The sequence below is a fragment of the Triticum urartu genome, chromosome 3A (assembly GCF_056163025.1).
Source record: "Triticum urartu cultivar PI428250 chromosome 3A, HENAU_Tu73, whole genome shotgun sequence".
Lineage (NCBI taxonomy): Eukaryota > Viridiplantae > Streptophyta > Magnoliopsida > Poales > Poaceae > Triticum > Triticum urartu.
In genome coordinates, this window is record NC_141875.1 from 148,539,509 (window position 1) to 148,683,687 (window position 144,179).

Below are 144,179 nucleotides of genomic sequence, written 5' to 3' on the forward strand. Positions count from 1 at the left end.
TACAAAATATAAGTCACAACACAATATACAACTAAGAAAAATAAGCTATGAGTGTATCGATTCTTGTAGTATATCTCAATATACAAGCAACACTACATGTCTTTGCTTATGAGGTTATAAATAACTTTGTCTTCGCCGAACCCCAATGTTGCCCAGCTCCCATTTTTATAAACTTCCAGGTCTTATATCCTATCAATTGCCTATTCGAATGGTGGCCTAGCTCCACCAGCGCGCCTCCACCAGCACCAGGGCCCAGACGTACAGATAACCCCAATGTGTCAGTTATCATGAGAACCGCTTGCTCCTCCGGTGCCTTCCGCAGCAACACAGACGACTAATGGTTCAGATACTGGATCAAGAAGTACAACCCCGTCTCTAGTATGTCATTGCTTGGCTCGTCTACGGGATTGGTTGCCAAACCGGCTGGTTACGGGACGACTTGCTTCATTCGATAGCTGGGAGGCGGGGGGGGGGGGGGGGTGTCACATAAGAAGTAAGGAAATCATGATGCAATTTTTGAATCCTTAATTACCCAAAAATTGAATTAGCACCTACCAAAAAAGCGCGGGAATTTTTGCGGGATATAAAACCAAGCGGGGGATTAAAGGGAGTTACTTCGGTTTTTAGTGGGAAGGTGAAAAAACCAATGTGTAGAGTGATGGTAGGAGGTGAGACGAAAAAAACCAGATGAAGGAGGAGGTGGGACGAAAAAAACGCGGAACGGAGACTACTAACTGCTTCATTAAAAGAGTAGAGATTGTGACGGTTTAATAAAAGCTTCGCTGATTGTCTAAAAAAAAAGTGCTCCGGACGAGGTCTCCCAAACAGCTCCATATATACAACACGATGAAGAAGGGAAAAAGAGGAAAACCCTAATTTCATTGTTGTTGCTTTAGGAAAACCTCTGCTAGTTCTTCCTCTCGCGAAAATCCCCAAATTACTTTGAGGATCTCGATTCCCCTAGCACCAAATCACCAACATCCTCACACAATGTCGCGGCACGGCGTCTTGCCCGACGAAGAGGACATGATCGATCTCCCCCCTTACATCTCGCCCGCCACACTTCTCCCCAAGGTAAGAGCTTACGAGATGGCGGCGCCGGATTCGATCTGCGTCCACCACCTGGTGGCGCGACCGGCAGGAGATGAGCACGCCAAAGGATTAGCTGAGCTCAGGATTGTGGAAGGGGCAATCGGGAATCTGAGCAGGGAGGCATTGCCAGGGCCGATGTATGGGTTCCAGGAGCTAGGTCTGGCGGAAGCAGTTCTGCACAACTTGGCGAGGTGTCATTTCGAGACCCCGAGTCCGTTGCAGTGCTACTCGATCCCGATGGTGCTGGCCGGCCGGGACCTGTTGGTTTGCGCGCAGAAGGGGTCCGGGAAGACGACCGCCTTACTCATCCCGGTGTTGAGTGGGCTGGTGACGGCGCCGGTAGCAGCAGGAAGAACAGGACGTATGAAGTGTGTTAAACCACGCGCGCTCTTGCTCGTGCCTACCGCCAGGCTTGCAAAACAGGTAAGAGGATGCATCTCAGCAGATTCCAAGGTGAATTTGTTTGCGCATATTCTCTCTATCTTGCAACCGACTTCAAAAAGTTTTGTGTTTATTTGAATAAAATATGATGATAGAATATGGATGAATTTTTTTCAAAAGACCTTACAGCTATATTTTTTTGTAAAATCTTACAACTATTCGAAGAGAGCGAAGCCAAACTTTTCTGTGCAATCGTTTTAGAATAAAACACAAACTGCAAGATGTCTTGTCGTGATATCTCTTGTGCCGCGCCTGTGGTCGCAATTGTCTTGTGTCTATTAGTTGTACTCACCATGGTAGCTTTGACATCCTTATCATGAAAAATATACTTAGGTAGGTAGCTGTTATGTTGTCATTATTACGGAGTCAAATTATGCTATAACTCCTTATGATTATACACTGCAGAAGATTGGTTGCGACTGCAAACCGAACATACTAGTTTTTACGGATTGAGGCTGCCAAATCAAAGAATCAGCTTTATTACTCCTGGCTTTCTGAGTTCAGTTTAATGTTAAATTTGTTTATTTAGGATATATTGCACACCTGTTGTGCATTTTCTATTCACTTTGTGATTAGGTACTGGTAGCTACATATGCGCTTTGTTTTCTCACTAATAGGTGGCTACCATAACTAAGGGTATCAATCAAGGTGGCGGGGAGGGGGGGGGGGGGGGGCTCTTAATTTTGATCGAAAGTAAAGCTTCGTTATCTGCAGCCGTTGCTGATGATGTATAGTTTTCTAAAGCTGGTAGCTGCTTTTTTTGTGACCTATTCTAGCTTAGAAATGTGAAGCGTGCACTAGTAGTATGCAGAAAGCTAGAAACTATCTTCTCATCCATACCAGATGTAATCCTTTGGTATGTGAAGATGCTTATGTGAAAACACTTCTGTGTTTGTATGCCTGTTTACATTTGAAACAGTTTCCGATCAACAATGTATTGCACTTGTTTGAATCAATCACATAGAGCTGTGGTGACATTCCTTATTCGTGAGTTACTTTGAGAGATTGTTGATATTTGATTGTGTGAGTAAAAATTGCCTTTGATGTTACTACCCTGTATAGCATCTATCTGAAATAGTTTTGCAATTGTCCGGTGGAATATTTCATACTACTAATGTTTCTTGTCTTCAATTTTATTGTTCTTTTTCTTCATCTGTGGAATATTCAGTCTGTTTAGTATGGTTATACACACTTACATAAAGGGTAATCTTACTCCCTCCGTTCCTAAATGCAAGTCTTCTTAGAGATTCCAATATGGACTACATACGGAGCAAAATGAGTGAATCTACACTCTAAAATACGTCTATATACATCCGTATGTAGTCCGTAATGAAATCTCTAAAATGACATATTTAGGAACGGAGTGAGTATTTATTAATGTGTGCCACTAGTACCTGTTAGCGGTGCTAAAGACTTCGCTGATAATGGTATCATATTTCAGATTGGTGCTGATATCAGGAAATTCTCTTACCGAACTGGAATAAGAGTTCATTCAAAGATGAAAGGGAAGATGCAGGTGATTGCCGTTTGTTTTCTTCTCTCTTCCTCGGGCAGAGTTTCACATTTCCATTAAGTTCTTTTCTTTGCTGCTGATTGTAGAAATGTCAGCTTGAAGCGGGCATTGATATAGTTGTTTCTACACCCCTACGTCTTATCAACATGGTTAGAACCTCTCAAGTCTCCCTTGAGGCAATAAAGTATCTGGTCATATGCGAGCTTGGTTTGATGCTGGATATGGGGTTCGAAAAAACATTAAGGAAGATAGTTGATGACATGCATATTCCACCGAAATCTGCCAGACATACTTTACTTTCCAGCGGTACTTTCCAGCCAGCAGTACAGGTAAGAACAATGTTGTCATGCCTTCTGTTTTCTGCAATAGCTCCAAACATTCAATTGGATCAGTATTTTTTATTCTTTACTGTACGAAGCATGTAATTCTCTTTACTGTTTGAAGCATTTTTTCATTTCATATTTTTGTTTACACAACATTGGCAGCATGTTTTCATGTCTCACTGGTATCCTCTATGATCTTCCCCAAGCTACTATGAGCTGTGAGAAATGAGAATCATCGCTGTCATCTTTTCTAGTATGAGATGTACTGTGTCAGTGAGTTCCTTGGAATGTCCTTGCCACCAGACATGGTGTGGAGGCTCCAATATCAGATTGTCATGGGTGGATAGATCATAGCTAGTTTTCCAGCGGCTGGACATACGATATGAACTCTGTCTGTATCCGGTCCTGCCCATATGCTTGCAGGGCAAAACTGGTTCCAGCAGAAGAGTCAGGTGCCTCATTTGATTAAAGCGCCAGCAGGTCGCTCAACAATTCTTTTTACTCGTGACCATTATAACCAGAGTCTTCACCAGTCTTCACAGTGAAGCTCGGAATGCGGCCATGATGGCGGGGTGAGGCATTGATCAAGCCAAGGATTGATAGACATCGACATAGCTCGCACGCTGCAGATCGCTAGGATCAATATGTGACACCATGCTTGGCGATGAGCCACCGCTACCCCTGTCCGACATGGATGTCATTGGTCAGGAAGCTCAAGCTGGTCACACCATCGATCTCGTCCCACTTCCATGACGGTGTGCTTGTCGGCTGTCCTGTGCCGAGCCGCCAGTTCTCATGGGAGCCATGCTAGCTGAGCCCTCCTCCATGCCCTGTTGCCTAGACATTTAGCTCGTACGCCTTGTGTGGATAAGCAGGAGGGAGGTAGGGAGGGAAAGGGGGAGGGAGAGGGAGACTGTCCTTTCTTAACTCACGCTACACGTTGGTTAGAATAGATGGGGCGTCTATAACAACAATAATTCTTTGGTGTACTCACTCTGTCTAGTGGGACTGCTATTTACTAACATATCGATACACATTTGATTATGCCTGCTTAGATACATTTGACTTCTATCGAGCTTCTTTACTTTGATCATGTTTGCAGAAACTGGCTTGGGATTTCTTGTCAGATTACTTATTTATCACCGATGGGAGGTTGGAGTTCAGTATTGGCCTAACTAAGCAGAAAATTGAGCTTGCCTCTGAAGAAGAGAAAACAGGCCTCCTGCTAAATCTGTTACAGAAGCAATCCGTCTCTTCTGCCGGCATGGTAATACTTGTTGCCATCCTAAGTGTAACAAGTACATTGGTCTCTGTTTGCTGCTTCAAGAATTCTCAAGTTACCTTGCATGCTTGTCTAGCAGAGCCAACTCAGAACAGTAGTTTTTGTCGAGACAAAAGGAAAGGCTGATTCATTGAAGAATTGGCTATGCAATGAAGGTTTTCCTGCAACAGTGATCTTTGCTGACAGTTCACAGCAGGTACGTATGTTTATATGAACTCTTCACTAATTGCCTAACTTGTTTTTAAGCTGCATTGTTTGTGTTATAAAGAAGATTTTAACCTAAATTACTCTCATCTGCCATGCTGGTCTCATACTTCCTGTAGCTTTATATGTATGACCTTCAGTGTTCAGTGTTTGCTAGGTTCTAGTAAGAACTTACGGTTCTGCACTAATGCTTGGAAGACCTACTATAATGCTTCATCTATTCTCTTACATGCCTCTTGTGTTCACTTGTCTCGTTTAGCTGAATGAGTGAACAAGTATTCTGAGATTGAATCTAGTCAAGGCTGTTATTAATCATGCAAATAGATAGATAATGGGCCTTAGCATTATCTTGGCTCTTTCATTACAATTGTCTGTTGAGCCGAGAGCAGTAAATATTTAACTGTTCTGTTTGTCATCTTTAATTATATATTGATCATATGCATATGCTATTTGAAGGAGAGAGAGAGAGCGCATCGCTACCTTTCCAGATTAGCGGCATTTCTATCCTGATTGCTGCCAACGCAGCCTCACCAGGCTTGGCCGTTGCAAATGTTGATCATTTGATTAACTATGATCTTCCAAAGTCTGTTGAGGAATATGTTGAGAGGATTAGAACATTTGCGAGAGTTGGTTCTGCCACTTCCTTCTTCACTAAGTCCAACCGGTCCATAGCAAAAGGCTTGCTGGAATTGATGATTGAGGCAAATCTAGAAGTGCCAGATTGGCTGTTGGACTATGCTAATCCTGATTATACTAGGTGAGTGATTATCTCATGCTCATGCTAATGATCCTAAGGACCATCATAATTTTATCCAGTTTTATTTTGTGTGCAATGTTTACTAACTTCATTATATTGAAACAAACTGTTTAGATCTGTGGAATTGGACTCAGAAGATGAGGAGAATGATAAGTACAGATATGATTTAGCTTGGTATGCAAATCCAACACATTAAGTTCTGTGTCAAGTTCGTTTGAGCGTATAGTAACATCTAGTGTTTAATACTCCCTCGGTTCCACAATACATGCCTTCCATTTGTCAAAATATAGATGTATCTAGACATGTTTTAGTATATAGGTACATCCATTTTTGGACAAATGGAAGTCAAGTATTTTGGAACGGAGGGAGTACTTCATAAACTGCATATGCAGGTGTCTCGCCTCACGCAAGATTGATAACATATACGATCTGGCAGATGTTTGGGCTGAATTAAATTGCAGGAGAACTAAGCAAAGCTTTGATGATAGTAGGATCAAGACAAGGTCTAAAGATTGTTGTATTGCATTTACACAACAAGAAGAATACAAGGTATATATTCAGTTGTCAACTTTGAAGTTGCAGTGCATCTTTCATGTGAATATACTTACATGTCTGTATATTTGTTTTGATAATTGTTGCAGTTCCTCAAGTTCTATTTCGTCAAGGTTACTCAGTATTGTTATAGCCCTGAAAGTTATGGAAAAACCTATTGGCATTACAATTTCATTGCCAAGATTAAGAGTAAATCAGGAATCTGGACTGAAGGTATCTACTTTGCTGAAAGAAAATTAGAATGTGATGTGGAAACATTTTGTTGCTGTTTCCTGGAGCCGTCAGACGATGGTGAGTGCTATGGATGTCAACATGGGAAGGCGAAGGTTCAGCATCCAACTAGAGGTGACTATGAGAGAGGAACACCTGATCATGTTTGGCTTTCCGATGGTGACTGTGAAATTAGTGATGATGATATGGTGGACTTCTAAACTTGTGTAACATTGCATTTTCAATTTGTGTACTGAAACACCATACTTGATGCGTGAGTAGGCATTAGCCTTTTACCACTTGTACTAAGGTTAATTCATCTCAATGAGAGTACAATGACATGTTCCCATTTTCATTTCAAAGCCGTACAATGGCAATGTTTATATGGAACTCAAGTCACTCGAAAGGGTTACTTCCTCTGATCCATATTACTTGTCGCTGACTTAGTACAAGTTGTACTAAGTCAGCAACAAGTAATATGGATTGGAGGAAGTATTTTCTGTTTGAGATGCAACAACTTGTCTGAGCAAAGCTAGGGATTACCATGGGTTCGAGCTTGAATTGCACTGATACTGACATAGCTTCTCCCTGAGAACATAAATGTAGGAAGACACTGAGGAAACTTTTCGTTATTAGAACTGATAAACAAGTGGCAGCATTGTCGCATCCAGCAGTTGGCTGCCTTGCTGGCCTGTAGGATCCGAGGGTGTTGAATAGTTTGAGGCTCCAAGGATGAGTACAGAATCACCAAACAAAGCTAAATGCGTCAACTTGCGAATACTCAGGGTGAGGACAAAGTTTTTTTTTTTGCGGGGGCTGTGAGGACAAAGTTGAGACACTTATTTTGAGACGGAGGGAGTATTTCAAAAGGTTTGACCAAGTATCATTAAGAGGCTAGTCAACATCAACCCTCTATCCCAAAATAAGTGTCAACTTTGTACTGATTTTAGTACAAAATTGTAGTATTAAACTTGAGACACTTGTTTTGGTTTTGGTTTTGGGACTGAGGGAGTAGCTCGGAAGGTTTGAGTAAATATCGTTAAGAGGCTCTGAACATCTCTGGAACACCTACCCAGATGGAGCAAATTGCTTTGGCGGCTCTGAGTGGAAGAGCAAATTGCGGAGTGGAAGTGTGTGGGAGCTAGTAGCTCCGACTAGTTGCAACACATATATCTGGCTGCAACATTATCTTTGAGCACACAGAGAAAGAAACTCAGCTCAGCACCCTTTCTCCTTTGTTGATCATTAAAATGAAAAGTCTAATTTCTTGGCTAGGCCAACATTTGTCTTCATGGAATGTGGAGGGGTCACGAATCAACTTCCTTTGTGAAAGTGCATGTAGCTAATTTTATTTCAGTGTGACGACAATATAGTTATCGGTTACTAAAAGTTTATCTTAGGATATTGGTTCTAGAAGATCATGTTGAAGTTGTCTGACCCCCTCCCCCCATTGAGTAGTTAAACGCCGCTAGGCTACCTGCCCATATGAGGCACTTGTGTGCGGTAAGCTTTCTAGATAGTTAGATTTTTTTTACAATGGTATGATTTTTACGCTGGCAATCAGATCATTATTAAAACTCCATACCCTTTTAATAGTATTGGCTTTCCTATGGACTCAATGTGATCTTGGATCACTTAACCAAAAAATGTAGAGTCTTGAGCTTTTGCCAATCCATGTCCTTAGCATTTTGAGGGGTCCACAATTACCAGTCCTTGCCATGCCAAACATTGGACATTCTGAAATCTTTAACTTGAATGGATGTTAGTTTAATGAGATATATGTTGTTATGATTTACTAAAACCACCCGGGATTAGTTGCACTTTCAATCTCCCGTTTTTTGATAATTGATGACAAAATATAGATCAAAGTTTCGACAAATGATTAAATGAATGAAATACATCGTCACTTTGAGAAGTATGTGATAAGTAAGAGTCCTCTCTAAATTTGTGCATTATTAAAAATTTGCGTTTGAATGCAAATGCACAATCGATTAGGAACATGGGTCACTCTTGCATGTCACATACAACTTGATGAGCGCACAAAATGATATGATTGGAATAGTAAGCACGCATCACCAAAAGCACAAGTGTATGATCATACAAAGATAATGATAAGCATTGTGCATAACATGAAGCATAGTATCTCACAAACATAACGAACAAAGCAACATAAACCAAGTAGCAGCAAAAACTCAAAGAAATCAAACGGGAAAAAGAAAGAATCTCTCTCTCTCTCTCTCTCAGCCTAATGATCTATACAAATTCTCCCCCTTTGGCAACAAGTATCAAAAAGCTCGAATAGGATAGAACTATGTGTAAGTGCATCTAGTGCCACCCCTAGTTGGTTTTGGAGTATTGTCGACAAACATGGTTAAGGGACTAATGTGTTTGTGAGTTTCACAGGATAATACAGGTAGAAGTCCCTATTGATTCGGTTTACCCATCGAAGATGCCCCTTGAAAATGTATGAAGACATTCTAAACAATGGTGGTTCGCGAAGACATTACGTCGAAGATAATGATGTGTGAAGACATTCGCTTGAAGACAATGGAGTGTGAAGACGTAGTTTCTTTCGTAGTTTCTCTCTCTCTCTCAGCCTAATGATCTATACAAATTCTCCCCCTTTGGCAACAAGTACCAAAAGCTCGAATAGGATAGAACTATGTGTAAGTGCATCTAGTGCCACCCACTGGTACACGTCGGTGCTATTCAAACGATTTTTAACCCCTTTCCGCGATGACATTTGGAACCGTCGTCAAGTGAGTGTGGGCGATAGGGGGGTCCTTCCCACGTGGATAGGCCCTCCTGGCACACATGCTGGGAAAAAATGAGCTTGTGTGCGATCGGGCGAGGCATCGAAACTCAATCGTTTTCGTTCATATGTACATCCCACACGGTGAATCCCAGAAAAATATTTCCGTTCGTATGTATATCACACATAGTCAATCCAAGGAATACATTTCCGTTCTTATGTACATCCCACACAGTTAATCCAGGGAAAACGTTTCCGTTCGTATGTACATCCCACACAGTTTTATGTATATGCTCGTGTGTGAAAGTTGTAACTATCACACACGCTCTGCCTTGGTTAACCGTTTGCTTTTATCAACTGCATCACACACGATTTGATGAAGAAAACTGTGTGGCATTGGGCTATCCATCACAAGCGCTTTTACTGCTAGAACCGTTTGCAAAGTTTCATGACCCATTTAGCAGGTTTATTAGTTTACAATTAATAATTCCAGTATTACGCAAATTCACATTTCATATTGAATAGTTGTTTACCAATTTCATAAATATATTTTAACATCACAGTACGATAGCTACCTGAAAACAATACAGTACAACATATAGCTAGTTCAACTTCATAAGAACAATATTAGAATAATATATACATTTCCCTAATCGAGATCATCTAGGAACGTCTTATCCACCCCTGCTTTCAGTTTAGTAAGAACCTGTTTTGCACTGTCCAACTGGGAAAGTGCCTCCTCCTTCGCCAACACCATCTTAGCAAAGTCTGATTTAAAAAATCTGAGCTCATTCTCCACCTTCCTCCTTTTATCCCGCATCTTCAAATATTCTTCAGCGTTGACAACACTTTCTCTAAGCCTACCTCTGTTCTCTTCCTCATACATGCTCCAGAGCTTAGCTAGACACATCTTCAAAGACCGTGGCCACTCTTGATCAACCCACTCCAAGTAAGAACATTTCCGTTCATCCTATAATATTTAAAACTAGATCAGTACCAATTGTAGGGGAAATGGCTTTATAGCAACATAGAAAATCACCAATACTTATTTTGAAAAACTAAAGAAACAAGTTAATTATGACATATCTTCTCAAAAAGATCAATGTGCAAATAAATTAATTGCTACTGAGACAACAACCAAATTCTGAAACATCAGAAGCTATAATTAACTACAACAACGCTACAAGTTCTTACTCATGTACTATAAATAACAAATTGAACATTTTATGAGGAAGATAAATATAACTGCAACAACATAGCGACAGTGTTTGGATGACAACAAATTGATACTAACAGGTGTGTACATGCACAAATTTAGTAACATAGAACTAATAGCAGTAAGGCCGTCCACTATGTATGCCAAAACTGGTGTAAATATAACTGTTGCTACATCTCGCACCGATGCCCTGCACTGGCGAGCCGACAATGCAGCGGAAAAAATCAGGGACCTGGACTCCGGAGCACCTAGTTGCTCCGATGCCCAGTTCCTTCGTGCCATAAAGATTTAGTATTTGACTGCTTGGCTGCTCAGATGTGTGGACCAAAGTTGGTTGCACAAACTGCTGAAGCGGTGCCAAATAATTTTCTAATGGCACCGCTGATGAGATGGCAACTTTTTTAGATAGTAGGTACAAATTGTGACACTATCTTAGGATGCGTTTGGTTGAAGGTGTGGTATGAATGAGTTGGGACCGTGACAGTGCCTGAATCACATCTAACAAATGATTTGTAACAACAAAAGAGGGTCTAACCTTCTTTGCACATGCCAGAAACTTTCCCCTCACTGTCCACAGATTCAAACGCAACTAGCTTCACGCATGGAGATTAATGGTGACAACGAGCAGACAGATCTTCAGCCATCCCGCTCCATTCGTTGCAGCTGATGGTCCTAAGGAGCTACAAGAGGAAGAAATGACTCAAATCGACCGCCGGGTTAAAATCCTTCATTCCAAGTCATAGCCCGAGAGAGAGAAGAGAGGCATACCTGGGTGGTGAAGGAGTCGTCGTTGTCAGAGGAACCGCTAGAGAGGTCATTGAAGAAGACCATGGCAACCCCGGCGGTAGGATGCGAGACGACGAGAGCGAGGAAGCAAGCGAGGAAGCGGCTATAGCTTAGGAAGGAAGGAAGGAGGAAACAGGGGAAATGTGACTTGTGGTCGGGGAGAAAATGGGGTGGGGAAGGGGGAGGGGGGACGGGGGTAGATATTTTGGCGGTAGGCCAAAAATTTAGAAATGTGGAGGGAAACTTTGCGCGCGGTGCCGCCGGACACCATTCACTTTCAACGATTGTGTGCATCGCAAAAGATTTTTCTGCTTTACACGCATGGGATGAGTTTGATAATTCAAATTTTGGTGAAAATTTCCCCAGGTACGTCATTGCATAATTTAACATCGCTTGCTAATATGGGCACACAAAAGAGCATACAGCACACAGACCACACTTACTGAATCGAGCAATTTTAGTAATTAAACAGAGCCAGTTGACCTAAACATTGCTCTAACAAAAGACCAGCATTAAAAACAAAGCCTAAGTGTCGTGGAATTGTCGCGGCAGATGTCCTAGTATGAGGACTTAGTCGCGAGGCCAACGCATCTATGTGGTAGCTTGAGAGAGGTTGAGCGGAATCGAGAGACGCAACACAAGACAAGGATTTAGACAGCTTCGGGCCCAGGGAAACATCATCCGGTAATAACCCTACATGTTGTTTGTGGCTAGATCTCATTATGCTCATGAGAGAGTCGCCGCATAAGCCGGCTCCCCCTTTGTGTCTAGCACTAGATATTGTTTCTTGTTGCTTGTCCCTCTTGGGGAGCCCTGCCCCTCCTTATATAAGTTAGAGGGGCGGGTTACATGTGGAGTCCTAGTAGGACTAGGACTAGTCTATCTTCTCTTACAAGTTAATTACAAGTCCGGTTCTTGCTTCCTCGTAAAGGAAATATTTGTCATCCCTTTCCTCTTAATCCGGCCCATCATAACGTGAGCCGGCCTTCTGGGCTTTGGGCCTTGTTGTCCATCTGACCCGCCCGCCGAGTTACTAATGAGTCACCAAGATCGGGCAGGTTATCTGTGAATCGCCAAGCTCCGGGCGGGTCACCAGTGAGTCGCCAATTCCGGCCGGGTCATACCGCGGGGTATATCCCCGACATTAGCCCCCAGTTTAATTTGGATTTATCCATGTTAAACTGATCCTGTAAAATAAACACAAGAACAAACTAGATAGGTTGTGCTCCGGGTTAATTTTTTGTAAGCCGGCACCTGATCATCCTTAATTCCTTATGCACCGGGTTAAATATTCTCTTGAGCCGGGACCTGATTATCCTTAAGTCCAATTGTCATTTCCTTCATCTAGAAAATCCGGGTCAATAAGCTAGCTTCATATTGAATTTGCTGATGTTGGTTTCTCACAGAAAAATATTGTGAAGAATAATCCACTTGAGTCGGCTTCCAAGGCGCCGGCTTAATGAACATATTGGACTCAAGATTCATCTGGTGATCCACCGGTTTAAAGATGTAGAGGCTAGCGAGCAAAATTGCCAGCTTGTAAATATTGATAACACCGGGTCATAACTGTTGCTGATGCCGGGTTAATCTTATGATGACGCCGGGTCATAAACTTTGCAGATTTCTCTGATAATAATATAATACCTGATTTGCTCAAAACTGATAATTTGAAGTTATTCATCTCTTATATGCATATCACCTGTAGCCCCCAAGTGCCGAGTTGTCATGCTTGCAGCAACCTGGGACTTGTAATTGCCTTATGCTCATAAAGATTTCAACCAGTGTAGCCCCCAAGGGCTGGGTCACTATGCAATAATGAGCAGGGACTTTGTAAATATGATCATGTAAACTTGAGCAACAACGTGTAGCCCCCAAGGGCCAGCTTAATAAGATATTACTGAGCTGGGACTTTGTATATGATTCATTGATAATACCACCAAATGATGTAATCTCCACCATGGGGCTTGAACCCACGTCCACAAGGTTAAGAGCTTTGTACTCTACCAACTGAATAATGGATCTTTCAATATAATGAATTAAGGCTTGTGTACCTTGAATTTCTGACAGGACCAATTGGTAGCCCCCAAGGGCCGGCTCATTTAAAATGTGATGAGTCGGGTCTTCAATAAGTTGAGCAAAAAATGACCTTGCATTAGCCCCCAAGTGCCATGGTGCATGCTGGCAGTGACATGGGACTTGTATATTCGATGTAATCTCGATTTGAACAATGAAGCCCCCAAGTGCCGGGTCGTAAGCCTGCAGCGACTCGGGACTATTTCCTCCATTGTAAAATAAATCATGCCCATTGATAAAAATAATAGCCGTTGCGCTAAAGCAACTTTGAAAACCTCAATCATAACACTAGTTATTGATAATCACAATCATTCAATATCATCATGAAAATCCAGCCAGCTTTGGCTATTAAAGATTTAAATACCTCATCGGTTGACAAGTAAATCCAGAGTTTAAATACCTGGCGGCTCTTGGCCGATGACGACTTAATGTGCATTCATTGTAAGCCGGATTTTTTCTAACCCGGTGGCCTATAGCCCTTGAGAAAATCAATAATTGATAACCCTTTTGAGACACCAATTTCAGTGATGAGCTTGGACTGAAGCATTTATATAAGTCATAGTTCTGCAAATCCTGCACAGAGTTTAAACAACATATGCCCTAGCGACATAACGTCAAGAGCCAGGGCGGGTAACCACCCAAATGTAGTCTTACCCTGCACACAAGTAGATCACAAGAACCCTTGGCGGTTTGCCGCAGGGCGGGTCATAATACCTCACATATAGCCACTGCGATATTGAATTTGTACTGCCGGTTTACATGACCTATGCAGTAAGGGTGATAACCCAATCCTTAGAAGCCAATGCTTCCACATAGACGATGATTGTCATAAGCTGGCGACTTATAGTCAAAAGTCAAGCCGGATTAAGCATAAAACACTTATATACATTTCAGATATAATCCAAAAAAGGCCTCAAGTCAAACCCAAAATTGTTCGCAAAAAAGACTTAAAATTTTAAGGCTTCTGATTCGTATACGATCAGAAAACCGTTCCAAAGGGGTTGAGCTAAGATTCAAATACGATCATATAGCCCCCAGTGGCTTTGGCGTTGCCGATCAAGAGGGTACCGACAGCTATGTTCTCTTTGGTTCGAATATGACCTATGTTTGAACAGGAAGCCCCCAAATGACCTTCAGAGTTGTTTAACGATGCTGATTCGAATACGATCCATGTCAGACCCAAAAGAGGTTAAGCTATGATTCGGATACGATCAAGAAGCCCCCTAGTGAGTTTGGCAGTGTGCCGATCAAAAGGGTTTCGACAGCTATGTTCTCTTTGGCTCGAATACGACCTATGTTTGAACAGGAAGCCCCCAAGTGACCATATATTAGCATTGCATCGATCAAGAGGGTACCGACAGCTATGCTCGATGAGCAGGAAGCCCCCAAGTGACCATAATAAGATAAACCGTAAGGCAGGATACCTATGTTTGAACCGTGCATCATGGCAGCAAGTTCTTTTTGGCAACCTTTAATTTTTCTTAGAACTCGAACTTGCGAGAGATTAATTCTTTTTGAACCAGAACTTTAAACCGGATTTGAAAGCTTCAAAAATTTGTGAGGGACAAATTTACCTTGAGCCGGATTTTGAACCGGATTTGAGAGTTTCAAAATTTTGTGAGGGACAAATTTACCTTGGGCTGACTTTTGAACCGGATTTGAGAGCTTCAGTGCTTTGTGGGAGAAAGATGTCTCTTGAACCGGTTTTTAAACCAGAGTCTAATTTTGAGCCGGAAATCTTCTGACGACTTTTAAATTTTCATCGATCTAGCAGTAATCTCCGGGGCCCGGGTTATTTTTCCCTTCAATGACCCAGAGTTCTTGAATTCATTGAAACCGGCTAATTTTGCCGAGTCATACCATTGTAGCCCCCGAGTCTCAAGACGACTCGAGGAGTTGGCTTGAGATTCTCCATATTTGACCATAGCAGAAGGTATACATCATTGGCGTTAATAGCGCGATGTGAATCCACAGAAGGTTGAGGTGACTGCGGCGGGTTATAAATGATCCCGTATGAGCCGTGTCAGCAACTCGGCCAATGGTTCCTTCCAACTGGCTGTTTGAAGTTAACCAAACTGTAGTAGCGGCGACTTGTGCACCTGTCCATTGAACCATCCAGTGCAGACGGCGACTGATAATATATGATAATTTGCCTCTAATTTGTTGGAAGAAAACCGGGCTTCCCAAGTAGTGACTTGCTCATACTCAATAAACAGCTCATCCAGACAAGTGCGGCTCGGTGTGTCGATGTAGACCAGGCCGCGAGAGACGGACGGTAAAGACGACCGTAACATCAGAGGCGGCATAGATAGATGAACCGGCCGTGGCGTTGTAAGCCGGTGCGGACGGGCAAGTTGTCCTCTTTGTTGTAGGCCGGCGTGGTCGCGAGAGACGGCCACGGCGTTTGTAAGCCGGTGCGGGAGTCCGCTGAGTAACGACGACCACCTGTGCCAAAAGATGTTGGCATGCCTCCATCTCCGCGGTATAATATCACCTTTTGTCATAAATAATTGTCTTGCATAAACAATATTGCAGACCAAGACAAAAATAAACTTGTTCTTTGACAAAAACAACATGTGCTAATAAAACAAACTCGGATGGATATCACCTGATTTGTTTGGACGACGGATGATCTGTCTATCGCGACAGAGGTGGCTCAGGCAGACCAGCGACTCAATATAGTTCCGGCGGCTCAGGTAGACCGGCGACTTAATATAACCTGGGCGGCTCAAAGCGGCTAGGGCGGCTCAACGCGGCTCCGGCGGGTTGATGTAGATTAAACTGCACGGGCGGCGACTTGCGCACACCTGTTCCATCAGTAAGCGGGCGCAGACGCCGATGCGTGATGGTGTTGACGTACATTTCATAGGCACAACATGACACCATCTTTGCTGCACATAAAAATATACAAACCAAAGTAATTGTTCTTTGATGAAAACAATGTGTTTAAAAAATAAATTTGGATGGATATCACCTGGCTTTTTTTTCAGACAGACAGAGACGGAGCAGCTCGGATGGCTGGAGCAGAAGCGAAGGCAGCCCATGGGGGCGGCTCCAAGCGATTCAGAGCAGTGGCGGTGCCATAGCCGTGAGGAGTGGTAGTAGGCCGGTGCTGTGGCGGCTCATCGCAAAGACAACGGCCGTGGGACAGCGGAGGCAGCACAAAGCAGAGTCGGTAGCTCAACGAGAACGGCGACGGCTCAATCCCGTTTGACAGAGGCGGAGGTGTAGGACGGCGGACTGGCGCCGGCGAGACGAGCCTCAACAAGAACCGCAGCAGGAGGCAGGCTGGCTTGAGGAAAAACACTGTGGCGAAACCGGGTCGCAGCCATATCCGCATCTGGGTCTCTTTTTTTTAAGGGTATCCGCATCTGTGTGGGATTACAGCAGCGAACACAGGGAACAGTAGCAGCAACTATTCGGGTAGCAGGTCGACGCATCGAGCCCAGTTGGAAATTATCTCTGGACTCTTTATTAAAAGCCAGATACGGTATTTAAAGCCGGAAACTGACGTGAGCAGCCCCTTGGAAAGCTTTAGGCCCTGTTTGATGACAAAGTATTTTCTAAGTATTCTAAGAATACTATAGTTTTTTAGATTATCATAGTTTTATTTGCAATGATGTGTTTGGTTGCCTCGAACAATTGTGATTTTAATATTGTAGTATTGGTTAAACTGTGGTTTTTTCTCTGCATAATAAAAAGAACCATGAACCTTTTTTTAAAAAACAGAGCAGCTAAAAAGAAGGATGGGACGTTGTTATCTTCTTTCCCGGTACTCGCTCGATCTATAACAGAGGCATCGTTCCCACGCCGCCGCCGCCGTCTTTGGAGATATCTCCCTCAGCGGACATTGGGAACGAAATAGACGGCGATGGAGAGACCAAAGATGAGTAGAATGTCCTTCACCCTCTCTCCTCCGGCCTCTGCCGACGGCCGACCCCTTCCTCCGCACGGCCGCGCCTTTCCCGAGCTTGCATGTCGCTCAGCTCCGCCCGTGATTTGATATACAGCTAGCCGCTGCTACCTGCGGATAGCGCCGTGACGCCCAGCCTTTGAAGCCTCAATGTCGTCCGTCCGTTGCTGAGGAGAAGGCGATGTGGAGGAGGAGGAGCTCTGCGTTTGGACCACTGGCGATGACCCTGGCGCCTGGTGGGATCAAGGGCACTGCCGGAGGTCACAGATAGTTGATGATGTCGATTGATTGAACTCTGACCTGCCAGCCACTCCGTTGTTGCCATGGATTTCAGCTTTCTGAAGTTCCAATGCTGTTCTGTGCACCACCAAGGTCACCCTCAGATGAATAATGCATCATTATCCCGTTTTTCTATAACCGAGATGTTCCATTTCAAAGCAGATTTCACCCTACCAGCTTGCTTCAAGTTTTCAATAAATTCTGCGAGTGGTGATTGTCCGGGAACAGAAATAGAGTTTGCACTGCTAAAAGCAACAGCTAGCTAGCTACGAATGCATGCACAACCAACGGCTATTAGTAAATTTTACAGCATTCTGTGGCCTAACCAAACAGGTCCTCTGCATCGTGAATACTCCAAAAAACGTTATTATATTGAAACCATGGTATTTTATACCTACATGCTAAATTACTGTAGTTTTCAATACTTTGGTTTTTCTAGTGCTTTGCTATCAATTGAAGGTAATGATTGGCCTAGGAATCTGTACCCTTGAGGGGTTTGCTTCTCCACGTGAGCTAATAGCACCTGATTAAGGCTCGATTAACCCGGCTATCATGGATACTTCTGTCATTATATTCCCCTGTGTATCACGTAAGGAAAAAAGGGATTTGTGGTCATTGTTGATTGTTCATCACGTAGCGTCCGGGCCCGTAGCTTTTGACCGCATGCTGCTGCCCCACATGGCCTTCTTTGCAAGTTTTGTCTTAGTACGTGTGGCTGTGCAGATTCAATAGTCCGCCCAACCTCATGTAGCAGATGCAAACTGTAAAGAAACTGTGGGTGAACAGTAAAAATGATCTCTGTTGATTGACTGCAATGATGTATATATTTATATGTCCAGAGGGGACACGTCGCACAGTCGCGACGCTTACAAGAGGCAAGATTAGAAGGACGCGTCCGTTACATTAGGACGTGACCCATCGGGGGAGAAACCGCACATCGGTTTGGAAAAGCTGGATTTCCCTTTAATTAAACTAATTAACTAAATCTTAACACTCCCCCTAATCCCTGCTTTCATTATTCTTGTAAACATCATCATCACCATCACCATCATCATCATCATGATCAGTCTCCTCCAAAAACCCTATAGGAAAAATATAAGGAGATATGTACAATATGCCATCTGAACTCCTTTCAAAAACCCAGTGGAAAAATTAGGAGAAATCAACATATCATAATGCATGTATTACTATTGCCTCATTAAAAACCTTCCATAAGAAACCATTTAGGAAAAACTTATAAAGAAAAAGAGTGCAATATCAAAGATCCGAGGATCACAAACAGATTATCATTCAGGGAGACACTCCCCCTGAACTTTGCAAGTCCCGAAGTCGTTTCATACCAATTCCATTGATGTACTTCTCAAATAAAGAACTTGGTAATGACTTTGTAAACAAATCGGCAAGATTGTCACATGACTTCGTTTGCAAAATATTTATCTCCCCGGTTTCTTGTAACTCATGGGGATAAAATAACTTAGGAGCAATATGCTTTGTAACATTACTCTTTATATAACCTGTTTGCATCTGTGTAATACATGCAGCATTATCTTCATAGATAATAGTGGGTGATTCCAATGATCCAATCCCACTTGAACTTTCAATAAAGTTAATCATTCTGCGAAGCCATGCACATTCACATGATGCTTCAAACAAAGCAATAATTTCAGAATAATTCGTGCATGTAGCCACCAGAGTTTGTTTTGTCGACTTCCAAGAAAAGGTCGTACCTCCACTCAAGAAGAAAAAACCAGTCTGTGATCTGGCATTATGGGGATCCGATAGGTATCCAGCATCACAATATCCCACCATGGTCTTATCTTGATTTTTCCGATAGAACAAACCAAGATCTTTGGTGCCTTGAAGATATCTGAAAATGTTCTTCACACCAACCCAATGCCTCTTTGTTGGTGATGCACTGAATCTAGCCAATAAATTTACTGCAAATGATATATCAGGCCTGGTGCAATTTGCTAGATACATTAATGCTCCAATAGCACTGAGGTAAGGAAACTCAGGTCCTAAAACCTCTTCATCATCACCCTTAGGTCTAAATGGGTCTTTATCTCTTTCAAGAGATCTAACAACCATTGGTGTTTTCGATGGATATGCTTTATCCATATTAAATTTCTCAATAATCTTTTGGATATAAGCAGACTGATGAACAAGTATTCCTAAAGGAAGATGTTCAAGTTGTAAGCCCAAACAAAATTTAGTCTTACCCAAATCTTTCATCTCAAACTCCGTCTTAAGATGATTACTGGCCTCATGTATTTCTTATGTAGTCCCAATGATATTCAGATCATCCACATACACAGAAATAATGCAAAATCCATTCTTAGATTTCTTAATAAACACACATGGGCAATCACTGTTGTTTGAGTAACCCTTCTGAAGAAGGAATATACTCAGTCGGTTATACCACATTCTTCCCGACTGCTTTAAGCCATATAATGACTTCTAAAGCTTTACGCAATACATGTTGTGATTAGTCTTTGGATTCGGAAGCTTCATTCCCTCAGGAACTTTCATATAAATATCCGAATCCAGTGACCCATATAAATATGCAGTCACAACATCCATCAGTTGGATAGACAAATTCATTTTCACTGCCAGTGATATTAAATATCGGAACGTTGTTCCACTCATAACAGGAGAATATGTTTCATCATAATCGATGCCGGGTCTCTGCGTGAACCCCTGTGCTACAAGCCTCGCCTTATATCTCACCACCTCATTGTTCTCGTTCCTCTTATGAACGAAAACCCACTTTGCTCCCACAGGGAACACATGCTGACACTACTAGGAAAAGGGCTACTAATTGCGCACCAGTTTTGCCTACTAATGGCGCATCACTGGTGCGCCATTAGTATCACACCACTAGTATTTTTTACTAATGGCACACCAGTGGTGCACAATTAGTATCCGGTATACTAATGGCGCACCACTGGTGCGCCATTACTATAGGCCACGGTGCGCCATTACTGTAGGCCACTGGTGCGCCATTAGTATAGGCCACTGGTGCGCCATTAGTATTTTTGAATTTTGAAGGCGGGAAAATAGTAGTGGCGCACCGTCTAACCCCCACCGTGCGCCATTGCTATTTTTGAATTTTGAATTTGGATCTGGATCGTGATTTTTTCCCCATTCTTTGCTCGTTTTGTTTTTGCTCGTTTTTTGGCACGATATTATTTCAAATTTTGTTCCTGTTTTTGGATCTTGTACGTTCTTTTGCCGTGTTCTTTTGCCGGAGAGGAGTTCACCGGAGAGGAGGAGGAGGAGGTCACCGGAGAGGCGCTCACCTACATCGCCGGAGAGGAGGAGGAGGTCGCCGGAGAGGAGTTCACCGGAGCATCGGAGAGGAGGAAGGAGAAACCATGAGGGGATGGGAGGAGAGGAGGGAGACGGAGCTCACCGGAGAGGAGGGATGAGGAGCTCACCGGAGAGAAGGGAGGAGGAGCTCACCGGAGAGGAGGGAGGAGAAACCGTGAGGGGAGGGGAGGGGAGGAGAGGAGGGAGGAGGAGGTCGCCGGAGAGGAGGAGGAGGTCGCCGGAGAGGAGGAGGGTAGTATGGTGGAGGAGAGAAGGGAAGATGGAGTGGAGGAGATGGAGTGGAGGAGATGGAGTGGAGGAGAAGAATGAAGAGGTAAGGAGGAGAGGACCACGCCCAGCCATATATACGACATAGTAATGGCGCACCGCGGGCAGGTGCGCCATTACTAACTTTTTTTTTGATTTATTTTGAATTTTGAAGGCGGGAAGATACTAATGGCGCACCAGGGGCAGGTGCGCCATTAGTAATTTTTTTGACTTATTTTGAATTTTGAAGGCGGGAAGATAGTAATGGCGCACCATGGGCAGGTGCGCCATTAGTAAGTTTTTTTTTCATTTTTTGACTTATTTTGAATTTTTAAGGCGGGAAGATAGTAATGGCGCACTATGGGCAGGTGCGCCATTAGTAAGTTTGAATTTTTTTGCCTCCCCAGATCTTAAAAGCCTCGTAACTTTTTTCTGTTAGGTTTTTGAGGATTTTGAAAATGTTTAACGAGGTTCCCCATGTTAAATTTGGATGTAACTTTTCGAGTAGATGATTTTTCATATAAAAAACTTTTTCATCCGAGTTCGTATGCAAAAGTTATGCCCATTTTACAAATTCTCGAGAGATTTCACAAATAAAGTCGAAATTTATATTTGTAAATTTTCATAACAACTAGACCACATATCACATGGAAAACTTATTTTCTTTTATTTTTTTGACATTTCCATCATTTTTTTATTTTTTTAACTGAAAAGGCGGTCCAGGGGGGGGGTTGCATTCGGTGGAAGTGGTGGCCAAGTTACTAATGGCGCACCGTGACATGATGCGCCATTACTAGTTCAACTAGTAATGGCGCACCACTCCCACGGTGCGCCATTAGTAGTTTTGAAAAGATTAAATTTTTTTTACTAATGGCGCACCGTGGATGTGGTGCGCCATTAGTATTTGGACACTAATGGCGCACCAACACATGGCGCGTCATTAGTATATAGTAGTGGCGTACCACATGTCTGGTGCGCCATTAGTGTCCATTTCATTTATAGCCCTTTTCCTAGTAGTGTGAGGAGTGGGTATTACTGCAGTGAATACCCCTCTTTTTATGAGCGAGCGCAATTCGTTCTCAATTGCTACCTTCCATTTGGACCAGTCTGAGCGCTTCATGCACTCCGCCATGGACTTAGGTTCTCGATCCAAATTAAGGCCTTCTGCAATTCTAGAGGCGAAATAAATGTCGACAACTGTAGTCTTTCTATTGTATGATTCTCCTGAATCAATATAATTAATGGATATCTCATCAATACCTTTTGATCCTTCGTGATTTCCCTCAACAATTGGATCAAGGTCTTCCAATGTCCCAACACCAAAATTTGTGTGCACACTCGTGTTAGGTTCTGGATGTCTAACATCCTTCAGGTGTCCTTCAACCCTAGGTTGAATATCAACATCTTGTTGACTTGCATTTACTTTTTGAGGATTCCTCATTCCCCTTGGATGCTTCTGCAAAGCCCTGTCCTTTGTGTCCAGATTCCTCCCCCTCTTGGGTGGCTGAGTAGATCTATGGGTCACATCCACTCTCTCTGGCACATTCATAGCGGGAACATTTGATTTTGTGACACCTTTATAATCAGTAAATGCATCTAGTAGATTATTTGCAATATTTTGCAAATTTATAATCTTCTGAACCTCCAGTTCAGATTCATCCGTACGTGGATCTAAGGACTGGATGCCTTTCACATCCCAATCTATTTCACGGCATTCTTTGTGGTTATTCTCTCCCCCTAATGCCGGGAAATTGTCCTCATCAAAAATGCAATCAGCGTACCGAGCTGTAAATAAATCCCCTGTCAGGGGCTCCAGGTACTTAATGATTGACGGAGAATTGTACCCCACATAGATCCCCATTCGTCTATGAGGGCCCATTGATGTACACTGCGGTGGTGAGATCGGTACATATACCGCGTAACCGAATTGCCGCAGATGGGAAATACTTGGCTGGTTTCCACGTACTAACTGCAACGGGGAGACCGTATGATATGCAGTTGGTCGAATTTGTATCAATTCAGCAGCATGTAAAACTGCATGACCCCAACATGAAGCTGGAAGATTACTATTTTGCAGGAGCGGTCTTGTTATCAACTTGATCCTCTTGATAAGTGATTCCGGAAGACCATTCTGGGTATGTACATAAGGTACTGAGTGCTCCACAGAAATGCCCAAAGCTAGGCAGTAATCATTAAATGCTCGTGAACTAAATTCCGCAGCATTATCCATTCGGATGGTTTTTATCCTATGCTCAGGATGATTTGCTCTCAATTTAATGATCTGAGCAATTAGCTTTGCAAAAGCATGGTTCCTTGTTGACAGTAGACACACATTTGACCATCTCGTTGATGCATCAATTAGGACCATGAAATATCTGAATGGTCTAGATAACGGTTGTATTGGACCACAAATATCTCCTTGAACGCGCTCAAGGAAATTAAGCGGCTCATCCTTTAATTTCACGTAAGATGGCATTGTGATCAACTTCCCAGTTGCACATGCCGTGCATACAAAATCCGATGATTTTGGGAACTTTCTATCCGTTATGTTGTGTCCAACAGAACCATCAATAATTTTTCGCATCATCCAGATAGCAGGATGTCCCAGGCGACCATGCCAAATCTTGAACTTATCAAGATTCTGAAAAACTATCTTGTACGCCATATGCGTCTCTGGTTTAATGTATGTATAATACAACCCAGAAGATAGAGAAGGCAAATTCTCAAGGACTTCCTTTCGAAATCCCTTTTGCTGAGTTATGAGTAGGCATTCAGCCCCACTCTCTTCATTAGTTTCCACATGGAAACCATTTTTGCGGATATCCTTAAAACTCAGCAAGGTACGAGTAGAATCTGGATACAGTAGAGCATCATGGATTATCAATTTAGTACCCATAGGGAGTGTAATTGTAGCTTGACCAGAACCAACAATTACCGTGTCAGCAATTGTCATGACACTTCCATTACTCTTCTTGAGTGTCTGGAAATACTTCATCTCCCTAAGTATCGTGTTAGTAGATGCACTATCCACTAAACACATTTCCTCCTCCATTGTATTATTCCTTGAAGTTCTATAGAGTAAAAGAACAAGGTTCAGTATATAATCAAACTCTTATAGAATCAATACATACATTACAAACTATATATGTCTTGTACTTATTACAAGCCCTATGTCACACGACATAGCTAACACATTATGTCTAAGGACATAACTTATTTTGCAACACATGTAATATGTCTAATAACATCATTACAATACTTAGACAAATGAGACTAAATCTGGTCTCCATATATGTCAGTAGAACCAAATTCCACTAGCATGTCATCGACATCTAGTATTGGATCTTCCACTTGCCGATTCTGATCCTGGTTGTCCATGTTCGGAGAATCCTCTCGAGAACCATCAACCATAGGGGTACCATCTTCATTGCCAGTGAAGTGTGCTTCATACTGGTTCCCCTGAGCCTTCTTGCCCTTTCCAAGTGACTGTTGGTACAATTCCACCAAATGCTTCGAAGTGTCACACTTCTTTACAATGTGTTCCTTACAACCACATCTGAAGCAACCACTATTGCTAGCCCTTTCATTCTTCTTGAAAGGACCTTTGCCCTTTTGGACTCCATACTTATTCTGCTTCTCATTACGCTTCCACTTTCCATTGAATGTCCTACGGTTCTTTTTGGAACCATTGAACTGTTGAGTATTCTTAGAGTTGAAGTGTGATTCAGGCAGAGGCATCGTTCCTGTTGGACGAGCCAAATTGTTCTTCTCAAGAAGCTCATTGTGCTTCTCTGCCTGAAGCAGTGAGTAAATCAGCTCAGAATACTTCTTATACTTTTGCTGACGATACTGTTCAGCAAGTATCCTCATAGAAGGATGGAAAGTAGAAAGCGTCTTTTCAATAAGATCAGCATCAGAAACTGCACTATTACAGAATCTCAACTTGGAGTTGATCTTATGAACAGCAGAATTGTATGCAGCTACAGACTTAAAGTCTTGGAATCGGACTAGTGCCCATTCCCGTTGCGCTTCAGGCAACATCACCGCCCTTTGTTGATCATTCCTCTCCTTTAAGGAGTTCCATAGTGTCAGAGGGCTCTCCTCCATCAGATACTCTGTCTTTAGATCAGGGTGAAGATGATGTCAAATGAAGTGCGACGCTGAATACCTTATTATGTCTGTTACAGATGCAGTCCCTTGGGCAGGTGTGGTTATAGCGGAATTGAGTCCCTTGGCCGTCAAATTGATTTTGACATCCATTGCCCATGTCAAATAGTTAGAACCATCGACGGCAAGTTCAGCAAACTCTTTTTTAGATATGTCAGCCATACCCCGCATGCAATCATCATGCTTATTAATTTACTCTCATAGCAAATTAATTGTGTTGTAAATAAAACAATGCATGTATATTGATCAACATATAGCAATTGATAAATTGCCGGAACATATACGTTGACATACATTGTACTTGTACAATACAGTAATATTCACTAATTACTGAACAATACAATATAGTAATTTACACAAATTACTAAATAGCTAGTCACAACTTCAAACTTCTAGTCAAAGAACTAAATAGAAAAAGAAAAACGAAAAAATGGTCCTGGGTCGCATACAGGGAGACCCAAACCAGTAGCACAGCCCATTGCTACAGTACTGCTACAATAATTTTCGTTTTTTTTCCATTTTCCTTCCTTTCCCCGGTTCAGAACGAGGCATGGGTTGAAGCCTATCTGGCCTTTCGGCCCAACTGGCCCGGCACCGCTTTAGCGCTGAACAAAAGCGGTCGACGGTTAGGGTTTCCCCTACCGCCCCCGATCCCCATCCCACGCAGCGACACCCTCCTTTGTTCCTGCCACCGCGCTGTACGTGCGCTCACCGGCGAGCCACTGGCGGCGAAGGAAGGGAGTCCTCCTTGTCCGATGAGGGGCTATAGTCACGGATGTCCACTCCATTCTGGAGTTCGTTAGCGAGTCCGAGCGACGCCGGATCCCACGCTCCTGGACGGCGTCCAGGACGACGGTCAATGGCGGCGACGGAGCGGCCGAAGAGGAGACAGCGGCTCGCGTCGGTGTTGGGCGGACCTGCGCTGCCGCTCGTTCCGGCGACGTCCGTGGCAGGCGTCCCACCGGTGCCGAAGAGGAAGAAGTGCTCCTCGCCAGGAGGAGCAGGGGAGGGCCCGGACGCCCATGGGGCGCTACTCGTCCCTGCATCGTTCTGTCCAAGTCCTGGCCCGGCGCTGCCACTTGCTCCGACAGCGGTGACCGCGCCCGCGGTGGCCATGGCCCGTCCTGGAGTCGGGATGAAGACGAGGCCGTCGCCCCCGGTGCTGGCGTCGCATGTCGGAGCCGGACTGTAGCCGCGTGTAGGTACGTCGATGACTATTACCCGTTCCTCCTCCTCTGCCGGCGTGGGTGACGGCAGGCGTGTGCCGGCGGCAACTGCAGGTCCTGACACGCCCATCTCTGCGTTCAGCGGTGGAGGGACACTCGGTCCGGCGACAAGCCCTGGGTCCAGACCCTGGCAGTTGTCAACCGGCGTGGCCAGGCATCGGTTCATCGGCGTGGCATGACGGCGGCGTCCAGCGGCCGCGTGATGGCGGCGTCGAGGAGCGAAGTTCTGGCGGCGGTTAATGCTGAGGCCAGACAGTTGTGGTGGTGCGCCCCATCGATGGCGGACGAACCGACGGCGCTGCTCCGCAAGGAAATGGCGGCGACCCTCTTCCCAGAGAAGGCCAAGGAGAAGGGAGGCAAGGGACGACATCCTCACCGTTTTTCTTCTCCGGCGAGATTTCTGTGTATAGCCTAGTGCTCTCGATGGAGAGACTACCAGTGCCGATAACGTGTAAAGAAACTGTGGGTGAACAGTAAAATGATCTCTGTTGATTGACTGCAATGATGTACATATTTATATGTCCAGAGGGGACATGTCGCACAGTCGCGACGCTTACAAGAGGCAAGATTAGAAGGACACGTCCGTTACATTAGGACGTGACCCATCGGGGGAGAAACCGCACATCGGTTTGGAAAAGCTGGGATTTCCCTTTAATTAAACTAATTAACTAAATCTTAACACAAACAATGATGTATCCTTGGGCTATCTCCTCGGGACTTGATACGAGCTGTAGGAGGCTGCCCCCTCGTACAACAGCTCCTATCCGGTGTCGACTGTAGAAAAAACGATCTGCCCTCGGATCTGACGAGTCACCCAGCGATGCGTGAGGTGGCGCACGGAAACCCTAAAAATCTCTCCGTGTTTCTGATGAATCTCGCATCTGTCATCTCCAAAGTTAACCATAATTCAGATTTCCAAACGACAAATTTGCCGGCTTTCTCATGGTTGTTCGGCGGCTCACGCGATCATTCCATGCCGGCTCTTCTTCATCCGGTCAATCGCAAGTTTCTCGATCCTTGAAAGAGATCCCTCCAAGAACTCAACACCATCGTGCGCGAGCCCCATGGTGGGCGCCAACTATTGTGGAATTGTCACGGCAGATGTCCTAGTATGAGGACTTAGTCGCGAGGCCAACGCATCTATGTGGTAGCTTGAGAGGAGTTGAGCGGAATCGAGAGACGCAACACAAGACAAGGATTTAGACAGCTTCAGGCCCCGGGAAACATCATCCAGTAATAACCCTACATGCTGTTTGTGGCTAGATCTCATTATGCTCATGAGAGAGTCACCGCATAAGCCGGCTCCCCCTTTGTGTCTAGCCCTAGATATTGTTTCTTGTTGCTTGTCCCTCTTGGGGAGCCCTGCCCCTCCTTATATAAGTTAGAGGGGCGGGTTACATGTGGAGTCCTAGTAGGACTAGGACTAGTCTATCTTCTCTTACAAGTTAATTACAAGTCCGGGTCTTGCTTCCTCGTAAAGGAAATATTCTTCATCCCTTTCCTCTTAATCCGGCCCATCATAACGTGAGCCGGCCTTCTGGGCTTTGGGGCTTTTTGTCCATCTGACCCACCCACCGAGTTACTAATGAGTCGCCAAGATCGGGCAGGTTATCTGTGAATCGCCAAGCTTCGGGCGGGTCACCAGTGAGTCGCCAATTCTGGCCGGGTCATACCGCGGGGTATATCCCCGACACTAAGTACGCATAATTTTAACAAATCTGCCGCCGCGCCGACCTATGCATCGTCGGTGTGAGATGAGACGTTGATGACTTGTACTGGCGAAATGCCGCCGTTGGTGGACTCCGCGCCCCCCTGCTGAAGTTGACCGCGTCCTCGTCCTCGTCCTCGGCGCCGTCCTCACCGCCGATTCCTTGATGGACAAACTCCTCTACCTCAACCTCGGCCACGTGCAACTCCTCCTCCTGGCGCTCCTCGATCTCCGCTGCCTCCTGCATCTTGAGCTCCTGCTCGGCGATCTCATGAGGAAGCAGGTGCTTCATGGCCACCGCCGCCTTTTCTTACGTGGGTTGCATGATGGATTCCGAGGTGGCTTGGAATATCTTGGCGTGTGCGTCCTCGATCTTGGCATGTGTCGGTGTCAAAACCGGCGGATCTCGGGTAGGGGGTCCCGAACTATGTGTCTAAGGAGGATGGTAACAGGAGGCAGGGGACACGATGTTTACCCAGGCTCGGGCCCTCTCTATGGAGGTAATACCCTACTTCCTACTTGATTGATCTTGATGATATGAGTATTACAAGAGTTGATCTACCACGAGATCGTAGAGGCTAAACCCTAGAAGCTAGCCTATGGTATGATTGTTGTTGTCCTACGGACTAAACCCTCCGGTTTATATAGACACCGGAGGGGGCTAGGGTTACAGAGAGTCGGTTACAATGGGAGGAGATCTACATATACGTATCACCAAGCTTGCCTTCCACGCCAAGGAGAGTCCCATCTGGACACGAGACGAAGTCTTCAATCTTGTATCTTCATAGTCCAACAGTCCGGCCAAAGGGTATAGTCCGGCTGTCCAGATACCCCCTAATCCAGGACTCCCTCAGTAGCCCCTGAACCAGGCTTCAATGACGATGAGTCCGGCACGTAGATTGTCTTCAGCATAGCAAGGCGGGTTCCTCCTCCGAATACTCCATAGAAGATTTTGAACACAAGGATAGTGTCCGGCTCTGTAAAACAAGTTCCACATACCACCGTAGAGAGAATAATATTTCTGATCTGCTGACGTATTTGATATCATGACGTCACGCCATGGCCCGGTTATTATCGAACTGTTTTTCTCAACCAGCCTTGGCGCCCATCGCGAGGCGGTTTCCTTGGCACGTCTTGTCGAAGCAGAGATCGTGTCCCCTTATCACGGGATTCTCATCAATACGGGTGTGGGTAACCCAACCGTGCCATCAATCGTGGCACTTGGGGAATAAGCGAGTTAACTAGGCTAGTGGGGGCGTATAGTTTCATCCGCCCTTATAAAGGGATAAGAGTTCGCCTTTTTCACCCACGCCTTCTTCCTCCTTGCCTATCCATTCTCACGCACTCGAGCTCCAACGCCCAAGTTCGTACCTTTCTCCTAAGACCGCCCCAACCATGTCCGGAGCGAGAGGAAAGTGGATGAAATCCTCCGTCACGGAGGAGGACATCGAAAAGCTACGGGGGGCCGGATACTTGGCCGCAAATATCGCGCACCGGCTGCCCGACGAGGGGCAGATCGTCCCTACCCCGGAGCCCTATGAGAGGGTAGTCTTTCTCACCCACTTCGTCCGTGGACTGGGGTTCCCCCTCCACCCGTTCGTCCGCGGCCTCATGTTATACTACGGGCTGGACTTCCACGATCTGGCCCCGAACTTCATCCTCAACATCTTAGCATTTATCGTCGTGTGCGAGGCCTTCCTCCGCGTCCAGCCCCACTTCGGCCTGTGGCTGAAGACCTTCAATGTTAAGCCGAAGGTTGTAGGTGGCCAGCAAGCGGAATGCGGAGGTGCCATGGTGGGAAAAATGCCCAACGTTACATGGCTTGAGGGCTCCTATGTGGAGACCATAAAGGGGTGGCAATTGGGGTGGTTCTACATCACCGAGCCGCGCGGCACCAACTGGGTGGCGGCCCCCGAGTTCCGATCCGGAATCCCCATGCGGCTCACCTCCTGGAAAGAGAAGGGTCTGTCCTGGGGCTCACCGATAGAGCTAGCCAGACTCCAGAAATGTATCCGGAACATGATAAGCAAGAAACTTAAGCTTGTCAACGTGGTCCAGGTCATGCTCTTCCGCCAGATCCTCCTGTGTCAACAACGGGCGTTCAATTTATGGGAGTTCGACCCGGCCCAGCACCAGACCCTGCGCGAGCTTTTTGACATGACGCACAAGGACGTCTGGAGGGTGCTATTCAAGGGCGCCGAGGTCCCTCCCTTCCCTCACCGAGGACCGCGGACTTAGCGCGAAGCGCCCTGCGAATCCAGTAAGTTTTCACACCTTATAAGGTTTTTATTTTCTCCGGCTTGATCAAGTGCGGGATCTGAGTTCCCATGCCTTTGACAGGACTGGGAGGAGAGAGCGGAGCGAATCGACTGCCCGGCGCCCCTGCCCGAAGATCTAGCCGATGCCCTTCTTACGAAGGTGCTAATTCCAGCGCCTTATGAGGTGCCGGAGAAGAAGGCCCAGCAGAAGGCCGCGGGGACTCAAAAGAGCTCCCGCCGTCTGGTGATATCGGAGTCATCGTCTGATAACTCCGATCGCACTCCTCTCGCGAAGACGAGGAGGAGGAAGATGAAGATTATCCCCTTCCAATCAGGGGAGAAAGGAAAAGGAAGGCCGCCCCAACCGGGGAGGCCGAAGGGTCCAAGAAGGGAAGGACTCTCCTTCTGGACTGCTCCACAACCACCACTCACAACGACGAGAGTGGTTGACCAGGGACAAGCCCCTGGCAAAGTCGTAAGTATTCGGATACCAGAGTAATTCATGGTACGCTTTTATTGCACTGCTTCTCCTTACGCCGAATATAATTGTGCAGTCCGCCTCAGCCTGTATCGACGTATCTTTGTCGGGCGGTTTGTTGGACCCGTCGGCTATGAGTAGCGGATCACTTCCGACCGCCTCCTCCCCTCGGCCTAAGGACAACGTCGAGGTGTTGTCTCAAAGGGCACCACGAGGGAAGGTAGTTCTGGAGGCGCCTAAAGGTGACCTTTCGGACCCTAGGCACAAAGGGAGCAAGACCCCCGCGGGCACCAAGTTCGGTTCCAAGCCGAACACCGCACCGGGACCACCAGTGGTCCCGGACTCCGACAGGCGGCCTCCTGCTAAGAGGGGCAAGCCGCCCGTGCCGGTGACCTCCATTCACCCGGAGGCACCGGACAACTTGCTGGAAGTTCTTAGCGGCGCTTCCATCGATGAGGAGCACCGCACTATAATGAGTGCGGTGATTGAGAATGTTAGGTTCGCCAAAAGCGGACTAACCGAAGCTTGCACCAGCCTCCTAACAGGCTTTGAGGTAAGTAGTCGAAATATATAAAAATATTACCGCATAGACAGTAGCCCCTGATGCTCTGTTAGGCGTTCGCGAAGAAAAGCCGAATAGAGGATCAAATAATAACTGCAGGAGTCTAATCCAAATATGTCTATATGCGTATGCAGGCTTCACTGTTGGCCACTGCCGCACATACTGCGGAGATCGCCGCACTGAAGCTGAACCTCAAGCGGTCCGAGAAAGAACTCGGCCTTGCCAAAAAGCAGCTCAAGGAGAATAAAGGTATGCAATACCTTGTCTATATAAAAAGGTTTTGGTTGCAAGATAACAGGATCATCATGAATGTACCAGGGTCCACGACCGAAGTGGCGACCCTGAAGTAGTTGCTCATCGAGGCCGAAAACAAAGCAGCCAAATAGCACACCGAGCGAGAAAGACACGAAGCCCGGATAGGCGAGGTGCAGCAAGAGCTCCAGGCGCTCGTCAGGAAGCATGAGTCCTTGGAGCTTGACTCGAAGACGCGAGAGTCCGAGCTTGCCAAGGCCCTCGAAAGCCCAAAATATGCCAAGGCCGAAGCCCACAAGGCCCTCCAGGAAATTGAGGCGGTAAAGAAGATAGCGGTGGGTAAGGGATTCATTGTGCAAAGTAGGCATGCCAAAGAAAATTTCCTTTTACTTACCCGAGTTCGGAGCTCTCCAGGAGCGTTCGCAGATTTGCCCTGCAGTGTGTCTGATGTCGTGGAGTTCTACTGGGCCGTGAAGGGAAGCTCGACGGAGAAGTTGTTCTGGTCTCAGTATACTGGGACCGAACACCCGATGCCTGTGAGCGACCAGCTGAAGCAACTGGTCGAGCTCCACAAGGCGGCCGAATGGGCCATGAGGGGCCTTATAGTCCAGATGTGGCTTGGCGATTCCCTTCCCAATAGCTACTTCGGCCTGGTGAGGCGGCTTGTGGATGCCTGCCCACAGCTGGAGGTCCTCAAGCGGTCCGTCTGCATCGAAGGTGCCCGCAGGGCTTTTGCCCGTGCGAAGGTGCACTGGGCCAAGATGGACGCCGAGAAGCTGGTGAAGGAGGGGCCGCCGCAGGGCAAGGAGCATCGCCACCCTGAAATATATTATGAGGGTGTCCTGAAGGGTGCCCGTCTTGTGGCGGACGAGTGTGCGAAGGATGTAATTTTTGATTGAACTTGCTCATGTGATCCTGTATTATGAAAACTAGTTCATTTGCGCTATGCAACACCTTTCGAATTTAAAATATTACCTTCTGTGCGGCCGTTTATAAAATCTGAGAGTTGCTAGTCGTTGGCTTCAGCCCCCATGCAACTAGTGTCGGGGTGTTCGGGATAAATCTGAGCACTCTTTTTCCCATTTTTGGGTCCTTCAAGGGAGGTGTTCAGCGCAACGAACCAGGCAATCGGACTATAATGCTTTATCGCTCTCACTTAGCCATAGAAGTCTACAATTTTAAATTTTGGCGAAGCCCCTAGTCTTCGGAAGGCCGAATTTGGGGCGCTATACACGCCTAAGTCAGACAAGGCCAACTCATCGCCCGAAGCGGAAAAAGTCTTTAGGGACTTGAGACCTCTCGAACAGCGATCAGCTCTCGCCTCATCATGACACTCGGTTTTAGCTTTCTCTACTGAGGTGCTCGGCCGGAAGAACCGGGGCACAATCGCAGTAGTTCTCCCAGTGCTACCTTAGCCGATATAGCGGAACGTAAGGTACCAAAACATGGGAGCCGGGCAAACCCAACTATTGACCCAAGACATGATTCGGAGCTGATGCATATAATGCTATAAGTTCGGGGTGTCACACTGTCGAAAGTGTTCGGACTTCTCACGCCGAATTATGGGGTATACGGAAGCCCCTGGCGTATTGGCCGTACCAGAGTGTACGGGTGCTGATTGTCATAGTTGAACATATATATAAAAGAATATAGAATGCAAAAAAAGACTAGTGCTATGCATTGTTTATTTAAGAAATGCGTTGATGCATATTGATACAAGAAGTGTGATAAGCAAAAATGGGAATATTTGACATGTCCCGCCCAAGGGCAAGCTATGAGCTGGTATTTAAAATAGGTATTTCACTCGTTATCAGAGACCACCTGGGGATTCCATTGCATGACGTAGCTTCCTGCCTCCTTGGGTGTTGTATCATGTGTCCGGCTATCGTATTGCCGGATATGGCTTCCAGAGAGTAAAGTCCTGAAAGAGAGAGGATAATAAAGGTAGTAAGCCCCTGGTGCGGTTGAACCGCATTGTGGGGCGTGCCGTGATCGTGCCCCCGCCAATACCCATGGTATTTTCAATGCGTAATTATGTACGCGTCGGACGGATTTTGCCGTTGTACTGAGACTAGGGCGGGGGCCAAATTGCTAGGCGAGCTCTGAACATGCCAGGCAATCCTGTTGCAGGTTACTCCGGACGCGCTTGACAGTGTCCGGGGGCTTGATCGCCGAACTGGTGGATTGCCTCAAAAGGCTGCTTTGTGCTTCGGCTGCTGCAGCTGCCTTGTCGGTTGCCCCAGATGCCCTCTCGGCGAATGCGGCCGTGCTCAATGCGGATGCGGCGGCACTCTCGGCATAGGCGGCCGTGCTCTTGGCGCAGGCGGCGGCGCTCGGGGAGGACGCGACCATCGTACGGGCTTTCACGAAGCGTTTCCATGGTGTCATCTTTGCAAGAAGGGGGGTACGGGAATGGGGATAGGGATTCGTGGATTTGGGGGTTGCCAGCACTAGAGTAGATGAGCCGGCCAAGCTTAAGGAGGAAGACTTCAATAGACCCAGAAATTTTCATCACAAACGGTTCCTACAAAAAATTGTGTGTGATGTTGTGGATATTTTTTATTAGTTGTGAAAGACGAATTTGGAGTAAAGTGGCAATGGATGGTGTTTTAAATGTACGAGAAAATTTGTAGTACTAATACAACTGTAATGTCAAATTTTGGAAAATTTCATGGGCCATCTGACCTTTTAAGACATTTAAGTGATTTTCTAGCCATTTAATGACCATAATTCAAATTTGAACTACACGTACATTCAACAGCTAACCATAACGGTTTGAGAAGTCATATTTTGTGTACTTGTGTGCGATTTAATTTCATGTGCAGTAAATTGAAAGGAATTTTCAAACATATTGGTCTAACGGCTATGACACAATTAAGCATGGAGTGCCATGGCATTTAAATTCCAAAAAAATGAAAAAAGATTAGAAACACATGAAACCTTGCTTGATGTAATGTCTGTTGGGGACGTAGTAATTTCAAAATTTTCCTACGCACATGCAAGATCATGGTGATGCATAGCAACGAGAGGGGAGAGTGTTGTCCATGTACCCTCGTAGACCGAAAGCGGAAGCGTTATGACAACGTGGTTGATGTAGTCTTATGTCTTCACGATCGACCGATCCCAGCACCGAAGTTACGGCACCTCCACAGACTGCACACGTTCAGCTCGGCGACGTCCCATGAACTCATGATCCAGTAGAGCTTCGAGGGAGAGCTTCGTTAGCACGACGGCGTGATGACGGTGTTGATGAAGTTACCGACGCAGGGCTTCGCCTAAGCACCGCTACCATATGACCGAGGTGGATTATGGTGGAGGGGGGCATTGCACACGGCTAAGAGAGATCAATGATCAACTTGTGTGTCTATGGGGTGCCCCCTGCCCCCGTATATAAAGGAGCAAGGGGAGAGGTCGGCGGCCCTAGCAGGGCGCGCCAGGAGGAGTCCTACTCCCACCGGGAGTAGGATTCCCCCCTTCCCTAGTTGGACTAGGAGAGAAGGAAGGGGGAGAGAGGGAGGAAGGAAAGGGGGGCGCCCCTCCTAGTCCAATTCGGACCAGAGGGGGAGGGGCGTGCTGCCTGCCCTGGCCTCCTCTCTCTCTCTCTCCACTATGGCCCATTAAGGCCCATACAATTACCGGGGAGTTCCGGTAACCTCCCGGTACTCCGGTAAAATCCTGATTTCACCCGGAACCATCCCGATGTCCAAATATAGGCTTCCAATATATCGATCTTTACGCCTTGACCATTTAGAGACTCCTCGTTATGTCCGTGATCATATCCGGGACTCCGAACTACCTTCGGTACATCAAAACACAAAAAATCATAATATCGATCGTCACAGAACTTTAAGCGTGCGGACCCTATGGGTTCGAGAACTATGTAGACATGAACGAGACACGTCTCCGGTAAATAACAAATAGCGGAACCTGGATGCTCATATTGGCTCCTACATATTCTATGAAGATCTTTATCGGTCAAACCGCATAACAACATACGTTGTTCCCTTTGTCATCGGTATGTTACTTGCCCGAGATTCGATCGTCGGTATCTCAATACCTAGTTCAATCTCATCACCGGCAAGTCTCTTTACTCATTCCGTAATACATCATACTTCAACTAACTCATTAGTTGCATTGCTTGCAAGGCTTATAGTGATGTGCATTACCGAGAGGGCCCAGAGATACCTCTCCGACAATCGGAGTGACAAATCCTAATCTCGATCTATGCCAACCCAACAAGTACCCTCGGAGACACCTGTAGAGCACCTTTATAATCACCCAGTTACGTTGTGACGTTTGGTAGCACACAAAGTGTTCCTCCGGTATTCGGGAGTTGCATAATCTCATAGTCATAGGAACATGTATAAGTCATGAAGAAAGTAATAGCAATACACGAAATGATCGAATGCTAAGCTAATGGAATGGGTCAAGTCAATCACATCATTCTCTAATGATGTGATCCCGTTACTCAAATGACAACTCATGTCTATGGCTAGGAAACTTAACCATCTTTGATTCAACGAGCTAGTCAAGTAGAGGCATACTAGTGACACTCTGTTTGTCTATGTATTCACACATGTACTAAGTTTCCGGTTGATACAATTCTAGCATGAATAATAAACATTTATCATGATATAAGGAAAAATAAAAAACAACTTTATTATTGCCTCTAGGGCATATTTCCTTCAGTCTCCCACTTGCACTAGAGTCAATAATCTAGTTCACATCGACATGTGATTTAACACCAATAGTTCACATCACCATGTGATTAATATCCATAGTTCACATCGCCATGTGGCCAACACTCAAAGGGTTTACTAGAGTCAGTAATCTAGTTCACATAGCCATGTGCTTAACACCCAAAGAGTACTAAGGTGTTATCATGTTTTGCTTGTGAGAGAAGTTTAGTCAACGGGTCTGCCAAATTCAGATCCGTATGTATTTTGCAAATTTCTATGTCTATAATGCTCTGCACGGAGCTAGTTTAGCTAATTGCTCCCACTTTCAATATGTATCTAGATTGAGACTTAGAGTCATCTGGATCAGTGCCAAAACTTGCATCGACGTAAACCTTTACGACAAACCTTTTGTCACCTCCATAATCGAGAAACATATCCTTATTCCACTAAGGATAATTTTTTGACCATTGTTCAGTGATCTACTCCTAGATCACTATTGTACTCCCTTGCCAAACTCAGTGTAGGGTATACAATAGATCTGGTACGCAGCATGGCATACTTTATAGAACCTATGGCTGGGGCATAGGGAATGACTTTCATTCTCTTTCTATCTTCTGCCGTGGTCGGGCTTTGAGTCTTACTCAATTTCATACCTTGTGACACAGGCAAGAACTCTTTCTTTGACTGTTCCATTTTGAACTACTTCAAAATCTTGTCAAGGTATGTACTCATTGAAAAAATTATCAAGCGTCTTGATCTATCTCTATAGATCTTGATGCTCAATATGTAAGCAGCTTCACCGAGGTCTTTCTTTGAAAAACTCCTTTCAAATACTCCTTTATGCTTTCCAGAAAATTCTACATTATTTCCAATCAACAATATGTCATCCACATATAATATTAGAAATGCTACAGAGCTCCCACTCACTTTCTTGTAAATACAGGCTTCTCCAAAAGTCTGTATAAAACCATATGCTTTGATCACACTATCAAAACGTTTATTCCAACTCCGAGAGGCTTGCACCAGTCCATAAATGGATCGCTGGAGCTTGCACACTTTGTTAGCACCTTTAGGATCGACAAAACCTTCTGGTTGCATCATATACAACTCTTCTTTAAAAAATCCATTAAGGAATAGAAAGATGCAAGTTTAGAGAGCAATCATCAAAATCACGGAAATCTAGCAAATCACACAAAGTTTTGGGGATAGTGGAGACACTAGCACCCAAATCACACAAGACATAAAACTCATGATCTTTAATTTTAATTTTAATAGTTGGTTCCCACTCATCATAGAGTTTTCTAGGGATAGAAACTTTCAACTCAAGTTTTTCTTCATAAGATTGCATCAAGGCATCAACGATATGTTCGGTAAAGGCTTTATTTTGACTATAAGCATGAGGAGAATTTAGCACGGATTGCAACAAGGAAATACAATCAATTAAAGAGCAACTTTCATAATTAAATTCCTTAAAATCCAATATAGTGGGTTTAGCAACATCTATGGTTTTATTTCTTTCAATCCCACTTTTATCAATTTCATCATCAAGATCTAAATACTCTGAATTTTTGGAACGCCTTCTAGGTAAAGGAAGATCATATTCAGTTTCATCAAGATTTATATTGCAAAACAAAGATTTAATAGGGGACACATCAATAACTTTTAGATCTTCATCTTGATTTTCATAGGAATTGGAAGAACACGCTTTAATAAAGGCATCTTTCGTAGCACGCATCCTAGCGGTTCTTTCCTTGCACTCATCAATGGAAATTCTCATGGCTTTGAGAGACTCATTGATATCATGCTTAGGAGGAATAGATCTAAGCTTTAAAGAATCAATCTCAAGAGAAATTCTATCAATGTTCCTAGCCAAATCATCAACTTTAAGCAATTTCTCTTCAAGCAAAGCATTAAAATTCTTTTGCGAATTCATAAACTCTTTAACACTATTCTCAAATTCAAAGGGCATCTTATTAAAATATCCATAAGAGTTGTTGTAGGAATTTCCATAATTATTAGAAGGATTACTAGGATAAGGCCTAGGATTAAAATTCCCTCTATAAGCGTTGTTACCAAAATTATTCCTACCAACAAAATTCACATCCATAGATTCATTGTTATTCTCAATCAAAGTTCATCCATCTTTCCACTCAAAACATTGATTTCTTCAATTGCATGAACTTTTTTATTAGTAGATCTTTCAGTATGCCATTGAGAATAATTAACCATAATATTATCTAGGAGTTTAGTAGCATCTCCTAAAGTAGAATAATTAACCATAATTAACCACAGTTATCCTTAGTAGCATCTCCCGCGACCGAATCTAAAAGATTTCTAGAAGCAAAATTCAATCCGGCATAAAATTTTTGTATAATCATCCACAAATTCAAACCATGAGTAGGGCAATTACGTATCATTAATTTCATTCTCTCCCAAGCTTGTGCAACATGTTCATGATCAAGTTGCTTAAAATTCATAATATCGTTTCTAAGAGAGATGATCTTAGCGGGAGGAAAATACTTAGAGATAAAAGCATCTTTGCACTTGTTCCAAGAATCAATACTATTTTTAGGCAAAGACGAAAACCAAGATTTAGCACGATCTCTAAGCGAAAAAGGAAATAGCTTCAATTTAACAACATCATTATCGACATATTTCTTCTTTTGCATATCACATAAATCAATGAAGCTAATTAAGATGAGTAGCGGCATCTTCACTAGGAAGGCCCGCGAATTGATCTTTCATAACAAGATTCAACAAAGCAGTATTGATTTCACAAGATTCAGTATTGGCAATAGGAGCAATCGGAGTGCTAAGGAAATCATTATTATTGGCATTGGTGAAGTCACACAATTTGGTAGTATCTTGAGCCATCGCGACAAACAAGCAATCCAACACACGAGCAAACAAAAGGCAAGCGAGAAAAAGGCAAATGGAAAAAGAGAAGGAGATTGGGAAAGAGAGGGCAAATAAAACGGCAAGGGTGAAGTGGGGGAGAGGAAAACGAGAGGCAAATGGCAACTAATTTAATGCGGGAGATAGGGATTGTGATGGGTACTTGGTATGTTGACTTTTGTGCAGACTCCCCGGCAACGGCGCCAGAAATTCTTCTTGCTACCTCTTGAGCACTGCGTTGGATTTCCCCGAAGAGGAGAGGATGATGCAACAAAGTACCGTAAGTATTTCCCTCAGTTTTTGAGAACCAAGGTATCAATCCAGTAGGAGGCAACACGCAAGTCCCTCGTACCTACACAAAAACAATAGCTCCTCCCAACCAACGCGATTAGGGGTTGTCAATCCCTTCACGGTCACTTACGAGAGTGAGATCTGATAGAGATGATAGATAATATTTTTGGTATTTTTGATATAGAGATGCAAAGTGAAAATTAAAAAGCAAAGCAATAATAAAGTGATGGAGATTGATATGATGAGAATAGACCCGTGGGCCATAGGTTTCACTAGTGGCTTCTCTCAAGAGCATAAGTATTTTATGGTGGGTGAACAAATTACTGTTGAGCAATTGACAGAATTGAGCATAGTTATGAGAATATCTAGGTATGATCATGTATATAGGCATCACGTCCGTGACAAGTAGACCGACTCCTGCCTGCATCTACTACTATTACTCCACTCATCGACCGCTATCCAGCATGCATCTAGAGTAACGCCTTAAGCAAGATGACATGATGTAGAGGGATAGTTTCATGCAATATGATAAAAACCCCATCTTGTTATCCTCGATGGCAACAATACAATACGTGCCTTGCTGCCCCTTCTGTCACTGGGAAAGGACACCGCAAGATTGAAGCCAAAGCTAAGCACTTCTCCCATGGCAAGAAAAACCAATCTAGTAGGCCAAACCAAACTGATAATTCGAAGAGACTTGCAAAGATAACCAATCATACATAAAAGAATTCAGAGAAGATTCAAATATTATTCATAGATAGACTTGATCATAAACCCACAATTCATCGGTCTCAACAAACACACCGCAAAAAGAAGATTACATCGAATAGATCTCCACGAGAGAGGGGGAGAACATTGTATTGAGATCCAAAAAGAGAGAAGAAGCCATCTAGCTAATAACTATGGAGCCGAAGGTCTGAGGTAAACTACTCACACTTCATCAGAGAGGCTATGATGATGTAGAAGCCCTCCGTGATGACGACCCTCTCCGGCGGAGCTCCGGAACAGGCCCCAAGATGGGATCTTGTGGATACAGAAAGTTGCGGTGGTGGAATTAGGTTTTTGGCTCCGTATCTGATCGTTTGGGGGTACGTAGGTATATATAGGAGGAAGGAGTACGTCGGTGGAGCAACAGGGGGCCCACGAGGCAGGGGGGCGTGCCCTAGGGGAGGGGGCGCCCCCCACCCTCGTGATCGCCTCTTTTGTTCCTTGGCATAGGGTCCAAGTCTCCTGGATCACGTTCGGTGAGAAAATCACGTTCCCGAAGGTTTCATTCCGTTTGGACTCCGTTTGATATTCTGTTTCTCCGAAATACTGAAATAGGCAAAAAACAACAATTCTGGGCTGGGCCTCCGGTTAATAGGTTAGTCCCAAAAATAATATAAAAGTGGAAAATAAAGCCCAATATAGTCCAAAACAGTAGATAATATAGCATGGAGCAATCAAAAATTATAGATACGTTGGAGACGTATCACTAGTCAAGTAGAGGCATACTAGTGACACTCTGTTTGTCTATGTATTCACACATGTACTAAGTTTCCGCTTGATACAATTCTAGCATGAATAATAAACATTTATCATGATATAAGGAAATATAAATAACAACTTTATTATTGCCTCTAGGGCATATTTCCTTCAGTCTCCCACTTGCACTAGAGTCAATAATCTAGTTCACATCGCCATGTGATTTAACACCAATAGTTCACATCACCATGTGATTAATATCCATAGTTCACATCGCCATGTGGCAAACACTCAAAGGGTTTACTAGAGTCTGTAATCTAGTTCAGATAGCCATGTGATTAACACCCAAAGAGTACTAAGGTGTGATCATGTTTTGCTTGTGAGAGAAGTTTAGTCAATGGGTCTGCCAAATTTAAATCCGTATGTATTTTGCAAATTTCTATGTCTATAATGCTCTGCACGGAGCTACTTTAGCTAATTGCTCCCACTTTCAATATGTATCCAGATTGAGACTTAGAGTCATTTGGATCAGTGCCAAAACTTGCATCACCGTAACCCTTTATGACGAACCTTTTGTCACCTCCATAATCGAGATACATATCCTTATTCCCCTAAGGATAATTGTTTGACCGCTGTTCAGTGATCTACTCCTAGATCACTATTGTATTCCCTTGCCAGACTCAGTGTAGGGTATACAATAGATCTGGTACACAACATGGCATACTTTATAGAACCTATGGCCGGGGCATAGGGAATGACTTTCATTCTCTTTCTATCTTCTGCCATGGTCGGGCTTTGAGTCTTACTCAATTTCATACCTTGTAACACAGGCAAGAACTCTTTCTTTGACTGTTCCATTTTGAACTACTTCAAAATCTTGTCAAGGTATGTACTCATTGAAAAAACTTATCAAGCGTATTGATCTATCTCTATAGATCTTGATGCTCAATATGTAAGCAGCTTCACCGAGGTATTTCTTTGAAAAACTCCTTTCAAATACTCCTTTATGCTTTCCAGAAAATTCTACATTATTTCCAATCAACAATATGTCATCCACATATAATATTAGAAATGCTACAGAGCTCCCACTCACTTTCTTGTAAATACTGGCTTCTCCAAAAGTCTGTATAAAACCATATTCTTTGATCACACTATCAAAACATTTATTCCAACTCCGAGAGGCTTGCACCAGTCCATAAATGGATCGCTGGAGCTTGCACACTTTGTTAGCACCTTTAGGATCGACAAAACCTTCTGGTTGCATCATATACAACTCTTCTTTAAGAAAGCCATTAAGGAATGTAGTTTTGACATCCATTTGCCAGATTTCATAAAACGTGGCAATTTGCTAACATGATTCGGACAGACTTAAGCATCGCTACGAGTGAGAAAATCTCATCATAGTCAACACCTTGAACTTTGTCAAAACCTTTTCCGACAAGTCTAGCTTTGTAGATAGTAACACTACTATCAGCGTCCATCTTAATCTTGAAGATCCATTTATTTTGTATGGCTTGCCGATCATCGGGCAAGTCAACAAAAGTCCACACTTTGTTCTCATACATGGATCCCATCTCAGATTTCATGGCCTCAAGCCATTTTGCGAAATCTGGGCTCATCATCGCTTCCTCATAGTTCGTAGGTTCGTCATGGTCAAGTAACATGACCTCCAGAACAGGATTACCGTACTACTCTGGTGCGGATCTCGCTCTGGTTGACCTACGAGGTTCAGTAGTAACTTGATCTGAAGTTACATGATCATCATTATTATCTTCCTCACTAATTGGTGTAGTAGTCACAGAAACAGATTTCTGTGATGAACTACTTTCCAATAAGGGAGCAGGTACAGTTACCTCATCAAGTTCTACTTTCCTCCCACTCACTTCTTTTAAGAGAAACTCCTTCTCTAGAAAGGATCCATTCTTAGCAACGAATGTCTTGCCGTCGGATCTGTGATAGAAGGTGTACCCAACTATCTCCTTTGGGTATCCTATGAAGACACATTTCTCCGATTTGGGTTCGAGCTTATCAGGTTGAAGCTTTTTGACATAAGCATCGCAGCCCCAAACTTTAAGAAATGACAACTTAGGTTTCTCACCAAACCACAGTTCATACGGTGTCATCTCCACGGATTTAGATGGTGCCCTATTTAACGTGAATGTAGTTGTCTCTAATGCATAACCCCAAAACGATAGTGGTAGATTGGTAAGAGACATCATAGATCGCACTATATCTAATAAAGTATGGTTATGACGTTCGGACACACCATTACACTGTGGTGTTCCAGGTGGCGTGAGTATTGAAACTATTTCACATTGTTTTAACTGAAGGCCAAACTCGTAACTCAAATATTTTACCTCTGCGATCATATCGTAGAAGCTTTTATTTTCTTGTTACGATGATTCTCTACTTCACTCTGAAATTCTTTGAACTTTTCAAATGTTTCAGACTTGTGTTTAATCAAGTAGATATACCCATATCTGCTCAAATCATCTGTGAAAGTCAGAAAATAACGATACCCGCCGCGAGCCTTAACACTCATCGGATTGCATACATCAGTATGTATTATTTCCAATAAGTCAGTTGCTCACTCCATTGTTCCGGAGAACGGAGTCTTAGTCATCTTGCCCATAAGGCATGGTTCGCAAGCATCAAGTGATTCATAATCAAGTGATTCCAAAATCCCATCAGTATGGAGCTTCTTCATGCGCTTTACACCAATATGACCTAAACGGCGGTGCCACAAATAAGTTGCACTATCATTATTAACTTTGCATCTTTTGGCTTCAATATTATGAATATGTGTATCACTATGATCGAGATCCAACAAACCATTTTCATTGGGTGTATGACCATAGAAGGTTTTATTCATGTAAACAGAACAACAATTATTCTCTAACTTAAATGAATAACCGTATTGCAATAAACATGATCAAATCATATTCATGCTCAACGCAAACACCAAATAACACTTATTTAGGTTCAACACTAACCCCGAAAGTATAGGGAGTGTGCGATGATGATCATATCAATCTTGGAACTACTTCCAACACACATCATCACCTCGCCCTTAACTAGTTTCTGTTCATTGTGCAACTCCTGTTTCGAGTTACTACTCTTAGCAACTGAACCAGTATCAAATGCCGAGGGGTTGCTATAAACACTAGTAAAGTACATATCAATAACATGTATATCCAATATACCTTTGTTCACTTTGCGATCCTTCTTATCCGCCAAATACTTGGGGTAGTTCCACTTCTAGTGACCAGTTCCTTTGCAGTAGAAGCACTTAGTCTCAGGCTTAGGTCCAGACTTGGGCTTCTTCACTTGAGCAGCAACTTGCTTGCCGTTCTTTTTGAAGTTCCCCTTCTTCCCTTTGCCCTTTTCTTGAAACTAGTGGTCTTGTCAATCATCAACACTTGATGCTTTTCTTGATTTCTACCTTCATCGATTTTAGCATCACGAAGAGCTTGGGAATCGTTTCCGTTATCCCTTGCATATTATAGTTCATCATGAAGTTCTAGCAACTTGGTGATAGTGACTAGAGAACTCAGTCAATCACTATCTTATCTGGAAGATTAACTCCCACTTCATTCAAGTGATTGTATAAATTCGAAGGGTTGAATATAAAAAAGCGAGGTGGGACTATTTAATAGTCTAATCACCTTTAGTTCAAACCAAAGGACTGAGCCATCTCGGTTGGTTGTGATATTAGTTACACGACAGCTAGGTTGTGTGTTCAATTCTTGGCACCGACTGTATTTTTGCTGGGCCGTCTTTGTTTCTAGATGGGCTGAGGCCATCCAGTCTATTAGGTGGGCCTGCTTCATTCACAGGATCACGCAGGGCGAGGCGCACATAGCAGGGCAGACCAGCGTGACGGGCAAAGGGAACATATTGTCTCGTAAGTATGTAGTATACGCAGCTAAAATAGTACCATCTCGGATGTAGAAAATAATATAGATGAAAAAAATTGAAAGCGTAATTTCACGGGAAAAAGCGTATTGTGACGGTGAACCCATGGAGTCAATCCATGCTTTATTATTAGGGAGGGATAGAAAAAAATTGAAAGCATAATTTCACGAGAAAAAGCGTATTATGACGGTGAACCCATGAAGTCAATCCGTGCTTTATTATTAGGGATAGATTAGGGAAAGATAAGCAAATTTTTTTGCGCGGGCAGGATTCGAACCCACGCTGGAGCCCCGCACTGGCCACCTCGCCACAACGACGCTCCTTGTAGAATACATGAGCACCTCTATGGCGTTGCGGCTAGCACGCCCAGCCTCTGTGCGATCGGCCGTGAGTTCGAGTCCTGGCAGGCCGTGATTTTTTGTTTGTTTTATTTGTTGTCCAATTCGACGGCAATTTCAATCGAGTGCGAATGAAAGAGAAAGTCCCTCAGAGGACCTTTTTCCCGCAAAAAAACCATTCATGTGATTGAGTATAAAGTAAGGGGGTTTTCTGCCAAAAACATGCCATGTAGGCACCTGACAGGCGGGCCCGGCTGGTCAGATACACCGTTAGTACGTATTTATACGCGATTTAGCCCGATTTGCAACGGCTTGCCTGAAACTTGGTACTGACACGTAAAATTTTTGAAAACTGGTATCAATCCGCCAACACCGCCTTAAATGTGGTACTATCGTGTAATTTTCTCTGCCATTTCTGTCCGCCCCCATCTCTAAATCTCTTCTAGCAGCGACACGCCAAGAATACAGCCGAATCGGTATTCCATTACAGCATACGTGCGACAGCTTATGTCTCCAGGGCCCCGCTCGAACGCGAAGCAATCCGTGGTTGGATTGGATGGTTAGTGAGACCGAGGTATTCTCGGTCCACCAGGGTTCAAGTCCTGGTGTTCGCATTATTTCTGTATTTATTTCAGGATTTTCGGCAATGCACTTTCAATGGGAGGAGACATTCCCGTCGAAGACGAGGCGCCTATGACGACTCGCGTATGTATGATCCCTTGCATATGTACCATGCTTTAAAAAAAGGGCCCCGCCGGGACTAGTGGTCGACCGTTCAAAATTTGAATCCCAACCAGTGCCGGACCAGAGAGAGCTTCGAGAGAACCCGAGATCCATGGAAGATACTCGCCGTCGTGGGATCTGCTGCCCACTGAGGCCTTGTTTGGTACTAGCGTATTTTAGGGAATTGATGGGGATTATCCCGATTAAACCCCTAAATCCCCACATATCCCAAAACATCATTTGGTTCAGGACAACCCCTAGCCTGTGCGGCCCAAGGAGACAACAAACTGGAAAGCACCACTTCAAACAGTGTGCAATCAGACCAATGTCCATGGTAGAGAAGGTAAGCACCTAGATAAACTCGAGGGATGTTTATTTAAGTGGGAGTTTATTAGTAATTTGATTAATTGAACTTAATTTATCATGAACTTAGTTTTATAGTTTTGCATATCTATGTTGTAGATCAATGATCCGAGCTACCATTCCCCTGAATTTTAATGCGTTCCTAGAGAAAGCTAAGTTGAAAGATGATGGTAGCAACTACACGGACTGAGTCCGTAACTTGAGGATTATCCTCATTGCTGCACAGAAGAATTATGTTCTTGATGCACTACTAGGTGACAGACCTGCTGAGGAGCTGATGCAGATGTTGTGAACGTCTGGCAAGCTCGATCTGATGATTACTCAATAGTTTAGTGTGCCATGCTTTACGGCTTAGAACCGGGACTTCAAAGATGTTTTGAATGTCATGGAGCATATGAGATGTTCCAAGAGTTGAAGTTAATATTTCAAGAAAATGCCCGGGTTGAGAGATATGAAGTCTCCAACAAGTTCTATAGCTGCAAGATGGAGGAGAACAGTTCTGTCAATGAACACATACTCAAAATGTCTGGGTACCATAACCACTTGACTTAGCTGGGAGTTGATCTTCCAGTTGATAGTGTTATTGACAGAGTTCTTCAATCACCGCCACGAAGCTACAAAGGCTTTGTGATGAACTATAATATGCAAGGGATGAATAAAATGATTCCTGAGCTCTTCGCAATGCTTAAGGCCGCGGAGGTAGAAATCAAGAAGGAGCATCAAGTGTTGATGGTTAACAAGACCACTAGTTCCAAGAAAAGGGGCAAGGGAAAGAAAGGGAACTTCAAGAAGAATGGCAAGAAAGTTGCCACTCCCGGAAAGAAGCCCATAGTTGGACCCAAGCCTGAAACTGAGTGCTTCTACTGCAAAGGTAATGGTCACTGGAAGCGGAACTGCCCCAAATACTTGATGGATAAGAAGGATGACAAAGTGAACAAAGGTGTATTTGATATACATGTTATTGATGTGTACCTTACTAATGCTCGTAGTAGCGCCTGGGTATTTGATACTGGTTCGGTCACTCATATTTGTAACTCGAAACAGGAGCTGCGGAATAAACGAAGATTGGCTAAAGACGACGTGACGATGCGCGTCGGGAATGCTTCAAGGTCGATGTGATCGCCGTCGGCACGCTACCTCTACATCTAACTTCGGAATTAGTTTTAGACCTCAATAATTGTTATTTGGTGCCCGCGTTGAGCATGAATATTATATCTGGATCTTGTTTATTGCGAGATGGTTATTAATTTAAATCAGAGAATAATGGTTGTTCTATTTATATGAGTAATATCTTTTATGATCATGCACCCTTGATGAATGGTCTATTCTTGTTGAATCTTGATCGTAGTGATACACATATTCATAATATTGATGCCAAAATATGCAAAGTTGATAACAATAGTGCAACATACTTGTAGCACTGCCGTTTAGGTCATATTGGTGTAAAGCGCATGAAGAAACTCCATGCAGATGGAGTTTTGGAATCACTTGATTATGAATCATTTGATACTTGCGAACCATGCCTCATGGGCGAGATGACTAAAACTCCGTTCTCCGGAACAATGAGCGAGCTAATTGTTGGGGAACGTAGTATTTCAAAAAAATTCCTATGATCATGCAAGATCTATCTAGAAGAAGCATAGCAACGAGCGGGGAGAGTGTGTCCACGTACCCTTGTAGACCAAAACATAAGCATTAGGTTAACGCGGTTGATGTCGTCGAACATCTTCACGATCCAAGTACCAAACGTATGGCACCTCCAAGTTCTGCACATGGTCGGCTCGATGAAGTCCCTCGAACTCTTGATCCAATAGAGGGTCGAGGGAGAGTTCTGTTAGCACGATGGCGTGGTGACGGTGATGGTGATATGATCCACGCAGGGCTTCGCCTAAGCACTACGACGCTATGACCGGAGGAGAAAACTGTGGAGAGAGACGGCCACACGGCTTGGAACAATTGTTGTGTCTCCAAGGGGTGCCCTGCCCACGTATATAAAGGAGGGAGAGGGAGGAGGTCGACCCTAGAGGGCACGCCATAAGGGGGGAGTCCTACTAGGACTCCCAGTCCTAGTAGGATTCGTCCCCCCTTCTTTTCCTTCTCATGGAGGGGGGAGGGGGAAAGGAGAGGGAGTAGGAGAAGGAAAGGGGGTGGCGCCCCCTTCCCTAGTGGGGGGCGCATCAGCCCCTTGTGGGCTGGTTAGTGATACGTGCATTTTGCATCATGCTTTTATATCGATATTTATTGCATTATGGGCTGTTATTACACATTATGTCACAATACTCATGCCTATTCTCTCTTATTTTACAAGGTTTACATGAAGAGGGAGAATGCCGACAGCTGGAATTCTGGGCTGGAAAAGGAGAAAATATTAGAGACCTATTCTGCACAACTCCAAAAGTCCTGAAACTTCACGGAGGCACGTTTTGGAATATATAAAAAATACTGGAGAAGGAATCAACCAGAGGGGGCCCACACCTTGTCCACAAGGGTGGGGGGCGCGCCCTACCCCCTGGGTGCGCCCCCTGTCTCGTGGGCCTCCTGGCAGGCCTCCGGTGCCCATCTTCTACTATATGAAGTCTTTTGTCCGAGAAAAAAAATCATAAGCAAGCTTTCGGGACGAAACACCGCGGCCACGAGGCGGAACCTTGATGGAACCAATCTAGGGCTCCGGCGGAGCTGTTCTACCAGGGAAACATCCCTCCGGGAGGGGGAAATCATCATCATCGTCATCACCATCGATCCTCTTATCGGGAGGGGGTCAATCTTCACCAGCACCATATCCTCTCAAACCCTAGTTCATCTCTTGTATCCAATCTTTGTCCCATAACCTCAGATTGGTACCTGTGGGTTGCTAGTAGTGTTGATTACTCCTTGTAGTTGATGCTAGTTGGTTTATTTGGTGGAAGATCATATGTTTAGATCCTTTATGCATATTAATACCCCTCTGATTATGAACATGAATATGATTTGTGAGTAGTTACGTTTGTTCCTGAGGACATGGGAGAAGTCTTGCTATAAGTAGTCATGTGAATTTGGTATTCGTTTGATATTTTGATGAGATGTATGCTGTCTTTCCTCTAGTGGTGTTATGTGAATGTCGACTACATGACACTTCACCATTGTTTGGGTCTAGAGGAAGGCATTGGTAAGTAATAAGTAGAAGATGGTTGTTAGAGTGACAGAAGTTTAAACCCTAGTTTATGCATTGCTTCGTAAGGGGCTGATTTGGATCCATATGTTTCATGTTGTGGTTAGGTTTACCTCAATACTTATTTTGTAGTTCTGGATGCTTGCAATAGGGGTTAATCATAAGTAGGATGCTTGTCCAAGGAAGAGCAGCACCCAAGCACCGGTCCACCCACATATCAAATTATCAAAGTAACGAACGCGAATCATATGAGCGTGATGAAAACTAGCTTGACGATAATTCCCATGTGTCCTCGGGAGCGTTTTCCTTCATATAAGAGTTTGTCCAGGCTTGTCCTTTGCTACAAAAAGGATTGGGCCATCTTGCTGCACCTTATTTACTTTCATTACTTGTCACTCGTTACAAATTACCTTATCACAAAACCATCTGTTATCGATAATTTCAGTGCTCGCAGAGAATACCTTACTGAAAACTGCTTGTCATTTCCTTCTGCTCCTCATTGGGTTAGACACTCTTACTTATCGAAAGGACTATGATAGATCCCCTATACTTGTGGGTCATCAAGACTCTTTTCTGGCGCCGTTGCCGGGGATTGAAGCACCTTTGGTAGGTGGAATTTGGTAAGGAAAAATTTATATAGTGTGCTGAAATTTACTGTCACTTGTTACTATGGAACATAATCCTATGAGGGGCTTGTTCGGGGTATCTTCACCCCGACCAGTAGAGAAAAGAGTTGCTCCTCAACCTACTGAACTTACTGAAAATGTTTAATTTGAAATTCCTTCGGGTATGATAGAGAAACTGCTAGCTAATCCTTTCACAGGTGATGGAACATTACATCCCGATTTGCACCTAATCTATGTGGATGAAGTTTGTGGATTATTTAAGCTTGCAGGTATGCCCGAGGATGTTATCAATAAGAAGGTCTTCCCTTTATCTTTGAAGGGAAAGTCATTGACATGGTTTAGGCTATGTGATGATATGGGATCATGGAACTACAACCGATTGAAATTGGAGTTTCATTAGAAGTTTTATCCTATGCATCTTGTTCATCGTGATCACAATTATATATATATATATATATATATATATATATATATATATATATATAATTTTTAGCCTCGCGAAGGAGAAAGCATCACTCAAGCTTGGGGGAGGCTTAAGTCAATGTTATATTCATGCCCCAATCATGAGCTCTCAAGAGAAATTATTGTTCAAAAATTTTATGCTCGACTTTCTCTCAACAATCGCTCCATGCTCGATACCTCTTGTACTGGCTCTTTTATGATGAAGACTATTGAATTCAAATGGGATTTATTGGAAATTATTAAACGCAACTCTGAATATTGGGATCTCGACGAAGGTAAGGAGTCAGGTATAACACCTAAGTTTGATTTTGTTAAATCTTTTATGGACACCGATGTTTTCCGTGAATTTAGCACTAAATATGGACTTGACTCTGAGATAGTAGCTTCTTTTTGTGAATCTTTTGCTACTCATATTGATCTCCCTAAGGAGAAGTGGTTTAAGTATAATCCTCCCATTGAAGTAAAAGTAGTTGCACCTATTAAAGTTGAAGAAAATACTATCACTTATAATGTTGATCCTATTGTTCCCACCGCTTATATTGACAAACCACCTTTCCCTGTTAGAATAAAGGATCATGCTAAAGCTTCAACTGTGGTTCGTAAGAGTAACACTAGAACACCTATACCCCCTGAGCAAATTAAAGTTGAACCTAGTGTTGCTATGGTTAAAGATCTCTTGGCAGATAATATTGATGGGCATGTTATTTACTTCTGTGATGAAGCTGCTAGAATTGCTAGACCCGATACTAAAAATAAACATAGACCTATTGTAGGCATGCCTGTTATTTCTTTTAAAATAGGATATCATTGTTATCATGGCTTGTGTGATATGGGTGCTAGTGCAAGTGCAATACCTCATTCCTTATACAAAGAAATTATGCACGATATTGCACCTGCTGAGATAGAGGAAATTGATGTTACAATTAAGCTTGCCAATAGAGACACTATTTCAGCAGTTGGGATTGTTAGAGATGTTGAAGTCTTGTGTGGGAAAGTTAAATATCCCACTGATTTTCTTGTTCTTAGTTCCCCACAAGATAACTTTTGTCCCATTATATTTGGAAGACCCTTCTTGAATACAAAAAGGATGTTGTTACTATTGGTTTAGGGGATATGTCTCATGAGTTAATTTTGCGAAAATTCGTAGACAACCCCATGATAAAGAATTGCCTAATAAAGATGAAATTATTGGTCTTGCTTCTATTTCCGTGCCTCCTAATGATCCTTTAGAACAATATTTGCTAGACCATGAAAATGATTTGTTTATGAATGAAAGAAGGGAAATAGATGAAGTATTCTTTAAACAGGGACCTATTTTGAAACACAACTTGCCTGTTGAAATTCTAGGGGACCCTCCACCACCCAAGGGTGATCCCGTGTTTGAGCTTAAACCATTACCTGATACTCTTAAGTATGCTTATCTTGATGAAAAGAAGATACCGTGTTATTATTAGTGCTAACCTTTCAGAGCAGGAAGAAGAGAAATTATTGAAAACTCTGAAGAAGCACCGTGCTGCTATTGGATATACTCTTGATGATCTTAAGGGCATTAGTCCCACTATATGCCAGCACAAAATAAAATTGGAGAAAGACGCTAAACAGGTTGTGGATCACCAAGGAAGGTTAAATCCTAAGATGAAGGAAGTGGTAAGAAAAGAAATACTAAAGCTTCTAGAGGCAGGTATAATTTATCCCGTTGCTGATAGTCAGTGGGTAAGTCACGTCCATTGTGTCCCTAAGAAGGGAGGTATTACTGTTGTTCCTAATGATAAAGATGAATTGATCCCACAAAGAATTGTTACAGGTTATAGAATGGTAATTGATTTCCGCAAATTAAATAAAGCCACCAAAAAGGATCATTACCCTTTACCTTTTATTGATCAAATGCTAGAAAGATTATCCAAACATACACATTTTTGCTTTCTAGACGGTTATTCTGGTTTCTCTCAAATACCCGTGTCAAAGAGGATCAAGAAAAGACCACTTTTACTTGCCCTTTCTATACCTTTGTTTATAGACGTATGCCTTTTGGTTTATGCAATGCACCTGCTACCTTTCAAAGATGTATGACTGCTATATTCTCTAACTTTTGTGAAAAGATTGTTGAGGTTTTCATGGATGATTTCTCCATTTATGGAACTTCTTTTGATGATTGCTTAAGCAACCTTATCCGAGTTTTGCAGAGATGTGAAGAAACTAATCTTGTCTTGAATTGGGAGAAGTGCCACTTTATGGTCAATGAAGATATTGTCTTGGGGCATAAAATTTCCGTAAGGGGTATTGAAGTTGATAAAGCCAAAGTTGATGCTATTGAAAAGATGTCGTGTCCTAGGGACATTAAAGGTATAAGAAGTTTCCTTGGTCATGCCGGTTTTTATAGGAGGTTCATTAAGGACTTCTCTAAAATTTCTAGGCCTCTGACTAATCTCTTACAAAAAGATGTTCCTTTTGTCTTCGATGATGATTGTGTAGAAGCATTTGAAATACTTAAGAAAGCCTTGATTTCTGCACCTATTGTTCAGCCACCTGATTGGAATTTACCCTTTGAAATTGTGTGTGATGCTAGTGATTATGCTGTAGGTGCTGTTCTAGGACAAAGAGTTGATAAGAAATTAAATGTTATCCAATATGCTAGTAAAATTCTAGACAATGCCCAAAGAAATTATGCTACTACTGAAAAATAATTTTTAGCAGTTGTATTTTCTTGTGATAAGTTCAGACCTTACATTGTTGATTCTAAAGTAACTGTTCACACTGATCATGGTACTATTAAATATCTTATGGAAAAGAAAGATGCTAAACCTAGACTTATTAGATGGGTCCTCCTACTACAAGAATTTGATTTGCATATTATTGATAGAAAGGGAGCTGAGAACCCCGTTGCAAACAACTTGTCTAGGTTAGAGAATTTTCTTAATGACCCATTACCTATTGATGATAGCTTTCCTGATGAACAATTACCTATCATAAATGCTTCTCGTACTGCTCCATGATATGCTGATTATGCTAATTACATTGTTGCTAAATTTATACCACCTAGTTTCACATACCAGCAAAAGAAAAAGTTTTTCTATGATTTAAGACATTACTTCTGGGATGACCCACACCTTTATAAACAAGAGTAGATGGTGTTATTAGACGTTGTGTACCTGAGCATGAATAGGAAAAGATCATACGCAAGTGTCAATTCGAGGATTATGGATGACACCATGCTGAAGATAGAACTGCACATAAGGTATTGCAATCCGGTTTTTATTGGCCTACTCTCTTCAAAGATGCCCGTAAGTTTGTCTTGTCTTGTGATAAATGTCAAAGAATTGGTAATATTAGTAGACATCAAGAAATGCCCATGAACTATTCACTTGTTATTGAACCATTTAATGTTTGGGGCTTTGATTATATGGGACCGTTTCCTTCCTCTAATGGGTATACACATATTTTAGTTGCTGTTGATTACGTTACTAAGTGGGTAGAAGCTATTCCAACTAGTAGTGCTGATCATAACACCTCTATTAGGATGCTTAAAGAAGTTATTTTTCTGAGGTTTGGAGTTCCTAGATATTTAATGACTGATGGTGGTTCACATTTTATTCATGGTGCCTTTCGTAAAATGCTTGCTAAGTATGATGTTAATCATAGAATTGCATCTCCATATCACCCATAGTCTAGTGGTCAACTAGAACTGAGTAATAAAGAGCTCAAATTAATTTTGCAAAAGACTGCTAATAGATCTAGAAAGAATTGGTCCAAGAAACTTGATGATGCATTATGGGCGTATAGAATTGCATATAAAAATCCTATGGGTATGTCTCCATATAAAATAATTTATCGAAAAGCATGTCACTTACCTCTCGAATTAGAACATAAGGCATATTGGGCCATTAAAGAGCTCAATTATGATTTCAAACTTGCCGGTGAGAAGAGGCTATTTGACATTAGCTCACTTGATGAATGGAGAACCCAGGCTTATGAGAATGCCAAACTGTTTAAAGAAAAGTTAAAAGATGGCATGACAAAAGGATACAAAAGCGTGAGTTTAATGTAGGTGATTATGTGTTGTTATTCAACTCTCGTTTAAGATTTTTTGCAGGAAAACTCCTCTCTAAATGGAAAGGGCCTTACGTTATAGATGAGGTGTTGACATAGATTTTAACCACAATAAATTAAAATGTATGAATCACATAAAATATAAATGCAAGACGGCAAAAATCCGTTTGACATAGATTTTGATCACGTTAAATTAAAAAGGCACGAATCACATAAAATATAAATGCAAAACGGCAAAAAAGGATAATCAATTAAAAAAGGATAATCAATCGCTCAAAATGAGGAATGACAAGATAGGCGTGCGACATATTTTCAAATGTCGATAATGCACGCTGCTACTAATGGCGAAAATACAAACATAAAATTGCCAGAAAAGACGCAAATATCACGAGAATGTTGACTGACTATATGATAAATGTTCGGCTTCCATTGACGAGGTGAAATATTGAAGCGACGCATGAACAAAAGAAATACATCACGCAAATGAAATATACGCATGGTGTACTTTGTCAAATAACAAATATCCATATAAGGCTGGACCGTAAGTTTCATCCAAAAATAATTAACGTGTACGTCTACCTTAATGAGCCGCTAACTAATGGCCGATTAAGGCCAGCCCATTAAAATATGCTAGATGACATGCAAGTGGGTGACGCCAAGGCCCATACTTTGATTAGTTGATTAGAAAAAGAAAGAGTTCAGCTATCCCACCAGTCAAACTATTGGTTGCACCAATTAATGATTAAACAAATAAGTAAAAGAGGCAGCCCACGTCCCATGATCTCACACGATCCCACGAGGTGGAGAACGCGGGCACGTCCCACCGATTGGATTTCTGATGCTGCACTCCTCCTCCTATAAATACAAGGCTCCTTGGCTACTCTAGGGGTTCGGCTCATTTTACTCCTTGGTTCTCCGGTCTCCTTCCCTCCTCTCTAGTAGCAATATTCTACTACACATCACACTACACAAAAAAGCACACCGTGAGAAAAGGAAGCAAGGGGAGGAATCTTGGTTGGTTCCAAGAAGGAATAAGGTGAGATATGATACTACCCTCATACCCTTAGTTTCGGCCGTTTGGTTCGAATCAAGGAATCTTTTGTCCTCATCCATGAACTCTCGTCCTTAGTTTCGGCCATTTTGGTTCGGACCAAGGATTCTCTCTCCCTCACTTCATGAAATATTGTCCTTAGTTTCGGCCATTCTTTTGGTTCGGATCAAGAAAAATACATACCATGAAATCATGTTCTTAGTTTCGGCCATTTTGATTCGGATCAAGGAAAATACATATCATGAAATCATGTCCTTAGTTTCGGCCATTTTGGTTCGGATCAAGGAAAATACATATCATGAAATCATGTCCTTAGTTTCGGCCATTTTGGTTCGGATCAAGGGAAATACATATCATGAAATCATATCCTTAGTTTCTGGCATTCTGGTTCGGATCAAGGAATATAATTCATAAAACATTGTCCTTAGGTTCGGCCTTGTGGTTCGAATCAAGGAATATGTATATCATGAAATTATGCCCCTTAGGTTCGGCCTTTTGGTTCGGATCGAGGAATATGCATACAACGAAATCATGTCCTTAGTTTCGGCCATTTTGGTTTGGATCAAGGAAAATACATACCATGAAATCATGTTCTTAGTTTCGGCCATTTTGGTTCGGATCAAGGAAAATACATATCATGAAATCATGTCCTTAGTTTCGGCCATTTTGGTTCGGATCAAGGAAAATACATATCATGAAATCATGTCCTTAGTTTCGGCCATTTTGGTTCGGATCAAGGGAAATACATATCATGAAATCATATCCTTAGTTTCTGCCATTCTGGTTCGGATCAAGGAATATAATTCATAAAACATTGTCCTTAGGTTCGGCCTTGTGGTTCGAATCAAGGAATATGTATATCATGAAATTATGCCCCTTAGGTTCGGCCTTTTGGTTCGGATCGAGGAATATGCATACAACGAAATCATTCCCTTAGGTTCGGCCTTTTGGTTCGGATCAAGGAATATAAACCCATAAAATCATGCCCTTAGGTTCGGCCCTTTTGGGTTCGGATCGAGGAATCTAGAAACTACATGAAATCGGGGATTCGCATGTTTCATGTAGATATGTCCTTAGTTTTGGCCATGTGGTTCAAATCAAGTATGCATATTTTTCTTCACGTAGACATGTCGTGATTGGGGGACACATAAAATGCTCTAAGCATGGGTTCTTTCTTCTCACGAGGATGAATTCCGTGGCATAAGTCAACAAAATGCAAAATACCATATGACATGGGTTCTCTCATGAATCCCATGGCATAATAAAAATTGTATTATGGCGTGGGTTCTTTCAAACGAATTCCACGACATATACCATCAAGCAAACCAAACTAAACTTTTGTTCTAAGCATGGGTTCTCCTATATGAATTCCATGACGTGAGTTACAAATATTGAAAATATATGCATCCAAATATGGGGCCAGATTAAGCCTCGCCAAAATCAATCTTCATTTACACCATAACATAAATGAAGTCAAGCACGAACAAAATATGTTGCATGCATGGTAAAGAAACATATAACATAATATCAAACATAATGCCATTGAAGAAAACCTACGCGGATAAACTTCAAGTTCCCCCAGGCCGGAGTTTAGCATCGATTGCGAGGAGGATTCCTTTTATTTTATTTTATTGTAGCATATTGTAATAGGCATGTGATGTAATCCTATGTAATAGAAATGTTGGAATTCCTAATCAGGGGTTTTCTCTTCGGAGATGTAATTAACAGAATTTTTATGTAAATGTAAGGGTTCTGGAAATAATGTACCTGCAATGTTTGATTCTACTTTTATTTTATGCATTTAAATTTCACTCTGTATCAATGACGTGGACGCGTGTCTCACGCCCGCCATTTTCCCATCATCAGATTCTGGCACGCTTGGTGGGACATATTTCTCCCCTCATCTTCGAATTCCAACATATGAATTTCCATAGTACATAAGCATAAAACATTATGTACGCATATACAGAAAAAAGATGAAGAAAACTAATATATGGTTTTCTTTATTTTGAAGGTACGGAGGGACAAGTCCAGCAATTTGTCACTCTCCGCTTTGGTGACCTCTGGCTGGATGTGCCAATTGGTCCGCTTGTGGCTGCAGTTAGCAAGAGTTTGGAAACAACGGTTGCATCCCCAGCTAGGCCAAAAGAAAAGGAAGTCTCCTCTGCACTGAAGGAGGGGTTTACTCCTGTGCTCAGAAAGTCAGCAAAGACAAGGATGCGTGCAGCTGCAAGAGCATCTAAGGATCAGCATGTACGCGAAGCTTCTTCATCTACTTCAGTTCCTCCTGGTTTCACAAAGATGTCACCTACCAAGGTCATGAGCCATGAGGTACCAGCAAAGGTTGTTCGCATGACACCCGAAGAGTGTCCCGTTCTTGCAAAACGGACGGGATCACTAAAGGTGGCGTCGCCAAGACAATCTGCTTCAACTACATCGACCAAAGTTGTAGTGCCCCTTACACCTTCAAAACTTAGGGCGGCCAACGCGAAGGGTCAGGAGAAAGCTCACATAAGCTTATCCCAAGCAATGTAGGGGCAGCTCAAAGGGCTTGCTTCACAGACAAAGGAAAAGGTGTAGTGGCTGAGGACACTGAGTCTTCCTCACATGAAGGATCGGCTCGTCCAAGAAACCAACTTCGTGTTGATGCACCTGAATTTATCCCCACCATGGGCTATAATCCCATTGGACCATGCCTAGTGGGCGAGCCAAGCAATAGACGCTCGCTCCAGTGGCAGGGGGTGTTTGTCACTTTAGATGACTTCCAAGCTGGTCATGTGGATCCAACTACTACAATATCAGATCCTTTGTTCTCATCGATGCCAACACTAAGACCATCATTTGAAGGCTCGGTTGATCCAGCACGTCGTCATCATCGACGGCAAAGGTCTCACAATGCATGTCTTGACTTCCCAGTGGCAACTGATGCAAACATGACCAATCAACAACGGAAGCAAGTGGCATATCCCATCAGAAATAGAGAAAGGAAGATCAATGCAAGGATCCGTGGAGGGAGCCATGCTAGCTTCCATGCCGTCATGACACAGAATGTTTGCCAAGCTTTGAAGGAAATACTTCCAGGATGCTCTATCTCTGCTCATAATGTTGGTGGTGCCATCATGCGGCGTGTACAAACTCTATCGAAGTGGCCAGAATATGAAGAATTTGTGAAGGCAAATCCACGATGACAAGAGTATGTGAAGCGGGCTGCTCATGAACGCAAAAAGCGGGCTGCCCTGAAACAAAGAGAGATGGCAGTGCGAGCTAATTCGGGGTATAGTAGAATACAAGGAAGAGATTCTCCATCAACAAGCCAAGTCAGTGGAGGAATGGGGGAAAAGAAATGGCATGTACAGAAAGGAAGACTACCAGAACTCTCGCCCCATGGCCAACTGAAAGTGCGTTATATCGACTAGAGGGGGGGGTGAATAGGCGATTTTTATGAAATTCTTCACTGAGGAATTTGCTGGTGAGGAAATTCCTTAGCGAAGAACTACTAGCAGCGGAATAAGTACTCAAAAGTAAACACAGCAGAATACAAGCATAGTCATCATGATGAAATGAAGACAGGCACAGAGTACAGGAAGCGTAATCACATGATAACACAGGATGAAGACAAACAGACTGAAGAAATTGAACTGAGGAAATCGAGAAAGTCTGCAGTCATAGTCTTCAAACATAGATATGAACAAACATACAACACAGTTATGAGGAAATGAAAGAGTTGAGGAAATAGAACCAGTAAGCTCGGTGAAGACAATGATTTGGTAGACCAGTTCCAACTGCTGTCTCAGTTGTACGTCTGGTTGGAGCGGCTGAGTATTTAAACTCGAGGACACACAGTCCCGGACACCCAGTCAAGGACACTTAGTCCAAGACACCCAGTCCTCACCATATTCTCCTTGAACTAAGGTCACACAGACCTCGTCCAATCACTCGTGGTAAGTCTTCAGGTGTAGGATCGAAAGTATGTCTAGAGGGGGGGGGGGTGATTAGACTACTTGACCAAATAAAAACTTAACCTTTTCCCAATTTTAGTTCTTGGCAGATTTTAGCTATTGTAGGACAAGTCAAGCAATCATCACACAATTCAAGCAAGCATGCAAAGAGTATATTGGCAGCGGAAAGTAAAGCATGCAACTTGCAAGAATGTAAAGGGAAGGGTTTGGAGAATTCAAACGCAATTGGAGACACGGATGTTTTTCCCGTGGTTCGGATAGGTGGTGCTATCATACATCCACGTTGATGGAGACTTCAACCCACGAAGGGTAACGGTTGCGCGAGTCCACGGAGGGCTCCACCCGCGAAGGGTAACGGTTGCGCGAGTCCACGGAGGGCTCCACCCACGAAGGGTCCACGAAGAAGCAACCTTGTCTATCCCACCATGGCCATCACCCACGAAGGACTTGCCTCACTAGCGGTAGATCTTCATGAAGTAGGCGATCTTCTTGCCCTTACAAACTCCTTGGTTCAACTCCATAATCTTGTCGGAGGCTCCCAAGAAACACCAAGCCAATCTAGGAGACACCACTCTCCAAGAAGTAACAAATGATGTGTAGGTAATGAACTCCTTGCTCGTGTGCTTCAAATGATAGTCTCCCCAACACTCAACTCTCTCTCATAGGATTTGGATCTGGTGGAAAGAAGGTTTGAGTGGAAAGCAACTTGGGGAAGGCTAGAGATCAAGATTCATATGGTAGGAAGGGAATATCTTGGTCTCAACACATGAGTAGGTGGTTCTCTCTCAGAACATATGAGTTGGAATTGTGTATGTGTTCTGATGGCTCTCTCCACGAATGAAGAGGATATGGAGGGGTATATATAGCCTCCACACAAAATCCAACCGTTACACACAGTTTTCCAATCTCGGTGGGACCGAATCAACAAACTCGGTCGGACCGAAAAGGTAAACCTAGTGACCGTTAGAGATTTTCGGTGGGACTGACATGCAACTCGGTAGGACCGATATGATTAGGGTTTGGGAATAACGTAATCTCGGTGAGACCGATTACACAAACTCGGTGAGACCGATTTTGGTAATTAGCTAACCAGAGAGTTTGTCAGGCAAACTCGGTGGGACCGATTTGCTCTTTCGGTGAGACCGAAAAGTTACAAAAAGGAAACACTAAATTTACATTCCAATCTCGGTGGGACCGATCCGCTCTTTCGGTGAGACCGAAAAGTTACGAAAAGGAAACAGAGAGATTACAATCCCATCTCGGTGAGACCGAGATCCCTATCAGTAGAACCAAATTGCTAGGGTTTGGCAGTGGCTTATGACAAGTGAAACTCGGTGGTGCCGGATAGAAAGAATCGGTAGGATCGAGTTTGGCTTAGGGTTTAGGTCATATGTGGATATGGGAAAGTAGTTGAGGGTTTTGGAGCATATCACTAAGCACATGAAGCAAGAGGCTCATTAAGCAACACCTCATCCCTCCTTGATAGTATTGGCTTTTCCTAAAGACTCAATGTGATCTTGGATCACTAAAATATAAAATGAAGAGTCTTGAGCTTTTGAGATTGAGCCAATCCTTTGTCCTTAGCATTTTGAGGTTTCCACTTTCACCATCCATGTCATGCCAATCATTGAGCTTTCCTGAAATAATCATCTTGGAATAGCATTAGCTCAATGAGCTATATGTTGTTATGAATTACCAAAACCACCTAGGGATAGTTGCACTTTCAATCTCCCCCTTTTTGGTAATTGATGACAACATATAGATCAAAGCTTCGACAAATGATAATAAGCATGAAATATATCGTCGCTTTGAGAAGTATGTGACAAGTAAGAGCTCCCCCTAAATTTGTGCATATTTAAAATTTGCTTTGGACTGCAAATGCACAAAGAGTTAGAGTCATGGGTTACTCTTCCATGTCACATACATCTTGGTGGAGCGCTTAAAATGATAAGAATGAAATACATGCACTCATCACCAAGAATAGTGAATGATCACATAAGATAGATAAGATAATAGCATTAAGCAAACATTAAGTGTAGCTTATGATCAAACACATGATCATCAATGTCTCACGAGCAATGACATAGTATCTCACACAAAAGCAAACAAAGTTCGAAAAACCACCAAATAAAGCAAGAGAGAAAAAAGCAACACTCTCTCTCTCGAAGCCTATGATCTATACATTTTCTCCCCCTTTGGCAACAAGTTACCAAAAAGTTCCTAGAAAATGCATAGTGCTAAGTCGACACTCAGGCTTGATCTTCTAGTGGTGGTGGAGTCCGGAGCACTCCAAGGACGAAGCCTTCTGTAGACGTGGTTGGAGTTGAGGCTGAAGTAGATGCTGGAGCTGGTGGAACTGAGGCTGTAGGTGGTGCAGAAGTGGTGGCTCTGGTGTCAGCAACTGGCACTGCAGACGACCTCGGACCTCGTGGCACTCTGGCAAAGGCATCAGTTGTAGTCCTGCCTCTCCTCTCCTGCATGTCATCTTGGAGCTGCTCCACTGCAGTCTGAATCTCTGTCGCCTTGACATCCAAGTCATAGAACTTTTGTTCCATGATTCTCTCTAGGCTTGCCTGGTTCTGAGTTAGGGTGGCTAGTCCTTTCTCAATCCGCAGGGTGGATGCAATCAGGTAACCAAGCTGCTCTTGTTTGGTTTTCAAGAAATACTCAGATGCCTCCTCTTGAGTTGGCATCTTGGCAGCTTTCTCCTTCCTTGCCTTCTCCTTCTTTGCTTGTGCTTGTGCAGACGATGGCTCATTCTCAGTCATAACAACTTGATTATCTTCAAAATCTGGACGGATGGGCAGGTGTTCCTTGTCCAATAAGTATATGCCCGTGCCCATCTTGGAGTTGATGAGCTCCTGAATCTGTGGGGCATATCCACAGCTCCTCTTCTGGTCTGCTGCTGTCCTCTTGATTGTCTCTACCATGAGGCTCATCACCTTGAACTTCTGTGGCACATCAAAGATATGTAGCAAGTTGATTGCATGGCCTCTGATCATCTTGTGATCTCCATACTTGGGCAATAAGGTGTGCCTCAGTATCCAATTTATGGTTGGCAGCCCTGATAGAAGATAGTGTACTGAGCCAAACTTGAAAGTGTCAAGTGCTTCATTTGGAATCTCCTTGTACATGTTTGACATTGAGTTGTGGTCCATCTTCTTGGCATAAATGTCCAAGTCATCTGCTTGGTCCTCTGGGGCATTAATGAGCTGTGCCCACTCGGCAACTGTTAACTGATATCTAGTTCCTTCTGACATCCATACAATCCTGCCATCTGGATAAAAAAATGTGCTGTGGAGTAGAATTGCATAATGAGCTCCTCGTTCCACTTTGTGAGCTTCTGCCCAACAAAGTCCTCTACTCCACATGCCTTGAAGCTGTCCTGCACTCCAGGGTAGTACTCTTTGTTGTCCTTGATGTATTGCCAGTCAACCCATCTCATATCACAGACTATTGGCTTCTTATCAAGCAGCACTGTCTCATAGAAGTCCTGCTGTTCCTTGGTGTGAAATCTGTAGTCAACAGCAGTCCTCCTCCTTGAAGCATATGGATCTGCTTCTCTCCACTTCCTCAGCCCTGAGTCTCTCCTGAGCTTCATATCCTCAGCCACAGGATGAGCATCGTTGTGGTCTGGGATCTTGGGCTTGAGCTTTCTAAGTACTTGCTCTTCCTCATCTTCTTCAGCAGTGTCAGGCACTGGGGCCTTGTTCTTCTCAGTTGCAGGTATGCTCCTTGTATTTCTATTTGGTGCAGACTTGGGCTTGGAGGCAGATTTGGGTGCTTCTTTGGGCTTAGATGTGGCAGCCCCTGATCTTATAGCATCACCCATAAGCTTAGGTGCCTTAGGTGCTGGTGCAGCTACCTCTTCTTCTTCCTCCTCATCTTCCATGATGGAAGCCTTTCCGAGCACTCTGGCTATGGTCTTCTTGACCCTTTCCTTCCTTTTCTTTCCTTCAGCAGCAACTGGCTCTTTGGGTGCAGGCTTTTCAGGAATCTGAGTTGAAGCTCTGGCCTTTGGCATAGGCTGCCTACCTGCTGGCCTTTTGACTTTCAAGCCTGGCTTTGTGCCCTGTGCTGGCTCAACTCTCTTGGAAGTTGCTTCCTCTTCTGCCACATAATCTTCATCCTCAGAATCTGAAGTTCTCTTCTTCCTTTGTCTGGTGGCAGCTTTTGGCAAATTGCTTGGGGTACTCCTGCTGCCATCATCTGAAGAGCTGGAGGGACTAGTGCCCTCACTCATGTGCACTTGCTGCTCTGACATGTTCTGGCTATCACTCTGATCAGACATGTTGCAAACTCTGACTGCTGACCCTGTGAATAGGTTATAGATGAGATAGAGTGGATGAGCATCACAAAATGCAGAGATTTTTGCAAAAGAATGATCCAAAAACTTAGTTTTAGTTTCCCACTGAAATCATCTCGGATCTACCGATTTTTAAACTCGATGATACCGAAGCAGTTTTGGCACCTAAACTAGTAAACTCGGTCAGACCGAGTCACAGTTTGGTGGCACCGAGACTGCTAGGGTTTCACAAAGTTCCAAAATCGGTCACACCGATAAGTAATTCTCGGTCAGACCGAGTCTCACTTGTGCAATGGCATGAGCCAAATCGGTGGGACCGAGTTTTTCAACTCGGTGGGTCCGAGATGGTTTCGACGGAAACCTAACCCTAAAATTTTCGAATCAAACCTAATCTACGAGCGCATTGACTGGATAGGAGTGTTTCAATCGTGGCAAGAATCATGATGATCACAATGTGCTAAGAATCGGATTGGAGAATAGCACAAAGATCGAGTCCATACCCTAGTTCGGCGGAGACTCGCTACGGTGGCAACGGCGGGGTAGAATTCCGTTGACGGCGATGGAGACCAGCGACTGGAGGCAGCTGGCGGCGAGGAGACGATCCGGAGACCAAGTTGGCAGAGCAGGCTATCGCGCGGGCGAAGGGGTTCGGAGAAATTTCCAAATTTTTGCCCGTGACTATATATAGCCTGACCCTGTCGGTGTGACCGAGTGGAACAACTCGGTGGCACCGAGATTCATAACTGCAAGCAGTTACTGAAACTCGGTGTGACCGAAAGGTTCAAATCGGTTGCACCGAGATCGAAAACCTAGATCAACTTAATGATCTCGGTAGGACCGAAAGTGGGGTATCGGTCAGACCGAGAATCATAAAGAGGTTTTGGAAGTTTAAGTCTATGACGAATCGGGGACTCCAAGCGCTCCTCACACAGAGTGGTTCGAATCTGACTTGATCAAATTTTGTGATGTAGCATGAATAGAGCTTGAGACGAGAAAAGCATAGATAGCTAGAGGAGGTTCTTAGGCATTCTTGTCCATCCACTTGGCAAAAGGAAATAAAATCAAACAATCAAAACAACAAGTGGATGTCCTCGAATGAGTAAAATATGCAACCAGCATGCTCACACAATAAGATGGCAAATGAAATATGTGACAAGGCATGCACAACCAATTCTAGCATCTATCAAGCAATTTGCGATGACAAGGTCATCTATATATGAGTATATTGACTTAGGAGTCAAGTGAGAACACTTGATCATAGGTCATATTCATCGTTTAAGCTCAAGTGGGGTTACCACTTTTACATAAAGCATTGTTGTGTTCACATCTTTAGAGTTGCTTTAGCTCAAGTCTTAGAGTAAAGCTCCCCCTAGATGTGATATCCCCCCTTAGAGGGATGAACTAACCTCGGGTTTTGTCGATGATGACTTCATGTAGATGTTGAAGATGTGGATGCTCAATGTTGATGTAGATCACTTGGAGCTATCCATTTGAGTGAATTGCACTTTCAATACCTACATGGGTTAGTCCCACAAGGAACAAACAAGGATATCCATAGACATAGAGTGATGCACACACAAGATGATGTCCATGAAAACTTTTAGGTTACCTTGTCCCTTGTCTTACCAACAAGAGGGTTTGTGACTCCTTGAACTAGTGCAAGATGTGGAAGTTGATTGCACTTGTTCTTGCCAAAATGATAAGAGTGAAGTATGTTGGCAGAGTCACCCTCAAGAACTCTCTAGTTCTTCTTCTTTTGGATCCACACCATCTTGATGGGAATCCTTGGAGTTGTAGTCGTACTTGATGAAGTGGAACTTGAAGTAGTCTTGGGAATCCACTTGACTAAGGTCTTAGGAGCTTCTTCAAATGCATCAATTTCCTCTTGAAGCTTGTCCTTGCCTTTTTGCTTGTAGTCTTGTGGTGGAAGATCATCTTGAGCTTGTGTCCCCTTGAAAGAAGTATCATACTTCTCTTGTTGAGGAACAAACTTTGTCTTGGGGTATTGATCTTCTTCCCACTCAACTCTATTGGCATTGAACTTTCGTTCAAAACCAACACCTTGATTCTTCCGGTGCATTCCTTGCTTGCGCACAATTTCCTCGAATTGCTTACTCCCGGCAAGGCTTTTGTACACTCCTTTCTCTATAATTCCCTTCAATAAGCTATTTTCTTGCTCAAGTGTAACTTGGCTAAGAGAATCATTAGTGGAATCAAGAGAACTACTAGAAGCAACAATATTGGATTTAGCATGATCATCGTTACTGCTAGAGGAAGAATCTTTCTTGTTCTTGTTACTAGACTTGACTTGAGGCATGTAAGTGGATAAGAGTAAACACTTGGCAATGTAAGAAGAAATTTTCTTGCAGAGATCATCATTGATTGCTTTTAAGAACTCATGCTCTTGCTCAAGATTGAGCTTTTCAATGCGTAATTTCTCATGAGCTCTTAAAAGTTCTCGATGATCTTCGAAGATAGTTTCATGAGCTAACTTAAGAGTGTTTAGTTCTTTAGTTAGAGCCTCAATCTTCTTCTTATCATTGTCATTCGTTTTATCTTGATTAGCATGATTAATTGACGTTTCATCATAGTATTCATCACTAGAGTTGTCAACAAGCAAATCATCACCTAACAAGTCATCTTCATCACTATTGAAATCAACATACTCGGGGTGTGTTACCTTAGGACCTTTGGCCATGAAGCATCTTCCAATTCCTTCATTTGGTGAGTCAAATATGTCGTAGGAGTTGGTTGACACAAGTGCTAGACCGGCAACACCTTCATCTTGAGTATCTTCGGAGTCGGAGTGATAACTTCTCTCGGAGTGGCTGTCGGAGTCGGAGCCGGAGCCGGATACCCATTCACCAACATGAGCTTGATGTCTTCGTTTTGTGTAGCTCCTTGACGATTTTTCCTTCCTTTCCGAATCCTTGCTTCTCCGTGAGTATCTTCGTTCATAACGATCATCTCTACTCCTTCTCTCTCTTGGTGGTGATTCTTTGCTTCTTCTTTTTGGAGAATCTTCTCTTCTCTTGTAGGGAGCTGTACACTCATTGTAATAGTGTCCGGGTCTTCCACAACTGTAGCAGTTTCGCTCTCGACTAGAAGATCTTTTGTCATTGTAGGACCTTGACTTGAAGCTTCTATCTTTGCTTCTACTCTTGTAGAACTTGTTGAAGTTCTTCACCATTAAGCTCAATTCTTCATTGAAGTTTTGTTTCTCACTTGATGATGTAGGGGCTTCACATGAGGCTTTGTAGGCACCACTTGATTTGTTGTGAAGTTCCTCTTTATCCTTAAGTGACATCTCATGAGCAACAATTCTTCCAATCACCTCCGTTGGCTTGAGATCTTTGTAATTGGGCATCATTTGGATCAATGTGCACACGGTATCATATTTTCCATCCAAGGCTCTTAGAATCTTCTTGATGATGAATCTATCGGTCATCTCTTCACTTCCTAAGCCGGCAATCTCATTTGTGATGAGAGCAAGCCTAGAGTACATTTCAGCGACACCTTCACCATCCTTCATTTTGAACTTGTCAAGTTGACTTTGAAGCACATCCAACTTGGATTCCTTGACGGAGTCGGTACCTTCGTGCATATCAATCAAAGTGTCCCAAATTTCCTTTGCATTCTCAAGACGGCTGATTTTGTTGAATTCTTCGGGGCACAATCCATTGAAGAGAATATCACAAGCTTGAGCGTTGTATTGCAACATCTTCAACTCATCCGCGGTAGCTTCACGGTTTGGTTCTTTCCCATCAAAGAAGTCACCTTGCAAACCAACACACACAATAGCCCACACGACGGGGTTATGTCCAAGAATATGCATTTTTTATTTTATGCTTCCAACTAGCAAAATTAGTACCATCAAAGTAAGGACCTCTACGGTGATAATTTCCCTCGCTAGACGCCATACTCTCCTAGGTTGTGAAACCAAGGCTATGACCACCAAAAGCTATGGAGATCAAAGCAAATGGAGACCAAAGCTCTGATACCACTTGTAGGATCGAAAGTATGTCTAGAGGGGGGTGATTAGACTACTTGACCAAATAAAACCTTAACCTTTTCCCAATTTTAGTTCTTGGCAGATTTTAGCTATTGTAGGACAAGTCAAGCAATCATCACACAATTCAAGCAAGCATGCAAAGAGTATATTGGCAGCGGAAAGTAAAGCATGCAACTTGCAAGAATGTAAAGGGAAGGGTTTGGAGAATTCAAACGCAATTGGAGACACGGATGTTTTTCCCGTGGTTCGGATAGGTGGTGCTATCCTACATCCACATTGATGGAGACTTCAACCCACGAAGGGTAACGGTTGCGCGAGTCCATGGAGGGATCCACCCACGAAGGGTAACGGTTGCGCGAGTCCACGGAGGGCTCCACCCACGAAGGGTCCACGAAGAAGCAACCACCCACAAAGGGTCCACGAAGAAGCAACCTTGTCTATCCCACCATGGCCATCGCCCACGAAGGACTTGCCTCACTAGCGGTAGATCTTCACGAAGTAGGCGATCTCCTTGCCCTTACAAACTCCTTGGTTCAACTCCACAATCTTGTCGGAGGCTCCCAAGTAACACCAAGCCAATCTAGGAGACACCACTCTCCAAGAAGTAACAAATGGTGTGTAGGTAATGAACTCCTTGCTCTTGTGCTTCAAATGATAGTCTCCCCAACACTCAACTCTCTCTCATAGGATTTGGATCTGGTGGAAAGAAGGTTTGAGTGGAAAGCAACTTGGGGAAGGCTAGAGATCAAGATTCATATGGTAGGAAGGGAATATCTTGGTCTCAACACATGAGTAGGTGGTTCTCTCTCAGAACATATGAGTTGGAATTGTGTATGTGTTCTGATGGCTCTCTCCACGAATGAAGAGGAGGTGGAGGGGTATATATAGCCTCCACACAAAATCCAACCGTTACACACAGTTTTCCAATCTCGGTGGGACCGAATCAACAAACTCGGTCGGACCGAAAAGGTAAACCTAGTGACCGTTAGAGATTTTCGGTGGGACTGACATGCAACTCGGTAGGACCGATATGATTAGGGTTTGGGAATAACGTAATCTCGGTGAGACCGATTACACAAACTCGGTGAGACCGATTTTGGTAATTAGCTAACCAGAGAGTTTGTCAGGCAAACTCGGTGGGACCGATTTGCTCTTTCGGTGAGACCGAAAAGTTACAAAAAGGAAACACTAAATTTACATTCCAATCTCGGTGGGACCGATCCGCTCTTTCGGTGAGACCGAAAAGTTACGAAAAGGAAACAGAGAGATTACAATCCCATCTCGGTGAGACCGAGATCCCTATCAGTAGAACCAAATTGCTAGGGTTTGGCAGTGGCTTATGACAAGTGAAACTCGGTGGTGCCGGATAGAAAGAATCGGTAGGATCGAGTTTGGCTTAGGGTTTAGGTCATATGTGGATATGGGAAAGTAGTTGAGGGTTTTGGAGCATATCACTAAGCACATGAAGCAAGAGGCTCATTAAGCAACACCTCATCCCTCCTTGATAGTATTGGCTTTTCCTAAAGACTCAATGTGATCTTGGATCACTAAAATATAAAATGAAGAGTCTTGAGCTTTTGAGCTTGAGCCAATCCTTTGTTCTTAGCATTTTGAGGGTTCCAATTTCACCATCCATGCCATGCCAATCATTGAGCTTTCCTGAAATAATCATCTTGGAATAGCATTAGCTCAATGAGCTATATGTTGTTATGAATTACCAAAACCACCTAGGGATAGTTGCACTTTCATCAGGCGACTTCCAAACCTTCACAAACTTGGTCACTCGGCGATCCACAATTCCTCTTGGATGCTCTAGACCATGACGCCTAACCGTCTGGAAGAAGCACAGTCTTCAAAGGTAACAAGCGTCGGATCCATTCAAGATCAATCTCTTCAGTGATGCTCAATCACTTGGGGTTTGTAGGTGTTTGGGTTTTGGGTTTTTGGTTTTTCCTCACTTGATGATTTTCGCTCAAAGTCCTCGGAGGATGGGTTGCTCTCAAATGACAAGTGTCAGTTTCTCTCGGAGCAGCCAACCAGCTAGTGATTGTAGGGGGCGGCTATTTATAGCCTAGGGAACAGCCCGACATGATAAGACATAAATGGCCTTCAATGATATGACCGTTAGGTGGATAAATATTTTGGGACAGCTGGCGCATAGCACAGCAACGGCCGGAATTTTGAGTAGTAAAATCCTCAGGGCTATCATGTTCCTCACTGTGTAGGCAATCCGCATTGGCGAATTCCTAACTCCTCAGTCAGGACAAATTTCTCAGAGACCAGAAGAACTTCGTCTCTGTCACTGAAGAAATTGACTGAACTGTATGAGATTTCCAATGGCTTCACTCGAAGGGATTGGTAGGTGTAGGATTTTGAGTTGAGCATCACATGGAAATTTTTCCTTAGTATTTCCTCGACCCCCTTTAACAGTACGGTGTTTCCTATGACTCAAGAAAGAGAAAAACAAAACTATGTACACGAAAGTCTTCAAGCTGCATATTTCTCGCATGAATATCAAGTCTTCACGGACACACCAATTTCTTCACTTTCAAAGTCTTCATGAAAGTCTTCAGAAATACCAAAATCTTCAGTCGAAGATATTCATTTTTAGGGGTCGACTTTTCCTGTAAATATCAAACTCCTCCTAGACTTATAGACGTGTGTACACTCACACACGCATTAGTCCCTTAACCTATAAGTCTTCAATACACAAAAATCACTAAGGGGCACTAGATGCACTTACAATCTCCCCCTTTTTGGTGATTGATGACAATATAGGTTAAGTTTTCAATGGGGATAAACATATGAAGTGTAAATACTGATATTGAGGAATTTGATTGCAAGATATAGAAGAACTCCCCCTGAAGATGTGCATAGTGAGGAATTTGCTTTTGAAGCAATGCACACTTGAAGAGTTGAATCATGGAGATCTCCCCCTATATCTTGTAATTCATACACGCATTTAACATATAATATGAAGAATTTGAAATGCATGATGAAATATGGTGCCTGATGAAATTCAGCATGCTTGCAATAATATTTAACAAGGAATAAGCATGAAGAATAGTGCATCAAGAGTATCAGAGCACAGTGCGTCAAAAGTATCAGAGCACCATCGGGTTTAAGATTACAACTCGATCCAATAAAGTTTCAGAAGAACGAGAGTTGTAACTTAGCAGATAAAAAATGCCCATATAGTAGATCCACTTGAAGACTAACTCATATTTCTCCCCCTTTGTCATCGAATGACCAAAAGGATCGAAAATGAGGACTAACGCCCCTGAAGATAATCATGTTGATGAAGGAGCGCCAGCGTTGTTGGGGTCGTTTGTTGATGTAGGGCCTGCCGCAGTGTCGTCCAAATCTTCATGTTCATTAGTGTCGCGTGATGAAGAATATGAGCTGGCCACCAGAGAAGGAACCTTGACCTTGTTGAATTTCTTCGGTAGGTGCAGACCAGTCAAAATCTTCATTAAGACCCATGTTCTTCAGATCTTCTTCACCATACAGATGTGACAGGATTGCCCAGGTGCGACCAAAGACTTGATGGAGGTAGTAGTGGTTTTTCTTCACTGCATTGTGTGTGGCAGTCATGTTGTGAAGAAGTGAACCAAACTGACGCTTAACCCATTTGTGATTTTGATCCACCTTCTGGTGAAGACTAAGCAGAAGTTCACGGTCAGTCATCACGCGTAGAGCAGTGGCTTGAGGAGTGGACTTAGGTGCATTGGCAGAGTCATGTGTGGCAGAGTCATCATTGGTGGAATAAGATGCAGCTTTGCGAAACTGACCATCCAATGGATGAATGCCTTCATCTATTACAGCTGGTGCCTTGCCCTTCCATCAATTGAGGAATATGTCTACTTGAGGACTTCAATTGGGGGCAAGTAGCTGAGATGATTCTGGAAATCAGCTTTGTAGTTGAGTGAAGACCCTATCCTGAGGAATCTCATGATCCAAGGTGCATAAGTGTAACACCCTCGATGCGGCTATAGCTCCCACGTGTCGAGGCACGACTTAGAGACATAACCGCATTGAAAGCAATGTCGCAAGTCAGGCAATCATTACAACATCCCATGTAATACATAATAAAAGGGGGAGATAACATAGTTGGCTTACACTCGCCACATCACATCAGAGTACATAAATAACATTCATCAAACAAACACTCATGGCCCGACTATGGCGCCAAAATGGAAAAGAACCCAACATGCGACAAGGCCCTGAATCGAACCCCAACTAGGCACCACTACTGATCATCGGGAAAGGAAACATAATAACGCTGAGAGTCCTCGTCGAACTCCCACTTGAGCTCGTACTCGTCACCTGGAGCGGAATCACCTGGACCTGCATCTGGAATTATAGTATTTGTGAGCCACAAGGACTCAGCAATCTCGCACCCACGCGATCAAGACTATTTAAGCTTATAGGACAGGATAAGGCAAGTATATGTGGAGCTGCAGCAAGCGACTAGCATATATGGTGGCTAACTTATTCGCAAAGGAGAGCGAGAAGAGGAGGCAAAGCGCGAGCGAGAAACTAGAAGGAACAACCTGCGCAAGCATTACACCAACACCATGTACACTTCCCGGACTCCGCCGAGAAGAGGCCATCACGGCAACACACGCAGTTGATTCGTTTTAATTAATTAAGGTTTAAGTTATCTACAACCGGACATTAACAAATTCCCATCTGCCCATAACCGCGGGCACGGCTTTTGAAAGTTCAATCCCTGCAGGGGAGTCCCAACTTAGCCCATGACAAGCTCTCATGGTCAACGAAGGAAAAGACCTCCTCCCAAGACGTTCCGATCAGACTCGGTATCTCGGTAACTCAAGACACTTCGACAGGTTAAAACAAGACCAGCAACACCGCCCGAATGTGCCGACAAATCCCGATAGGAGCTGCACATACCTCTTTCTCAGGGCACACTCAGATTGTCCTAGGTACGGGTAGGCCAGCCCAGAGTTGCCCCTGGTGGCCACCGGTAGCTGACGGGTGGACCAACACTCAGAGGAGCACTGGCCCGGGGGGGGGGGGGGTTAAAATAAGATGACCCTTGAGTCTGCAGAACCCAAGGGAAAGAAAAGGCTAGGTGGAAAATGGTAAAACCAAGGTTGGGCATTGCTGGAAAAGCTTTAATCAAGGCGAAATATCAAGGGGTTCCCATTATAACCCAACCGCGTAAGGAATGCAAAATCCGGGAACATAACACCGATATGACAGAAACTAGGGCGGCAAGAGTGGAACAAAACACTAGGCGAGAGGCCGAGCCTTCCACCCTTTACCAAGTATATAGATGCATTAAGATAACATAGCAATATAATGATATCCCAACAAGTAAATAAATGTTCCAACAAGGAACGGCTCCAATCTTCACCTGCAACTAGCAACGCTATAAGAGGGGCTGAGCAAAGCGGTAACATAGCCAATCAACGGTTTGCTAGGACAAGGTGGGTTAAAGGTTCAATCATGCAATTGGGAGGCTGACAAGCAAATGGTAGGCATCGTAGCATTGGCAAAGCAAAAGAGCGAGCAAACTAGCATAGCAAAGATAGTAGTGATTTCGAGGGTATGATCATCTTGCCTGCACAGTTGTCAGAGTTGACTGGATCCTCACAAGCAAACTCAACGGGCTCCTCGGTAGCGAACTCGTTTCCCGGCTCTACCCAACAAGACAAACAAGCAACAAGTATACAATCAACCACGTGCAAGACCAAGCAATATGATGAAATGATGACATGCTATGCGGGATGCGATGCGGGATGCAAAATGCAAGATATGACAGGAAATGCATGAACCTGGCCTCAACTTGGAATTCCAAGGGTGCCACTGGATAGAGGGGATGAAATCGCTTGAAAACGATATAAAGATCATTGGAATCGGAGTTACGGTTTGGAAATGGCAAGCGTTTTAAGATATGACACCGGTCTGCGATTTACAGCAAGTAGGCATCTAAATGCAACGAAATAAACTTGCTACAGCCACCAAACATGAAAACAAAATACATGGCAGTGATGTACACAAGATGGTTAACAAAACACTAGCACTGAGCCATAGGAAAATTCATCCATTAAGAGGTTCAAACAAGCATGGCAAAAATGAATATGCAAAACAGATTCCAGACTTAGTGAAATTAACACTAGCCTGAAATTTCAGATCACGATGCTCTCTTTGGAGCAGCAAAACAACATGATAAATGACCTGAACATGACAAGTAAGAACATGGCATGGAGCTACTCAACAAGCTTAACAAAACACCCAAAGTGACCTGGGGTCAAAAGGGTTCGCAAAATACTCTACCGAGCTCACGAACATAGCTCGAACACAATCAGTTTTCAGACTTAGTGAAAACTGAGACATGCAGAAATTTAACTCACGAAGGCATGTAAACGAGCTCGATGCACTCACCATGGTGCAAGTCATAGCAAGGCAAGCATATAACCAGCAAGAAGGCACAATATTCTAGCTACACATGGAAAGAACAAAGGCATAGCATGCATGGAACACTAACGGTAGCATCGGCAAAATCGCAAACAAGTTAACGATCTGCCCAGATTAACAACGAAGCAAAAGTTGAGCTCGATTGAGTCAACCTAGAGCACTCCACATATGCAAACAAAGACATGGATGGATAGAGCATAACCTAAATATCAAAACTCCCTTACTGATCATCCTCAAAAGAGGCACGGATCACTAGGAAACAAGCTGGACATATAGCATCATGAACTAAAATATCCCAGACTTGGTGAAAATCACTAAGTCCCTGAAAACAGATTTCCCGGGTGCCTCACTTTGCAAGCTTGCACAAGTCACCACACACATCCTAAAAATGCATGGGTTGCACCTCTGGAAAGAAGACAAAATGCTTAACAAAACATATGAAGGACTCACAGGCATAGCATGCACACAATAATCATGGCAAAAATGACAAAAGTCTAAGATGAACTAGCAGATCTGACAATTAACTCACGAAGCCTCCTTCTAGCAGCATTTAGGGCATCAAGATGAGCTCAAATGAAAATGATGCAATGGAATGAAATGATGTACTCATCGAGGCGAACATTTTGATATATTATATGCCCAAAATGGAGCTACGGATGCGGAGATACGGCCGGTCAAATTAGGCATAAAAACTTAACGGAGAGAGGAAAAAGTCAACCCTAGGGTTTACTGTAGCACAAATCTGGATCGCGCGGGCGACACTGTTCACCGGTGGCACGGAAGCCGAGGACAGCCGGCGACGTCGAGGAAGCAGCCGGCGGGGGAAGGCCGCCGGACGGCGAGGGCGAGGCGGGGCCGAGGCGGCGGAGGCAGGCGCGGGCGGCGGGCGCCGCGGCGGCCGGCGAGGGCGGTGGCGTCGCCGGGCGGTGAGAGGAGGCGCGGGCGGCGGGCGGCCGGACCGCGACGAGGTGGCGGCGGAGCGGCGAGCTCCTGGCGCCGGCGCCGGGGAAGAGGAGGTCGGGCGCGGGCGGCGGAGGAGCCGGTGGAGGCGGGCGGCGGCGTGGGCCTCGGGGGCCGGCCACGGGCCTCCCGGGCCTGGCGGCGGGGATGTGGGCGCACGTCCACGTGGCGGCGGCGGATTGGCCGGAGGCGGCGGGGCGGACACGTCCGGCCCGAATCGGACGTGTCCGTCGGCGGGTGGAGCGGCGGATCAGGAAAAATTAGGATTTCGAGGGGGAAGATGATCCGAAAACGGGAGGGCTATTTATAGGCATAAGTGGAGCTAGGAGAGTCCAAATGAGGTGCGGTTTTCGGCCACGCGATCGTGATCGAACGCTCTAGGACATGGAGCAGAGTTTGGTGGATTTTGGGCCAAATTTAAGGGGTGTTGGGCTGCAACACACACGAGACCTTTTCGGTCCCTCGGTTAACCGTTGGAGTATCAAACGAAGTCCAAATGGTACGAAACTTGACAGGCGGTCTACCGGTGGTAACCCAAGGCCGCATGACAAGTCTTGGTCCAATCCGGAAATGTTTAATCCCCACACACGAAAGAAAGCTAGAAATGACCACCGGAGGAGAACGAAGCGCCGGAATGCAAAACGGACAACGGGGAAAATGCTCGAATGCATGAGATGAACACGTATACAAATGCAATGCGCATGATGACATGATATGAGATGCATGAAAACGAAAACAACACACGGAGACAAAGACCCGAACCCGAGAAATAAATATAACTTAACGCCGGAAATGGCAAGAGTTGGAGTATAAATTGGGAAAGTTATATCCAGGGTGTTACAATAAGGCTTCAGTTCAAACAGAGACAGTGCAACATTGGCCATAGTCCTCATGAAGAAATCGTGATAATTGACAGGAATGCCATGAATGATGTTGAATACTAGATTCTTCATGATGCCAACAATTTCCTCATCAGATGAGTCATGGCCTTTGATAGGACTGATTGTCCTCGTAAGAATACGATAGACAGTTCTGGGCACGTACAGCAATTCCTTCATGAGGAATTTGGTTCTTGGTGCTTGACCTGGCTTCAAAGGTTTCATCAGCACCTGCATGTAATGATGTGTGAGCTCAGGTTCACTGTAGATGCAGCGAGCTTCTTCAAGGGGAGGACTGAGTGGTAGAGCACGAAGCAATTCAAAGGCTGGTGCAGTGTAGTGAGTGTTTTCAGACATCCAGTCGAGCACCCATGAATTCACATCTTCAACATCTCCGGTGATGTGCAGCGTTGCATAGAATTGAAGAATCAGTTCTTCATTCCAATCGCAGATGTCAGAGCAAAAGTTGAGCAGCCCAGCATCGTGAAGAACACTGAGGACTGGTGTGAATCACGGCAGAGATTCCATATCCACGTGAGGAATATGCTCATGGTAGAAAATCTTCTCCTTGTTGAACAGCACTGAGGAATAGAAATTGGCTTGACTAGCAGTCCAGAAACGCCTCTTCCTAATGCGAGCAGAGTCATATGGGTTGTAATCTTCGAAGAATACGTGCTCGCCAAAGAAATCATCAGCCTTAAACTTTTGCTTGCGTGAGAATGGATCCTTTGGCTTCGGCAGAGGAGTGTCTGTGAGTTGTATCACGGCCTCAGAAATCTCAATCGTAGGTTCTTTAGGCTGAGGAATTTCTTGTTCCTCCTCAGTGGAAGTCTGCGTAGTTGGTTGTTCAGCAGCAGCAGTTTCATCAGCGCTAGTGGCTGGAATTTCCTCATGGACAGATGCAGTGGGATGAGTTTCTTTAGAGCCCATGTGAACAGTTTGTGTGGGGGACTGAGGAATTTGCTGTAGAGGAGTGAACATTGGAGAGTTTGGATGCTGACTTTCCCAGAATTCATCACTGATTACGGGTGTGGAGCAGCCAATGTCCACATCATCATCTTCCATTTCTTCAATGCCAGCCTCTTCAGCTGTGAACTGAGGCATATGCGAGGAGATGATAGGTGTTGAAGGGATCGCATCCACTTCAATTTCTTCATCCAACGGTTCAGACGAAGCAGCAGAATGAGTTGCTTCATCGGATCCGCTGGGGATCACATATTCTTCATCAAAAGGAACAAGGTCCTTTGATGGCCTGGTTGAGATGGGAACAGCATCAATCGGATGTGCAAATGAACTTGTCATAGGCTTCATTTTCTTTGGAGCTGAAGAATCTGAAGCAGCTGATGCTTTCCTTTTGTTCACTGCAGCACGCTCTGCAGCCTTGGTCTTCTTCACATCCGATGCAGATGGAAGGATTGGAGTTGAAGTTTGTGCATGAGCAGCTGAGGAATCTGGTTGATTTTCTTTAGGCACAACTGATGCAGTTGCCCTGAGTTCTTCAGTTTCTTCAGGCACACCACTAGTGGGTGCCCTGGCAATTTCTTCAGCGGCTGGAATGCAGTCATCAGCCCTGGAACTCACATTATCTTCAGCAGCCTGATTGTCATCAGCGGTGCTGGCATTTTCTTCAGTAGGCTGAGCAGATGCTTCAGCCTGAGGAATTTCCTATTGCGTTGGGGCTGCAACATTGGAAGTGAAGTTATTCGCAAGTTTCACAAAATGAACCTTGGCTCCAAGCCAATCAGCGCGATATGCTTCAAAGTCATCACTGAGTTTCTTAATCTCAGTCTGAGTAGTGAAAAGTTCTTCAGTTGTCATAGAGACAGCATTTTTCTTCAAATAGCGCTCTTTCATGTACTGCGCTTTCTTGATCTGCCTGGCCTTCTCAAATTTCCACTTTTCTTCTTGAATGAAGTGGGTCAGCATGTGACTTTGGCCAGGAGTCAGCTTGAAGTCAGGCAAGGGAGTGTTGGGGTCCTTGTGCCAATCATCAATGTAGTTGAGGATCAGCTTGGGATCCAAAAGCAGTGGCACCTCTGATCCTTTGGCTCTAGCAGCCCTGAATTGCCTGTCTCTGATGATTTCTGCAAGTTCATCATCATCAGCTTCGTCTTCATCAGACGGCACTTGGAAAGCGACTTGCTTCTTTTGAGGACTTGGGCGTGGACCTCGTCCAGCAGTGGCCTTTGTCTTGAGCAGTGAGGGGCCAGCTGAGGAACTTGGTGCAGCTGAGGAACTAGCTAAGACACCTGAGTCAATGGAGTTGCCGGCAGTCCTTTGGCACGAAGCGAGATGCACAGGTGCTGAGGATTTGGTCGGAACAGCTGAAGGCTTTGGCGGAGGAGCTGAGGACTTTGGAGGAACATGAGCAGCATGAGGAATTGGCCGTGAGGGCATTGCTAATGAAGCACTTGGCTTGCGCGCAGGCTTCTTTGACATAGCCTTCTTTGGCTTGATAGCCTAGGCCTCAGCAGAGGCAGCAGCAGTGGCAGAGTCTTCATTGAATTTCCTCACTGCTTCTTTGGCTTCCTTAGCCAACTTGCCTTGGCGCTTGGCCCATTCATCAGGATAGTCCTCACCTCGCTTGAGGCTGGTGGGATCAGCAATTTGGCCAAGTGCCAGTGGTGCTCTTGGGCATGGAGGATTGAGTGCGAATTTCTTCATATACTTAGGAGTGACATATCTGTACTCCCTCCATTCTCTTGCCCATCTCCTCTCTATCTTCTGAATGCGTACTTTGCGCTCATTCTTGGTTTCCTCAGTAGGTGTGCAGTACCCAGCATATATGTCACCAGAGATTTCAAACGCTGTATTTACCTCAGGCCTCTTTCCTCCCTTCTGTGGCCTTTTACCATCAGCCATTTTCTTCAGTTGAGAAATTTGAACAATTGAATTCTCTGAAGAAGTATGCAACTTTTCTTCGAGGAACGCTGCAAATGAGTTAAGTTGATGAGAACCTAGTGATTCAGCAGCTGACATGTGTACCTGTGAACAGAGTATAGTTGCGAGGAATTTGGAGAGGTCATATGCGTTCTCAGATGGTTTTTCAAAATGAACAAGTTTGAGGAATTTGACCAGATGAGTCTTGAAGATTTTCACTAAGCATTCTTTGTCTTAGGTTCCAGAGTTGTATCGATCGAAGATCCACACAATTGAGGAATCTTGAAGAAAAATGATGCTCAGAGAAACGAATCAAGAACAGATGACTTGTGAGGTGTTCAGTGTGTGAAGATATGAAGAAAAACACTTTTGAAGATTTTGTAGATAATCATTCGAATCAACGAGGGCAGTAAAAGTAACTTTTATTTACCCTGGACGAAGAACACGATGAACTGGAGTGAGGAGATGTGAAGTTCATCTGTGCAGATCTTCCATGCCCTAACTTGGTGGAGGAAGACGGCTACGGCGGCGGCGGAGTGAAGATGTCCGCGGTCGGCGCGAGTACGTCGGCGACGAGGTCGAGGCAGTGAAGCTCTTCCTCACCGGCGGTGATGAAGTAGCGGCGACGCTAGGGTTTGAGAAGATCGAGCTGGAGAGAGAGATCGAGCGGAGTAAAAGAAGCGAGGAAGGGAAGGAGGGGTATTTATAGCCACGGTGAAAAACTGCTCGCCCGAAGAAATTGGACGAACGTGCCCCTGACCCTTCTCATTCGCATGACATGTGTCACCCACGTAGTGAGAGGTGGAGATCGTGTTAGATCGTGGGTGAGCGGATAAGTGTATCGTGGGATGCGGAACGGTTTGAGCGGCAAGACCGAAAATTTCGATAAGATAGGTTTTAAAGTTCCGTTCGCAATTACTTCAGCTCACAAGGACATAGTGAAGATTTTGAACGAGTTTCAAATAGAACGCACATGAAGAATTTGTGAACAGATTGGGTTGAGTATAGCATAGAGGGGAAGGGTCCGATCACATTCACTTAGCAGAAAACCAACTTGAAGAAATAGCAATAAGTGAATGCTGTAGAGGACGTAAACTCATATATATATATATATATATATACACACACACACACACACATCTGGGCTATTCTGTTACGCGTAACAGAATATTATTCTGTTACCCTTTTTGAACTGACGGTTTCAAGTGGTTGTACTTATGTTTTCGAAGCGGTTGAACTGATGCTTTCAGTTGTGTTTAACAGATCGTCTTCTTTAGTTCAAAAACTTTTTGTTATTTTTTTGTCGGAACGTGGCGTGTAATATATCGTTGGAAAGCTCTTGACAACCATATTTCAAGTATATTGAACGTTTTTAAAAAATCATTATGGTTTAAGAGCAGTTTTGAAAAACCCATTTTTTTCAAAACCGAAAACGTGAATCGTATTTTGGACTCAATTTTCAAACGGTTTGTCGGAATTGAGCAAATAAGATGGCGTTGGAAAGCTGGTGAAAATCCGCATCTTCCATATATGTATTGTTTTTTCTAATTCTATATAATTTAAAAGTAATTTGAAAAACGGTGAAATTCTGGGCGAAACGTATTTTCGCGTTTTTTTGCAAACGGTTTGTCAGATTGACGCAAATGATACGGCGTTGGAAAGCTATGTAAAATGCGCAACTTTTTCATATAGAAATGTTTTTCTAATTCCTTACGGTTTAAAAACGAATTTGAATACGGTCAAATTTTATTTTGAACGCCATTTTTTAAAAAAGTTTGTCGAAATATGGCAAATAATATACCGTTGGATAGCTATCGAAAATGCGAAACTTAGTCATGTTAAACATTTTCTCTACTTCGCAACCGTTTAAGAGTAATTTTGAATATGGCATGACGGATCCTGCTGCTTTCTCGTGTGAAAAACAGAGTAGTCGTACTGATATATATGTATGTTTGTACTGAGCTATTTTTTGTAGAGTAATTTTGAATGGTTCCGAAAAAGGGTACTTGTACTGATGCTTGCATGGGTTTGTACTGAGCGTGTTTTCACTAATTAGACTTTGCTCTGTTTTTTGGGTAATATTTTTCTCGTAAATTTTCAACGGTTTACTATATCCTAGCCCCGAACTTGCATGGTTTATATTGTTGAACTGAATGTTATTGTATTGTCGCCCCTATACTTGCATGATTTATATCATCAAACTGAATGATATTTTTTTCAAAAAGAAAATGTTTTTTTGAACTAAACATTTTTTTACAACGATGTCCTGGACTTCTCTTATTTTATGACTTGTACTTTTACCATTTGAATTGCATGGGGTTTCCTTTTGCTTGAACTTTTACAATTTGAATTTCTGTCATTTCTTTTATTTTGAACGGACCACCGTTTTTAACATGTACTGATCAATATTTTAATTAAACCATTTTTCCTTTGTAGAACGGACCACCATTTTTGTTTGTATGGATCAGTTGTAGAACTTGGACGTCAACGTCACATAATTAATTTGTGAGCTTCTCACGTTTCCTTTTAAAGTTGTTTTTCCCTCGAACTTTATTGGCACCAATTTTTTTTTCCATTCTCAAACTGATGCGATTTTTTTCGACGAGTACGTAACAAATTTCTCTGTACTGTTATGTTTTTAACACACACACATATTGAATTGTTCCCACATTTCATTATGAATTTATTATATATAACAGTTGAACTATACGACACTTTTCAAATGAATCTAACAAGTATTTTCCCTCGCTAAACTTCCAAATGTTTTTCCGTTGTAAACTCAAGTCTGAACAGTTGTAAATACTTCAAAATTGAACTGAAATAAAATATAGGAACACTCAAGTCTGAACAGTTGCAAATAGTTCTAAATTGAACTGAAATAAAATATAGGAACTGAACTGAGTGTATTTTCAGATTTCTGCTAGCATGCATCAAGACATTTTATGCCTTTTACAGTAGAACATATACTATTTTTTGCCAAATAACTTCAAACAAAACGAAAGTGGAGCTTTATTTACAAGAATAGAACAAAACATATGCTAGTTTTGATCCATACAAGGTTTTCTCAAATGCTTATTAAGGCATAACACAAACGCCTAGTGTACTATAGAATCGTTAAATAGGTGAACTAGAAAGCACGCAAAACATGTACTTTAAAAACACAACATGATGAGCGCTGCATCGTTGAACAGCCTCATGTGGCAGAGGTGAACGGCTTGCGGTAGCAGAGCTGAACGGCCTGATCACTGCATAAAGATCAACACTAGTAATTTTGTACTTAAACGGCTTAAACAAGACAACAATGATTACTTGAACTGATGGGACAGTATCATGGGAACTTATAGCAATTGATCGTTTGAACTAATAGCAATAGAAATTAGAAATGTGTACTGATGGGACAATATCAGGGGAACTTATAGCAATTGATCATTTGAACTAATAGCAATAGAAATTAGAAATTTGTACACGGATACGACTTATTGGCTGAGGTAGAAACAAGAACAAGAATTACAAGAATGAACCAACCTCGATCCAAACCAAGCATCACAAGAATTAACACTTAATGAAAGTACAAAATATTTACCATACAGAAACTGAGAAACATAGTGATGGCTCGAAATTTATATAATATTAAAAGAAAGTAACCATGTATAACCAACATGAGTATTCAAAAATCACAAAGTGGCAGGAGCATAGAACTTGAGTGTGTTTGTTGATAGGGACACTACGAGCGTTGAGATCTCCTGGCTTGTCATGAGATGTACGAAATTAGATGCAACTATATATATCAAGTACCGTAACATGTATTTTTATCAACAGGTTCATTCAGTTATGAGCAACGGGAAGGAAAAACTTGCTGGAAGCTAGACTGAAGCTACACCATTCTCTGTTCTTATCTGCCTACCAAGAAGCAATCTGGAAGACGTAGTCATCGCCGAAGTTGGTCTGGATGCTGTTCTTGAGGCCCAGCCGCCTGGTCGATGAGCCCACGCCGCTGGGGACCGGGGAACCGGAGGTCTCCGCCGCGAACAGGCTCACTTCTGCCTCCACCTCCATGGCCGAATCGCCCCTGTTACCAACCTCCATCACGCCCTTGAATCAGCACACACCGCCCAGAAAGAACAATCAACATGTATGTCAATGTCCAAAAATCACACCTTCTCCCAAGAGAGGAGAAAAAGAAATTGTGGCAACGGAGTACCACAATTTTCTTGCAACGGAGTACCACAATACTAAATGGTAGCCTAACTGTAATCAAATAGAATGCCCTTGCAACCACCTAAACAAGTAAACAAACTAGCTACAAATCTCACTACCTGAACCCACACCGTCAACTCATCTCTAATCTATCATCAACTCATAGTTTCAGAGAAAAAAATGAGTGAACTATACACATGAAGCCCCTGCCACATGAAGCCTCTGTCAAATGAAATATACAAAATACTGACAAAACTTCACACTTTTGCACGAAGGGCATACTTCCGAACATGCTCAACGACACCCATTGAAATTGCGCAATTCATGGGTGGGAGCAAGCAGCAACTTTGAAGTATGCAAATTGGAAAGCTCATAAAGTAAAAAAACATGGTATCTTGTTTTTTTTCCAGAAAAACAATAGGAGCGCATCCGCATAGTTATTCATTCCATATCAATAATACTTGGCCACCAAAAACCCAACAAATGTTTTTTTCCTGAAAACACACAACAGGTTTTTTGAATGCATCAGTACAAGCTGACATTTTCAGTTTTCAGAAGCAATCAAACTTGCCAATTAGTACTCATGTACTTACTGGGACAACATATATCCTAATATTAGTACTCATGTACTTACTGCGGCCTGCACTCAGCTCCTTGAGTGACCGGCCACAAAACAAGGAGTTATACTGTTAAGTAGGAGGTCCTCGACCCCGTGACTCCTCCAGCAGGCTTTTGATATACCCAGAATGCATCTTCCTTACGAAGGAAGGATCAGCAAGTTCAATGCTTTCAGGCACTAAGGATCCATGAAGTTCAAAACTAGAGGAAACTAGAGGAAAGGCTCTGACCTCCACCAAGTGCAGTAGCTGAGCCACGCTGCAGCAGGAGAGTGACGACGTGCTCGAACGGGCGTTGCTGGTGGGAACCAGCGGGATCCAGGTCGCTGTTTTTGCGATGAACCGCCTGCGGAGGTAGCGTTGAACGGCCTGCGGTGGTAGCTGTGATTGGCCAGGGCGCTCCTAAAGACATGCCAACATAAAAAATATATCTTAGTGTTACAAGAGATAATACAAGCAAAGATGCATTCCAGTTATACGAGCAAATGAAAAGAAATTCAGCCATACAAGACTAATGAGTTAATGTTGTTTGTATGGCCTAAAAATAAATGAATAATCACATGTAATTTCCAGAAAGGGAAGAACATTTTGAACTCTTTCGCAAGTATATGTGATAAACAGATACAACGTATCCATTGAACTGATTTTTTTTCTCAATGAACTTTTGTCATATAGAAACTAGAATTTGTACCAATAGTTTATTTTTACCATGTCAAAAGCAAACAACATGCATATATATTGATCTGCTAGTCAACACATCAACAAGCACGACACTAAGATACAACAACAACCAGTCATGGTGCCTTGACCCGGCCTCCTTCGACCTATGATCCGACGTCGTTTATTCATTGTCCTTTCCATTAGTGGCAATGCCCCTGAACTTGGCGTAGACTGGTAGTAGAACTTACCGGCCCTCCACATTTGCACTGAAGACATTTAAACGAACACGAAATGAACCTCCTAGCATTTATTTTGTAAACTTTTCTCAAGGTACACATGTTTCCCTAAATTTGCAATTGGATTTTCTTCTTTCTTTTATCAGATAACTTGCACATATAGATCTTCTTTACAAAATTATATAAATCATGGCAGCATTACCATGCTGAGATGAGTTATCTAATAGATCATGGCAGCATTATCACGTATTTATGAGACTACAATATCTAACCATCAAGCCTGAGCATTATCATGTGCATTGTCTTGTACTACAATATCATGTAATACTACATTTTTCATCAATTCGATATTCATCAGTACTAGTATGACTGGACAATAAGTTGAGATTAGTAGCAGCATGCGCAAGATGTACACTCCTGAAAATAAAGTGTACGAACTTTCTTAGTGACTGTAGTTGAACTTTCAAGCACATTTTTTATGTAAAATTTACTTTTTTTAACCGAAGTGAACTCTATTTTGTAGGCGAACCTTCCCTGTAGATGCACACAAACTTAATTTTGTGTTTGCACCTGGACTACCAACATGAATAAGCTATGATGACAGAAGAGTTGTATAAACTCCACAAATAACAGGAATCTTTTCTGTCAAATGGATCATACAAAATATTAACCAAAAATCATTTTTTATACACATTATCCTCATATCCCATAAGCCATAAGCCATTTTGTGTACAAAATCATTATCAGGCATAACCACAAGCACATGTTTGTGCTATAGGAAGATGGAAGCAGAGAATAAATTTGACTTACCAACGGGAAGTAGATGTATTGAAAAGCATCCATAAGATGAACTTGTGAATCTTGCTTTTTGCTGCATCCTGCAAAAAATAGGAACAAGTATGAGACTCGAGGTTTGTTTTGGGGCTGCCGGTAGAAGGCATAGTCCAACAATGGAATACGGTAGACCTACATCATGGGAGTATGGTGCTCAAAAATTTAATCAATCACAAAATGAGATTTTCAATTAAAATCAGCATGAACTAAATGAAATCAGGAGCAAATTTATAGAATTGTTTTTTTGTTGCAGGGAAATAGCAAGAACTTCTAGGCCTAGAGAAGTAGACGGGATCCAGGCACAGGAGCAAGAAGTGACAGCTTGCCAAAGTGTGAGGAGGGGCTCGTCCGGTGGCTAATCAAGGAGAGATTATGGTGACACGGCGAGGTCGTGATGTAGGCGCCCCTGAACTGATGTGAATTTTCTTGCCAAACTGCTGTGCAATTGTGCAATGAGTGAGCTACCATATAATATAAAGTCGAGCTCTCTCTAACACACATCAAAATATTTTTTACGACTATTTTGTATGAACTAATGACAAAATACACATTGAACTGATAATATTTTTTTTTCATGTAGGAAACATGTTCTTCTCCACATGAACTGATACTCTACCACACAGAGAATTGTTTCCATGCTTTCCTAAGAACCAAGGATAAAATAAATAGTGATTTTCCAGGGTCTCATTACAACCTTGCTTGCAATTCAATTAAGGATTCATGTGACACTTGCTTCCTATTTGAATCGGTACTAGTACGACTCAACAATAAGTTCAGAATTGTAGACGGCATCCTTGTCAGTACAACTCATCAGTACTATATGGATGTTACTTTTAACATTAAGAATAGTACTGATCGGTACTAATATTGTGTAAGTTGTACTGATTAGTACTACTACTTGTCATACTGAGCAGTACTGATGTAGCTAACACAGAGAATTTTCCATCTAGTGGACTTTTAAAATTATATTAGAAAATGAAATCTAGAGTAATTATCTTGTTGAACCAATAAAGAAATATAGCGGAGCAACTCCAAACACATCCAGCTCCAAACACAACCCGCAATCATCAACTGAAGTTGTTCTTACTCTGACCAAGTTCAGTTTTCTTCAGAAAATGGATGAAAATTGCATCAGCTTTGCCATCAAATTTTTAGCATGTATGGGGACAGACAGGTGATGAGAGGATGGAGCTTCTAATGGTGGAGAGGAACTACGATCGAGAGGTGGCAGTAGACGTACTGGTGGAGGAGGCCGTCGATGGTGCAGCCTTGTTCACAGAGAGTCCTCCCAGGTGGCGCTCACTATCTCAAACCGGAAAAAGACCGACGATGATGGTGCGTGAACCAGTACGACGGATGCCGGGAAGGAACCAGGACGCCGGCTACCAGATCGTTGAACGGATCGAGGGTGCCCTGCACGCAGCTCTTCTCGTGACCGACGACGGAGCGTGCAGGTGTACTGCCGAGAGGAACAATCTCAACCCCGCGGATCCCCCTGCAGCCGTAGGTGGCGTGTGTGTGGGAGGCGACAGCTGGTGGCGCGGGATCTGGGGATGGCTGGAGACGCGCGAATTCGGGGATGGCCGGCAGTGCGCGGACCTGGGGGTGGGCGGTGGCGTACGGACCCGAGGGTGGGTGGCGGCAAGCTGGAGGAAGGAGGTCACCGGTGATGCGGAAGGAGGCTGGCTGGGCGGTGCAGGACGACAACAGACGTGGTGGCGGTGGTGCGCGGGTAGGAAGGGGCGGGCGGCCGGTGGCGGCAGCGCGCGGGGAGGGAGGGGCAGCTGGCCGGCGGCAGCAGCTCGCTGGTAGGGAGGGGCGACCGACTGGTGGCGGCAGCGCGCGGGGAGGGAGGGGCAGCCGGCCGGTGGCGGCAGCGTGCGGGTAGGGTGGGGCGAGCGGCCGGCGGCGGCATCGCGTTGCGTTAGGTGGGTGATATGTCCAGATTCAACCAGGGCCTATATCGAGCCGAGGGTAACAAAATATTATTCTGTTACTAGTAACAGAATAGCCCTGTCATATATATATATATATATATATATATATATATATATATATATATATATATATATATAGCCAATGAAGAAAAACGACGGAACCAGTGAAGACTATGCAAAGTTGAAGAATATGAATAATTTGAGGAATTTCAACTTTTGGTGGTGGCGTGACCCACCGTATAAGAATGATGATTTCAGATACCTCGTACAATTATCGTAGGGTTCTGAGAATCAAATTCTTCGTTAATTTCTTCACACTAAGAGTGTTATTCTTCATTGATTAAAGAAAAACGTTTCTTCATGTGTTGCACATCTAAGTCATCAATTTTGCATAAGTGTTAGGATGAGTGTCCTTTTCAAAGAACATTCAAAGATTCTAAGATATTTAGCTCACACCGCAACTTGCTAAATCTCTTCTCATCCAAGGGCTTTGTGAAAATATCAGCTAGCTGTTCTTCAGTCTTCACATGCTCAATAGAAATGTCGCCCTTCAACACATGATCACGAAGAAAATGATGACGAATCTGAATGAGCTTTGTCTTCGAGTGCTGAACTGGGTTGTGAGCAATCTTGATGGCACTCTCATTGTCACAGAAGAGAGGTACATTCTTCATGTTGACGCCGTAGTCCTTGAGAGTTTGCTTCATCCATAGCAATTGGGCACAACAAGAACCAGCGGCAATGTACTCAGCTTCAGAAGTAGATAGTGATACGTAGTTCTGTTTCTTCGAGGACCAACAGACCAAAGATTGTCCGAGGAAATGACATGTACCAGATGTTGACTTGCGATCCACATGATCACCAGCATAGTCAGAGTCAGAATATCCAACAAGATCAAAAGCCAAGCCCTTGGGGTACCATAATCCAAGTGTTGGTGTGTGAGCTAGATATCGAAGAATATGCTTCACAGCCTTATGGTGTGATTCCTTCGGTGCAGCTTGAAATCGGGTACACATGCAAACACTAAGCATTATATCTGGCCTAGATGCACATAAGTATAATAAGGAACCTATCATGGAGCGGTATACCTTATGATCGAAGTCAATACCATTTTCATCAGTGCACAGATGGCCATTTGTGGGCATAGGAATTTTGACGCCTTTGCAATCTTGCATGCCGAATTTCCTCAGTACATCCTTGAGGTATTTCTCCTGAGATATGAATATGCCATTGTGTTGTTGACGAATTTGAAGACCTAAGAAGAATTTCAACTCTCACATCCTAGACATTTGATATTCTTCACTCATCATATAGGCAAATTCATCACTATAACATTGGTCAGTACAGCCAAAGATAATATCATCAACATATACTTGGCACACAAACAATTCACCATCATAAGATTTAGTGAAAAGAGTAGGGTCGAGTGAACCGGGTTTGAAGCCTTTCTTCATGAAGAGTTCCTTCAAAGTATCATACCAAGCCTGTGGGGCCTGCTTGAGGCCATAGAGGGCCTTGTTGAGTCTGAAGACTTTGTCAGGATTCTTTGGATCTTCAAAACTTGAGGGTTGAGCAACATATACTTCTTCCTCAAGCTTACAATTGAGGAATGCACTTTTCACATCCATTTGATATAGAGTGATATCATGATGGTTAGCATAAGCAAGTAATATGCAAATAGCCTCAAGTCTAGCAACAGGTGCAAAAGTTTCATCGAAATCAATTCATTCAACCTGTGTGTAGCCTTGAGCTACAAGTCGTGCCTTATTCCTCACCACAAGGCCATTTTCATCTTGCTTGTTGCGGTAGATCCACTTTGTGTCGATGATATTGTGCTTGCGAGGATCTGGACGTTTGACCAGTTCCCAGACATTCTTGAGCTCGAACTGATGTAATTCTTCTTGCATGGCCTGAATCCACTCAAGCTCCAGAAATGCTTCATCTACCTTAGTGGGCTCTGTAATAGAGACAAAAGCATACTACCCAGAAAAGTTAGACAAATGTGAAGCTTTTGAGCGTGTGAGAGGACCTGGCGCTTTGATGTCATTGATGATCTTTTCAACTTGCACTTCTTTTGCAATGCGAGGATGAGCTGGTTGTCGTTGAAGAGTTTGATCAGCGTTTTCTTCAGCATTTTCTTCAGGTGCATTAGCTCGACGTTCTTCATGTTCTGGAATGAATTCTTCAGCAGATTCTTCAGTAGGAATGACATCCTCAGTAGCCTTGAACTTGATAGTTTCCTCAGGTGCTGGTTCATCTATCACAGTAGGTAGGTGCTCTCTTTGCGAGCCATTAGTTTCATCGAACCACACATCTACAGTTTCAAAAACTTTGTGAAGAACGTTGTTGAAGACTCTTTAGGTGTGCGAGTCCTTTCCGTAACCAAGCATAAAACCTTCATGTGCTTTCGGTGCAAATTTTGAGTTGTGATGAGGATCTCTAATCCAACATTTAGCACCGAAGACTTTGAAATAATTTACATTGGGTTTCTTATCAGTGAGGAGTTCATAGGCAGTCTTTTTGAAGAATTTGTGAAGATATACTCTATTGATGATGTGGCACGCAGTATCAATTGCCTTAGTCCAGAAATGACGAGGCGTTTTGTATTCATCAAGCATAGTGCGAGCCATCTCAGCAAGAGTCCTGTTCTTGCGCTCCACGACGCCGTTCTGCTGAGTGTAAGGAGCAGATAACTCATGAGTGATACCAAGTTCATCAAGATAGTCATCGAGACCAAAATTCTTGAACTCAGTGCCATTTTCACTTTTGATGTGCTTGATCTTCACACCAAAGTTGGTTGAAGCCCTCGAGGAAAATCGTTTGAAGACTTCCTGCACTTCATGTTTGTAAGTTACAAGGTGTACCCATGTGTAACGAGAATAATCATCAACAATAACAAAGCCATATTGAGATGCTTCATTTGAGATAGCAGAATAATGATTAGGACCAAAGAGATCCATGTTAAGCAATTCAAATGGGCGAGTGGTGGTCATGATAGTCTTCGCTGGATGCTTGGCCTTGGTCATCTTCCCAGCTTCACAGGCTCCGCATAGGTGATCCTTGAGGAATTTGACATTCTCGATGCCAATGACATGCTTCTTCTTCGCAAGCGTGTGCAAATTCCTCATGCCTGCATGACCAAGTCGTCGATGCCAGAGCCAGCCTTCTGAAGCTTTTGCAAGTAAGCACACGGCTGGTTGTGGTCCTGTAGAGAAATCAACAATATACAGGTCTCCTCTCCTAAAGCCTTCGAAGACTTTGGAATTGTCAGCTTCCATAACCACAACACAACGGTACTTGCCAAAGACAACAACCATATCAAGATCACAAAGCATTGAGACAGACATAAGGTCGTATCCTAAGGACTCAACAAGCATGACTTTGTCCATGTGTCGATCCTTTGTAATCGCAACCTTACCTAGACCCAATGCCTGACTTTTGCCTTTGTCAGCAAAGATGATATGCTTCAGATGCGACGGAGATAATGGAGCATCCATCAATAGATTCTTGTCACCAGTCATGTGGTTTGTACATCCACTATCAAGGACCCACTCAGTGGCTTTGGGTTGATCATCCTGCAGATGAATTAGTGCATCTTACAAACTCATATACTTCATCAGTGAAGAATATGACATCAATTCATCAGATCAATTTCATCAAGTAAAAGAACTGATAAAGCAATATGAGGACGTGAGAAATGAAAGTTCATTTCTTCATGATTAGCCTGCGTCCTATCAGGCATGCTCAGGTCTCCAGCAAATTCTTCAGATGATTACGTGCGTCTGGAGACCTGACCCTGCAGAAGAGATTAGTTCTTTTTCTTCACCACCCACATCTGAAGGGGTGGCAAAGAGTTCATCATTCTGCAAGCTCCATACGAAAAGGATGGCATGGAAGCCAGTCCATTTCGTCTCACATAAGAGGGGTTAGAGTAAGCATAAGAGTATGCAGAGAAATTCTTCGAGGACTTATGGACATAATGATTTGAAGAATAATGCACATATCCATAATCCTTAGATCTTCCCTGTGAAACAGACGGGTTAGCACGATGATGTTCATATGAGGACTCTGCTCCATATGAGGAATTTGGTCCGTATGAAGAATTTGATCTGGGGTTCCTATTCTTCACAGGTGACGTCATGATGACATTCACCTGAATATTATCAAGACATCTTTTGGGAACCCAGATTTTCTTCATAGGGGAGCCGTTCCTGCAGTTAGTGCCTACATATCTAGCAAATACTTCACCATTCTGACTTTTGAATAGCTTATAGTTGGAGTCAATTGACTCATCATCAGAATGAGGAGATTCACATGCAAATCCAGATAAGTTAGATGGATCAACTGGAGGTCCCTTTGCAGCAACCCATGTAGTTTTGGGGTACTGTTCAGGCTTCCAATATGTACCATCAGCATTGAGTTTCCTCTCAAAGGCGATACCCTCTTTCCTAGGGTTCTTGTTGAGGATCTGCTTTTTAAGCAAATCACAAAGAGCCTGATGCCCTTTGAGGCTTTTGTACATGCCTGTCGTGTACAATTCCTTCAGCCCTGCATCGTCAGTGATACTAGCAATGTCCTCAGATGAGGAATTAGTGATGGCAGAGGCATGTGAAGAATTTGAAACATTAGCAGCATTTGAACATTCAGGTGAAGAATTAGCATATTCACGTTCAATGCACTTCAAGTATGGAGGAACAAATTCTTCCTGAGATGCGCGGATTTGTTGAGCAAGTAATGAATCGCGCTCCTTCTAAAGATCTTCATAACTCACTCTTAGCTTCTCAAGGTCTTGCTTTCTTTGAAGAAATTCATAAGAAAGCTTCTCATGATCCGATATGAGAGTGTTATGATGACTTTGAAGTTTGTGAAGCTTGGACTGAAGTCTCTGAAGATTTTCAGTCAAAGTTTGAGTGCGATCCATTTCTTCACCCAACATATCATCACTTTTATTTAGCATGTTTTGAACCTTTTCTAAAGCCCTTTGTTGTTTTATAGCAATCTTAGCCAGTTTAGAATAGCTGGGTTTAAGGTTTTCATCAGATTCATTCTCACTTGATTTAGAGGAGGTATATTTGAGTACCTTGGCACCCTTTGCGATGAAGCAATAGGTGGGAGTGTAGTCATCATCGCCTTCATCAGCCTTGTTGGTGAGGTCATTTTCTTCAGTGTTGAAGATAGACTTGCTGACGAATGCAGTAGTGAGAGCAAGGCTCGCCACTCTGGATTCAAACTCCTCAGATGACTCCTCTTCCTCATTTTCTTCAGATTCAGCCTCAGAGTCCATTTCCTTGCCAATGAATGCCCTGGTCTTCTTGGAGATGCTCTTCTTGTGATATGAAGGCTTGGAGGATTTTGATGATGAGGATTTTGTGGATTTCTTATTTTTCTTCGCATCATCAGAACTGTAATCCTTGTATTTCTTCTTCTTTGATTCCTTTTCCCACTGAGGACAATCTTGAATGAAATGTCCAGGTTTCTTGGATTTGTGACAGAGCCTCTTCTTGTAGTCATTGGATGAGGAATCATTGCTCCTTTAGGATCTTCCAAGGCGACCACGTCTTGAGAACTTTTGGAACTTCTTCACGAGCAGAGCCAGATCATGGCTCAGTTCTTCAGGATCACCAAGGCTGCTACCAGAGTCTTCATCTTCGGACTCAGATACTGCCTTGGCCTTCAGTGCACGTGTTCTGGCATAGCTTGAACCATAGAGATCTCTCTTTTCAGCAAGTTGGAATTCATGAGTATTTAGTCTCTCGAGAATATCAGCGGGATCAAGTGACTTGTAATCAGCACATTCTTGTATCATCAATGCCAGAGTGTCAAATGAGGAATCAAGCGATCTCAGCAATTTCTTCACCACCTCATGGTCAGTGATGTCAGTGGCACCAAGTGCTTGAAGCTCATTTGAGATGTCAGTGAGGCGATCGAAGGTTTATTGAACATTTTCATTGTCGAGTCTTTTGAAGCGGTTGAAGAGATTGCGAAGAACATCAACTCGAGAGTCACGCTGAGTTGAGGCTCCTTCATTCACTTTGGACAACCTGTCCCAGATAAATTTTGCTGTTTCCAAAGCACTCACTCTGCCATACTGTCCCTTGCTCAGATGGCCACATATGATATTCTTTGCTTGAGAGTCGAGTTGCTTGAATCTCTTCACATCGGCAGCATTCAGAGAAGGTGTGACTGAGGGAACACCATTTTCCAAAACATACCAGAGATCGTTATCAATTGCTTCAAGATGCATTCGCATCTTATTCTTCCAGTAGGGGTAGTCCGTCCCATCGAAGGTAGGACACCCAGCAGAGACCTTGATCATACCTGCGGTCGACATAACTAAAACTCCAGGTGGTTAAACCAAAATCACACAGAACAAGGGAGTACCTTGCTCTGATACCAATTGAAAGTGCGTTATATCGACTAGAGGGGGGTGAATAGGCGATTTTTATGAAATTCTTCACTGAGGAATTTGCTGGTGAGGAAATTCCTTAGCGAAGAACTACTAGCAGCGGAATAAGTACTCAAAAGTAAACACAACAGAATACAAGCATAGTCATCATGATGAAATGAAGACAGGCACAGAGTACAGGAAGCGTAATCACAGGATAACACATGATGAAGACAAACAGACTGAAGAAATTGAACTGAGGAAATTGAGAAAGTCTTCAGTCATAGTCTTCAAACATAGATATGAACAAACATGCATCACAGTTATGAGGAAATGAAAGAGTTGAGGAAATAGAACCAGTAAGCTCGGTGAAGACAATGATTTGGTAGACCAGTTCCAACTGCTGTCTCAGTTGTAAATCTAGTTGGAGCGGCTGAGTATTTAAACTCGAGGACACACAGTCCCAGACACCTAGTCAAGGACACTTAGTCCAAGACACCCAGTCCTCACCATATTCTCCTTGAACTAAGGTCACACAGACCTCGTCCAATCACTCGTGGTAAGTCTTCAGGCGACTTCCAAACCTTCACAAACTTGGTCACTCGACGATCCATAATTCCTCTTGGATGCTCTAGACCATGACGCCTAATCGTCTGGAAGAAGCACAGTCTTCAAAGGTAACAAGCGTCTGATCCACTCAGGATCAATCTCTTCAGTGATGCTCAATCACTTGGGGTTTGTAGGTGTTTGGGTTTTGGGTTTTGTGTTTTTCCTCACTTGATGATTTTCGCTCAAAGTCCTCGGAGGATGGGTTGCTCTCAAATGACAAGTGTCAGTTTCTCTTGGAGCAGCCAACCAGCTAGTGGTTGTAGGGGGCGGCTATTTATAGCCTAGGGAGTAGCCCGACATGATAAGACATAAATGCCCTTCAATGATATGACCGTTAGGTGGATAGATATTTTGGGACAGCTGGCGCATAGCACAGCAACGGTCGGAATTTTGAGTAGTAAAATCCTCAGGGCTATCATGTTCCTCACTGTGTAGGCAATCCGCACTGGCGAATTCCTAACTCCTCAGTCAGGACAAATTTCTCAGAGACCAGAAGAACTTCGTCTCTGTCACTGAAGAAATTGACTGAACTGTATGAGATTTCCAATGGCTTCACTCGAAGGGATTGGTAGGTGTAGGATTTTGAGTTGAGCATCACATGGAAATTTTTCCTTAGTATTTCCTCGACCCCCTTTAACAGTACGGTGTTTCCTATGACTCAAGAAAGAGAAAAACAAAACTATGAACATGAAAGTCTTCAAGCTTCATATTTCTCGCATGAATATCAAGTCTTCACGGACACACCAATTTCTTCACTTTCAAAGTCTTCATGGAAGTCTTCAGAAATACCAAAATCTTCAATCGAAGATATTCATTTTTAGGGGTCGACTTTTCCTGTAAATATCAAACTCCTCCTAGACTTATAGACCTATGTACACTCACACACGCATTAGTCCCTTAACCTATAAGTCTTCAATACACCAAAATCACTAAGGGGCACTAGATGCACTTACACCAACTCGTAAGAAAGTCTCAGGTAACTCATTTGAAGTGTTCAATGCAATGCCAGTTGGTGTCAAAGCGGTGACAGACAACAATAGCAAAACCTCATTAGCATCAACACACTTCAAGAGGAAGAAGGCACGCAAGACTGTTGTAGAAGGTCCTCGCCGCACGACGCACAGCCAAAAGGGTTCAGATTATGAAGAACTTGGGTCAAGCAATGGGGGGTCTTACAATCCCCTATCATATAGCACTCCTTGTCCTTCTGAAAATGATATAGAACTTCACCATGGTGCAGAGCATACAGAACAAGTCCTAGCTGCGAATAAAACTCGTTCAGTTGAGGAGCAATTAGCCAACCTTACGGCAGCACTTCAGCAAAAGGAAGACAAGCTAGCAGCCCTTCGAATTCATATGAGCAATAACCAGAGCAAAGGAAATGAAGAGGGTGGTGGCGCAAGTGCTAGTAGCCAACATGGAGGAGCATGGCTTAACCTTGAGGCGATCCAAAGAATGATCGCTGAAGGGGTAAAGTCCCAATTAATGCAAACTCAGTGCTCGATGCGTCCAGGGTATGTTAAGCCATACCCACCTGATGTGGACCTAATTCCTTTCCCAACAAATTATAGGCAGGCGCAGTTTAGTAAGTTCAATGGGAGTGGATCTCCCCATGAGCACATAGCACACTTCCTTGCTGCTTGTCAGGATACAGCTAACAATGGAGCACTTCTCCTTAGGCAGTTTGTACAGACATTGTCTGGGCCTGCCTTCACTTGGTACAACAAGCTACCTCCAAGCTCTATAAAAACATGGGAACAAATGCAAAACTCATTCCTCGAGCAGTTTTATAGCACATAGAGGACGGTGGGCATAACTGAGTTGAACCAAACTGAACAAGGGTTCAACGAGAGGGCATCTGATTTCATAAATAGATGGAGAAACCTAAGTATTCACTGCCCACAGCCAATAACTGAGCCAGAAGCAGTGCGCATGTGCATGAACAATCTCCGCTCGGAAGTGGCTGTCCAGTTACTAGGAGTGAGGCCCCTCACGTTTGAAGAGTTAGCTTCAAAATCCACGGATATAGAAAATTTTATGCAGCTTGTTGCTCGTAGAACAAAAATGACGTTCAACAAGCCTACAGAAAAGGGTGGTCAGCGTGAAAAGTTGCCAATGAAACCCAAGTCTGCACAAGCCATGGAGACAACGGCAGTAAAACCACAGTTTCAGCCCAGAGGAGCACCTACAGGGAACCAAGGACAGCGAGATGCACATGTCGGTAAGAGGCCAACTCTCAGCGAATGACAAAACAGGGAGTATTCTTTTCCTGTAGAAGAAATTGATGACCTTTTTCCTGGTTTAAAGGAATTGAGTCTTATAGAACTTCCCAGGCCCAAAAGGCCAGAAGAAGCTTCAAAATTTAATGACCCAAATTTCTATCACTACCATCACATTTTGGGCCATACACTCAAAGATTGCTTTGTTGTGAAGAATATCATACAGAAAATGATCGATGAGGGAACCATTGATACTGACCTCCTCAAAAGCTTAAAGAAAGGAAAGAAGATGGCTACAGCAAATGTTGCCACTCTTCAAGATAGCTCGGTGAGTTGCGCATCTTCAAATATGAGGCCAACTTATGATGATATGATTTTTACATCAGGATATGAATTTACCCCAATTATCTCATCAGGCTTCCTCCCGTACCTCGATCATAGGACCATGTCCCAGGGTCAGCGTAAAAGAGAGGCTCACATTCCCTGCAGCCGTGATGGATGGCCCAGTGTACCAGCTTCTCAAGAACCCCAAGACTGGAGGGAACAGCGGCCAAAATGCCGTGTACTACCACGAGTGATGGAAGATGTCGCTCCTCTGTGCTTCGTACCAAAGAAATATCAACATATGGCGAAGCGCATGAAGGTTCCGCCTAGTGAAGAATTCAACGTTCTCACTATAGGTGTGTTTGAGGATGATAGCGAGTCTCTTCACTTCCCTGAAGAAGATGCGCCAGAAGTGGATCAGGTCCACCTTAGATCAGGTTGCCAGTTAGCTGACCCACATCCTCCACCTAGAAAGGAGCCTAGGGACAAATATGTAACCGAGAATGAGACAATTGACCCGCCTTTTAAGGTGTCGGTCAAGTATAATGTAATCTCTCATTTGAAGAAAATACTAGCTATGCTTTCTGTGTATGATGCTTTGTCTCTTTCCTCAGATTTATGTAAGGCACTAGTTACAGCATTGTCATTTCCTGAAGATTATAGAGTCAAAGTCTCACAGACTGAAACTGAATTAAATGATGTGTTAAATATTACATTCACGGATGAGGACATGTTGTCAGGAGCAAAGAAGCATAACAGACCTCTTCTTATGTTTGGTGAGATTGACGACTTGCCAACAAATCGCATAATGATAGATGGTGGATCCGCCATAAATTTGTTGCCTCTGCGTACTTTGAAAAGGATTGGATATTCCCCTAAGGATTTGAGTCGGTCAAATGTGGTCATTCACGGCTTCAACCAGTCAGGTCAAGAGGCCATGGGTACCATTTCTTTGGTACTAAAAATGGAAGCATTATTTACATACATGAGATTCCATGTGATTGATGCAGCCACATCTTACAATGCATTGTTGGGCCGACCATGGTTGCATGAAAATCAGGTTGTGCCATCTACACTCCATCAGTGTGTCAAGTACAAAGAGCAATCTGGAGAAACAGTAAGAATATTTGCAGATAAGAGACCATTCATCGTAGCTGAATCTTTCTACGCCGATGCCAAATTCTACTTTGAGCCTTTTGAAAAAGTACACAAGCCAAGGCCTGTAGTATTCACTACTAGGGAAAACCTTATACACAGAATCTTAGCAGCAGCGCGGTTTAAAAACAAACGCTACTACTAATTAGCAGTAGCGAGCTTGAGGAAACCGCGCTACTAATAACCCGATAGTAGTAGCGCGGGTTTTTACCCCTCGCTACTACTAAGTCATTTCCACCGTGCCTCCCGGTGCCGCCGCCCCAGCGCCGCCGCCGCCTACGGCTCGCCCCGCCGCAGGGCGTGGAAGCGGTGCATCCACTCCGGCCACCACGACAGCGCCACCTGGGGCCACGCCACCACCGCCGACTTCGCGCCCGTGCCCAGGATGTGCCGCCTCGTCATGGCCAACTACACCCCGCCCGACCTCCTCGTCGCGCCGCTCCTCCTCCTCGACCCCTCAAATGTCATGCGCCACCGCACCTACGCCGACACGGGGGGCCGGGTCACGCCCTACCTCGTCTACCTCGACCACGCGCACGCTGACTTCGTGCTCGCGCTGCGCGGCCTCAACCTCGGCCGCGAGTCCGACTATGTGCTGCTCCTCGACAACTGCCTCGGCAAGCGCCGCTTGGACGGCAGCTACGTCCACAACGCCTCCTCCGTGCCGCCGGCTGGGTGCTCGACAGGGAGTGCGACCTGCTCCGGGACCTCCTCGACCGGTACCCCGCCTACACGCTCACCTTCATGGGCCACTCCCTCGGCGCCGGTGTCGCCGCCATGCTCACCATGGTCGTCGTGCTCAACCTCGACAAGCTCGGCAAGGTCGAGAGGGGCCGCACCAGGTGCTACGCCATGGCCCCCGCCCGCTGTATGTCGCTCAACCTCGCCGTCAGATACGCCGATGTCATCAACTCCGTCGTGCTGCAGGTGACTCATTGATGATCCAATTGATTTTGTTGCTTTCTTGTCTGAATTTGGTGGTTACAAGTTCAGTTGTAGAAGAATTTGGGTTACATGTAGTATGTCTGAATTTGGGTTACATATAGCTGTCAGACTGAATTTTGGTGGATACCTGCTCTGCTTCTGAGTAAGATAAACATTGCATTGCAGAATCTAGTATGATGCCTATCTGAATTTTGCTGGGTGCTTCCTTGTTGCTAGAAATTCAGTTGCAGAATTTAGTTACATGCCTATCTGAATTTTGTTGGGTGCTTGCCTGCTGCTAAATTCAGTTATTACAGAAGTTAGTTACATAATTTAGTTACATGTCTATCTGCATTTTGTTGGGTGCTACTTCTGTCAGATAAGAATCTGGTTCAGTTAAAAACTGCACTGTCAAATCTGGACAGCCAGCTTCTAGGTGAAAAACGAGTTAGTTATTCTTAGAATTTCGAGTTGCCTCTATATGAAATTTGTAAAGCAAGTTCCAAGCTTTCCGTAGAGTATTTATTTGCATCGTTTGGATGTATGGTTTGAGAGCAGCCATCGTTTTAGTTTGTTGTCCCGAAAGTTAGTATCCTGAGCGCATTGTTTTCGTATGCCAGTTTACGGCCTTATAGAGGCTGTTTAAAAAAAAGTTTCAATACGAATTTTGTAGAGGGTACTTGTTTACTGCAACAACACAATTAATTAACCAACATACATGCATACTTGGCTTGAGAAAATATGGATGCGTGTGGAAACCTACGGAAGACAAACTAAATGTAGCCATTAGATATGTTGCTAGGTGCCAAACAGAAGAAATGACTATTTTAGATGTTTGGAGCTGGGGTATCTTACTTAGCACCATGTGTAATTGTTTTGCAGCACTGACTTAATCATGTTTGCGGCTGCTGCTACGGCATATGGAGAATAATTTGGGCACCATAAGCGTAATATCATTATAAACTTCTGAGATGCGTGATCTTTAGTACTGTAGTACTTGCTCGTATCAGATCATCAAATGCGCGATCTTTTGTTCAAAGACGGTTCTCATCGCAGGAATCAATGGGCGCTGGTTGTTGTTATAGTACTAGTCTTAATGCTGCAAGGGGAACTATTTTTACATTCTATCACAGTAATCACACACTAGTACATAGGGATCTATTAGCTTAGCAAAACTGGCATTTTGGCTGAATATTAAACAACAAAATGTCCCTTCATCTGTCGCTACTTACTTGTCTAAGCCTGACAATATTATTCCATCTAATTGTTGTGTGTTATTATCTTGAATACATTTCTCTTTTAATTTATTTTCAATCTTCCAAGCCTGTACATAGTTATTGTATCTTATTATCATCTTTGGAAGTGGCCGGACCCTTCCGCGAACCCTGCACAAGCAGGAGCTATGTGCAGCGCGCTGCCCTTTTTTATCATCTTGAAAATGTCACCACTACTTGTTTTATTCTCTGTGCACTGTGTTTACTAGAGACTAACATTCTCTTATTTGACCATGCAGTGATTACCTCTTCAAGCTATTGCTTATTGGAGACTCAGGTGTTGGCAGGTCATGTCTTCTGTTAAGATTTGCAGTAAGAATGTCTATCTCAAGCATGATCCATTTTGCTATCTCTTTCCCGTCTATATATTATGGAAGGTTTCCATGTTAAAATTTAGGTAGTTGATGGATACATCATGGAGTTGACCATTTTGTTTATAGGATGTGTAAGCTGAATCATTATTCACAATTGTTCGAATTTAAATTGTTCAACATGAATAGTTCATTATTGGTAGCTAGTACATTTTTCCACAAGATGATGGGCATCCTTATATACTACTCCCTCTGTAAACTAATATAAGAGCGTTTAGATCACTCCTTGTGTACATTTTTCTGCCCGATTTAAAATGGTGCTCTGTGGAGAGTCAACGTTGACCCCGGCGTTGTTTTGAAGAGCAGTGGGAATCAATTTTTTGATGTCCTTTGTTGGCGATTTCCCTATCCATGAAATTATAAATTTTGAACAGATGTTAACTGTCAAATATTTCAAGCATATATAGCTCAAATACATTAGTATTTCTTGAATGCACCAAAACAAGAAGATAGCATGAACACGTACAGCTAGGGTATGCATTTAGTAGGTGTTTTTTTGTTTTGAAGATTCATAATAGACTAAAAGAGACAGATAATTGAAGAAAATACCCTACTAGATCTGCACAACGGCACGAACTAACAAGTTTTCACTTTCTCAACTGGGTGCAGGGTGATCGACGAGGACTACTGCGGCCCGATGGGAGTCGTGCTCTTCAACTACTCGGAGGCAGACTTCACCGTGAAGCCCCGCGACCGTGTCATAGAGATTATCGTCTAGGTGATTGCGACGCAGGAGGTCCCCGGGGTGGAGGACCTCGACGCCACCGTCCGGAGGTCACCGAGGTGGAGGACGACGCCACCGTCCGGAGTTCCTCAAGGTGGAGGACCTCGACGCTTTGTACATACATCTAGAGAAGTGGTCTGGTTAGGTTGGTGGTGAAATGCTAGGGAAGGTACCAACCTTTTGATGATGGTTGTGTGTGTCTTCGTGATCTCTTCGAATTGAGATGTTGAATGTTGCATCCATGAACACTGCAAGTGTTAAGATGGTTCTCTGAAATTTATTTTGCACTGGACGTGTCTCTGATCTCCATTCATGAATACTGCATCTATTTTTATTTTTTTAATTCCTAATTTGCTACTAGTAGCGTTGGGAAAAAATTGCCCTACTAGTATCTAGGATACTAGTAGCGCTGGTATTGTAGGCACGCTTCTACTACTTCATTAGTAGTAGCGCGAGTCTGTAATAGCAGTAGCGTGGGTGGCACACGCTACTACTAACAAAGTTAGTAGTAGCGCGGGTTTCTCCCACGCTACTACTAACTATTAGCTGTAGCGCCTTATTAGTAGCGCCGGTCCCCGCGCTGCTGATACACCTAAAACCCGCGCTGCTGCTAGCCTTTTCCCTAGTAGTGAGTACCTGAATCAAACATGGTAAAGAAAAATGGTGCAGAATCCTCATCTGGCCGAAAGATTTATCAGTATATACCGAGTGACCAAAGGAAAGAGGATGACCCAATATTCCGCGTCATCGATAAATCACCTGTTAAAAGAGGTACCAAAATGCCTATGCTCTTACCTCCTTTGGTTCAACATAAAATTGAGCAAGATAAAGAAGAGTCCCATGAGTGTGAAAATAAAAATAAAAATGTGGTTCATATCACCTTGGAAAATAAAGATGAGTCATTGCCTATTTCTCTGTACGATAACCGAGTTTTGTATATGATGCAGAGAATGGGATATGATACTCTCACTGGCCCATCGTTGTGTGATGGCCGGGGGCAGCGAGCACCATTTGAAAAGGCATTGTCCCGAGAACAACTCGAAGCTCTACACGAGGGTCAACCTTTGAAAGAAAAAAGACATGGGCTGGGCTATGAGGTTTGCATGACCTCGACTGAATTTGTAGATCCAACCGAGGCATCCCCACAAATGGAGGATGGTAATCAGCCAACTATTGATGACTTGGAAGAAATAAATATTGGGACAGCCGAGGATCCTGATTTTTATTGGTGCACATCTGTCTAAAGAAAAGGAAGAGGAATATCGTAAGTTCCTCTCTGCAAACAAAGATGTCTTCGCTTGGACTTACGAGGAAATGCCAGGCTTGGATCCAGAGGTAGCGGTGCACCGACTTGCCGTGCAAGACAATGTTCCCCCAGTAAAACAAGCACAGAGGAGATTTCGACCCGAGCTACTCCCCAAGATAGAAGCCGAGGTCGACAAACTCATAGCTGCTGGATTCATTAGGGAGGTTAAATATCCTAAGTGGTTTTCCAATATTGTGCCGGTTAAAAAGAAAAATGGCCAAATCCGTGTGTGTGTAGACTTTAGGGACTTAAATAAATCATGCCCTAAAGATGATTTTCCTATACCTAAATCTGAAATACTCGTTGATGCTACCATGAATCATGAAATATTTTCTTTTATGGATGGATATTCTGGATATAATCAAATAAAAATGGCGCCAGAAGATGAAGAGCTAACGGCTTTCAGAACGCCCAAAGGCATATTCTGTTATAAGGTCATGCCATTTGGACTAAAAAATGCAGGGGCAACATATCAACGAGCCATGACCATAGTTTTAGATGGGTTGTTATATGTAATCGTTGAATGTTATATTGATGACATAGTGGTAAAATCAAAACGTGAAGAAGACCATATGAAACATCTTGCAATGGTTTTCGAGGGTCTGAGGGAACATAACTTGAAAATGAATCCCATGAAATGTGCGTTCGGAGTTTCTTTCGGGAAATTTATTGGTTTTGTGGTCACAAAGAATGGCATCCAAATTGACCCAGATAAAGTAAAAGCGATCGTTAAAATGCCACCACCCACAAACCTACATGAACTAAGGAGTTTCCAAGGTCACCTAGCATATATTAGGAGATTTATCTCAAACTTATCAGGAAGATGTAAACCATTCTCACGTCTCATGAAAAAGGGTGTCTCATTCGAGTGGGACCAAACATGCCAAAATGCATTCTTGGACATTAAGAAATACCTTATACACCCACCTATTCCTAGGTGCACCAGTTAAGGAACGTCCTCTGATCCTATATACGACAGCCATGCCTATGTCGTTGGGAGCTCTTTTAGCACAGAATAATGAGTCCGGAAAGGAAATGTCCCTATATTACCTTAGTCGCACCCTCATGGGGGCAAAGTGCAACTATCCGGACATGGAAAAGATATGTCTCGCATTGGTGTTTGCAGCACAAAAATTGCGCCATCACATGTTAGAGCATACTGTACACCTCGTATCGAGAGCAGACCCTCTCGGGTACATCTTAAATAAAATGGTGCTTTCAGGTAGACTGGCTAAGTGGGTGATGTTTTTGTCGCAATTTGATATAAAGTTTGTGCCACAAAAGGCCATGAAGGGGCAGGCGTTAGCTAACTTCCTAGCCACACATCCAATACTCGATGATTTCCCCATAGATGATGACTTGCCGGATGAAGAGGTGTTCACTACATCAGTTGCTAGTACATGTTGGCAAATGTACTTCGATGGCGCATGTAGACGATCAGGGGAAGGTGCTGGAGTCGTCTTCGTGACGCCAAACGAAGGGATAATCCCGTACTCATTCACCCTAACTTCAGCGGTTTCAAATAATTCGGCTGAATATGAGGCTTTGATAATAGGGCTTGAATTAGCTCTGAATATGGGGTTAGATTCACTCACTGTTTATGGTGACTCTCAGTTAGTGATCAACAAACTACTGGGAATTTACATGGTAAATAAAGAAGAATTAAGGCCTTACTTCCAGCGAGCCAAAGTGCTCATGTCCATGTTTGCTGATCTAAATATTCAGCATGTTATAAGCAGTCAGAATGAAAAGGCTGACAACTTAGCAGGTTTAGCCGCTAGTATGTCATTAACTTCACATCAAATGATGTACGTTCGTGTTGAAGAATGCATAATCCTACCTATACTCGCCGAGGAGGAGGAGATGACGACGTTGGTTGCAATGACTACAGATATCTACGAGATTGAAGTTGGAGACTGGGGAAGCCCTTTCCTAGAATACTTGCTCCAGGGATATCTACCTCTAGACTCCGCAGAAAGGTCCAGAGTTCGGAAAAGGTCAGTTCACTATACATTTATAAATGATACCCTATATAGGCGTTCCTTCGATGGCATCCTCCTCAGCTATCTAGCAGGGAATGAAATTGTGGAAGCCTTAAATGAAGTGCACGCCGGGGTGTGTGGGGCGCATCAATCTAGCCCTAAATTATATTATCAATTGTGACATATTGGTTACTATTGGCCTACCATGTTTGACGGCACCATGAAATTTGCAAAGAGGTGCCACGAGTGCCAGGTACATGGTAATTGGAGGAAATATGCCCTAGAGGCAATAATAAAGTTATTATTTATTTCCTTATTTCATGATAAATGTTTATTATTCATGCTAGAATTGTATTAACCGGAAACATAATACATGTGTGAATACATAGACAAACAGAGTGTCAGTAGTATGCCTCTACTTGACTAGCTCGTTAATCAAAGATGGTTATGTTTCCTAACCATAGACAAAGGGTTGTTATTTGATTAACGGGATCACATCATTAGGAGAATGATGTGATTGACTTGACCCATTCCGTTAGCTTAGCACTCGATCGTTTAGTATGTTGCTATTGCTTTCTTCATGACTTATACATGTTCCTATGACTATGAGATTATGCAACTCCCGTTTACTGGAGGAACACTTTGTGTGCTACCAAACGTCACAACGTAACTGGGTGATTATAAAGGAGCTCTACAGGTGTCTCTAAAGGTACATGTTGGGTTGGCGTATTTCGAGATTAGGATTTGTCACTCCGATTGTCGGAGAGGTATCTCTGGACCCTCTCGGTAATGCACATCACCTAAGCCTTGCAAGCAATGCAACTAAATGAGTTAGTTGCGAGATGATGTATTACGGAACGAGTAAAGAGACTTGCCGGTAACGAGATTGAACGAGGTATTGCTATACCGACGATCGAATCTTGGGCAAGTAACATACCGATGACAAAGGGAACAACGTATGTTGTTATGCGGTCTGACCGATAAAGATCTTCGTAGAATATGTGGGAGCCAATATGAGCATCCAGGTTCCGCTATTGGTTATTGAACGGAGACATGTCTCGGTCATGTCTACATTGTTCTCGAACCCGTAGGGTCCGCACGCTTAAGGTTTCGATGATAGTTATATTATGAGTTTATGAGTTTTGATGTACTGAAGTTGGTTTGGAGTCCCGGATATGATCGCGGACATAACGAGGAGTCTCGAAATGGTCGAGACATAAAGATTGATATATTGGACGGCTATATTCGGACACCGAAAGTGTTCCGGGGAAGTTTCGGATAAAACCGGAGTACCGGGGGGTTAATGGGCCTCATGGGCCTAAAGTGGAGAAGAGAAGGGGCTGCCAGGGCAGGCCGCGCGCCCCCTCTCCCCCTAGTCTGAATTGGACTAGGAGGGAGGGGTGGCGCCCCCCTTTCCTTCCTCTCCTCTCTCCCTTCCTTCCCCCTCTCCTACTTGGACAAGGAAAGGGAGGGGAGTCGTACGTAGATCACACTCTCCTCCTGCGCGCCTCCTACTAGGGCCGGTCGCACCCCCCCTTGGCTCCTTTATATACGGAGACAGGGGGCACCCCTAGACACACAAGTTGATCCACGTGATCATTTTCTTAGCCGTGTGCGGTGCCCCCTTCCACCATAATCCTCGATAATATTGTAGTGGTGCTTAGGCGAAGCCCTGCGACAGTTGAACATCAAGATCGTCACCACGTCTTCGTGCTGACGGAACTCTTCCCCGACACTTTGCTGGATCGGAGTCCGGGGATCGTCATCGAGCTGAACGTGTGCTGAAACTCGGAGGTGCCGTAGTTTTGGTGCTTGGATCGGTCGGATCGTGAAGACGTACGACTACATCAACCGCGTTAATATAACGCTTCTGCCGTCGGTCTACAAGGGTACGTAGATCACACTCTCCCCTCGTTGCTATGCATCACCATGATCTTGCGTGTGCGTAGGAATTTTTTTGAAATTACTACGTTCCCCAACAGTGGCATCCGAGCCTAGGTTTTATGTGTTGATGTTATATGCACGAGTAGAACACAAGTGAGTTGTGGGCGATATAAGTCATACTGCTTACCAGCATGTCATACTTTGGTTCAGCGGTATTGTTGGACGAAGCGGCCCGGACCGACATTACATGTACGCTTACGCGAGACCGGTTCTCTGGACGTGCTTTGCATAAAGGTGGCTAGCGGGTGTCAGTTTCTCCAACTTTAGTTGAACCGAGTGTGGCTACGCCCGGTCCTTGCGAAGGTTAAAACAGCACCAACTTGACAAACTATCGTTGTGGTTTTGATGCGTAGGTAAGATTGGTTCTTGCTTAAGCCCGTAGCAGCCACGTAAAACTTGCAACAACAAAGTAGAAGACGTCTAACTTGTTTTTGCAGGGCATGTTGTGATGTGATATGGTCAAGACATGATACTAAATTTTATTGTATGAGATGATCATGTTTTGTAACCGAGTTATCGGCAACTGGCAGGAGCCATATGGTTGTCGCTTTATTGTATGCAATGCAACTGCGCTGTAATGCTTTACTTTATCACTAAGCGGTAGCGATAGTCGTGGAAGCATAAGATTGGCGAGACGACAACAATGCTACGATGGTGATCAAGGTGTCACGCCGGTGACGATGGTGATCATGACGGTACTTCGGAGATGGAGATCACAAGTACAAGAAGATGATGGCCATATCATATCACTTATATTGATTGCATGTGATGTTTATCTTTTATGCATCTTATCTTTCTTTGATTGACGGTAGCATTATAAGATGATGTCTCACTAAATTTCGAGATAAAAGTGTTCTCCCTGAGTATGCACCGTTGCCAAAGTTCATCGTGCCCAGACACCACGTGATGATCGGGTGTGATAAGCTCTACGTCCATCTACAATGGGTGCAAGCCAGTTTTGCACACGCAGAATACTCAGGTTAAACTTGACGAGCCTAGCATATGCAGATATGGCCTCGGAACACTGAGACCGAAAGGTCGAGCGTGAATCATATAGTAGATACGATCAACATAGCGATGTTAACCATTGAAAACTACTCCATTTCACGTGATGATCGGTCATGGTTTAGTTGATTTGGATCACGTAATCACTTAGAAGATTAGAGGGATATCTTTCTAAGTGGGAGTTCTTAAGTAATATGATTAATTGAACTTAAATTTATCATGAACTTAGTACCTGATAGTATCTTGCTTGTTTATGTTTGATTGTAGATAGATGGCCCATGCTGTTGTTCCGTTGAATTTTAATGCGTTCCTTGAGAAAGCAAAGTTGAAAGATGATGGTAGCAATTACACGGACTGGGTCGGTAACTTGAGGATTATCCTCATTGCTGTACAGAAGAATTACGTCCTGGAAGCACCGCTGGGTGCCAGGCCTGCTACTGGAGCAACACCAGATGTTATGAACGTCTGGCAGAGCAAAGCTGATGACTACTCGATAGTTCAGTGTGCCATGCTTTACGGCTTAGAATCGGGACTTCAACGACGTTTTGAACGTCATGGAGCATGTGAGATGTTCCAAGAGTTGAAGTTAATATTTCAAGCAAATGCCCGGATTGAGAGATATGAAGTCTCCAATAAGTTCTATAGCTGCAAGATGGAGGAGAACAGTTCTGTTAGTGAGCATATACTCAAAATGTCTGGGTATAATAATCACTTGATTCAATTGGGAGTTAATCTTCCAGATGATTGCGTCATTGACAGAATTCTCCAATCACTACCACCTAGCTACAAGAGCTTCATGATGAACTATAATATGCAAGGGATGAATAAGACTATTCCCGAGCTCTTCGCAATGCTAAAAGCTACGGAGGTAGAAATCAAAAAGGAGCATCAAGTGTTGATGGTCAACAAGACCACTGGTTTCAAGAAAAAGGGCAAAGGGAAGAAGAAGGGGAACTTCAAAAGGAACAGCAAGCAAGTTGCTGCTCAAGAGAAGAAACCCAAATCTGGACCTAAGCCTGAAACTGAGTGCTTCTACTGCAAGCAGACTGGTCACTGGAAGTGGAACTGCCCGAAGTATTTGGCGGATAAGAAGGATGGCAAGGTGAACAAAGGTATATGTGATATACATGTTATTGATGTGTACCTTACTAGAGCTCGCAGTAGCACCTGGGTATTTTATACTGGTTCTGTTGCTAATATTTGCAACTCGAAACAGGGACTACGGATTAAGCGAACACTGGCGAAGGACGAGGTGACGATGCGCGTGGGAAATGGTTCCAAAGTCGATGTGATCGCGGTCGGCACGCTACCTCTACATCTACCATCGGGATTAGTATTAGACCTAAATAATTGTTATTTGGTGCCAGCATTGAGCATGAACATTATATCTGGATCTTGTTTGATGCGAGACGGTTATTCATTTAAATCAGAGAATAATGGTTGTTCTATTTATATGAGTAATATCTTTTATGGTCATGCACCCTTGAAGAGTGGCCTATTTTTGATGAATCTCGATAGTAGTGATACACATATTCATAATGTTGAAGCCAAAAGATGCAGATTTGATAATGATAGTGCAACTTATTTGTGGCAGTTTAGGTCATATCGGTGTAAAACGCATGAAGAAACTCCATACTGATGGACTTTTGGAACCACTTGATTACGAATCACTTGGTACTTGCGAACTGTGCCTCATGGGCAAGATGACTAAAACACCGTTCTCCGGTACTATGGAGAGAGCAACAGATTTGTTAGAAATCATACATACAGATGTATGTGGTCCAATGAATGTTGAAGCTCGTGGCGGATATCGTTATTTTCTCACCTTCACAGATGATTTAAGCAGATATGGGTATATCTACTTAATGAAACATAAGTCTGAAACATTTGAAAAGTTCAAAGAATTTCAGAGTGAAGTTGAAAATCATCATAACAAGAAAATAAAGTTTCTACGATCTGATCGTGGAGGAGAATATTTGAGTTACGAGTTTGGTCTACATTTGAAACAATGCGGAATAGTTTCGCAACTCACGCCACCTGGAACACCACAGCGTAATGGTGTGTCCGAACGTCGTAATCGTACTTTACTTGATATGGTGCGATCTGTGATGTCTCTTACAGATTTACCGCTATCGTTTCGGGGTTATGCTCTAGAGACAGCCGCATTCACGTTAAATAGGGCACCATCAAAATCCGTTGAGACGACGCCTTATGAACTGTGGTTTGGCAAGAAACCAAAGTTGTCGTTTCTAAAAGTTTGGGGCTGCGATGCTTATGTGAAGAAACTTCAACCTGATAAGCTCGAACCCAAATCGGAGAAATGTGTCTTCATAGGATACCCAAAAGAGACTGTTGGGTACACCTTCTATCACAGATCCGAAGGCAAGACATTTGTCGCTAAGAATGGATCCTTTCTGGAGAAGGAGTTTCTCTCGAAAGAAGTGAGTGGGAGGAAAGTAGAACTTGATGAGGTAACTGTACCTGCTCCCTTATTGGAAAGTAGTACATCGCAGAAACAGGTTTCTGTGACACCTACACCAATTAGTGAGGAAGCTAATGATAATGATCATGAAACTTCAGAACAAGTTACTAATGAACCTCGTAGATCAACCAGAGTAAGATCCGCACCAGAGTGGTACGGTAATCCTGTTCTGGAAGTCATGCTACTAGATCATGATGAACCTACGAACTATGAAGAAGCGATGGTGAGCCCAGATTCCACAAAATGGCTCGAAGCCATGAAATCTGAGATGGGATCCATGTATGAAAACAAAGTATGGACTTTGGTTGACTTGCCCAATGATCGGCAAGCAATTGAGAATAAATGGATCTTCAAGAAGAAGACTGACGCTGACGGTAATGTTACTGTCTACAAAGCTTGACTTGTCGCAAAAGGTTTTCGACAAGTTCAAGGGATTGACTACGATGAGACCTTCTCACCCATAGCGATGCTTAAGTCTGTCCGAATCATGTTAGCAATTGCCGCATTTTATGATTATGAAATTTGGCAGATGGATGTCAAAACTGCATTCCTGAATGGATTTCTGGAAGAAGAGTTGTATATGATGCAGCCGAAAGGTTTTGTCGATCCAAAGGGAGCTAACAAAGTGTGCAAGCTCCAGCGATCCATTTATGGACTGGTGCAAGCCTCTCGGAGTTGGAATAAACGCTTTGATAGTGTGATCAAAGCATTTGGTTTTGTACAGACTTTTGGAGAAGCCTGTATTTACAAGAAAGTGAGTGGGAGCTCTGTAGCATTTCTGATATTATATGTAGATGACATATTACTAATCGGAAATGATATATAATTTCTGGATAGCATAAAGGGATACTTGAATAAGAGTTTCTCAAAGAAAGACCTTGGTGAAGCTGCTTACATATTAGGCATTAAGATCTATAGAGATAGATCAAGACGCTTAATTGGACTTTCACAAAGCACATACCTTGACAAAGTTTTGAAAAAGTTCAAAATGGATCAAGCAAAGAAAGGATTCTTACCTGTGTTACAAGGTGTGAAATTGAGTAAGACTCAATGCCCGACCAATGCAGAAGATAGAGAGAAAATGAAAGATGTTCCCTATGCTTCAGCCATAGGCTGTATCATGTATGCAATGCTGTGTACCAGAACTGATGTGTGTCTCGTTATAAGTCTAGCAGGGAGGTACCAAAGTAATCCAGGAGTGGATCACTGGACAGCGGTCAAGAACATCCTGAAATACCTGAAAAGGACTAAGGATATGTTTCTCATATATGGAGGTGAAAAAGAGCTCTCAGTAAATGGTTACGTTGATGCAAGCTTTGACACTGATCCGGACGATTCTAAATCGCAAACCGGATATGTATTTACATTAAATGGTGGAGCTGTCAGTTGGCGCAGTTCTAAACAAAGCGTTGTGGCGGGATCTACATGTGAAGCGGAGTACATAGCTGCTTCGGAAGCAGCAAACGAAGGAGTCTGGATGAAGGAGTTCATATCCGATCTAGGGGTCATACCTAGTGCATCGGGTCCAATGAAAATCTTTTGTGACAATACTGGTGCAATTGCCTTGGCAAAGGAATCCAGATTTCACAAGAGAACCAAGCACATCAGGAGACGCTTCAATTTCATCCAGGATCTAGTCCAGGTGGGAGACATAGAGATTTGCAAGATACATACGGATCTGAATGTTGCAGACCCATTGACTAAGCCTCTTCCACGAGAAAACATGATCAGCACCAAAGCTCCATGGGTGTTAGAATCATTACTGTGTAATGTAGATTATTGACTCTAGTGCAAGTGGGAGACTGAAGGAAATATGCCCTAGAGGCAATAATAAAGTTATTATTTATTTCCTTATTTCATGATAAATGTTTATTATTCATGCTAGAATTGTATTAACCGGAAACATAATACATGTGTGAATACATAGACAAACAGAGTGTCAGTAGTATGCCTCTACTTGACTAGCTCGTTAATCAAAGATGGTTATGTTTCCTAACCATAGACAAAGGGTTGTTATTTGATTAACGGGATCACATCATTAGGAGAATGATGTGATTGACTTGACCCATTCCGTTAGCTTAGCACTCGATCGTTTAGTATGTTGCTATTGCTTTCTTCATGACTTATACATGTTCCTATGACTATGAGATTATGCAACTCCCGTTTACTGGAGGAACACTTTGTGTGCTACCAAACGTCACAACGTAACTGGGTGATTATAAAGGAGCTCTACAGGTGTCTCCAAAGGTACATGTTGGGTTGGCGTATTTCGAGATTAGGATTTGTCACTCCGATTGTCGGAGAGGTATCTCTGGGCCCTCTCGGTAATGCACATCACCTAAGCCTTGCAAGCAATGCAACTAAATGAGTTAGTTGCGAGATGATGTATTACGGAACGAGTAAAGAGACTTGCCGGTAATGATATTGAACTAGGTATTGATATACCGACGATCGAATCTCGGACAAGTAACATACCAATGACAAAGGGATCAACATATGTTGTTATGCGGTCTGACCGATAAAGATCTTCATAGAATATGTGGGAGCCAATATGAGCATCCAGGTTCCCCTATTGGTTATTGACCGGAGACATGTCTCGGTCATGTCTACATTGTTCTCGAACCCGTAGGGTCCGCACGCTTAAGGTTTCGATGACAGTTATATTATGAGTTTATGAGTTTTGATGTACCGAAGTTGGTTCGGAGTCCCGGATATGATCGCGGACATAACGAGGAGTCTCGAAATGGTCGAGACATAAAGATTGATATATTGGACGGCTATATTCGGACACTGAAAGTGTTCCGGGGAAGTTTCGGATAAAATCGGAGTACCGTGGGGTTACCGGAACCCCCAAGGGGTTAATGGGCCTCATGGGCCTAAAGTGGAGAAGAGAAGGGGCTGCCAGGGCAGGCCGCGCGCCCCCTCTCCCCCTAGTCCGAATTGGACTAGGAGGGAGGGGCGCCGCCCCCCCTTTCCTTCCTCTCCTCTCTCCCTTCCTTCCCCCTCTCCTACTTGGACAAGGAAAGGGAGGAGAGTCCTACTCCCGATAGGAGTAGGACTCCTCCTGCGCGCCTCCTACTAGGGCCGGCCGCACCCCCCCCTTGGCTCCTTTATATACGGAGGCAGGGGGCACCCCTAGACACACAAGTTGATCCACGTGATCGTTTTCTTAGCCGTGTGCGGTGCCCCCTTCCACCATAATCCTCGATAATATTGTAGTGGTGCTTAGGCGAAGCCATGCGACAGTTGAACATCAAGATCGTCACCACGCCGTCGTGCTGACGGAACTCTTCCCTGACACTTTGCTGGATCGGAGTCCGTGGATCGTCATCGAGCTGAACGTGTGCTGAAACTCGGAGGTGCCATAATTTCGGTGCTTGGATCGGTCAGATCGTGAAGACGTACGACTACATCAACCGCGTTAATATAACGCTTCCACTGTCGGTCTATAAGGGTACGTAGATCACACTCTCCCCTTGTTGCTATGCATCACCAAGATCTTGCGTGTGCGTAGGAATTTTTTTGAAATTACTACGTTCCCCAACAGTGGCATCCGAGCCTAGGTTTTATGTGTTGATGTTATATGCACGAGTAGAACACAAGTGAGTTGTTGTTGGGGAACGTAGCAGAAATTCAAAATTTTCCTACGTATCACCAAGATCTATCTATGGAGAAACCAACAACGAGGGGAAGGAGAGTGCATCTACATACCCTTGTAGATCGCTAAGCGGAAGCGTTCAAGAGAACGGGGTTGATGGAGTCGTACTCGTCGTGATCCAAATCACCGGAGATCCTAGTGCCGAACGGACGGCACCTCCGCGTTCAACACAAGTACAGCCTGGTGACGTCTCCCATGCCTTGATCCAGCAAGGAGAGAGGGAGAGGTTGAGGAAGATTCCATCCAGCAGCAGCACAACGGCGTGGTGGTGGTGGAGGAGCGAGGCTATCCCGCAGGGCTTCGCCAAGCACCACGGGAGAGGAGGAGATGTTGGAGAAGGGAGAAGGAGGCAACCAAAGGCATGGATGAAAGAGCCCTCCTTCCCCCACTATATATAGGAGGGCCAAGGGGGGGGGGCGGCCCTAGGAGATCCAATCTCCTAGGGGTGGGCGGCCAAGGGAGGTTTCCCTCCCCCCCAAGGCACCTAGGAGGTGCCTTACCCCCTTGGGACTCTTCCTTAGGGTTCCCCCCCACCCTAGGCGCATGGGCCCTAGGGGGAAGTGGCTCCCAGCCCACTTTGGGCTGGATCCCTTCCCAATTCAGCCCATGGGACCCTCCGGGATAGGTGGCCCCACCCGGTGGGCCCCCGGGACCCTTCTGGTGGTCCCGGTACAATACCGATGACCTCGAAACTCGTCCCGATGGCCGAAATAGGATTTCCTATATATAAATCTTTACCTCCGGACCATTCCGGAACTCCTCATGACGTCCGAGATATCATCCGGGACTCCGAACAACATTCGGCAACCACATACAAACTTCCTTTACAACCCTAGCGTCATCGAACCTTAAGTGTGTAGACCCTACAGGTTCGGGAGACATGCAGACATGACCGAGACGTTCTCCGGTCAATAACCAACAGTGGGATCTGGATACCCATGTTGGCTCACACATGTTCCACGATGATCTCATCGGATGAACCACGATGTCAAGGACTTAATCAATCCCGTATACAATTCCCTTTGTCTATCTGTATTGTACTTGTCCGAGATTCGATCATCGGTATACCGATACCTTGTTCAATCTCGTTGCCGGCAAGTCTCTTTACTCGTTCCGTAACACATCATCCCGTGATCAACTCCTTGATCACATTGTGCACATTATGATGATGTCCTACCGAGTGGGCCCAGAGATACCTCTCCGTTTACACGGAGTGACAAATCCCAGTCTCGATTCGTGCCAACCCAACAGACACTTTCGGAGATACCTGTAATGCACCTTTATAGTCACCCAGTTACGTTGTGACGTTTGATACACCCAAAGCATTCCTACGGTATCCGGGAGTTGCACAATCTCATGGTCTAAGGAAATGATACTTGACATTAAAAAAGCTTTAGCATACGAACTACACGATCTTTGTGCTAGGCTTAGGATTGGGTCTTGTCCATCACATCATTCTCCTAATGATGTGATCCCGTTATCAATGACATCCAATGTCCATGGTCAGGAAACCGTAACCATCTATTGATCAACGAGCTAGTCAACTAGAGGCTTACTAGGGACATGGTGTTGTCTATGTATCCACACATGTATCTGAGTTTCCTATCAATACAATTATAGCATGGATAATAAACGATTATCATGAACAAGGAAATATAATAATAACTAATTTATTATTGCCTCTAGGGCATATTTCCAACAGTCTCCCACTTGCACTAGAGTCAATAATCTAGTTCACATCGCCATGTGATTTACACTCACAGGTCACATCGCCATGTGACCAACATCCAAAGAGTTTACTAGAGTCAATAATCTAGTTCACATCACTATGTGATTAGCACTCAATGAGTTCTGGGTTTGATCATGTTGCTTGTGAGAGAGGTTTTAGTCAACGGGTCTGAACCTTTCAGATCCGTATGTGCTTTACAAATCTCCACGTCATCTCCTAGATGTAGCTACCACGTTCTATTTGGAGCTATTCCAAATAACTGTTCTACTTGGAGCTATTCTAAATTGTTGCTCCATTATACGTATCCGGTATCTCTACTTAGAGCTATCCGGATAGGTGTTAAGCTTGCATCGACGTAACCCTTTACGACGAACTCTTTTACCACCTCCATAATCGAGAAAATTCCTTAGTCCACTAGTTACTAAGGATAAGTTTGACCGCTGTCCTGTGATCCATTCTTGGATCACTCTTGTACCCCTTGACTGACTCATGGCAAGGCACACTTCAGATGCGGTACACAGCATAGCATACTGTAGAGCCTATGTCTTAAGCATAGGGGACGACCTTTGTCCTTCCTCTTTCTTCTGCCATGGTTGAGCTTTAAGTCTCAACTTCATACCTTACTACTCAGGCAAGAACTCCTTCTTTGACTGATCCATCTTGAACACCTTCAAGATCATGTCAAGGTATGTGCTCATTTGAAAGTTCCATTAAGCGTTTTGATCTATCCTTATAGATCTTGATGCTCAATGCTCAAGCAGCTTAATCTAGGCTTTCCATTGAAAAACACTTTCCAAATAACCCTATATGCTTTCCAGAAATTCTACGTCATTTTTGATCCATAATATGTCAACAACATATACTCATCAGAAATTCTATAGTGCTCCCACTCACTTCTTTGGAAATACAAGTTTCTCATAAACTTTGTATACACCCAAAATCTTTGATCATCTCATCAAAGCATACATTCCAACTACGAGATGCCTACTCCAGTCCTTAGAAGGATTGCTGGAGCTTTGCATACTTATTAGCATCTCTCAGGATTGACAAAACCTTCCGGTTGTATCACATACAACCTTTCCTCAAGAAAATCGTCGAGGAAACAATGTTTTGACATCCTATCTGCAAGATTTCACAAATAATGCAGCAATCGCTAATATAATTCCAACAGACTCTTAGCATCGCTACGAGTAAGAAAGTCTCACCGTAGTCAACTCCTTGAACTTGTCGGAAACTTCTTAACGACAAGTCGAGCTTTCTTAATGGTGACATTTACCATCATTGTCCGTCTTCCTTTTAAAATCCATCTGCACTCAACAGCCTTACGACCATCGAGCTGTTCTGCCAAAGTCTACACTTTGTTTTCATACATGGATCCTCTCTCGGATTTTATGGCCTCGAGCCATTTTGGAATCCAGGCCCACCATCGCTTCTCCATAGCTCATAGGTTCATTGTTGTCTAGCAACATGACTTCCAAGACAGGATTACGTACCACTCTGAAGTAGTACGCATCCTTGTCATCCTACGAGGTTTGGTAGTGACTTGATATGAAGTTTCATGATCACTATCACAAGCTTCCACTTCAATTGGCGTAGGTGCCACAGCAACAACTTCCTATGCCCTGCCACACACTAGTTGAAGAGACGGTTCAACAACCTTATCAAGTCTCCACCATCCTCCCACTCAATTCTTTCGAGAGAAACTTTTACTCGAGAAAGGACCCGATTCTAGAAACAATCCCTTATTGCTTTCGAATCTGAGACAGGAGGTATACCCAATTGTTTTGGGTGTCCTATGAAGATGCATTTATCCGCTTTGGGTTCGAGCTTATCAGCCTGAAACCTTTTCACATAAGCGTCGCAGCCCCAAACTTTTAAGAAATGACAGCTTAGGTTTCTCTAAACCATAGTTCATATGGTGTCATCTCATCAGAATTACGTGGTGCCCTATTTAAAGTGAATGTGGTTGTCTCTAATGCCTAACCCATAAACTATCGTGGTAATTCGACAAGAGACATCATGGTATGCATCATATCCAATAGAGTGCAGTTATGATGTTCGGACACACCATCACACTACGGTGTTCTAGGATATATTAGCTGTGAAACAATTTCCACAATGTCTTAATTCTGTGCCAAACTCGTAATTCAGATATTCATCTCTATGATCATATCATAGATATTTTATCCTCTTGTCACGACGATCTTTCAACTTCACCCCGAAATTACTTGAACCTTTCAATAATTCAGACTCGTGATTTATCAAGTAAATGTACTCAACATCTACTCAAATCATCTGTGAAGTAAGAACATAACGATATCCACTACACGCCTCAGCACTCATTGGACTGCACACATCAAAATGTATTACTTCCAACAAGTTGCTTTCTAGTTCCATTTTACTGAAAACGAGGCTTTCAGTCATCTTGCCCATGTGGTATGATTTGCATGTCTCAAGTGATTCAAAATCAAGTGAGTTCAAACGGTCCATTTGCATGGAGTTTCTTCATGCATATACACCAATAGACATGGTTCGCATGCCTCAAACTTTTCAAAGACGAGTGAGCCTAAAGATCCATCAACATGGAGCTTCTTCATGCGTTTTATACCGATATGACTTACGTGGCAGTGCCACAAGTAGGTGGTACTATCATTACTATCTTATATCTTTTGGCATGAACATGTGTATCACTACGATCGAGATTCAATGAACCATTCATTTTAGGTGCAAGACCATTGAAGGTATTATTCAAATAAACAGAGTAACCGTTATTCTCCTTAAATGAATAGCCGTATTGCGATAGATATAATCCAATCATGTCTATGCTCAACGCAAACACCAATCTCGATGGTAGAGGGAGCGTGCGATGCTTGATCATATCAACATTGGAAACACTTCCAACACATATCGTCAGCTCACCTTTAGCTAGTCTCCGTTTATTCCGTAGCTTTTATTTCGAGTTACTAACACTTAGCAACCGAACCAGTATCTAATACCCTGGTGCTACTAGGAGTACTAGTAAAGTACACATCAACACAATGTATATCCAATATACTTCTATCAACCTTGCCAGCCTTCTCATCTACCAAGTATCTAGGGTATTTCTGCTCCAGTGGCTGTTCCCTTTATTATAGAAGCACTTAGTCTCGGGTTTGGGTTCAACCTTGGGTTTCTTCACTAGAGCAGCAGCTGAATTGCCGTTTCATGAAGTATCCCTTCGTGCCCTTGCCCTTCTTGAAACTAGTGGTTTCACCAACCATCAACAATTGATGCTCCTTCTTGATTTCTACTTTTGTGGTGTCAAACATCGCGAATATCTCAAGGATCATCATATATGTCCCTGATATATTATAGTTCATCACAAAGCTCAAGCAGCTTGGTGGTAATGACTTCGGAGAAACATCACTATCTCATCTGGAAGATCAACTCCCACTCGATTCAAATGATTGTTGTACTCAGACAATCTGAGCACAAGCTCAACAATTGAGCTTTTCTCCCTTAGTTTGCAGGCTAAGAAAATCGTCGGAGGTCTTATACCTCTTGACGTGGGCACGAGCCTGAAATCCCAATTTCAGTCCTCGAAACATCTCATATGTTTCGTGACGTTTCAAAAACCGTCTTAGGTGCCTCAACTCTAAACCGTTTAACTGAACTATCACGTAGTTATTAAAACATGTATGTCAGATGTTCGCAACATCCACAGACAATGTTCGAGGTTCAGCACACTGAGCGGTGCATTAAGGACATAAGCCTTCTATGAAGCAATGAGGACAATCCTCAGTTTACGGACCTAGTCCGCATAATTGCTACTATCAACTTTCAACTAAATTTTCTCTAGGAACATATCTAAACAGTAGAACTAAAGCGCGAGCTACGACATAATTTGCAAAGATCTCTTGACTATGTTCAGGAAAATTAAGTTCATCTTATGAACTCCCACTTAGATAGACATCCCTCTAGTCATCTAAGTGATTACATGATCCGAGTCAACTAGGCCATGTCCGATCAACACGTGAGACGGACTAGTCAACGTCGGTGAACATCTTCATGTTGATCGTATCTTCTATACGACTCATGCTCGACCTTTCGGTCTTCTGTGTTCCGAGGCCATGTCTATACACATTCTAGGCTCGTCAAGTTAACCCTAAGTGTTTTGCATGTGTAAAACTGTCTTACACCCGTTGTATGTGAACGTAAGGATCTATCACACCCGATCAACACGTGGTGCTTCGAAACGACGAACTTTAGCAACGGTGCACAGTTAGGGGAGAACACTTCTTGAAATTTTAATGAGGGATCATCTTATTTACTACCGTCGTTCTAAGTAAACAAGATGTATAAACATGATAAACATCACATGCAATCAAATAATAGTGACATGATATGGCCAATATCATATAGCTCCTTTGATCTCCATCTTGGGGCTCCATGATCATCTTGTCACCGGCATGACACCATGATCTCCATCATCATGATCTCCATCATCGTGTCTCCATGAAGTTGTCACGTCATCTATTACTTCTACTACTACAGCTAACGGTTAGCAATAAAGTAAAGTAATTACATGACGTTTATGTTGACACGCAGGTCATAAATAAATTAAGACAACTCCTATGGCTCCTGCCGGTTGTCATACTCATCGACATGCAAGTCGTGATTCCTATTACAAGAACATGATCAATCTCATACATCACATATATCATTCATCACATCCTTTGGCCATATCACATCACATAGCATACCCTGCAAAAACAAGTTAGACGTCCTCTAATTGTTGTTTGCATGTTTTACGTGGCTGCTATGGGTTTCTAGCAAGAACGTTTCTTACCTACGCAAAAACCACAACGTGATATGCCAATTGCTATTTACCCTTCATAAGGACCCTTTTCATCGAATCTGATCCGACTAAAGTAGGAGAGACAGACACCCGCTAGCCACCTTATGCATCTAGTGCATGTCAGTCGGTGGAACCAGTCTCACGTAAGAGTACGTGTAAGGTCGGTCTGGGCCGCTTCATCCCACGATGCCACCGAATCAAGATAAGACTAGTAACGGCAAGCATATTGAACAAAATCAACGCCCACAACTACTTTGTGTTCTACTCGTGCATAGAAACTACGCATAGACCTAGCTCATGATGCCACTGTTGGGGAATGTAGCAGAAATTCAAAATTTTCCTACGTATCACCAAGATCTATCTATGGAGAAACCAGCAACGAGGGGAAGGAGAGTGCATCTACATACCCTTGTAGATCGCTAAGCGGAAGCATTCAAGAGAACGGGGTTGATGGAGTCGTACTCGTCCTGATCCAAATCACCGGAGATCCTAGTGCCGAACGGACGGCACCTCCACGTTCAACACACGTACAGCCCGGTGATGTCTCCCATGCCTTGATCCAGCAAGGAGAGAGGGAGAGGTTGAGGAAGACTCCATCCAGCAGCAGCACAACGGCGTGGTGGTGGTGGAGGAGCGAGGCTATCCTGCAGGGCTTCGCCAAGCACCACGGGAGAGGAGGAGATGTTGGAGAAGGGAGAAGGAGGCAACCAAAGGCATGGATGAAAGAGCCCTCCTTCCCCCACTATATATAGGAGGGCCAAGGGGGGGGGGCGCCGGCCCTAGGAGATCCAATCTCCTAGGGGTGGGCGGCCAAGGGAGGTTTCCCTCCCCCCCAAGGCACCTAGGAGGTGCCTTACCCCCTTGGGACTCTTCCTTAGGGTTCCCCCCCACCCTAGGCGCATGGGCCCTAGGGGGAAGTGGTGCCCCAGCCCACTTTGGGCTGGATCCCTTCCCAATTCAGCCCATGGGACCCTCCGGGATAGGTGGCCCCACCCGGTGGGCCCCCGGGACCCTTCCGGTGGTCCCGGTACAATACCGATGACCCCGAAACTCATCCCGAGGGCCGAAATAGGACTTCCTATATATAAATCTTTACCTCCGGACCATTCCGGAACTCCTCATGACGTCCGAGATCTCATCCGGGACTCCGAACAACATTCGGTAACCACATACAAACTTCCTTTGCAACCCTAGCGTCATCGAACCTTAAGTGTGTAGACCCTACGGGTTCGGGAGACATGCAGACATGACCGAGACGTTCTCCGGTCAATAACCAACAGCGGGATCTGGATACCCATGTTGGCTGCCACATGTTCCATGATGATCTCATCGGATGAACCACAATGTCAAGGACTTAATCAATCCCGTATACAATTCCCTTTGTCTATCGGTATTGTACTTGCCCGAGATTCGATCGTCGGTATACCGATACCTTGTTCAATCTCGTTACCGGAAAGTCTCTTTACTCATTCCGTAACACATCATCCCGTGATCAACTCCTTGATCACATTGTGCACATTATGATGATGTCCTACCGAGTGGGCCCAGAGATACCTCTCCGTTTACACGGAGTGACAAATCCCAGTCTCGATTCGTGCCAACCCAACAGACACTTTCGGAGATACCTGTAATGCACCTTTATAGTCACCCAGTTACGTTGTGACGTTTGATACACCCAAAGCATTCCTACGGTATCCGGGAGTTGCACAATCTCATGGTCTAAGGAAATGATACTTGACATTAAAAAGCTTTAGCATACGAACTACACGATCTTTGTGCTAGGCTTAGGATTGGGTCTTGTCCATCACATCATTCTCCTAATGATGTGATCCCGTTATCAATGACATCCAATGTCCATGGTCAGGAAACCGTAACCATCTATTGATCAACGAGCTAGTCAACTAGAGGCTTACTAGGGACATGGTGTTATCTATGTATCCACACATGTATCTAAGTTTCCTATCAATACAATTATAGCATGGATAATAAACGATTATCATGAACAAGGAAATATAATAATAACTAATTTATTATTGCCTCTATGGCATATTTCCAACAGTTGTGGGCGATATAAGTCATACTGCTTACCAGCATGTCATAATTTGGTTCGGCGGTATTGCTGGACGAAGCGGCCCGGACCGACATTACGCGTACGCTTACGCGAGACCGGTTCTCCCGACGTGCTTTGCACAAAGGTGGCTAGCGGGTGTCAGTTTCTCCAACTTTAGTTGAACCGAGTGTGGCTACGCCCGGTCCTTGCGAAGGTTAAAACAACACAAACTTGACAAACTATCGTTGTGGTTTTGATGCGTAGGTAAGATTGGTTCTTGCTTAAGCCCGTAGCAGCCACGTAAAACTTGCAACAACAAAGTAGAGGACGTCTAACTTGTTTTTGCAGGGCATGTTGTGATGTGATATGGTCAAGACATGATACTAAATTTTATTGTATGAGATGATCATGTTTTGTAACCGAGTTATCGGCAACTGGCAGGAGCCATATGGTTGTCGCTTTATTGTATGCAATGCAACTGCGATGTAATGATTTACTTTATCACTAAGCGGTAGCGATAGTCGTGGAAGCATAAGATTGGCGAGACGACAACGATGCTACGATGGTGATCAAGGTGTCGCGCCGGTGACGATGGTGATCATGACGGTACTTCAGAGATGGAGATCACAAGTACAAGAAGATGATGGCCATATCATATCACTTATATTGATTGCATGTGATGTTTATCTTTTATGCATCTTATCTTGCTTTGATTGACGGTAGCATTATAAGATGATGTCTCACTAAATTTCAAGATAAAAGTGTTCTCCCTGAGTATGCACCATTGCCAAAGTTCCTCGTGCCCAGACACCACGTGATGATCGGGTGTGATAAGCTCTACGTCCATCTACAATGGGTGCAAGCCAGTTTTGCACACGAAGAATACTCAGGTTAAACTTGACGAGCCTAGCATATCCAGATATGGCCTCGGAACACTGAGACCGAAAGGTCGAGCGTGAATCATATAGTAGATACGATCAACATAGCGATAAGGGGGAGCACGTGGAGCACTTCATAAGAACACACCTCATATATCGCTTCGGAGTTCCTTCCCGTATATGTCTGGCAATGCGGGGCCATTCAAAAATAAGCATGTCGATAAGTTATGCTCGAAATTCAAAATAATTCATGACTATTCTACGGCTTATAATCCGGCAGCTAATGGACAAGCGGAAGCTTTTAATAAAACCCTCTGCAAATTGTTAAAGAAAGTTGTGTCTAGAAATAAGCGTGAGTGGCATGAGAAACTTCTTGAGGCCTTGTGGGCTTATAGAACCACGACACGTACACCGACGGGAATGACACCATACTCCCTCGTATTTGGAGGAGAAGCAATTCTACCATTAGAAGTACAAATTACTTCGCTCAGAGTGGCTGTTCAAGAGAAACTTTCGAAAGAGGAGGCCATAAAATTACGCCTCGGTGAACTCAAAATGCTTGAAGGGAAACGCCTTCAGGCATTACAAAATTTGGAAGCTTATCAGGCTAGAATGTCCCGTGCTTTTGAGAAGCGCGTTAAAAGGAGATCATTCAAGCAAGGAGACCTAGTGCTCGCCGTCATTCGTCCAATGAATGTTACACGACGGATGGGAGGAAAGTTCGAGCCAAAATGGGAGGGTCCCTACATCATAAAAGAGGTCTACTCTAGTGGTGCATACAGGATAATTTCCCCTTACGGCGAGTATTGCCCGGCACCGATAAATGGAAAATTCCTTAAGCCCTACTATGCTTGAGTAAAAAAACAAAATGATACTCCATACCCTCATGAGTGTAAATTGGGGCACAAACAAAGACTCCAACGACTTACGAGTATAAACTGTGATGGAAAAAATTGAATCATCATACTTACTCCATACCCTCATGAGTGTAAACTGGGGCACACCAAAAAAAAGATACTCCAACAACTTACGAGTATAAATTGTGATGAAAAAAAAGGATCATCCAAAATACCCCACACCCTTACGAGTATAAACCGGGGCACAAAGAAAACTCCAATGACTTACGAGTATAAACTGTGACGTAAAAAAGGGTAATAAAAAAATATAAACATCAAGCAGGCTCCAGACTTCATCATAAGCTTAAACGTCGTACAAAAAATGGTACGTACATGCATTTATATAAAAAAATGGAATAAAAAAATAAGGCTTCAGGCCATACACAACGATAGTGTAAATAAATAAGGATGCTTCAACGTCAAAGCTGGCGTACTAGCACATCATGCATGAAATTCGGAGTTCCCACGTGAATAAACAAAGTACTGCTACATTTGAAGTGAAACTGAGTACTGAACCAAAAATGATTCAAAGGGAAATGATAAATTGAAATGGCTAAATAATAATAATAAAAACTAAGCAAAGTCTAGGCCTTCTCAAGGAGCTCGCCAGTTCTGCAGGCTGTTCAACAACTGACTTGCTTTAGTCTTTAATTTTGCCGTCTTTTGTTGAAATTCAGCAAGCCTTGTACGCTTGCCGGCGTTGGTGTCCTGTAGACTCTTCACCAAGTTCTTCAGTTCAGATTGATGGGCATTATGTGCTTGTCGGTGCTGTTTCCTCTCTAGTTTAAGCTTCTGCAAACTAGTGGTAGCCTCCTCAAGCTGCACCTTAAGCGCTGCTTCCTGCACCTCCATTTCAGCACACTTCTTGTCTAGGTCAGATAAGTCCCCAATTGCAGCCTTGGAAACTTCATGGCCGGACTTAATTTTAAGCTCGACTTCAGTAGCAGCATGTTCATCTCCCTCGGATCCCTTCGTGAACTTAGTCTGACCAACCTCCAATTTCTTGGAAAGGTCAATAAGCCGGACCAACATGGCATGCACCTTAGCTACCTCAGGTACTTGCGTGGGCAGCGTCTAAGAAACGCTCTCAAGCATGATGCGTCGCTTGGGATCACCAAGGGTAGAGTCATTCAGTCCTTCGAGGGCTCGTTTCACCACGGTATCCGTGGCATCTATAAACGTGTCTTTGACAAAGCCGCAGTCCACCTGTGCGCCTTCCCCTCATACAACCGTCATTACAGGGTCTTGCGAATGGCAACTTGCTTGTTCGCAACCTAAAAAAATAAGTGAAGAGTCGTGAAAATTTGATGATAATGATGGTTCATAGACACGGCCAATTAAATAAATGCATAAGTAAATAAACTACCAGGTAAAGTTGATAAAAAAATCAAGAGCATTAGGGGTATGGGGCACAACTTCAGTCACACCCGGGCTGGAAGATGGACGACTTGCGCCACACTCGTCAACGGTATAATCCTCGACGGATAAATCGAAGAGGTCACCAAGGCCATAGTCCTTTTCTCCCGTGAGAACGTGACCAAAATCTTCATCATTAACCAAGTTACTAAGTTCAACATCTAATGACGGACCGTCCAATGTTATTGGTTCAGAAAAATCACATTCATGGGAAAAGTCAAGTTTGCGCTTGAGGGGGAGCCTCGCTTCCTCGTCAGCATGAGTGGGCGATAAATTTCTACGCTTCTGTCCGCTGGTGGCCGGGGCTGTTTCTGGAGGATCATCACTACCCACTAGCACTCGATGAGCAGAGGAAGAACCAGCTGTAACAACAGACTTTGGTACGCCACTTTGCTGCGGCCACATATATAAAAGGATAATATTATTAGTACAGGTTAGTACAATAAAGAAACAGATAAATTTTACGCGGACCATTAGTTCACCTTTTTGGATTTTATGGGTTGAGTAGCAGCAACGTCTTGTAAGTAGCTATGGAGGATTGGCATCCAGTGATCTTTGACACGTGCTTCCTCCTGTTCAATGACACCAATATGCTGGTCCCGGTGCTCATCAGCCACCCTTCTTACTACCTTAAAATCCTCATTAGACAATGGACGAAATCTAATATGGCGTTGCAGTGCAGACCTATTTTTTCTCGTTTCATTATAAGGGACCTTCCCATTCAAATTACCATTGCGAAGTTGGTCAAATACATCAGCGAATGGCTTCAGAAATTCATGTAGCCAATTTGCCCACGCCACAGATGAGTCACCGACGCGAGAATCGTCTGGAATGGGGCGTGGATCCTCTGCATCCCGCAATAAATGAAGCCAAAAGGCATATGCAATACTGATATCATGTCTTGTATACAGACTGGTGAAGGGAGGAAAAGGCACCACTTGATCAAGCCTAAATTGTCTTGCTACTCTGTCAGGATGATAAGGTTCGAACACTACTAGGGAAAACCTTATATATAGAACATTAGCAGTAGAGTGGGCTAAAAACGCACGCTGGTGCTAATTAGCAGCAGCGCGATGTTGTAAACGGCGCTACAGATACAGTTATAGTAGTAGCGCGCCTGAGTACAAAAGCGCTAGTACTAAAATTTCCACGGCTTAGCCGATAGGCTGCACATAGTAGTAGCGATCTTCGCCGAACCGCGCTACCGCTATTTGCTTTGTAGCAACGCGTTTACGCTGAGAGGCGCTACTGCTAAAGTAAATAAAATTAAATGGAAAGCAAATAGAAAAGTAAATGAAAATGAAAGAAATACAAAAGGGTGAAAGGAAAAAAATAAAATGTAAAGAAAAATAAATGAAAAAGTGGAAAAAAGAGAAGGGTATAGCAGTAGCGCGTATCCAGGAACGCGCTGTAGCTATGTTAGCAGTAGCGCACTTCCTGGAACGCGCTACTGCTACTGTGACTAAACCGCTTGACTCATTTTCCCCAACATCCACTTCCCCCAAATCGCAACTCCTCCGATGTCGCCACCGCCGTCGCCCATCGGCTGCCGCGCGCTCTCCCGCCTCAACGCTGCCCCGACCCCGGATTCGACGCCGCCCCGACCCCGACCTCGACCCCGCCCCCGACCCCGGATTAAACGCCGCCCCGACCCCGACCTCGACGCCGCCCCCGACCCCGACCTCGACGCCGCCCTCTGCCGCGTGCCCAAGCCCCGACCCCGACCTCGACGCTGCCTGCCCCTTCCTCGCCGCAGTCACCGTAAGGCTCTGCCTCTCCTCTCCCCTACCCTCCTCTCTCTCTCTGCTAGGGCAATTTATATATGTGTTGATGTTGTGTTGATGTTCATATGAACCCTAGGTGTTCATATGAACCCTATATTTGTTTAGGGCAGTAGGCATTTTTTAGCATTTAGGAAAAATGATTAGCAAGGGCAAATTTTTATGAAAATGCCTAAACAGTAATTTCATTTGCATATTGTTGTTATATGATATATGTCATTGATGTTCATTTGCATATTCCATTATTGAAGTGGTCCGATTGTGCCCAAGTGGCTTTGTTGTTTCCAGGAAATGAAGCCGAGTGGCCTATGTTTTGCCGGAATGTTGATTTATTTCTGTTCCGGCAAATTTCAGGTTCTCGATTTGTCCACTTTTTAGCAAAAGTCATGCCAAAATTTTCCGTGAATTTCGGCATGACTTGTGCTACAAACTAGGACATATCGAGTGCCCGGAATTTGCCGCACCGGGAAGGAGTAAACGTTCCTGCAAAGCATAGGCCTTTTTTAATGTCATTATTCATTTTATTAGGTATAGAATTAATTGACTAGATTTAATCGTAAGAACTAGTTGAATTAATAGAACTAGTTGAACATGTCACATTTGTTGTTATTTTTTTAGTTAAAGAAATTTTTCGCGGATCGACATTGACGATGCCTATCCTGCATCCTCGACGAGTCGGCGGAGGACACCTGCGTCACCAGATGGGCCATGTCTGGGACTGGGCTCCGCCGGGGTGGTACTGGGAGGCGCTACCTACCGGGGGGCACAGGTTGGTGAGGAGCCAGCCTGTCGTTGACCCGAACCTTCTTTGGTGGCGGTCGCGTGGGCCAGTAATGGTCCAGAGGCTCGAGGACCCCGCGGAGGTGGTGCGTCACCGTGTCAGTGAGGAGGACGTGCACGTCCGTCACTACTTGTTTGCGTTGGAGCACAGGTTCTCCAATACCTGGCAGGTTCTCCAGGGATCTCACTGGAGCTATGATCCTGTGATGGTTCCTTCTCTTTGGGTGTCCACCACCCGCGCCGATACCCGTCGTGCGCTAGGGTTTTAGTTATATTAGTGATGTTTTATGTATGATACTATTCGGGATGTATTAGTGATAATATTCGACGATGTACGGACGCATGAGATGATTTACTTTTTCTTATTGAATGCATGCTAATTTGAATACTTATTTATTTTACGATTTGGTTTTGCTTATTGAATGCTCATGTCAATATGAGTCCTATAAGATATTTTGAGTATCCTGGAGTTGTCTTCGATCGATTTTCAATTAATGTTTCAACTATGAACATAGGAAATGTTTGACAACGAAAAGGATTTCGGTATTTGCAAATAATGTGAAGACGAGCGCGGCCTGTGCGACGGAATCTTCCTAGATGATGATAGGCGCTTCAGCATCAAGCTCGACGTGAACTTCGAAGTGGATACAGTAAGTCACAACGACAAGTCTTTTTTCGTAATTAAGCATGGCATCTGCTTCATTTGCTTCAACTTATAATTTAATCTTTTTACTATTCTACTAGCGTATCCCCTGTCATGCAAGAGTTTTTGTCTTGGATAAGATAGCTTTCAGTTGTACTATGGAGGTAAAGAAAGTTTACTTGAAGACCGGGCATGGTTTTATTTTCCACGCAAAATTATACAACGCAGATGACTACACCCATTTTGGATGCAAAACTTGGCAAGCACTATGCAAGACTTATGCATTTGAGCCTGATATGGTTATCACCTTTGATATTCGTCCAGAAGATGATATTGAAGGTAATACCGACATCTGGGTCGATGTGCAGACGCCTCCAGTTATACCATTATGTGAGTTTCTCAACCATATTTATGTCTTTGATATTGTTTATTCAAAAATAGTTGACAACTAATTTCTATTGTCAGCTTATTTCGGTTCAAGCAAACATGTCCAGCGCTTGATAGATAGGACCTACTACTGTCCCGGGGCTGAACTAAACTGCGAGGAGCTAAGTCATTATGTTTCATGGCTTGAGGATCTTGATACTGTTAAGAAAAATTTTCTTCCTGCACTTAGAAATGTTAGTACTGAGAACGTGCAACCAATAGTGTTCGTAATGAACTACGGTCACATCTACTTAGGAAAGATGGCAAGATTTTTACTATTTGTCCTCAGTGCATCTTTTGCATACATTATTTTTAAGCTAAACTTCATTGCTAAGTATGTTACTATACGATGTTCTTCAACAGGGACTCCCAATGAATGTTGTGCCTCATGGGATTGAGACTAATGGTACCATGAGTATTGTTAGCTTACGGCCAAGATATCATACAATGCACTTTAGTGCATTCAGGATTTCTAAGAGCGAGGAAGTCTTAATAGTGAAAGACTGGACCAAATTTGTGATGGAGGAGTGCAGAGAAGTACTAGGGGGCAGCAATGAGAAGTGCAGCCCACGATTAGGAGACAGGTTCATCTGCATGCTCCAACTTGATGAAGGAGGAGAGCTACATATGTTTTATGTTATTTTACCTAAGATAGAGCAGCAAGAGTGATTAGCTAGCTAGAAATGAGTTTGAAGATGATGATGTGCTATACTATGAGTATGATGATTAAATAGCTAGTGTTGGTGGTAATGACTATGATGATTATTATTAGCTAGTGTTGGTGGTGATTAGATAGCTACTGGATTTAGTGTTGGTGGTGATTAGCTAGCTAGAATGAGTTTGAAGATGATGATGTGCTACACTATGACTATGGTCATTAAATAAATACTGTTGGTGGTAATGACTATGATGATGATTAAATAGTTTGTGCTGGCGGATTAGATTCAAGTGGAGGCAACATGTGGTGCACATCAAAAGTACTACTAGTCCAAACTAGATCAAGTTTGGATTAGTAGTATACTTTTGACATGCACCACATATTGCCTCCACTTGAACCTAATCCACCTTCATTTGACACACTGTTATGGACATAATGATATAAACCTCATAATTGGTATTGTACCAAAATTTGTATAACGGCGTATAAATACACTAAAAATGAAAAAAAGAATACTAGTAGCGATGGATAGTAAACACGCTACAACTAGCTAAATTAGCAGCAGCGCGGGACAGAACAACCGCTGGCGCTATGTGTCTTAGCAGTAGCGCTTGTTGCACGCGCTACTGCTAAGTAATAGCTGTAGCATCTTATTGGTAGCGCGGGGCATTAAACTCGCGCTACTACTAGGGTTTTCCCTAGTAGTCTGCTATAAATTCTTCAACATGCCTCCATGGAAGCATACCCCGACGTATGGAAATTTGGAAAACCCGATTCAGATGACCTACATTTTCTAATTTAGACAAACTATAGGGGTGCCATGAGATCTGGGTGTGCTTTCTAAGAAGTTTGTGTGCTGAGTCATGATCATGGAAAAGTGGAGTTCTAGGCATAGTGTTCCACACTTTTGGTTTTGGAGCTGGATGTTTATAGAATGAGAGTGATTTGGTGCTAGATTTATTCCCCAAAACCTTCCTTAACTATATACCCATCCATCCGATCAGATAGTGGACTTGCCATGCCCTTTTCAAAGAGGGGCCAATGGGATGAGTATTGATCAGCCGAAGCGAATAGTATAAGGAGCAAAGGGCCGGCGGAGCTAAGGATATGCAACGCCCTATTGTGATCCAAGAGGCCATCACTAATACCCCGGGACGAATATATGGCCCTCCACTTGGAACAACAAAGCGACAGAGCCAAATAGCAATATAGGCTGCAGTGTAGAGGCGCTCGTCTTGGAGACTATTGATAAAGAATGTGTTGTTTAGACGATTGTGGAAGTAATCGCACCATTCCCGAAACCCTACATTGCCGCCTTCGGAGAGTTTGTTCCATATGTCAAGGAGTTGTGGCAAAAAGTTGGGGTACAACAATAGAGAAGGATCCAGTTCATGAGTAGGGGGTATAAATTCTTCATACGGATCACCATCTAAGGGTAGCCCAGCCATTTGGTTCATATCAAGAAGAGTGATTGTGCATTCACCACAGGGGAATAAGAACGTGTTAGTGTTGGGATCCCATTGCTATAACAAAGCCCTCAGAAGCGGGGGAGATACAGAGTACTCACCCAAAGAGCAATAAATGGCTCCATAGATATAGTCTGTGTTCTCTTCACTACCTTTCAAATGCATGAAATAATTCTTCAAAATGTTAGTTCCCCATTCAACGTACCCAGGGGGAGCTACTGAATATTCAACCTCGTGGAATACCTAACCTAATCCTTTGGATATCATGTGAGTCCCCAGGGTGACAGCTGTATCGACTCTAGGATCGATGAGGAGCGACAGGATAATAGCACTGAGCTATGAAAGAGCGGCCTGATGTCCACCCTTGCCTAGAATATTCAGGATTTCCTTGGGGTGTCTGTTGTTCCCTTATCACAGGATTGTACAGCAGATTAGTATCTGGTTCAAAAAGTTGCCTCTTAGCTAGCTGCAATAGAGCCATCCTATGCACTTCATCCGGCTCCATCTATATGCAAGGAAAATATGCATATTGGTACATGCACCAAACACTATCGATAGATAAAACAACAAAAGAGAAAACACAAGATAGAAAAAAAAAACTTACCAAGGTGGACGTGCCCAAGCAGCCAGCCCACAACAAGGATGAGAGAAGTAGTATCTACAAAAAAAAAATCAACGATATCAAAAATTGGCATATACAGAATGAAAATACATGGGACGTGAGAAGAGAGGTATACATGATTAAAAATAGTCCTCACACATAAGAACAGTAGCATCATCGTCGAACGACGGACGAAGCCAATATATTGGCCTCGCGGAACGTCAACGATGATCAAGTCATCGATTCATATATATAAGATAAAAAATCACCATCGAACGACGGACGAAGCCAATATATTGGCCTCCCGGAACACCGGCGATGATCAAGTCATCGACTCATATATATATAAGATTAAAAAAAATCACCGTCGAACGACAAACAAAGCCTATATGAAGGCTTCCTGAAACGCCAACAGCGAGCAATCTACTAATTCATGCAAATATAATAATCCCCGAGTCAAACGACGGACCAAGCCCTGATAGAGGCTTCCCGGGACGCCGACCATGGGATCACGTAGTCAGATGAATAAATACAGATCAAGCACATCCAGAGACCAGGGCTATATACACCCAAAAGAATAGTTCTATGCGTTCAGGGCATTATATCCCTGGCACTTCTAGAGAATGAGAGAGATGCAACAACGAACGAATATAATCAGACAATTTGAAAACGTAGATTACCTAAGTAAGATTTGACCCAAGCCGTAACCTAGTGTCCTTGTCTTCCTGCACTTACGAGATAAAAAGCTGGGTGATAAACTAAATGAGCACCCAAGACATTAAAAGATAAATCATGGCTTAATAATGAGAGAGTGGAAGGGGTATACTCAAGCTGGACGAATCAATAGTTTCCCACACAGAGGTGCATCTTGTGAGGAATTGAAAGCAATTTGGGAGCAATGAAATAGCAGACCGATCAACCAATGAATCGATCTAGGTACTAGCAAAGCAATCTACAGTTTGCTAGCTCATGAAAAGAATTGCGTCCGCGGCCGGACGGAATCAAACCTTTTTCTCCAACGTCTCCTGCCTATCTAAAGAATTGCGTCCACGGACAGACGGAAGCAGACCTTTTCTCGTATGTCTTCTAGCTGGTCTAAGGAAAAAGAAGAAGGCAGCTGGCTGTTTAAAAGATAGTTGAGGGGATAAGGGATGCAGTTTGTTAGCCGGATAGAGTTTGTTACCCAGCTAACCTCAAACGTGGCCTGATTTCTAGCTTGCATGGTTGCAAAATCGGTTGGCAACATGTGTAAAACAAAGGAAAATGCACAGTCACATATAACAGGCATGCACTTGACTAAAAGGTCCAACATTTCAAAAGTGATATTTATCAATAAAAGAGCACGTATTGCGTATACTCACAGGAAGTGCTCTAAACGCAAGAAATATGTATAATTAAGTTTCGAGCTCTGGGTCCCCAAAAAGAATCGCTTCGAACCCAGACCTCGAGGGGCATCTGTTGACATAGGTTTTAACCACAATAAATTAAAATGTATGAATCACATAAAATATAAATGCAAAATGGCAAAAATCCGTTTGACATAGATTTTGATCACGTTAAATTAAAAAGGCACGAATCACATAAAATATAAATGCAAAACGGCAAAAAAGGATGATCAATCGCTCAAAATGAGGAATGACAAGATAGGCGTGCGATATATTTTCGAATGTCGATAATGCACGCTGCTACTAATGGCGAAAATACAAACATAAAATTGTTAGAAAAGACGCAAATATCACCAGAATGTCGACTGACTATATGATAAATGTTCGACTTCCATTGACGAGGTGAAATATTGAAGCGACACATAAAAAAAAGAAATACATCATGCAAATGAAATATATGCATGGTGTACTTTGTCAAATAACAAATATCCATATAAGGCTGGACCGTAAGTTTCATCCAAAAATAATTAACGTGTACGTCTACCTTAATGAGCCGCTAACTAATGGCCGATTAAGGCCAGCCCATTAAAATATGCTAGATGACATGCAAGTGGGTGACGCCAAGGCCCATACTTTGATTAGTTGATTAGAAAAAGAAAGAGTTCAGCTATCCCACCAGTCAAACGACTGGTTGCACCAATTAATGATTAAACAAATAAGTAAAAGAGGCAGCCCATGTCTCATGATCTCACACGATCCCACGAGGTGGAGAACGTGGGCACGTCCCACCGATTGGATTCCTGATGCTGCGCTCCTCCTCCTCCTATAAATACAAGGCTCCTCAGATCAAAAATAAATAAAAGGCTCCTTGGCTGCTCTAGAGGTTCGGCTCATTTTACTCCTTGGTTCTCTGGTCTCATTCCCTCCTCTCTAGTAGCAATATTCTACTACACATCACACTACACAAAAAAGCACACAGTGAGAAAAGGAAGCAAGGGGAGGAATCTTGGCTGGTTCCAAGAAGGAAGAAGGTGAGATATGATACTACCCTCATACCCTTAGTTTTGGACGTTTGGTTCGAATCAAGGAATCCTTTCTCCTCATCCATGAACTCTCGTCCTTAGTTTCGGCCATTTTGGTTCGGATCAAGGATTCTCTCTCCCTCACTTCATGAAATATTGTCCTTAGTTTCGGCCATTCTTTTGGTTCGGATCAAGGAAAATACTGATGAAGACATGTACCTAGGGTAGGGACACGGACCTGACCGAAGAGTCCTACTCTAGGACACCCCTGGGAGAAATCACCTTTCAATCGACTTGAAGGCATCCCACTCGACAGGTTCAAGACACTCGACCAAGAAGCTATCACTCGACCATGAAGCCAACCACTCGACCGCCGGGAGATCTATAGTCACTCCGAAGGCAAACGGTCAGCTGTTAAGTAGTCTTTATGGTCATTATAGCTCTTTATTAGGGGCGTTACCAGTAGCGCCCGACCTTAAATGTACCTTAAACCCTGCATTACTGGGGGCAGGAGGGAGCCGGCGAACTCTATATAAGCCACCCCCCTCCTCAGTAAGCAGGGTTCGCACCCCTGTAATCTATAGACGCATAATCCAGTCGACCGCCTCCGGGCTCCGAGACGTAGGGCTATTACTTCTTCCGAGAAGGGCCTGAACTCGTAAACCTCGCGTGTAACAACTTCCCAATAGCTAGGATCTAGCCTCTCCATACTCACCCCCCTACATCACTGTCAGAGTTAGAACCACGACAGTTGGCGCCCACCGTGGGGCAGGAATCTTAGCGCTTAGTTGGAGAAGTTGTGATTTTTCTCGATCCCTTTGATCATGTTTTCTTGCGGAGTTTTGGTGGAGGACCGCGAGATCCGTCTCGGCGCGCTCACCTTCATCGTCGACGACTCCGCCTGGCTTCAGGAGGCACCGCTCGACATCGACGCGCTCCCCGCCCGCGGTGCGACACATTTCCGCGCATGCGTTCGTGGCGTCCTCCTACGGCAACCGTCGACTCAATATGGGTCGGCCCCCGTATCGTCTCCCCGCCCTGTCTCCCACCAGCGCAAGCGCTCCCGTCGGTCAAGACTTCAGCGGTGGGTGAGGCACGCCGTGGCCCGCCAATCGGCGGCCCCGCAAGTCGCGGCCATCGAGCCCGTCGAATCCCTCTACGGCCTGTTCGACCTGTCGACTGGCTCTGTGGAGACCGCATCCGAGTGCGACAGCAGCGATCCAGCGGCTGAGGTTCTGGCGGTCGATGGAACACACAGTCCCCCCGGTTTCCCTCGCACCGATGGAGGCGCGGGTGGGGGCGATCCGTCGCATCCCCACGATGAGTATCTCCCCGAACCTCTCACATCATTGCAGCGAGAGGAGCTTCGCCGCCGGAACATGGACGCGCTCCGCACTCCTATCGTCGGAGAGACCCCCGAGGCCCGGGCCTTGGAGGACGCGCGTTTGGCCAACTTGGCCGAGCGCACTCGACTGGAGAATCTCCAGCGAGCACTCGAAGAGCAAGCGCGTCAGCGGGCTCCCGAGTCTAGTCGACGCCGGCTCTTCCCGCCGACGCAGGTATATCGAACCCCAGTTCAGAATCTGGCCGCCGCGGCCCGTATAGCAGAATCGATTCAGCCCTCCAAGTCGGAGGCTGGCAGGGGCTTGTTACAGATCAGAGCATTGCTCCGGGCGGCGGGAGACCAGAATTCCGCTGTCTCACAGTCGCGGAATAGGATCCACAGTCGGTCTGTCGCAACAGATACAGTCGAGTCAGCTCACAGCCCGAGATCGCCCCCGAGGCGTGAGGGACGTGGTGGCCAGCATGATCAGTACAGGAGGAATGAGCAGTATGATCACTGATTCGACCGTGATGATCGACGTCGAGTGCCAACCCCTTCCCCGAGGAGTGGGTCATATGCGCCTCGACGGCAAGATGACAGACGCCCTCATAGTGTTGGGCAAAGGATTCCAGTCGACCCCAGAGACCCAGGCTTGGATGCGAGATCCATCCTCGTTCAAGGTTTGGTTGACAGGAACAGAGCTCATCGAGAAGGCCACAACAGAGATGCGCCTGCCAGCAGCAGAGTACATGCTTCAGGGCCAGAGTGTTTCAGTCGAGCCATCAGAGCCGCAGTGATACCTCCCAATTTCAGGTTGGCGACTGTAATCGGCAAGTTCACCGGTGAATCTAAGCTTGACACCTGGCTCGAAGATTACCGAGTGGCTGTACAGATTGGCGGTGGCAATGATGAGGTGGCCATGAAGCATTTGCCTCTCATGTTAGAGGGCTCGGCCAGAGCATGGCTAAATCAGTTGGCACCCAGCAGCATTTACACTTGGGAGGACCTCTCCCGAGTGTTTATCACAACCTTTGAAGGAACATGCAAGCGACCTGCAGGCCTAACCGAGCTGCGGTCTTGCGTGCAGAAGCCGAATGAAACTCTGAGGGAATACATCCAGAGGTGGATCACGCTGCATCACTCGGTTGAGAACGTGCCAGACCATCAAGCAGTTTGTGCCTTCAAGGAAGGTGTTAAATACAGAGAGTTGAATCTGAAGTTCGGTCGAACTGGAGAGATGTCTCTGAATCGGATGATGGAGATTGCCACCAAGTATGCTAACGGAGAAGACGAAGATCGACTCCGGAGTGGCAAGCAGAAAGCAATCGCCCAGGAAACTGGAGGCAATTCCAGTCGGAAGCAGAAGCGGAAGGCCGAGCCAGCCGCTCCTGGAGAGGCCCTGGCCGTAGCCCAGGGAAACTTCAAGGGAAAACCCAAGGGCACCTGCAAGCCCAAAAAAGTCAAGGATCAAGACGGAAATGATGTTTTGGATCTGCCATGTCACATCCACACCAAGAAGGATGAAGAGGGTAATTTTATTTACCCAAAGCATACCACTCGACAGTGCCGGCTCCTGATCCAGCAGTTCCAAGGAAAACAGTCCAAGGATAAGGAAAAAGAGTCGGACAAAGTTGAGGACAAGGAAGACAGTGACGATGGATACCCCCAAGTCAATTCCACCCTGATGATTTTTGCCGATGTCGAAAGCAAAAGTCGACTGAAAGTCATTAACCGAGAGGTGAACATGGTTGCCCCGGCAACACCCAGTTACCTGAAGTGGTCTCAGACTGCCATCACATTCGACCAGTCTGATCACCCGACGCACATTGCCACCCCTGGGAGGCAAGCTTTGGTGGTCGACCCAATTGTTGAAGGCACTCGACTGACTAAAGTCCTGATGGATGGAGGTAGTGGCCTGAACATACTGTATGCTGAAACATTGAAAGGAATGGGCATTCCGATGTCCAGACTCAGCACCAGTAACATGAGTTTCCATGGAATCATTCCTGGGAAGAAAGCCCAATCACTCGGCCAGATCGTTCTTGATGTGGTTTTCGGTGATTCAAAGAATTACCGCAAGGAAAAGTTGACATTCGAGGTCGTGGACTTCCAAAGTGCTTATCACGCCATTTTGGGCAGGCCAGCTTACGCACGCTTCATGGCCCGGCCATGTTACGTGTACCTCAAACTGAAGATGCCTGGCCCCAAAGGTGTGATCACTGTCACAGGCAATCGGAAGAAGGCGGAAGAGTGCTTTCAGAAGGGCTCAAAGATTGCAGATGCTCAGATGGCAGTGGTCGAGCTGCAAGAGTACCAAAAGACTGCCGACCCAAGCGAGTTGCTACGAGCCAAGAAGCCTGCTTCAGAATCAGCTTTTCAGTCGTCCGGTGAAACAAAAACAGTCGACATTCACCCGACCGACCCTGATGCTGCCCCGACTCACATCTCAACGACGCTTGACTCCAAATAGGAAGAAGCGCTCATCCAGCTCCTCCGTGAGAACTGGGACATCTTCGCATGGAAACCCTCCGACATGCCTGGAGTTCCCAGGGGGCTGGCTGAGCACCGTCTACGGGTCGACCCAAAATTCAAGCCTGTGAAGGAACATCTTCGACGGTCCGCCGTCCAGAAGAAGCAAGCCATTGGCGAGGAGGTGGCTCGGCTCTTAGCAGCAGAGTTCATCCAAGAAATTTACCACTCCGAGTGGCTCGCCAATGTCGTCATGGTCCCCAAGAAGGACAAGTCACTTCGCATGTGCATTGATTTCAAACATATCAATCGGGCCTGCCCGAAAGATCATTTTCCTCTCCCTTGCATCGACCAAATAGTCAACTCGACTGCGGGGTGCGAGAGATTGTCTTTTCTAGATGCTTATTCCGGGTACCATCAGATCCGTCTGTATGGACCCGACGAAATCAAAATAGCTTTCATCACCCCATTCGGATGCTTCTGTTATGTCACTATGCCGTTCGGCCTCAAGAACGCCGGAGCCACGTTCATGAGAATGATTCAGAAGTGTTTACTCACTCAAATCAGTCGGAATGTGGAGGCATACATGGATGATATTGTGGTCAAGTCACGCAAAGGTTCCGACCTGCGAGCTGACCTTGCCGAAACCTTTGCCAACCTCAGGAGGTATGATATCAAGCTCAATCCATCAAAATGCACATTCGGAGTTCCAGGCGGAAAGTTACTCGGTTTTCTCGTTTCCGAACGAGGGATCGACGCCAATCCTGAGAAAATTGGCACCATACTCCGGATGAAGCGTCCTGTACACATGCACGATGTCCAAAAGCTTACAGGCTGCTTGGCCGCTTTAAGTCGATTCATTTCTCGCCTCGGTGAAAAGGCGTTGCCTCTCTACCGACTGATGAAGAAGTCTGACAAGTTCGAGTGGACTCCAGAAGCTGACGCAGCGTTTGCAGAACTCAAAGCTCTGCTCTCCACCCAGCCGGTGCTTGCTGCCCCAATCAGCAAAGAGCCTCTGCTGCTGTACATTGCGGCCACGGGACAAGTTGTCAGTACAGTACTCACGGTCGAGCGGGAAGAAGAAGGAAAGGCCTTCAGAGTTCAGCGCCCAGTCTATTATCTGTCTGAAGTTTTGACCCCTTCAAAACAAAGATACCCTCACTACCAGAAGCTTGTATATGGGATTTACATGACCACGAAGAAGGTTGCACATTACTTCTCCGACCATTCCATTACAGTCGTCAGCGACGCCTCACTGTCAGAGATACTGCATAACAGAGATGCAACTGGTCGAGTGGCCAAGTGGGCGATTGAAATCCTTCCCTTAGATATCAGGTTTGAAGCAAAGAAGGCTATTAAGTCCCAAGCAATCGCCGATTTCGTCGCCGAGTGGATTGAACAGCAGCTTCCGACTCAAGTTCACTCGGAGCACTGGACCATGTTCTTCGATGGATCTAAGATGCTGAATGGTTTCGGTGCTGGGGTAGTTCTAGTCTCCCCCCAAGGAGAAAAGCTCAGATACGTCCTCTAGATTCACTTCGATTCCTCCAACAATGAAGCAGAGTATGAAGCACTTCTGTATGGGTTGCGCATGGCCATTTCACTCGGCGTCCGTCGCCTCATGGTCTACGACGACTCAGATTTGGTGGTTAATCAGGTAATGAAGGAGTGGGACGTCAGAAGCCCGGCTATTACTGGTTATTGCAACACAGTGAGAAAGCTAGAAAAGAAATTCGAGGGGTTAGAGCTTCATCACATCCCCCGACTCAAAAATCAAGCAGCCGATGATCTGGCAAAGATAGGCTCCAAGAGAGAAGCCATTCCCAGCAATGTGTTTTTGGAGCACATCCGCTCGCCGTCAGTCCAGGAGGATCCTTTCACAGAAGAAGCCCCACAACCGAAAAGTGCCACAGATCCGACTGAAGTCGAAGTTCCTGCTGTGGTCGACCTGATCATGGAAGTCTTGGCCATCACTCCCGACTGGACGATACCATACATCGCGTATATCCTAAGGAAAGAGCTCCCAGAGGACGAGGACGAGGCTCGACAGATCGTCTGCCGATCCAAGGCCTTCACAGTCATAAAGGGGCAGTTGTACAGAGAAAGCGCGACTGGAATCGGTCAGAAGTGCATAACTCCGGAAGAAGGTCAGATGATCCTTGATGAGATCCATTCGAGGACCTGCGGTCACCATGCGTCCTCCCGAACCATTGTGGCCAAAGCATACCGGGCGGGATTTTACTGGCCAAGAGCAAATGAGATGGCAAAGGAGATAGTTGACAAGTGTGAGGGGTGTCAGTTCTACTCCAACATGTCCCACAAGCCCGCATCAGCCCTGAAGACCATTCCACTCGTCTGGCCCTTCGCTGTCTGGGGACTGGACATGGTCGGTCCTCTGAGAACAGGCAGGAGCGATTTCACCCATGTGCTTGTGGCAGTCGACAAGTTTACCAAGTGGATTGAAGCTAAACCCATCAAGAACCTCGATGCTGGCACTGCTATTAGTTTCGTCAGAGGACTAACATTCAGATATGGAGTCCCTCACAGCATCATCACTGACAATGGGTCAAACTTCGATTCAGACCAGTTCAGAGCCTTTTGCGCCTCTCAAGGCACTCGTGTCGACTATGCGTCAGTCGCCCATCCCCAGTCGAATGGACAAGCTGAAAGAGCAAATGGTCTGATCCTCAAAGGACTAAAGCCTCGACTAATGCGTGATCTCAAGCACGCAACAGGTGCCTGGGTCGACGAGCTTCCGTCAGTTTTGTGGGGATTAAGGACCACCCCTAACCGGTCGACTGGAAGAACCCCGTTCTTTCTTGTTTATGGAGCCGAAGCCGTTCTGCCAAGTGATCTCCTTCACAACGCTCCCCCAGTCGAGCTTTACACCGAAGATGAAGCAGAACAGGCTCGGCAAGATGCAGTAGACCTCCTGGAAGAAGAAAGAGAGATGGCCATGATCAGATCGACCATTTATCAGCAAGACTTGCGTTGATTCCATGCCCGACATGTGAAGAGTCGAGCCTTCCAAGAAGGAGATTTGGTCCTCCGAGTGGATCAACAGAAACCACACAAGCTTGCTCCTACTTGGGAAGGCCCCTTCATCATCACCAGAGTCCTCCACAACGGAGCGTATCACCTCTACAATGTTGATCGCCAGATTGACGAGCCGCGAGCTTGGAATGCGGAACTACTCCGCCCCTTTTACACTTAAGTTCCTTCCCATAAAGATGTAATAAGAGAAACTTCCGCAGTTCATTTTTATCAAAGTCAAGAGTGTTCCAATGATTGCTGTCACTTCTGTTTACATACGAGAACCCCCAGTGGGTGACTTAGCCGCGAACCCGTTTCGCCTAAGTTCAAAAAAAATCCTACCGAGTGGAGAGCAAACCTCCCACTCGGAGGCTTAGCTGCAGTCCAGCACTCGCCTAAGTTCTCCTATGCAGAGACTTAGCTGCAGTCAGCACTCGCCTAAGTTTGAAAAATCCTACCGAGTGGAGAGCAAACCTCCCACTCGGAGGCTTAGCTGCAGTCCAGCACTCGCCTAAGTTCTCCTAGGAAGAGACTTAGCTGCGGTCAGCACTCGCCTAAGTTTGAAAAATCCTACCGAGTGGAGAGCAAACCTCCCACTTGGAGGCTTAGCTGCAGTCTAGCACTCGCCTAAGTTCTCCTACACAGAGACTTAGCTGCAGTCAGCACTCGCCTAAGTTTGAAAAATCCTACCGAGTGGAGAGCAAACCTCCCACTCGGAGGCTTAGCTGCAGTCCAGCACTCACCTAAGTTCTCCTATGAAGAGACTTAGCTGCGGTCAGCACTCGCCTAAGTTTGAAAAATCCTACCGAGTGGAGAGCAAACCTCCCACTCGGAGGCTTAGCTGCAGTCCAGCACTCGCCTAAGTTCTCCTACGCAGAGACTTAGCTGCAGTCAGCACTCGCCTAAGTTTGAAAAATCCTACCGAGTGGAGAGCAAACCTCCCACTCGGGGGCTTAGCTGCAGTCCAGCACTCGCCTAAGTTCTCCTACGCAGAGACTTAGCTGCAGTCAGCACTCGCCTAAGTTTGAAAAATCCTACCGAGTGGAGAGCAAACCTCCCACTCGGAGGCTTAGCTGCAGTCCAGCACTCGCCTAAGTTCTCCTAGGAAGAGACTTAGCTGCGGTCAGCACTCGCCTAAGTTTGAAAAATCCTACCGAGTGGAGAGCAAACCTCCCACTCGGAGGCTTAGCTGCAGTCCAGCACTCGCCTAAGTTCTCCTACGAAGAGACTTAGCTGCGGTCAGCACTCGCCTAAGTTTGAAAAATCCTACCGAGTGGAGAGCAAACCTCCCACTCGGGGGCTTAGCTGCAGTCCAGCACTCACCTAAGTTCTCCTACGAAGAGACTTAGCTGCGGTCAGCACTCGCCTAAGTTTGAAAAATCCTACCGAGTGGAGAGCAAACCTCCCACTCGGGGGCTTAGCTGCAGTCCAGCACTCGCCTAAGTTCTCCTACGAAGAGACTTAGCTGCGGTCAGCACTCGCCTAAGTTTGAAAAATCCTACCGAGCGGAGAGCAAACCTCCCACTCGGAGGCTTAGCTGCAGTCCAGCACTCGCCTAAGTTCTCCTACGAAGAGACTTAGCTGCGGTCAGCACTCGCCTAAGTTTGAAAATCCTACCGAGTGGAGAGCAAACCTCCCGCTCGGGGGCTTAGTTGCAGTCCAGCACTCGCCTAAGTTCTCTTACGAAGAGACTTAGCTGCGGTCAGCACTCGCCTAAGTTTGAAAAATCCTACCGAGTGGAGAGTAAACCTCCCACTCGGGGGCTTAGCTACAGTCCCGCACTCACCTAAGTATGAAACACCTCTCATTTCCCAAGGACGACGAGGGGCAGGTCGACCGCCACCTTCTCCTTCGGAGCTGCACCACAGACACAAAGTTATTTCGAGTGAAGATCAAATCCCACTCGACGGGTCGTCCACAAAGAGATTCAACGACAAATCAAGTTCAAATAAAGCCTAAAATATCCGAGAGACCTCAGATCAAAGTACTCGAGCCCACAGCTCGGCAGAGTTTAACTGTTACACTTCCACTCGGCATTCCGAGACAAATTTAAGGTAGAGTTTAACGGATTACAAAATACACTCGGCATCCCGAGGCAAGTTTTTTCATTCCTCAGGAGGAGGAGGACTGGCAGGGGCGACAAATTCATCCAAGTCGATCCCATCTGCGATGCGGGTAGCAGCAGCAATAAATGTCTCCATGAAGTCCTGGAAGTTGTGCTTCCTCGTGTTGGCAACTTGGATGGCGGCCAGCTTCTCCTCCCGCGCCTCCTTGCAATGGACGCAGACCAGAGACAGAGCCACGTCGGCACCACACCAAGCTGAAGACTTCTTCCACTCTTGCACTCGGTCAGGGATTCCGTTGAGTCGAGTCATCAGAGACTCGAGATCGTTCTGGAGCGTGGACTCTGGCCAAAGCGTCGGGTCGATCCGCGTCATGGCGACCTTCAGTCGAGCCAAGTAATCCACGATGCCGTCAACGCGGGATTCCAGTCGGAGCAGGTTCATGGCAACTTCGTCTTGCACCGGAGAGTTGATTGGATCCAAACCTGTTTCGATCCGCCCGGTCTCCTCTTCGAAGTTCTGGCAAAGTTCTGCATGCACGACCCAAGGATAAGTCAAATTTCATAAAACTGAGTCGACACAAAAAGAACCAGTCGGAACTGATTGTGCACCTTCGAGCTTGATGTACAGCTTCTTGGCAAAGCTCCTCAAGTAGCTCTCCAGGTCGTCTCTCCTGCGAGCGATGCTTTCCATCTTCTCGCTCAGGGTGAGGTGCTCCTTCTTCCAACGCGAACACTCCCTGTTGGCTTCCTTCAGAGCGGTCTTCAACTTGGTGTTCTCCCCTTCTAATTGGTCGACCGAAGCCAGCTTCTGCGCGG

At 44.2% G+C, this 144,179-nt stretch overlaps 3 protein-coding genes, 1 long non-coding RNA gene and 2 pseudogenes across 4 annotated transcripts; 3 read left to right on the plus strand and 3 right to left on the minus strand.

The window, feature by feature from the left end:
- The first annotated feature begins 813 nt into the window (after positions 1-813).
- LOC125543354 (DEAD-box ATP-dependent RNA helicase 52A) lies at positions 814-6,729 on the plus strand. The gene is given in 10 exon segments (XM_048706673.2): positions 814-1,515; positions 2,975-3,049; positions 3,133-3,375; positions 4,472-4,636; positions 4,728-4,847; positions 5,312-5,323; positions 5,326-5,612; positions 5,727-5,786; positions 6,005-6,161; positions 6,254-6,729. Coding segments are annotated over 10 exon segments (1,986 nt in total). The 5' UTR covers positions 814-990; the 3' UTR covers positions 6,596-6,729.
- A 17,513-nt stretch (positions 6,730-24,242) lies between these two features.
- Positions 24,243-25,076, minus strand: LOC147978987 (uncharacterized). The gene has a single exon (XM_087514975.1). The coding sequence runs from the start codon at positions 25,074-25,076 to the stop codon at positions 24,243-24,245; it is 834 nt and encodes a 277-aa protein (XP_087371101.1).
- Positions 25,077-29,465: 4,389 nt separating this feature from the next.
- LOC147978988 (uncharacterized) lies at positions 29,466-97,333 on the plus strand (annotated as a pseudogene).
- A 26,485-nt stretch (positions 97,334-123,818) lies between these two features.
- On the plus strand, positions 123,819-124,253 carry LOC147978989 (uncharacterized). Its single transcript, XM_087514976.1, has one exon. It carries the CDS (start codon positions 123,819-123,821, stop codon positions 124,251-124,253), a length of 435 nt encoding a protein of 144 aa, XP_087371102.1.
- Positions 124,254-124,725: 472 nt separating this feature from the next.
- Positions 124,726-125,530, minus strand: LOC147978990 (uncharacterized; annotated as a pseudogene).
- A 4,860-nt stretch (positions 125,531-130,390) lies between these two features.
- LOC147978991 (uncharacterized) lies at positions 130,391-133,145 on the minus strand. The gene is made up of 3 exons (XR_015599664.1): positions 132,746-133,145; positions 132,069-132,122; positions 130,391-131,969 (listed from the first exon to the last, which is right to left on the minus strand). It is a non-coding gene; the product is annotated as an uncharacterized LOC147978991 (long non-coding RNA).
- Between the last annotated feature and the right edge of the window lie 11,034 nt (positions 133,146-144,179).

Excerpts from the sequence above, each read along its gene's own strand:
- LOC147978987 (XM_087514975.1), bottom strand. The coding sequence starts at position 25,076 with ATGGAGGAGAGCCCTCTGACACTATGGAACTCCTTAAAGGAGAGGAAT.
- LOC147978989 (XM_087514976.1), top strand. The coding sequence starts at position 123,819 with ATGACACCATACTCCCTCGTATTTGGAGGAGAAGCAATTCTACCATTA.